Consider the following 144179-nt stretch of genomic DNA (forward strand, 5'->3'; position numbering starts at 1 on the left):
AGGTTCAATTTGATTAGTAAATCCATCATTTTTGATGATGGGAAGAGAGTGTTGGCCAACATCAATGGATAGGTAATCAACGAAGTATTTAACATCCCTCAGTACAAAAGTATGATAGTAGTAATGATGGACTAGGTAGCCAAGTCATCTCAAGATAACTAGGAGGAATATTTCATGCATCTAAAATAGGATTGGCTACACGAATGAAAGAAGAGAGTAACTAGATCATCAAGGCTCACCATGGAAGATTTCAAATTAGAATATGGGGACCTCATTGTGCTACTCAACTGAGTCATGGGCATCTCACAAGGTATGCAATTTGAGATTTGAATGTATTACTTTATTGATGAAATTATAAATGGAAGGGGAAAATTTGGTTGGACTAGAATAATAAGTGAAAATCTAGAATTCCAACTAAGGACATTGCAAAACTAGGATGCAATTCCACATGGGGTCCTAGCCCTTCTATTTTATTGGAAGCCTACAAAGGTTGAAGTGCAAGCTTCATTGGAAAGTGAAATTGGATGAAGGGTGAATTTGATTCAAGATTGAGATTCAAGAAGCCCCATAATTTCAAGAAAGAGTAGAATAGTAGAAGAGATTTGAAAATATTTTGATGCTAGGCAAGGCTTGGCTATTCATGGAAGTTAGCTTGGTTAGATTCAAATTGCATGGTTGGAAGACCATGAAGGTTAAGGAAGGAAAGGATAATGGGGGAGGCACAGAAGTTCACATCTTGGGAAGCCATCGAGGCCAAGGAAAGATTACCATAAGTACATGAAGACCTCATCCTTTTAGGGTCACGACATCAAGTGCAAGAAAGTTTGAGTGGTGATGAGAATGTTTCTAAGGACAAGCACAAGCATCCAAGACTTCACCTTATCTCAAGGATTGAATAAATTTATAAGATAAGGTTGATGAGGTGGCACTTTTATGTGCATGCAATAAAATCATGCCAAGTGTCCTATGTTCTTAATTGTTGACGAATTATTGTAATTTTCTCATTTTCCTGCAAATTTGGTGTGCTCATGTAATTGGTTGAATAATGGTAACCCTAATTAGGGTTCATAAGATATAATCTTGGCCCTTGATTTTGCCTCTTAATCTTAGCCATTCATTATAATTTGGAGCCTCTATATAAGGCCATTTTGCTCTCATTTTTGTTGGAGTTATGTCAGAGAAAATTGTTGCAAAGATAATGCCAAAAAATCACTTTTCTTTCTCATTATTGTAACTTGCATGGTGATTAAGAGCTTTTGGTTTTGTTGCATGGTTTCTACTTCCACTAGTTAAAATAAGATTTTCATTTAAAAGTTTTTAAAATAGATTTCATTTCAAGTTTCCAAGTAAGAGTAAAGTGGATGGATAGTTGCATGGTAGCATTAGTGGATGTTTGATAATGATTAATAACTAGAATACTAGCATCCTAGCAACTTGTTGGGAAGCCTTGTATGTTAAACTAGTTCATTTTCCTATGAATCATTGTATCTATGGAGGTGGAGCCACTGGTAAAATTTTATTAGATTTGATCCATGTCCATTTGCTAATCTTTCCATCCATAGGAGTAGGAGTAGGATAACAAGTAGTTTAGGAGTTGGAGTTTGAAGAAGAAAGTTAGAAAAGTGTAAGTCATCAAAACATTTACCCTCCATCACCATCAGGTTTTCCATCAACATGATCTAGCATTCACACTAAATCACCATCACCATCATTCCACCAAAGTCCATATCATCCTCAAACAAACAACATAAGGCCACCTATGTGTTTACAAGGAAATGAAATTGATATACTGAGTTAGTATCCACACGTGTAAGGAACATTGGAGTTTTTGATTATATCTTCATAGGTATTAACTTTTCAAGAGAGGAATTGTGTGTTTGATAATTTCTATTAGATATTCAATAGCTAATATGTTATTTAGTTGTACAAAACTAACATCAACATTATTTCGTGCTAGAAGGAGGGTATGGATTACTTTCATTCTTAGATCAACATGGAAATTCAGAGAAGAGATTGATGAGGAATGAGCTTTCAAAGCTAGATTTGAGATGAGAGATCTTTTTTAAAGTGAAAATCCAAAAACAATATAAAAAAAAATCAAAGAATTTGAAAAAGAAAGATTTCTCAATGGACAAGCAGGTGGACATTCTTCCCATTTGGTTTGATTTGAACAAAAGGTTACATCCATTGGATTTGTCTCAACTTGCAACATCAAGGAAGTGTAGGATACATGGTACTATAGATCATTAGGAGATGAATTTTGTGGTGTTTCTCTTTAGCGTGGACTTGGAATTAAGAGGAAGATTTTCTTTTTCACAGGTACATGAGCTTGCAGTGCTTGTCAATTCAGAGGAAGATTGTTTTGTTTTCCTAGAAAATATCAATAGGGAACCAAAAAAACATAAATGAATAATTTCCTAGTGTAGTGTACATAGCCTCTCACATTCATAGTCTACTTGCCCATCTTGTCAAGACACCATTGACTTGGTCAAGTTTCAAATGTGTTGGTATGAGGAAATATCAATGGGGGGTGGAAAAGATTTCTTTCAACTTTTAAGTTGGACACCGAAGAATGAAGAGGGTAAGATTTATCAAGATGATATGGTTGATTCTAATGTTTAAGAAAAGCAAGTCGATGAGCCTTCACACATTATATCATGAGGTGGAGAGGTTGACAAGAAATTCAAGTAAACAATTGAATTTATCCAAGAGAGAGAAAGGATGGTAGGCAAAGGTCAATAGGTGAGGACACATGAAGAACTACAAATGGAACATCAAAAGGTGGACAAAAAGGAAATTTTTAGTGAACCTTCATGCATAATTCAAGTGTCAACTCTTGAGGAAGGGATGCATGAAGTTTCAAATATCCTTAAAGAGAAATATAATCAAGTGGGTGAATTGAACAAGGAATTACAAGATATCACAAGAGAATCAAGATATGTGGAAAAATTTGATAAACCGATACAAGATTCTATCTCCACCACATTCTTTGGGGGGATGCTTGAAGATCCTATAGAAGAAATAAAAAAGGAGTCATTGTGTGAAGCATTTCAAGGTGATCAAGTTTTTGCAAGTGGCATGATTCACCATCTACTTCAAGCTCCAAAAATTTTTCCATTTGAAATGGAAGTTGATGGGCAACTCACAAAGATGTATAATGGTTCTCCTATCAATCTTGAAGGTGCTATGTTTGGTGAGAGTCTATATAAAGAATTACAAGATGTTCCTAAAGAGAATTGAAATTGAAATTACATGCAAGATGATGAAGCTCCTATTGATAAGGATATGCAAGGATTGTTAAGTGGTGATCAAGTTGCTCCCATAGAAAGGGAAATAAAGAACAATTTGGGTTGATGAAATAGTTGGATATTGTGTTCGAGAAATTTATAGAGGTTTTTGATGGGGAGAATATCAAGGAATCCTTTATTTTTGTGGATACACTTGAGGAGATTTAGAAGGATGCATGGTTCATGTTTCACAAGGTCAAGCCACCTAGAAGGATGTTTCAAGGCCTTGACTTCAAGGCTGACCCTACCTTGATCACTCATGGGTTTTATGTTGATGCTATTGGGATGGTTCACCACCAACTTCAACTTCCTGAGGTCGTAGAGAATTTACTAGTTTCATTTGAATTTGAGTCATGCTAGGTTGTATCTTTCCTAGCTCTTAAAGTTCAAAGTTGTAAAAGTTCTTATTTCAATTATGGAAATTTTGGAGAGAAAACTTGTTTGTGGGTCAATCATGGTCCTAATGAATTTCCTCAATTTTTTATCTTGCATGATAACTTTCTTGAGGTTGAGTTTGAGGTGACCAATTTTTTTTTAGAGTATAAGGATGATTTTGTGAGATTGAAAACTATCACCCAAACCTTGTTACTTTTTAACATCTCATGAAACCATTTTAGATCCAATGTATATGTTAAATTGGTTACTATTTTCCCTTTAGGGTCTTGTACATAGATAGGCTAGGTTTTTCTTAGACCATTTGGTTTACGAGAGTAGTTTAGTTTTCTTTTTGTGTGGCTTAGATTAGGTTTCCTTTCAGTTTGGTAGATTAAAGTTTTCCTTTCAGTTGGTTAGAGTAGATTTCTTTTGGTTTTTTAGTTTAGGTGTTGTGAGGGAGCTTGAGCTTGATTTGCTTCAAGTCATTTGACTTGAAATTTGTTTAGCTTCCCTCAGTTGGAAAGAAGTTTTGGTTTTGGGACTTTGCAAGAGGAAAGGGGGTCCATGTTATCACTTGTGGGTGAGGTGTGTAGATTTTACATTTTGGTGACAAAATTGAGTCTATCTTGTTCATTTCTTGAATACATTCAACAAGGTTTAGAGATTTAAGGATGTGCTTAGTCATTGGTTACTTTTGATATGGTTACAACATTCTACTCACACTTAATTGCTCTAAGTTCTTTGAGTTTTCAAGTGAAGTTGGACTTAGAAAAAATCTTACACCTATTTTAGGATCATTGAGGTCTTCCTAACCCTCTGCAAGCTTCATTGCCTGCAAACCAAATAAAAGATTGAAAAAAAGAGAGAGAAAAATATCATGAAAAAAGACAAAAAGTAGTATCAAAGTGAAAATAAAGATGAAATTTGGTTTAAGGGTGTGCAATCATCTCTATCAATGCTATAAAAATAATCACTAAAGGTAGAACCATGATTGTGGTGCCACAACGATAACTTTGTCAAGGCTATAGATGCCTAATTGGTAGTGGGGCTCTATCCATGTTGCTTTTGAAGTAAGGATATTACAATCGCTAAGTTCAATGGATTTGAGAGAGTATCAAATTCTTGTCGAGTAGGGAATAAATCATTTTCACACAAATGAGTAACTTATGATTAAGGTGCTTAGGATCAACTTGAGATTTATTTCCTTGTTAGGTGCTTGTCCTTAAGTAGATTTTCAACCAAGCCATCCTAAGATTTTTGTACTAAGTTACTTATTTCTTGAAATGTTTAGGAACATTTCTTTGGGTTGATGCTACATGTTGTGAGGCTCTCACACCATTGCCCCAAATTTTGGGGACCACCTTTTTTTTTATTGTCTTGGCAATAATTTTTTGAAGTTGTCAACAAATTTCTTATTTTCAAAAATTTTATGCCTTGGACACCTTGGGCTAGGAGGGAGGAGGTTAGATTTGTTTTTCACCCAATTTTAACTTGATCTTCTAGAACTGGCAATTTTATCCTTAGGCCTAACAAATCTCAAAGACAACATTATCTTGATAATTTGGACTATACTTGGTAGGATAAATTACAAAATTTTGGACTTAGACGGTTTTATTTTCAAAACTGGATGTAATTATGTAATCTTTAGCATTCTCAAAGTAATTTTTTAAAGATTTATATGTTTCGGTAAATTTTAATTTTTTGGTGAAAATTTTGATTTTGTAATGGTGAAATTGAATTGGGAAAATTGATTTTTGATTCTAAAGAAATTATTTATTTTATTAAAAAGTTAAAATTGCATTGCAAAATTGATTTTGGATTAAATTGCAAAAAGTAGCATTAAATAGGTTAAATTTTCCTTGAAGATTTTAAAATCCTTAAAGTAATTGGTAAATTAAAATTGAAAAAATAATTTTTGCTTGCCAAATTTGATTTTAAATGATATTTTAATTACTAAAACATCATTAAATTAAAATGTTTAGCATCTCTACGGCTTTATTAATTTTAATTTTACAATTTTGGTTTTAATTGGCAATTAAAAATGCAAAATTCACTATGGCAACATTAATTATGGCATAACATTTAAATCTAGGCTAGAATTGTGCACTAATTAAATTTTCTTGCTCTCCTAGGGCTAGTTGGCCAGCTAGGAGGAGTGTGTCGAGTTGGGTATAAGAAGGCTTCCCCCTTCCTTCATTTCACATTCCACAAGTAGGTCTCTTCCTTACCTTGGTGATTTTGAGGCAGCCTTATTCCATTTTGGCAATTTCTTTTTGCAAAGGAAGAACATTATCAGACTTAGTAATTTTTGAAGGAGCAGATTGGTGTGCTTGGAGTAGATTTCAAGGCCTTAGGGAATTTTTTCTAGGGTAGAAATTTCCATGTTTGGCAATTTTTGAAGGCAGATTTTCATGTTTAAGGTCTAATGTTTTCTTCCATAGAGAGCTTCAATTTTTCCCTAGCTAAACGTTGTGGAGCCAAATTTTTTGGAGCTGAACATTGTTGAGACAAAATTTGTGGAGCCAAACTTTGTGGAGCTGAAATTTGTAGAGGTAGCTGCAATTTTGTATCAGATTTGGATGATATTATTTGGTAAAGGAAACATATGATTCAAGCTCAATTTTAGGCACATGCATGGGCCCTTCGATATAGTTCCACCCTTAGGTTGAAGATTGGAGATTGATAAGTGTAGTGATAGGACATAAAGAGGTAGAAATAAGTTAGAATCCATCAATATAAAAAAGGTTGGAGATTGATAAGGGTAGTTGATATCACTTAGAAAAAAGGGGCAAAAATAAGTGCTTAGGATGGTAGATTTTAGTGCAAGCAAGAACCCTAAGGGAAAGAATACTAAGAAAGAAAAAGAGGATATGATGCCTAAAACCACCTTCTTCTCAAAAATGAGGAAAATTATTGATACCAATATCAATAAAATGAACATAATATATGTGAATGATAGACAAAAGGAATGACAATCTCGCATGGTGAAGAAGATTTACAAGAGTGGAATTGTACATGCAATGGTCTACCCTCCTACCTTGCCTTGTTAATAAATGGTTATGGAATGTACATCTAGGTTTGATTTAGTTAATAAATCCATCATTTTTGATGATGGGAAGATAGTGTTGGCCAACATTGATAGACAGGTGATTAAAGAAACATTTAACATCCCTTAGTACAAAAGTATGGTAGTAGTAATGATGGACCAAGTGGCCAAGTCATTTCCAGATAACAGGGAGGCTTATTTCATGCATCTAAGACATGATTGGCTACATGAATGAAAGAATGGAGTCACCAAATCATTGAGGCTCACCATGATAAACTTAAAATTAGAATATGGAAATGTCATTGTGAGGCTCAACTGAGTCATGGGTGTTTAACAAAATATGCAATTTGAGAGTTGGATGTATTAATTATTGATGAAATTATAAATGGAAAGGGAAAATTTGATTGGGCAAGAATAATAACTGAAAATCTAGAATTATAACTAAGGGTAGTGCAAAACTAGAAGGAATTCCACATGGGGTCCTAGCCCTTCTATTTGATTGCAAGTCAGCAAAGGTTGAAGTGTGAGCTTTGGTGAAGAATGAAATCAGGTGAAGGGAGAATTTGATTAAAGATTGAGATTCAAGAAGCCCCTCAATTTCAAGAAGGAATAGATTAGTAGAAGAGATTCAAAAATATTTTGAGGCTAGGAAAGGCTTGGCTATTCATGCAAGCTAGCTTGGTTGCATGCAAATGAGAAGGTTGGAAGACCAAGAAGGTTAAGGAAGGCAAGGATAATGGGGGAGGTTAAGTTTGATTTAAAGATAGTTTTGAAGAGCAAGGCTATCAAGTTGCAAAGAAGTTCACATCCAGGAAAGCCATCAAGGTCAAGGCAACTTTACACCAAATACATCAAGACCTCATCCTTTCATGATCAAGACAACAAGTACAAGAAAGTTTGAGTGGTAATGAGAAAGTTTCTAAGGACAAGCTCAAGCATTCAAGGCTTCGCCTTATCTCAAGGATTTAATAAATTTATAAGATAAGGTTGATGAGGTGACACTTTCATGTCCATGCAATCAAATCATGCCGAGTATCCTATGTTATCATTGGATTTAGTACCCTAAAGTAATTGGTTGAATAATGATAACCCTAATTAGCATTTGTAAGATATAATCTTGGCCTTTGATTTTGCCTCTTAATCTCAGCCATTCATTATAATTTGGAGCCTCTATATAAGGCCATTTTTCTCTCATTTGTGAGGGAGTTATGTTAGAGAAAATTGTTGCAAAGATAATGCCAAAAAATTAATTTTCTTTGGGTAAAAGCATAGACCTGTGTCACCTTTCATAAATAAATGGGATATCAGAATGTGACAGTTCAACATTAATGACAAAAAAAATGGTATTTGTGTTTAAAATATGAAGATGATGTAAATTGATGAAATGTGTAGAAATGGATGAATTTTATGCCTATAATTTTTATAATTTTTTTGAGTAAGAATTTATTCATTTTATTTTATTTTAAAGTCCCTTTTTTAACTCTAAAATGTATAGGGTGTAGTTCCTGTCAATCAATTATATGCAAATCATCTTTTTTTGTTCTGATTTGAAAATATCTTATAGATGACACGTATAGCTAATGAACAAAAAAAGAAATAAATATTTTTGATTTATATTTTCTTTGTTATAAGTACTCAAGTTCGACATTATAAGAATCCAACAATTTTTTCCTCCTGTCAAAACTTCCCTATCAAATCTATACCTTCTTTAAAAAAATTAAATATTCGTGAAGAAGATTCTCTTCTCTAGAGATAAATACAATTTTTAAATTTTTTTGATATGATTTACTATTGTTTTCCTTTTTTGAGGGAGCATCTTCTCAAATGTTTAAATATCAACTTATAATATTTTTAGATTCTAACATATTATAACTAATCAAAACACTAAAAAGTTTATATAATGATGGCATTGAATCTGAGATCTATAAAAGGGTATTTTTAGTTTTTGAAAAAAATTGAGGTTTGATAGAGAAATGAGATTTGAACAAAATAGGTTTTGATATCATAAATGGTGACACAGATATGTGCTTTTACCCCTTTCTCATTGTTGTGACTTGCATGGTGATTAAGATCTTTTGGTGTTTGGATTACCAACATGGTATGTAGTGGGTGCAAATCCCACATGATAAATGGTTTTATCCAACTCCATCATGTGGGGGTTATTGGAATAGCACATCTCATTGGGGATATAGTCATTATGCTAACACCCCCCACACGATGGAGCCAGATATAGCCATTTATCATGTGGGATTTGCACCCACTACATAGCATGTTGATAATCCAAGCCTATGAAAATGAAGGGTCAAAGGGTTTGAGGGACTTGAACTGGTGACTTGTGCTTTGATACCATATAGATTTTACCATCACACCAAAAGCATGTACTAATAGTGGAGAGGGATTTCATTAGGGATATAGTCACTATGTCAATAATTTCTACTTCCACTAGTTAAAATAAGATTTTCATTTTAAATTTTGTTAAAATAGATTTCATTTCAAGTTAGAGTAAAGTAGATGGATAGTTGCATGGTACCATTAGTGGATGTTTGATAGGGATTAATAACTAAACCACTAGTATCCTCATAGCTTGTTGGGAAGCCTTGTGTGGTAAACTATTTCATTTTCCTATGAATCATTGCATCTATGGAGGTGGAGCTTCCCGTAAACTTTCATTAGATTCAATCCCCATCCATTTGCTGATCTTTCCATCCATAGGAGTAGGAGTAGAATAGAAAGTAGTTTAGGAGTTGGAGTTCAAAGAGGAAAGTTAGGAAAGCATAAATCATAAGAAAATTTACCCTCCATCACGATCACCTTCCCCATCAACATCATCTAGCATTCACACCAAATTGCCATCACCATCATTCCACCAAAGTCCAAATTGTCCTCCAACAAATAGCCTAAAACCACCTATGTGATTACTAGAAAATCACATTGATATACTAAGTTAGTATCCATAGGTGTAAGGAAAATTGGATTTCTTTCTTATTTGTTCATAAGTATTAACTTTTCAAGAGAGGAATTCTATGTTTGATACTCCATCTCAGATTATCAATTGCTAATATGTTGTGAAATGGTACAAAACTAACATCAATAGTTTGGAGCTAGATCTTTTGAGGGTCATAACTTGGAGCTCCTAAGATATATCTATTAAATATGAAATTATACAAGACCACCATATTGAGGTCTACAATAACCTATCTCATTTTGGAGAGATCATATTCTATTTGGATTTGACACAACAATCTCACTCAATGCCAAAACTTGCAATGTGCCTTGGTTCATAGGTGCATCACAACGTAACTTTGAAACCACTGAACTTGGCATAGAATCCGTAGTTCCATAAGCTCTAGATAGGTGGATTAACCCTAGTGAAACTATTTTTCTAGCCATGAAGAGCCTTCAACATTCAGGGAATCCCATACTGAAGAGTCTCCAAGGTGCTCTAGGTGCATTACGGGGTTGTTCTTTTGAATATCGTAACTCAGAGGTTATGGGTGATGTATATGAAATGGAAAATTCTATAGGTTGGTCCCATTGAGGTTTACAATAACCTATCTCATTTTAGAGAGATCAATTTTCATTTTGATTCAACATAGCAATCTCACTCAGTGCCAAAACTTGCAATGTGCAACTGTTCATAGGTGCATCACTACATAACTTTGAAACTGTTGATCTTGGCATCAAATTGTCAGATCCATTCACTCTACATGGGCATTTGAATCCTATTTACATCCTTGTTCTAGCTGCAAAGATCCTCCAACATTCCTGACCACCCCATACAAAAGAGTTTGCAAGGAGCTCTAACTGTGTTTTGAGATCTATCTTTTGAGTGGCATAACTCTGAGCTTGTTGGGGCTATCAGTGAAATGAAAAATGCTACAAGAAAGTCATGTTAGGTTCTACAATAACTTATCTCATTTCAAAGAGATCACATTCTATTTTGATTTGGCATAGAAGATGTAAGCAATAGTTGGCAGATGGCACAACAAAGAAGTGTTGAAGTAAATTTGGGTTTTATTTAGGCAAGGCTGAGATGAATACAAGGTGATGTAAAAGATATTGATTTAAAAAGTGGGGGGTTGTATCAACCTTCATCTCACACAAAATAAACCTATTCACCAATTATAACTTGGTCCTCTTAAGGTTATTGATCATAAGTATGCTTCTATGTAGCGTAGTCCACCAGAAGAAGTTCACTTTTGGAATAATCCACAAATTCCAAACATATTTCTAATCAATGAACACCTCATGAATGCTAATTATATTTTAGGCCAATTCCACACTAGATTTCTATAAGGCATTAGATTCAACCACCACCACATCCTTAGATGGGAATGCTGGCATTGAAATATTTTCTATCCACCTCTTAAAATTTTTGGTTAGAGGCTAGAGTAGAAGGATTTGTTCTAGATTTATTCATTTCCCATTATTTTTCACCATAGTACTAAGTCTGTCTATACAATCCTATTTAATTTGATAGAAATATGACTAGTCCAGGGTGACCCCCATCCAATTGTACTCCCAAAATCTTAGCTTTCTCTAATTCCCATTTTCTTGTCTAGTACCTTTCATCAAAAGTTTCCAACTAAACACAATAATCCTCCATATTCTAGAGCCCATTGGTAGACTATTATTACCAAGGTTATATTGAAGAAAATTACTCCCCAAATACTTCGTGTTCATAATTTCTCACCACCCAGCCTCTTCCCAAATTAATCTTGTTCCAAATTTTGACATTAATAACCTATTGAGGTCAAAAAAAAAATCTAATTTAACCTCCTTAAGACTTTGGTTCATAAACCATTTCCCAAGAAACTAAACTCATCCTCAATTTCTCTTCCATTTGAAACCATAGAATACTACATTGGATCTTCTCATTAATTTATCTAACTTTCCCATACATTTCAAAAAAGGATAAGAAGTAGATAGGGATGCCTTGAAAAGAGGCCATGAGGACTTATAATTTTCCTGCACTATTGAGGACTTTTCCCTTCTACCTTGCAATTTTCTTTTGTATATGTTTCACAATTGAGTTCTAGAACTAGAGATAAACCTGCTTAACTATGAGGGGTAATCCTAGGTAAGTGTTATTGAGGTTAGCCTACTCACGTTGAAGTTATTTAGTGATTCTTTCTGGTAGACTCCTCTCAGTATTAAAAAAATAGATTTTACTTTTATGGTAATTTATATATTGGCCTAAAACTATAACATAATCCTCAAGCAACTTCTTCTAGTATCTAGCTTCATAGATAAACACTATCCCATAAAGAAAGGTGTCATCCAAAAACTATTGGATCACCTCTTGTTGGAGACTTGTAGTTGGCTTAATACCCTTTATCTGACCTTGGTGCACTAAAGACAAAAAACTTCTTCCAAGAACTTCTACCACAATGATGAATAAATATGGGGAGAGGAGATCCCCTTGTTTTAGCTCCCTTATAGTCTTAAAGATTTTCCCTAGGGTTCCATTCAAAAGAACTACAAATTGGATAGATTTCATAGCCTCCTTAATCAAGAAGATAAATCTCTCCTCAATGTCCAATGTACAAAGGATTTAAAAGAGAAAATTAAGTATCACCTTCTCATAGGCTTTGCAAATATAAGTTGCATGGCCCTACTTGGGTTCTTTCTCTTCTCCATAGAATGCAAAACTTAATGAGAGGTAATAACTACATCCAATATATACCATCCCAAAAAAAAACCATTTTGGGAAGGAAAAACAAATTTATAAAGAAGACATTTCACTCTATTCACTGAGATCTTAGATAGAATTTTATACACCATATTGTTGAGGCTGATGTGCCTAACATCCCCAATCTTAGTGGGCTCACCAACTCTTAAGACAAGGAAAATGTAAGTTTGGTTGAGTTCCATGAGGAATCTACCTTTATTTATGTAATCATAGACAACATGGGTGAGGTCATGTTTGATAATTTCCTGTAACCCCTAGAAAAAGCTAGGTAGGTAGCAATTAGAGCCCATGGTCTTATAGGCACCCATAGAGAAGATGACCACTTTCACCTCCTCAGTCTCAACCCTTTTCACCAAGTCCTCATTCATCCCTTTCACCACTACTAATGTGATAACTCTCAAAAGATCTTCACTTTTCTCATGATCCTTAGAAGGAAAAATTTGGTTTTAGATATAATGGAAATACTCGAAAGCCAAGTTGTCCATATATGTCTCCTTCACTAGTCCTTGATCTTGACTTCCAAACATTTGGTAATTGTGTTTATTTTTGTATGTTTAGATGTAGACCTTTGGCATAAGGTCATATTCCTAACCCCCTCATTTAGTTATTAAATACACGATCTTTGGTTCCAGAATATCTCATCCTTCATAATAATGTCCTTCTACTTATTCCTCAATTCCCTCTCCTCATGGGTGACCTCCTATGACGCCTCCACATTGGCAAGAAACCCCTAAAAATCCTCAAGTTTTTTCTCAATGTCCTTCTTTTTCTTAAAAATATCCCAAAAATTTGACTTCTTCCATTTATACATATATGTTGTAATAATTTATAGTTTTTTAACAATCCTAAACATAGTCATTCCCTGCACATGAGTATTCCAACACTACTTAATGAACCCCCTCAAATTATGGGTGGATATGCCACATAATCTCATATCTAAATTCTTTGAAGCCTTGAATTTTATGTTTAGCCTAGCTGAAAAAGATCTTGGAGTGATCATAAATAAATCTAGGAAAAATAGGAATGGAGAAGAGAGGCAGAATATCCCTGCAATAGAATTTAGAACTCTATCTAATCTCACCTAGATGAGGTTACTACTAGACCTATTTTTAGACCAAGTAAAGGTAGATCCTTGGAGGTCAATGTCCAAGAGGTTATTGAACTTGTGGAAGTCATTTAAATAGTACATTCTGTCAGAGTAATGTTAAGTTTTTGTAGCATCGAGGAAGACCAAAATTAAAAGAACTTTTTACTATTACTATTGATGATCATGAAGCCCTATTGGAAACCATAAAATAGAGAGAGGATATTACAAGAACACGGTGAGGCTCACCCAAGCCATCATAGTACCAATGAGATAATTGTATTGCGGTGATTTTCAATCCTATGTATTGATACACTTCTAAGACTGTAGGGTTATGTTATCTACATTTTGATGATTTGCAATTACTTCTACACATTATGACCTAATTGATGCATTTAATGATTCTATTCATGTTTTAAGCTATTGACATTTCTTTAATAGAAATCGAATGGTAGAAATGCTTTTAATATAAGAATGTAATGTTTAAGTGGAAATTAGAGTTAATAAATAAATAAATTTTGTTATGCATTGAGACCTAACCTGCATACCTAGGAATTCAATAGTTGTGGATTCAACATCTTGTCACAATGATAAAAATAGACTATAAAGCTATTCATAATATTAAATTGACCATGTTATATGATAAGTAAAGTTTTATGTTATAGTATTTTGAGCATTTTACATGGAAATTATTAGAAAAAGTAATTTAATTAAAAAGAATGAAGTATGGAACTCAAATGTCGAATGTGATATGTAAGTTTGATATTTTAATATTTTGAAGGTTATATTTGAAATGATTAAGAAAGGGAAAGTTAATTTGAGATGATGAAATATATGCAAGTCTAATGTTGAATGAGATAAAGATTATTTCACTTATGTACTTATTGTTTACATGATTTTCTTGGACTACTGATGCTTGAATTTAGTGTGCAGGAATTTGACCATGGGTTTAAAGGGGAATTAAGGCTCAAACTACTACAAACAGGACATAGCCAAGGTTGAATCAGTGGAAAAGATTCAAACCTCATTGTAATGTGTTTTATTTCATATATGTGAATTGTATGTGTGCATAGTAGCCTAGTTCATGTATTATTGTAAAATAAGTCATTTTTAATGTAATGTGATGTTTTGTGTGTATCACTTGACACTTGTGTTGTCCTTGTGAAGATGCCATGTCATTCAAGGTTTATCAAGAAGTAACCTAACCTAAACCTAACCTCGATGAAGAACCCAAGTTAACCTCACATAGAAAAAATGCCATGAGGAGTCTCAATCAAAGGAAATTCGAATTTGGACTTGGCTAGGGTTTTTAGGGGTCATTAGGTGGTCCCAGAGTGTCTTTTATAAGAGAATAAGCTACCCATATGATAGTATAGCAAGTTAGGGGCCTAATTTTGATCATGTGAGTACCTAGATAGCCTAGAGGGCCCTTTTACCCATGCATCCTTCCATCAATTCGAATTTGGAGTTGTCATATCTATCTCCTCTCATGTTTTCCACTAAGTCAAAAATAGAAAAAAATAGGGGAGACAAGTTTGTAAGAAGTAGTGGCTTAGTGTTTTTTCTATTATAAGTTAGTGGGAAGGCTTTATTAGAGGGTCTTGGCCAAACCAGTGGGGTGTCTACCCACTCTCTAATTTTAGAGACTGATAGGTTTTGGAGGGAGATTAAGGGAGCTCTACTAAAACTATCCTTACCCTAGCTTGGACCAAGGTTGGTATCTCAAACTTGCTTACTTTCCACTTCTTTCTTTTGGCATGGTTAAGAAAATCTACAAGTGTGGAGTTAATCAATGGAGTATGCTTTGCATTGTCAATCTTGTGTTATGAGTTTGTCATTGTGTTGGGAAGAAGTGAATGTATTTTGTGCTTTTGGAGATCCTTTCTTGGTTTTGTTTTCTTGTTCTTCATTTTTTTGGTTGTTGTTTCTTGTTGAATGTGAGTGTTGATTGTGATTATGGGTGTGAAGGCTTCACTCACCCTTGGGAGGGCAGAGAAGCCTTGGGTGAAGGGCACAAGTTGGGCTTGACATTGCAGGTGAGAAAGAAAATTTTGTCTTTACCTCATGATGAGGTTGTTATTATCATGGAGCATGGGCTCCATCATGGCCATGAATCTTGTTGTTTGAGAGGTACAAGGAGGTTTGGTGGATGGGGAGAAGATGGTTGTTTTGAAGGCCTTGAGAGGCAATGCAGTGGCAATATATTTTGGTGGCCTTGAGAGGCAAAATGCATTGGCAATATGATACTTATGATGTTAGAATTTCTCCTCCTTGAAGAGCCCACCTTCACCCAATGTTTTATGATTCCAATGGTGAATCATTGTGCAAGCCATGGAAGGGTGTTGATTGTGTTTTGTGTTGTGTCTTCATGCAAAACTTTGTGATGTATGTGTGATACCCATTTTGACCCTTGTTCCCCTAGCGCAAGGGTGGCCTCTTTGAGGCCTATGGTTGGGTGGAAAGCACCCATGGTCCTTGTTGTTTGTTGCGATGCATTTGCAGGTTCTTAGAGAAAGATCTTGGAAACTTGGAGTCCTTGTTATCTTCAATGTGCATAGGAAGAGAAGGCAATAGTGCATTGAGATGAGATAGAGAGAAAACTCCATCTTGTTATGTGAGCCTAAATGTATTGTAAAAGAAAGCTACTATCTTAGTTTGATTGTCAATGGAAAAGTTGTGAGCATTCATGGGTAGTAGAAATATTTTCCTTGTGTATATTTTAATCTGTTGATATACCACCTTTGTGTTTCAAGAGAGTATCATGGGAGAGAAATCCATTATTATAATGTTGCATTTGTATAGTTCCTGCTCTTTTTGTTTTGTGTATTGAGCTATAAAAGCAAATATCCATTTGTATATACCACTGTGATGTATGGGTTTAGGGGCAGAGAAAATAATTTGGAAGTTCTCTTAACTAAATGCATTGTAAGACTATCTTTATGTTTTTTATTGGAATAGAAGGAGTTGAATATCTTCTTTGTCATATATGAGATAGTTTCATGTTAAGAAATAGTCATAATTATATTTAGAAGAGATAGTTTCATGATAAGAAATAGTCATAATTATATCTTAGAATAACAAATTTAAGATGCATTTGATTGTGATTGTAAGAAGCTGGAATTCTCATTAAGGTTTCATTATAATGAATAATTCAGTAAAATTTTGCAATGGAACATGATCAAATGTAAGCTATAAATTTGATGCAATATATCAAACCAATAGTATGGAAAGTTATTTAGATTCTATTTTTATTTACTACTATTTAAAGTAGCATCAATAGAACCGATAATCTTATAAAATAGGATAGCCTGGTTAAGCCAAATTTAAACCCACACTCATATCCTATCAAATGGAGAATAGGAGGAAATGCAGTAAAACTCTTAGTGAAACTTGTTGTAGATGCATATTACCTCTCTGGAAATTGTATTGAGATGAGAAATATAATGGATGCCTATTACAGTCTAATATTTTATTCAACAAGAATATACTTAGAATCTTACAAAAACCAATACACATGCTATAAGAGATAAGACCCAAACAAAATAATAAAATAAAAATAAACCCCTAACCCATAAGAATTAGCAAGTAAAGCCTCATGCAAATCCCATGACCATTGTGTCACTATTCCATAAAGAAACAAAAATATATATATATATAAATATACATATATTTAATAAGATTATGTCAAGTCAATATGATGGAAGGTCTAGGTAACTTTTCATAGACCTAATAATAAACCCAAGAACATTCATTCTATCAAAGCAATAAGGAAGGTAAGGAAATGAAAATAAAACATAATAAAAATAAAATAATAAGAAGGACTACCTAGGCGATATAAATTAATGAAGTAAAAGTACTTAGTGTGATAGGGACAGGGGTTCACACACACATTCAACCTAGGCGATGACACCATGAAGAAAAGAGTTTGATGTAGGATTAAATGTCACCCTGACACAGTCAAAATGCCCTTGATCCCTAGGCACCTTGGATAAAGGCAACCTAGGAATAAAAGCATAAGGCCAGCGCAAGATTAGAGGACACGGGTTCCACGTTTGTCGAAGTTCCCAAGCATGTGTAGTACTAACATGGTCAGGCAATTGAATTCGCCACCTTCACCCATCACCATCACTTGGAAGGCCAAGTTGATGCCTACCCTTGAAAGCTAAATTAAGTCAGGTTTCAAAAAAAAACATTTGCTAAGAACCAAGGCCCCCACCTTTTCTACGCATACTATCCCTTGTTTGGCACATGGTTATGTTGCCTGAAAATGCAATGCTCTCCCTTAGGCGCCATCTTTTTGGGGAAAGGTAAAACCAATATTGTGTGTTTAAATGTATATGTAAATGCTCTCCCCCATCAAAAAATCACCATCATGCCTTGGGAGGACCTCATGTCATATCCACTTGTATTAACGCCTCCCTAGAAACAAGGGTACCTCCTGATTTTCTTGTCTTATTTCAACTTTTCAATTTGATGCTTTGAAAGAAGTTATACAATCTTGACCACATTTAGAGATAAGAGGTAAAAGTAATTTCAAAATCTCTGTTCCAAATGGGATAGCCAAATGGGAGATGTTCTAGGCATTGAATTGGCCAAATATTTTGACCCACGTGAGACCTTGTGGGACCACGTGTAGGAAGGAAATGTGGTGTTGGTAAGAGTAAGAGAAGAGTTGGGATTTAGGGTAGATAGTCATCCACTTTTCAAAATTCTTATTATTAGATATTTAATTGGTATTCATTACAAGTCTTAAGGATAGGGAGATGTCACTTAGTGTGTGGGAATTGTCAATAAAATTTGGTAGTGGTAAAGGTTAATATGCAAGGCATGTGGAGGTTAATGTTATTAGAATGTAATAAAATAATAATATAAAACTAGTTTATAATAACATAGCTATTATTGAACAAGTCCATATACATATTATGACATGTAGTCATATGTTCTGTTTTCTAGATGCAATTCTATAAGTGTATAAAATGTGATTAGGTAACATAAATTTTAAAAGGGTAATCTTAATTATTATAAGGTAATGATGTTATTAATGTCTAGAAGATTAAATATTGAAGTTAGAATTTGAGAGAGGTGTGTTGATAAATAATCATGATATAATAACCATTGTAATGCTTTGATAAAACAAGTAACATTAATCAAAATTTAAAAATAATAATAATAATAATAATAAAATTATTATGTCATAATGTCATATATTCAAGTTTTAACTTAAAGGTTATGTGAGATAATATTAAGATTTGTTCCTTTTAAAGAGGATTTTAATATTATTTAAAATCCTAACTAGATTGTGATTTTCATATATTTTTAGAATTATGAATGATGACTTAAGTTTTGTTTTTTTTTGAAAATTTATATCAAGGAAGTGTCGAAGTCATATATGTGGATACATGTTAGTTTTAAATGATAGATCTAAGGTTAAGAAAAAATTCTTTAATATAGGTTAAAATGATTTTCTCACCATTCATTAGAACGTTCATATCATGTACAGATTTATATTTTACCTATAAGTTCACCTTTAAAAAAAAAAATTATAAAAAAAATATAAAAAAATTGGTTGTGTTTTATCTCAGTAAATTTTGGGCATGACAAACACTCAACTAAGTAAATTTACTTCTTTTGTTATTTTTTTCATAATGATTAAGTGAGCTGATGATTATCTTGTTTAATATGATCATTTACTGATAATTTTCTTATGATATTGGAATGTAGGTACATCATGAAGAGTAGTTGTGCATGAAGATTAAAATCAAAAAAATGGAGTAGAATGAACAAAAATATATTCTATTTTTGATACTACAATTTTTGACACTATAATTTTTTGTAGTTGTGTATTGTTGTAATAATGTTGAAACACTTTAGCTATTGTAAATAGAAACTTGTTGATTTAATGTAAGAAACATGGATTTTTTTCCTTAATGTAATTAATGTTGAGGGATCTTAATTTAATTAATACTAATACCAAACTTGTGCTGTGGCCAATGCCAAAACCTTAATGAACCTAAAAAATAATGTATTTACTTAATACTAATCATAATGGCACCCTTTTTTTGGCCACAATGATCCTTCGACAGTCACGACCACCTAGTATCGAAGAGTTTCTACGATGCTCTATGTTTATTTCAAGGTTGATCTTTGAAGGTCGTACTTCAAAGCTTGTAAGGGATATTGGAAAAATGTCAAATTCTACAGTGTTGGAAATGAGAATAGAGTAACTAAGAGGGAGAGGGGGTGAACCAATTACTACAAAAACTTTCATAGTCCCTAAGATGTCTGAATATCCCCTTGATCTGATTAATATAAAATGCACAAACTTGATAATGCAGCAAATGACAAATATTAAGAATTGATATGTTATCATGCACAAATAAAATTAGCAATTAAGAACACAAGAGACACCATATTTAATGTGGAAACCCAATATGAGAAAAACCACCAATGTAACTAGATATTGCTTTTCACTCTTCTGAAGTGAGCCCTGTTAGGAGCCAACCCTGTTAAAGGTTACAAAAACACATTGTTAGGTGTGACCCTATTAAAGGATTTAATCACCCTATTAGAAGTGGCCTTGCTAGAGGTCTTTAGAACAATTCAATCTAATCTGTCACCTTGTTAGAGGATTTATTGAATGGCTGTTAAACCAACTCTGTTAAGAGATTTTGAATTCACTGTTACAATGGTTAGAAAGCAATAATGAAGTGACCTGATATAATGTACAACATATCTTTGCTGATTAAAGATCTCTTTTATGCTTGATTGGATCCTTATTGATCAAATACAACTTTACAACTCCTTCAACACATCTGATCCTTCATCAGACTTTACTCAACATTCACCTTTTCATTTCATACTATAATTTGCATTCATAACTTCTTTTTCACAATCTCACACACTTTAATTCATAACTGGAATAACCATATATACCTTTTAGATTATCTTAGTCATCTCGAGTCACTAACTAAACAAGCAATTACAACAGTCGGCTAAAAGTAATTAATTTGCAAATCCCTATACTGGCCGACCTTGCATGGTAAACTTTGTTCAGAAAATAATTTTTGTGTTAACCGACTGAGCTCGGTGAATACAGCGAACTTCGTGACAATCCTTCAATTGCCAGGAGAACTCGATAAGTACTGAGTTTCCTGAGATAACCGAGTGAGCTCAGTGGAAACTATCCTTTGGAGACCGAGTGAAGCTTAGTTAATACTGACTTCTTCATGATTTCTTTGATGACCAAGTGAGCTCGGTGGAAACTATGATTTGGAGACCGAGTGAAGCTCGGTTAACACTGACTTCCACATTTCCTTCGTTGACTGAGTGAGCTTGGTGATCACTATCTTTCACCTTTTTGTTGACCGAGTTAGCTCAGTTAACACTATCTTCCACATTTCCTTCGATGATCGAGTGAGCTCGGTTGACACTATAGATTGCATTGCAGACTGTCTGAGCTCGGTAAACTTGAGACTAATGACTGATATGACATTTGTGTGACATCAAGGACAACATTATCCAACAATATCCCTCTTTGGAATTGATGGCAACACAACATGTCATAACAGAATGAAATTTTGAAAACAAGTCCAACAAGATAACAGACTTCTCCCTCCTTCAATAATCTCCCTCTATTAAGGGACTTCATGGAAAACTTTTCAAATCTCACAAATTTTAGAAGGATATGACAGTAAATCTCTCCCTCTTTGACAACACATGCCAAAGACAATAGAAGTTAGGTGAATTGTAATTTAGCTTTAGTACTGATTCATATGCAATGATTTCTGATTGAACTGCATCAATAGATAGATCTTCAATCTTGTATGCATTGATGCATCACTAGAACTCATTTTTAGTGGACTTCAGATAGGGGAATGACCCCTAACTTACCTTTGAGATACAAAAATGCATCCTTAGGTAAAGGCTTTGTGAATATGTCAGCAATTTGTTCCTTTGTATGGACATATTCCAATCTAATCTCCTTGTCTTGCACCAATTCTCTGACAAAATGATATTTTATTGCAATATGCTTGGTCTTGGAATGCATCACTGGATTCTTAGATATGTTGATTCCACTAGTATTGTCACAAAATATGACAACTAGTTCTTTGATCTCCATCTTCATTCCTTGCAATAACTACTTAAACCAAACAATATTTGAACAGTTTACTGCTGTAGCAACATACTCTGCCTCTGCTGTAGATTGGGATGTACAATTCTGCTTTTTGCTTGTCCAAGAAACCAATCTTTTTCCAAGAAAGAATGCTCCTCCACTTGTGCTTTTTCTGTCATCAAGGTTTCCTGCCCAATCAGCATCAGTAAACACTTTCAAATCAAAATTACCTCCAAATTTGTATCATAAGCCATAATATTCAGTTCTTTTCAAATATCTCATTATTCTTTTGATTGCCATTAGGTGAGTTTCTCTTGGCTTTGCTGAAAATCTTGCAACAATACCAACTGCAAGGGCAATATCTGGCCTGGTATGAACTACGCATTGCGATTTTCCAATTATAGATCTATACAATGTTTGATCTACCTATTTGGATTCATCATCTTTGGTAAGTTTCAATCCAGTAGACATAGGAGTTCCAACAGGTTTACAGTCCTCCATACCAAACTTTTTCAATATCTCCTTGATGTATTTTGATTGAGTGATGTAGATGCCATTCTTATTTTGTTGAATTTGAAGACCAACAAAGAATTTTATTTCACCAAACATAGACATTTCAAATTCCTTGTTCATTTGTTCTAAAAATTCTTTGCAAAGATCATCATGCCCTATGAAAACAGTATCATCTACAAATATTTCTGCCAAGACAATCTTATTATCTGGTCCTTCCTTTATATACAAGCTACTATTATCATTAGTTATTTGAAAACCAATCTGAATAAGATAGTTATGCAATCTTTCATACCATGCTCTAGGGGCTTGTTTCAAACCATACAATGCCTTGTGTAATTTGCAAACCATGTCCTTTTTATCTGGATCAACAAAACCTTTAGGCTTGTCTCCAATGATCTGATCTAGTGCATGATGTCTTCTGACATATTTAGCTAATACAGGTTCTTTGCCTCTTGAATGAGTTTAATTGCTATCTCCTTGTGCTTCAATTTCATGTTCAAGTTGTTCTAGCTTGGTAAAAAGTGGCTCAGGCATTTCAGATTCGATAGACACTTGCTTGATAATGTGTGAATGTTGCTATGGCTCAGTTTGAACTATTTTCAACTCGATTACTGATGACTCAAGAGTTGAGGATTCTTGAGTGAACAGTGTGCTTGGTATAGTATCTGGTTCAATGTAAATAAATCTTTTGTAATCTTTAGGTACCTTTTTGCTTTCTTTTTCATATTTTTCTGCAAACTCATCAACTTTCACATGTGCACTTTCTATGACTTTGTGAGTGGATAGATTTAAACATCTATATGCTATGCTTTTGCAAGAATATCCTAAAAATATTTCTTCATCACCTTTTACATCAAATTTTCCTTTTCTAGATTCTTTCAAAATATAACATTTTCTTTCAAATACTTTCAGATAACTTACATTGGGTTTGTAGCCATACCATAATTCATAACAAGTTTTGAATCAGTCCTTCAACTGTACTCAGTTTAAGGTATGAACTGCAGTGCTAATGGCTTCCTTCCAGTATTTGATAGCAACCTTCTTTTCTATCATCAGGGTTCTTGCACAATCCATAATGGATCTGTTTCTTCTTTCAGCTATTCCATTTTGTTCAGGAGTTCCTGGTGCTGAGACCTATCTTTTAATACCTTTTTCAATGCAGAAGTTATTGAATTCATGTGAGATGAATTCACCACCTCTATCTAACCTTAAAATTTTTAGTCTTTTTCTTGTTTCTTTTTCTACTCTTGCCAAATACCATTTGAATTTCTCAAATGCTTCTGATTTATTCCTTAAATACATGACAATCATCATTCTTGAGTAGTCATCAACAAAAAGAATGAAAAACTTTTCTCCAGTATAGCTTTCTATTCCAATGGGTCCACATAAATCAGTATGCACAATTTCTAATATATCTTCAAATTGATAGTTCTTACTTTTAAAACTAGTCTTTCCCATTTTACCAATCTGACAATTCTTGCATAGACCAACCTTAGGTTTCTTAATGTTAGGAATGCCTCTCACTTTCTTGAATTTTCTTATTTTTACTAGATTATCAAAATTGACATGACACAACCTTTTATGGCATAACCAACTTTCTTCAATTTGAGCAATAAAACACGAGCATTCACCAAGTTCTAGATAAAACAAGTTACCTTTAGTTTGGGTGCTAGATCCTATCAGCCTTCCTTGCTCATTCAACAATCTTGCCTTTCCATGCATGAATTCCACCTTGAATCTAGTATTGAGTAACTATGCCACACTTAGAAAATTATGTTTAAGACCTTCAACCCAATAGGCATTATTACATACAAGTTCTTTGGTTAGACAGATTCTTCCTCTTTCTTTTATGAAACAAGGTTCATTATTACCAAACCTTACACTGCCACCATCATAGTCTTCAAACTGATCAAACTTAGTTTTATCACCAGTCATATGATGTGAGCAACCACTGTCTATAATCCATGTATCATTCTTACTTATATGAGAAACAAGTGCCATTTTATCTTCCTCATCACTATTAGAATCATCTTTAATGGCAATATAAACAATTTCATCCTCACTATTATCAGAATCTTTAGAATTTTCAGCCATGAAGCATGATTTCTTACCTTTGTTTTTGGATGATTTGAAGTCTTTCTTGCCATTCCATTTGTAATCTTTCTTTTCATCATTGTTTTGCTTGTTTGGATACCTTGCTGCAATATGACCAATTTCTTCACAAGAAAAACAGATTAGAGGAACTTTACCTTTGTATTTTCCTCTGCCTCTAGAATATTTCTTTGCTAGTAGAGCTTCAATTACTTCGAGGTCACTGTCTGAACTTTGGCTTGATTCATTTTCACTTTCAGACTGAGATTCCTTCTCCTTTTTTTTTTTTCTCCTTGAGTGAGAGCTTGGCTTGAAATGCTGATTCAATGTTCTTGGAGGCTAGAACATAGTTGTCAAAGTTATCCAGTTCAAATGTAGTTAGTCTTCCAACTATGGCCTCAAGATTTATTTGATGATTTGCTTCACACCTTCTTTCCTGAATTGCAGAAACTCTAATTGCATAAACGGGAAGCAAGGTTCTGAGAACTTTTCTTATAACTGTTTCTCCTTTGATATCACCTCTTGATGCTCTGATTGCACTCACACATGCTTTAACTCTTTCAACATACTTTGCAATTTTTTCATCCTCTCTCATCCTCATTTGATCAAATTGTCATCTTAGACTTTTTTCTTTTTCTCTTCTCACATTATCATCTCCTCCATAGATTTCTTTTAGCTTGTTCCACATCTCAAAGGCAGTTTTGCAGTCCTTAATGTCATCAAATTCTTCATAACTAAGAGCGGATGCTATGTCTATCATCATATTGTTGTGAGTCTTCTTTTCAGCAATGTCATTGAAAGACAATGTGCCAGGAGGTTCTTCATATTTTTCTTCAAGGTATTTTAGTCCAGTATCACCAGCAGTAGCCAGATGAAGTCTCATGAACCCTTGCCATGTAGAGAAGTTATCTATGTTGAGTTTTAGAATTTCTCTTTTGTAAGACATCTTGATCTTTGGCTTAGATCCTTGAAATCTCTTCTTGCAAGCACCAAATGCTCTAATACCAATTGTTGGAAATAAGAATAGAGTAACTGAGAGGGGGAGGGGGTGAATCAATTACTACAAAAACTTTCATAGTCCCTAAGATGTCTGAATATCCCCTTGATCTGATTAATATAAAATGCTAAAACTTGATAATGCAGAAAATGACAAATATTAAGAACTGATATGTTATCATGCACAAAGCAATTTAGCAATTAAGAACACAAGAGACACCAGATTTAACATGGAAACCCAATCTAGGAAAAACCACCAATGTAACTAGATACTATTTTTCACTCTTCTGAAGTGAGCCCTGTTAGTAGCCAACCCTGTTAAAGGTTACAAAAACACACTGTTAGGTGTGACCCTGTTAAAGGATTTAATCACCCTGTTAGAAGTGGCCTTGCTAGAGGTCTTTAGAACAATTCAATCTAAACTGTCACCTTGTTAAAGGATTTATTGAATGGTTGTTAAACCAACTCTGTTAAGAGATTTTGAATTCACTGTTACAATGGTTAGAAAGCAACAATGAAGTGACCTGATATAATGTACAACTTATCTTTACTGATTATAGATCTTTGTTATGCTTGACTGGATCCTTATTGATCAAATACAACTGTACAACTCCTTCAACACATATGATCCTTCATCAGACTTTGCTCAACATTCACCTTTTCATTTCATACTATAATTCACATTCATAACTTCTTTTTCACAATCTCACACACTTTAATTCATAACTAGAATGACCATATATACCTTTCAGATTATCTTAGTCAGCTCGAGTCACTGACTAAACAAGCAATTACAACAGTCAGCTAGAAGTAATTAATTTGAAAATCCCTATACTGGCTGACCTTGCACGGTAAACTTTGTTCAGAAAATAATTCTTGTGTTAACCAACTGAGCTCAATGAATACAAAAAACTTTGTGAAAATCCTTTAATCACCGAGAGAACTTGGTAAGTAATGAGTTTCCTTAGATAATCGAGTGAGCTCAGTGGAAACTATCCTTTGGAGACTGAGTGAAGCTCAGTTAATACTAACTTCCTCATGATTTCTTTAGTGACCGAGTGAGCTTGGTGGAAACTACGCTTTGGAGACTGAGTCAAGCTTGATTAACATTGACTTCCACATTTCCTTTGTTTACCGAGTGAGCTCGGTGATCATTGTCTTTCAAATTTTTGTTGACCGAGTTAGCTCGGTTAACACTGTCTTCCACATTTCCTTCGATGACTGAGTGAGCTCAGTTGACACTGTAGATTGTATTGCAGACTATTTGAGCTCAGTAAAATTGAGACGAATGACTAATATGAAATTTGTGTGACATCAAGGACAAAATTTTCCAACATACAGGACAGTCATGTTGAGCTCTAAAATAACCTATCTCCTTTCAGAGAGATCACATTCCATTTGGATTTGACACAATGATCTTACTCGATGCCAAAACTTGTAGTATGCCTTGGTTCATAGGTGCATGACTATGTAACCTTGTAACCACTAATTTTCACATCAAATAATCAATACCATTAGGTAGATGGGTTAGCAAACCAATGTGACATTCTTTTTCTAATTGCTAAGAGCCTCCAACATTCTTGGCTACCCCATACTGAAGAGACTACAAGGTGGTCTAAGTACATTTTGAGGTCATTCTTCTGAGGGTTGTCACTCAAAGCTTATGGGGGATATCATTAGAATCTCAAATGATATAGGATGGCCATGTCAAGATCTATAATAACCTATATCATTTTGGAGAGATCACATTCGATTTGTATTCAACATAATAATGTCACTCGATGCCAAAATTTGCAGTGTGCCTTAATTCATAGGTACAACACTTTGTAACCTTAAAACTATTAATCCTAGAATTGAATCATTAGTTTCATAAGTTCTAGATAGGTAGTTGAACCCTAGTGACACTACCTTTTGGCTATAGATAGTCTCCAAAGTTCATGGCCACCCTATATCGTAGAGTCTCCAAAGTTTTCTATGTATGTTTGGAGCTAGATCTTTAAAGGGTTATAACTTGGAGCTCCTAAGGTATATCTACTAAATGTCAAATGAGACAGGACCACTATATTGAGGTCTAAAATAACCTATCTCTTTTTGGAGAGATAATGTTCTATTTGGATTCGACACAATGATCTCGCTGAATGCCAAAACTTGCAATGTGCCTTAGTTCATAGGTGCATCAATGTGTAACTTTGAAACTACTAATCTTGGCATCAAATCCTTAGCACCATCAGCTCCATATATGTGTGTTAAACCTACTAAAACCCTTGGTTTAGCCATAGAGAGCCTACAACATTTTCAACAATCCCATTCCAAAGAGTCTCCATGGTGCTCCATGTGCATTACAGGGTTGATCTTTTGAATGTCGTAACTCAAAGTGTATGGGGGATATTGTTGAAATGTCAAATTCTATAGGTTGGTCACATTGAGGTTTAAAATAGCATATCTCACTTCAAAGAGACCACTTTTCATTTACATTTAGCATAACAATCTCGCTTGATGCCAAAACTTGCAATGTGCCTCAGTTCATAAGTGCATTACTATGTAACTTTGAAACTACTAATCTTGGCATCAAATCATTAGCTCCATTAGCTTTGCATGGGTGTTTTAACCTAGTGATATCCTTGTTCTAGCCATAGAGAGCATCTAACATTCCTAACCACCCCATACAAAAGAATTTTCAAGGAGCTCTAAGTGTGTTTCAAGGTCGATCTTCTAAGTGTCATAACTCTAAGCTCATGAGGGCTATTAGTGAAATAAAAAATTCTACAAGATGGTCATGTCAAAGTCTACAATAACTTATCTCATTTTGAAGAGACAACATTCTATTTGGATTTGGCAGAATGATCTTGCTCGATGCCAAAACTTGTAGTGTGCTTGAGTTCATAGGTGTATCGCTTCGTAAATTTGAAACCTCTTATCTTTGCATTGAATCATTAGGGTCATTGGCCTTGAATTTGTGAGTTAAACCTATTGACACCCTTTTTCTTTCTAGAGATATCCCCTAATATTCATGGCCACCCTAGATTGAAGAGTCTCCAAGTTGCTCTAAATGTGTTTCAAAGTCGATCTTCTTAGGGTCATAACTCAGAGGTCATGGGGGCTATTAGTTAAACATCAAATGACACAAGATAGTAATAGCAAGGTCTATAATAACCTATCTTATATAAAAGAGATCACATTCCATTTTGATTCACCACAATGATCTCACTCGATTTCAAAACTTGTAGTGTGCCTTAGTTCAAAACTTTGAAACTGCCAATCTCAACATCAAATCGTCAGTGCCTTTAGCTTTGGATGGGTGGTTAAGCCCTAGTGATACCCTTTTTCTAGCTGAAAAAAACCCCCAATGATCGCAATGACCCTATACCAAGAGTCTCCAAGCTTCTCTAAGTGCATTTCAAGATCAATCTTATGAGGGCTGTAACTGAAAGCTCATGGGGGCTATTGGTGAAACATTGAATGATATACATTGAGGTATAAACTAACCTATCTCTTTTCAGAGAGATCACATTATCTTTGGATTTGGCATAATGGTCTCGCTTGATGCCAAAACTTGCAATGTGCCTTAGTTCATAGGTGCATCACTTTGTAAATTTGAACCCATTGATCTTGGCATCAAATCATCAGTTTCATTAGCTTTGTATGGGATGGTGAACTATAGTATTTTTTGCATGAAGAGATTTTAAAGTTCATGGCAGCCCTGTACCAAATAACCTCCAAGGTGGTCTAAGTGTATTTCAAGGTTGATCTTCTGAGGGTCTTAACTTGAACCTCATGGGAGATATAGGTAAAATGTCAAATGCTACAAGGTTTTCATGTCAAGGTTGACAATAACCTATCTCATTCCAGAGAGGTCACATTCCAATTGAATTCGACATGATCTTGTTTGATGCCAAAATTTGCAAGGTTCCTTAGCTCAAAGGTGCATCACTACGTAACTCTAAAATTGTAGATCTTGGCATCAAATAATGAGTGTCATTAACTCCAAAGGGGTATGAAAACCATAGTGATACCCTTGGTTCTCCCAAGTAGAGTCTCCAACATTTGCAACCAACCTATACTAAAGAGTCTCCAAGGTGCTATGAGTACATTTGGAGGTCAATTCTCTGAGAGTCATAATTTGGAGCTCGTGGGGGCTATCAATGAAATTTAAAATTCTAAAGGAAGATCATATTGAGGTTTATAACAACCTATCTCTTTTCAAAGAGATCACATTTATTTGGATTTAGCATAGTGATCTCACTCGATGGCAAAACTTGCAATGTGCCTTAGTTCTTAGGCGCATCACCATGTAACTTGGAAACCATTGATCTTGGCAATGAATTGTTAGCTCCATTATCTTTGAATGGGTGGATGAACTATAGTGACACCATTTTTTCAGCTTCCTAGAGCCTCCAATGTTCATGGCCACCAGAGTATCCAAGGTCCTCTAAGTGTGTTTTGAGGTCGATCTTCCAAGGTTCATAACTTAGAGCTTGTGGGGGCTATCAATGAAATGTCAAATGCTATAGGATGGTCATGTTGAGGATAACGATAACCTAGTGACACCCCTATTTTAATGATAGAGCCCCAATAACATTTGTGATAAATGCATATTGAAATGTCTCATAAGACAAAAGATGGGCTCCTAAGACAAATTGGCCATATATTTGCCTAGTTGTAGACATCTTAAGGGATTGCAAAGATAATTTCAATTAAACATATATTATATATTTTTATATTAAATATTGCTTCAAATTTTGATAATATAAGTTGTTAAAATGTTCTTCACAAATTATTGCATTTTAATTGAATATAATAAAAAAATCAAAATGAATGATATTCCATAAACATGAACAATACACACGATCCACAATAAATTGAACAATACTATACTAAATTAATATTTATATCTTTGTGCACATAAATGAAAAAAATATATATCAAAATACATGTATCCATAGACAAATTATACAAATATATTTCAAAGTTCATGTATCCATAGAAAATTTACATAAATAAATATAAAAATACATAAATCCATATACAAATTGTGGTTCATCATGTCATCAAAGTATGTATAATATCAATGTTTCTATATACAATGTAGAAAATGCCATCATAAAATGTCTCATGACACATCATAAGACAACTATATTATGTTATGCTTCTAATGGATGATCAAAATGCAACCTCTTTGTTGAACTAGGTGTATAGGATGCCTCCTACATAAACAAAAAAGGAAAACCCAACCTTAGACTACCAAACTTATATGATTCTATGTATCTAACATTTTATTTCTCAAATGCATAATGATGATTTTTTTAATGAATATTTATAGTGTTAAACTTTGATCATAAATACATCTTTCGTGAACGTCCTATGTTAGTTGAGAGTCCTCTCATATGTCAAGATTTCTAGAACCTAGTTGGTTGTGGCCTGTATATGTTCAAGTATGTTTGTCAGATGGATCTAGAACTTAAACTATAACATTATAATCCATACAATACTTAATTTATAACATATAATCAAGAATTCAAACTACAACTTACCTCTATCAACTCCTCATCTAGATATAACACTTGTGTGAGTAAAGATACAAAACTCTGACATCCAGCCTTCTATGCTCTAGGTGTTCCTATGAGATACAAAAGACTAGTTGTTACTATCATTGAAATAAATTTTGAATCTTTTCACAAAAATAAGGAAAAAAACTAATAAATTATACTTATAAATATGATGTAGCTCTCACTACTAATGGAAATGCAAGATGGTTTATGATGCCAAATTTTCCTAGACTCATCACAAATATCCACACCATACACTATAAAGAATATAGTTAAATTTCATTAGCAAAAACATTTTACAAGAAGCATAAATATTTAATCACTTTAAAAGCATTGTTGAGATGTGGTTTACATCATGCTAAATGACAAGGATTCTTGCAAACTCCTCTCTTGAAAAGTTGATTTTATAAATCAACTCCAAAGTTTTGGATGATCTTATGACCTACTAGAATTTTTTTAGTTGAACATATCTACCTTGATATGCTCTAGGTTGGTGAGCACAGTTTTGCATCCCATATTAGTACAATCAATAGAATTAATCATAGCTCTAGTACAACATTTTGATTCTAAGAAGAGAGTGGTTAAGAATATCATTGGAGAAGTTGTGTTGGACCTACAACCCGAAAAAATTGAGACAGTATTCTATCTCCCAAGGGTAGATCAATTAATTAGACTCTCCTATGAAACATCAAAGAGACGGTATAGGGAGTTCACTAGAAAGAGGTGATGGAAATCATTCAATCCTCCTACCTCATTGAGATGCCTCCTTGAGATAGGATCTTAGGAATGGTGGACATGACTTGGGGATACATGAAAGATAACATTGGATACTCCATTATCCTTTTGAGTAGAGTCATAGGCTTACTATTAGCTTGCCACCTTAGTGCCTTCATGGTCAATTTCATTGAGACAATCAAGATGGCAAGGATGCCTCTAGACTGGGCCACTACACTAAGTGAGAACTTGTGTAAGTAGTTGGGTGTATTTAAGGAGAAGTTTGATATTACTTCTTACATGATGTATATACTTGCAGAAAGGGCAAAAAACTACCCTGGTTTATATAGGAGAGGTAGTATGTAGGATCCTAATGCCTGACCCTATATTGTTTACCCTCAGCTAGTAAGGAAGAAGCTCTCGGTGCAAAGCAAGGAGTACAAAATTGTAAATGACGCTTTCATCTTCACAGTCATCTAATTCATTGAAGGAGATTACACAAAGAGGCTATTTGATGAAGAAAAAGCATAGATAATAGTTCTCAAGGCCTACTCCATGCAATTCAAGACATTCAAATATTTGTGGGTAGCTAGTACCATTGTCAACCCCAAGAAGCTCGCCAAATATCCTAGTGACAAACTGGTGCTATTGGAGATTTCTCAACAGATTGAATCTACATAGGAGAGGGTGAAGAGACAAACAAGACCCTATTGGACATGGCCCCTAGTCATTAGACCATATTAGGTCAAAAAAAAGAAAGATATTCCATCTTTCGAATGGGAATGGGAGAATTATCCCCTCAAAGAGTACAACTCTCCTAGGATCTATTTTGATAATATTGGAAGAGTGCAGAGTTTGGTCTATAAGGAGTTCCATCATGAAGATGTCATAGAAGATCATTGGATGAACATGACAAATAACTATGATGTCTACATAACAAACTATTATAGGATGACTTTGTATCTAGTAGAGAAGGCTCTAAAAATGGACATTTTGGAGGTAATAAGGCAACATGATTCATGAGATTTTTTCCACCCCCTATTCAACTTGGACAAGATAGGAGAGAGGCCCATTATGAATGTCAAGGTTGATATGGAAGAGGGCGATGATATTAATCATTGGGCAAGGCATGTAGTCAAAATGACCAAGGATTAGATCAAGAAGCCTTTTTAGCTTGATCCAATACCTGACATGGTTATCTTCCACACTCAAGCCCACCCTTAGAAAGGTAGAGGTAGGAGAGTCATAATTCCTACCTTTGTGGCTCACTCTCCCATCAGGCCAAAGATAGTATACCAACTTGACCACCTGGTTGGATACTATCACCGTCTAGAAAGGAAGGGATTGAACAAAAGAAAGGTGCTTTGATTATCATAGGAAATTTAAAGTTATTGCATGCTACACAAGAGAACATGAATAAAATCATAGCAATTTTGAAGTAGGACTTCAGTATTATGGATGAAGTATGGGCGTAGTGTAAGAATTTTCAAACTCTGCAAGACATAAACGGGCAAAGGTACTGGGTTTTGATTGATGTATATATGGGAGAAGAGTTAGATATGATTGATGAATAGATAGAGAAGATAGTGGATAGCAATAAAGTAATCGAAACATTACATGAAGAGATTCATCGACTCAAGGATAAAGCTCAAGAGAAAATTTTGGAAGTAGAGAAACATTACAACAATGCATGCTTGGATGTTTTTGAAGATGATGAATGAGAGAAGTTATTTTCTATTGAGGTAGTAGTATAAAATTTTAAGAATACTTTTGAGGAAGCAACCAAAAATAAAGATATCCAATAAGCCTTTAGGACAAAAATAGCCTTGTTAGAATTGGATACCAAACTCGAGGATTTTGCTGATACCTGAATTGAGGTAGACAATTATAGATAGAAGTTCAAAGATAAAAAGGAGGCTCTAGATTTACCATATGTGGAAAATATTACTAATATTATGGAGAAATTCAAGGGAAAACATACAAACATAGCTTTGGGATGAAGAAAAACAAAACCTAGATGCTAGAATTTCAATTTTGACACTCAATAAAATTTTGAGATTTTGGACCATTTTGAGGTGCACAACTTTGTAGGTCCACAGGTCCATAGGTGTACAATTTTGCAGGTGCCCATTTTCAAGAAAGTTTTGCTGATAGATAACTGTCAGTTCCAAAAATAGAGCTTTCCATGCATTGAAAATGCATTCTCATGGTAGTTTAACTCCTATAAACACCCTACGAAAGATCGACTTCTAGTTTTAGCATCTCCAAACACTTCCACTTTGACTTAGAGTTTCTCATTATTTCTCTCATAATTTCTTTTTTTTAAACATGTAAAAGGCTCATACATCCAATTAATGAATATAAAATCGATGGATTCCTACTAGGCACAAGTTAGATTGTAGTTTGTGTATAATTAGTTTATTTTGGTAATCAAAAAGCATTTTATTGCATGAAAAATATCTCTCACTCTCAACACAAACTGAGGAGATGATTTCTTATAAATACCCCATTGTAATATGTAATCAAGGCTACCATTATTGTGTAATGAAATTATGCTTTTGGTGCTTGCATTTGGACTGTAGTGATTCTTGCCTAAATGTGTCATTATTTTGTGAATTTTGTTCATGAGATTGTGATTTAGGCGATGGTTTATTGTGTTATTTCTAGTTGTGTGAGCTTTTAGTTCTGGTGTTTGCTACAATTTTACAAATTCTTCTAATTATCTAGCTTAAGAAGAAATCATCAAATTGGGCCTACATAATTCTTTGTCTCACATGAGCACACTTTCTATGGCCTTTCAATTTGATGAAGAGTGAAACATCATTTAGTTATTGAAATTTCCTATCAATAATTGCATTAGTGGAATCTAGGAAGCGTTGCTCCTGTTTTCATTGGTTACCCACCGATTTCTTTGCAAGCTTAACTTGTAGTGTGTTGTTTTCTATATCTTATGTCTGTTAGAATTTTCATTTTATGTTGTTTTCTTTCAAGTTTTTTTATTTTCTTTGCTAACCCCTTGTTAGAATAGGAACTCATATTAGTTGCATTGTTAGATTGCATTCATTGAAAACAAAAAAAATATTAAAATATAGCTCTTTTGTGTGTTATTTTGAAATAGTGAATAGATTTTCATTATTTTTTGAGATCAAAGATGAACCAACAAAGGCCTCCTCACGAATAATCACATTTATCTTCAACTAAGTAGATTCTAGTAGGTCACAAGATCACCTAGAACTTTGGATTTGATTTACAAAATCAACTATTCAAGAGAAGAGTTCACAAGAATTCCTATCATTTAGCATCATGTAAAATGATAGCTCAACAAAAGTGTTACTAGAAGGAGGTGTTGATCCTTTTGATTCCCAGAAAAGAAGAAAAATTTGTCAAAATTTTGAAACTCCACACTTTTGCAATAATCTATGGTTCTCACAAGTTCAAAAATATTTCTATTTTTTTGAGAAATTCATGTCTATAGCTCCACAACTTCATAGGTTCATAGGTTCATAGTTATGTAGGTCTATAGATCTACAACTTTGCAGGTGCAAAAGAGAACAAAACTCTGTGGTGTGCAAAATTTAGTGACGTGAGAAAGTGTACTTCTATAGAGGTGCACCTTTTCCCAAAATTGATGCAAAATAGAGGATATTGATCCAAAATCCCCATTTCAACAAGCATTAAGGTACACACCAAGTGCACATGAGTTTCCTAAGCTTACTCACTTCTACAAACCATGTAGTGATAAGGGAATACCTGAAATTCAACCACTTCCATTTGAATTTTCATCTTCTTCTTCAACTCCACCTCCACTCCAACCCCCTGGTGGGCCACCATATATTCCAATAGCTACACCTCAACAACCACCCTTAGGTATGTCAAACCCTCCAATGTCTTTTTTTTGAAAATGTCATAGACTCACCAATAAACTTGAGAAGTGTAATCCATGACCTCCCTAAGAATCCCGAGAAGATTTGCCCCAGATTTATCTATGATGAGACACAAACTGCCAAAGATCATGTCAAGGTATTCAAATAAATTTGCAACTGAAAATGGGTCGCTAATGAGGATGTGGTTCTTTGTTTATTCCCCTACTCTTTGGGAGAAATTTCCTTCAATTGGTATGTTAATTTGCCACCTGGATGCATTGGAGATTGGGACACATTCCAAAAATTGTTCTAGGAACAATTTAAAACATTCATCAACCTAGCTATGATACATCAACAATTCAAATCAATCAAAAGGGACCCAACTAAGACAATTTCTCACTTTAACCATCACTTTCATATGGCATATTTTAAGATAGAGATGCCATACACTATACCATTTGAAGTCACTATTCAGATTTATCTGAATGCTATGGACCATCTTATTGCAATTTTTTTGAGAAGACTTCCTACAAAAAATATCGACACATTGGAAAAAGTCTTCGTAGAAACAATTACCTTCAACAAGTAAGCTAATCCCAATAGATGAGGATTAATGCTTCCAACTCCACCTATCACAACAATGCCAACATACCTATTAGAGTACCAATGATGCCTAGTTAGTTCATACATATGAATCCAATTCCATTACAATAGGCACTTGCTCCACAAAGTCCCACTCTAACATATCTAGGGTTTGAACCTTTGAAAGCTAACTTCTTTGAGCAAAAGGTAACAAAGCCCACTAAAGCAAAAAATGGTTTTTCTTCTAAATTTGGTCAAATGAAAAAGGCTATGTCCTAAATGAATAACAAACTGACTCATCTTAGGTTGTCTCAAGGATAGAACCAACTTCCAAAGAAACAATGCTAGTCCTTAAAACAATAATTATGGCCAGAATTATAATAGGAAATTTAGTGGAAACAACAACAATAATGTAGGAAACAACAATGGAGGCAACAACATCAAGCCTCCAAATTGTAATAATGACTTGCAAAGATAGAACCAATAGTGGAACACTCAGCTAAATAATGGAAGTATTCCTGCCAATAATAACAATAACAATGTTCAGTATGTAGATATTAATCAGTATGAAGATGGTTAGAATGCACCCAACAATAATGGTTCATAATACAGTGGGAACCAAGAGATGACTCAAAGTTCACAAGTCAATGGTAATTCTCCTCCTATGCAATTTAACACTATGTTACTAGAATCCTATGATTTTGCATAGAATGTGTAGGTAGAACAACTAGCTAGCAAAGAGTTCTATTTTCCATTCAGTTAGGAACTTGATCTTCAACATGATGAGATGTTTTCTTTTCATAATGACAATTGAAATACATATAATCTGAGAAATAGAAAGGAACCTTTGACAGATGGAATTCCTCTAGCTTTACAACCAACTCCTCTCTATCTGAGAGTAAGTAACAACTTGACACCAGTTAGGCCACTATATGGGGGAAAACATAATCAAAACCCAGTGAATGTACCAATGATATTGAAGAATCCTACTTGGTATACTAAAAAGTATAACTCTATTGAAGACTTGAAATGGACCAAAGCAAATATGTCCATGTTTGATATGTTGAAAAATTGTCCACAACAGTGAGAAGCACTCATGAAGACTTTAGATCATACAAAGGTACCCCATAAAACAAATATGGTCCCTCAAAATATAGTATCTCAACAAGTCAATGCTGTGGATGCAATGCCTACTATGTTTAAAAAAAAGGTTGAAGTACCTTGTTTTTGCTTAGCATCAAGATATATGGAAAGAATCTCCACAATTGTTTGATTGATTTAGGAGCCTCATGTAATGTCATGACACTATCGATAGCACAAAGGTTAGGGGTAAGTCCTCAACCTTCCAATCATATAGTGATATAGTTGGACAAAATGAAGGTGAAAGTCATAGGCATGTTGAAAGATGTTTGAATACAGTTGATAGTTGATCCCCATATTCAAGATGTCATTGATACACAAGTGGTGGAAATTATTGAGACATATGGGTAACTCTTGAGTAGAGAATGAATGAAATGTCTAAGAGGATGGTTTTCTATAGATTTCACTCAGTTATGGTTACAATGGAAAGGATTGAACAATCAAATCAAGATAGATGCAGAACCCAAATTGAAAATCATGGTCATAGAATACAATGCTCTGAATGAGCTAGCATTCCTCTAATCAGATTTGGGCTCATACAAAGTGATGGAATTTGATATGATCCCTACCAAAACATCAAGCAATCAGGATAAAGAACTCAAGATATCAATCCCAAAGGATGAGATCGTGACACAATTCATAGACAACATGGTGACTAATTTACAATGCTTGGGAGAAGAAATCGATCCTAGTAGCTTACTCCTCCTAGGATTTTTTTGATTACACAAAGTCATCCATTTTGAATTTGAATTCTCATCATGCCAAGAAGTAGTTGCAAAGGTGTTAACACATATGATGCAAGATAGGGATAACCAAATTCTAGAAGAGAGACTCGTGAGAAATCAAAGTGCTATAAACTCAATTGAATCCACAAAGAAGATTGAAGAGGAAATTGAATATCTACATTTATCATATAGTGATACTACTTCAAATGGTGGAGGTTTTTCTTCTCCTCCCTCAGGAATGATCAAGATTAAAATAAGAATATGGTACATTGAAGGCCAGGGGTGGACTTCGGTTGTAGTTCATTCGAAACCCAAAAAAAATCAAATTAAGGAATTGATAGAGGAAATTCAAGACAAACAAGAAAAACATACATTTCCTCTTTCAACATCTTACACTATGGAATTAGTAAGTCCACACTGCAAGAAGTTGCAATGAGTTCCCAAGAAACAATCTTTCAGCTCTCAGATTAAAGAAAAGTTAAGAACGAACAAATACAAGGTTAAAAATTCCAAGGAAGGTCCAATATGGAAACTTCACTTCGATGGTTCCAAATGCAAATTAGGGTTTGGAGTACATATATAATTGGTTAGTCTAAAAGGTAAGTCCTTTTACGTAGCATATTAATTACAATTTAGATGTACTAACAATGTTGTAGAATATGAAGCACTGATCTGAGGACTTTTTTTTGCACTCAAGAAAGGAGTCACGACTCTAATTATCAAAGGAGAATCTGAGTTGGTTATTCGGTAAGTAAAATTATTATCTTGTTGCAACAATAAAAGGTTACTTTCTTGCTAGAAAAGAGTATGGTATCTACTAGATGATTTTAAAACTCTAAACATAGAGTTCATTCCAAGGAGGAAGAACATGGTGGCATATGCTCTCACTATTTCAGCAAGCGCATTACAACCAGTCAAAAGAAAAAAGTTGAAAATATTTTTGGTAGAGTTGCTCGCTGCCCCATCTATTCTCAAAAACATTAAAAACTTTCAAGTCTTTCAAGATGATCAACACATACTTGAATTTATCATGTGTAGTGGTCACTTTAAAGGACAAGAAATTGATGACAATCCAGATGACAAGCCTAAGGATGATGAACTTGAAGATGAAAATGGGATCCTAAATTTAAAGATTGGCACTATCCCCAAGGGGATGGTTGAGTTAGAATGCATTTTTGACCATGATGAATTAGCACTTAAAAAAAGAACTATCAAAGAAAAGGGGATTGAGGAGTGTGATGAATACAACCTAGGAATTGAAGAAGATTTGAGGATGGTTCGAATAGGGAAAGCATGCAATGCACAAGAAAGGGAAGAAATGCTCAAGTTGCTTACTGAGTATAAAGATGTCATCACTTGGAGCTATGAAGAATTAAAGAAATATGACCCCAAGATAATAACTCATGACATTATATTGAAACCAGATGCCAAACCTTTTCGACAAAGGCAAAGACTTGTCAATCCTATCATCGAGCCCCTAATAATGAAGGAAGTCAAGAAATTGTTGGATGCAAAGATCATATTTTCCCATTTTCCATTCTACATGGGTGGCTAACTTGGTTCCCATGCAAAAGAAGACTAGAGAGATTTGCCTTTGTGTTGATTTTTGTAACTTGAATGTAGCATCCCAAAAGGACAAGTACCCTCTACCCTCACTTGATGAAGTTCTACAAATTGTTAGTGGGTCAAAAATGATGTCTTTCTTAGATATATATTTAGGATATAATCAAGTGATGGTTGATGAAGAAGATCGACTAAAAACAACTTTCACAACTAAATGGGGAACTTTTGCCTACAGGAGAATTTCTTTCGGACTAATTAACATAGGAGCTACATTTCAATGGGTGATAGATGAACCTTTTAAGGGATTGGTAAATAAATCTATAGTCATCTACATTGATGATTTAACCATCTTTTCAAAAGATCAAAGAACTCACATTGTTGATTTAAGAAAAGTATTTAATAGATGTTGTAGGTATGACATATCCCTCAATCCCAAGAAATGTTTGTTTGAGGTTACAAAAGAAAGCTCCTAGGTCATATCATTTCTAAAGCTAGGATCTCCATTGATCCTGATAGAATCGAAGCTATTCTAATGTTGTCACCTCCCCATAGTTGAAAAGAACTCAAGTCTTTCTTTGGGTAGATAAATTTTGTGCGAAAATTCATAAGTAGATTTGTAGAGATAGTTTTTCCCCTTAATGATTTAGAAATCATTTGAAGATATTAAAGTGGCTATTTATATGGTTCTAGTCTTAGTGATTCTTGATTATGAGTTACCTTCTAAGATATATTCCTTTGCTTTAGAATATTCCTATGCTAGGATCTTGATGTAGAAGAAAGAATAAGAAGATGAAAGACCAATCACTTTTATGAGTTTCCCTCTGAAGAATGCCAAGTTGAATTATTCAAACCCATATAAACAATCCTTTGCATTAATCAAGGCAGTGAAGAAGTTTTGTCATTACATATTAAGAAGTAAGGTGTATGCAATTGTTCTTGATCTAGTAGTAAAGACACTTTTGATGTAGAATGAACTTGGTGAAAGAAGAGGTAAATGGATGGCCATACTTCAATAATTCAATATGGAAATTCAACCTATGAGATTAGTTCAAGTTCAAGGGTTGTCAAGAATGATAGTTGATAACTAGGATGGAGATGAAAAGGAGTTCAAGTTCAATAGTGAAACAAATGAGGATGATCAGAATAAAAAGATTGTATCTCAAGTTGATATTGGTCAAGGTGTGGTGAGAAACATTTGGTATCAAGACATTTTTAATTATCTTCTATAGGACCAATGTCCTAGTTGGATGAATAGTTCACAACATAGGGGACTCAAAATGAAGTGTGAATCCTACATTCTATGAGATGAAAACAAGTTGTACAAAAGAAAGTATGAAGGGATTATTTTGAAATGCGTATGCTGTGAGGAAGCAAAGGAAGTCTTTGAACATTTTCATGGCAAGTATGGTATAGGACATTGTTCAACAGAAGAAATGGCTCACATGATTCTAAGATTAGGTTATTTTTGGCCCTCGATATTCAAAGACACTTTCGAGCATATACACTCTTGTCATATCTGTCAAACCAATGCCCATAGAGAAAGGAATCCAACAATGCCCTTACAGCCTGTGTACAAGATATGCCCCTTCACAAAGTGGGGATTGGATTTCATTGGTCTAGTCAATCCACCATTATCAACTGGACATGCATTTATTCTCATAGTTATGGATTATTGAGCATGATGGACAGAAGTAGAAACATTCAAAAATTGCACTACTAAGGTGCTAATAGACTTCATGGAAGAACACATTGTTACTAGGTTTAGAATGCCATTCACCCTTGTGTGTGGTAACAGGTCTACTTTCACATCTACATTCTTGACCCAATGGGCATTTGAAAATAAAGTTATTATCAAGTTCTCTTCGAATTATTACTTGTAAGAAAATGGGGTAGTAGAATCTACAAACAAGAATTTGATCACAGTAAAAAAATGATTGTTGAAGGAGAACCCTAGGGATTGGCATTCACAACTCAAATATACCCTAGGGATAGATCAAGTGAGAGTTAAAAATACTTTGGGGACTTCTCCATATTTTCTTATCTATGGACAAGAACTAGTGTTCCCACTTAACCTCAATATTCCTATTTTGAAATTCATGAGTGGATATGTTGAAGATGTTGACAAAGTACACAAACAAACTAGGGTTGGTGACTTCAAAAATCTTCAACAAAGTAGCACCAGGAAGGCTCTGATACCATGTTGGAGTTGATGAAAGCCAACTTTGAAAATGCCCAAGATCACCTGCATGCGAGAACCTGTCAAAGAGAAGCCAAAAAGAGGAAGAGCATGAAGCAAAGGAAAAACCCTAAACAGACATGAGAGACAATATGTACAAACACAATGAAAATGTATTTACAATATCCAAAATGCCTTATGTGATGAAAATACAAAGAGGGAGCCCGCTTATAAAGAGCTCATGGAAGCTTGTAGAACAAGCTAGAAGGTGGTAGAAGATAAGGTTGACAACTCAGCACACATCCACAAAAGGTGGAACATGCTAGAGGGGAAAAAACTCTCGTGTTGTCAACAACTAACCACTACATGCATTAAATACAAAATAAATGCATTAACCTAAGTAAGCTTAAGTAAATAGAATAAATAATTAATAATTAATTATTTAGTTGTTGTCAACAACTAACCACTACATGCATTAAATAAAAAATAAATGCATTAACCTAAGTAAGCTTAAGTAAATAGAATAAATAATTAATAATTAATTATTTAGTCTAACACCCCCCCTTAAGTGCAACTTAGGGAAATGCCTTAAGCTCACAAAACTAAGATGAATGCAGAATGGGTCTCGGCAACAAGGCCATGTTAGGTACCCATGTACAATGTAAGAAGATGCAACCTCTATAAATTGGGAAAGAGAGAAAACCATATGGGAAAAACCCTCCCCCAAAAAGAGGTAAGAACCTAGTGAAGAACAGAAGAAGTCTCCAACTAGGGAAATGTCCCCTAAAATAGGAACAAGGAGTGATCATGAAGAAGCATCACTGAAGCATGAAGAAGCTGCATATCTACCAAATTGCTGATCTGAAGAACCTCCATGGAAAAAGAAGGCACAAACCAATCATGTCTAGATGGTAGATGATCCATCTCATCGAAATGCATAGGTAGCCAGCCACTGCAATTGCCTTTTATATAGGATCAACAACTAAATACATAGTTCACACTATCAAACCATTGAACCATAGATGCATTAGAACAATAGCATAACCCCCCCTTAATGTAGACATGGTGTGATGATAGACAACTGAGAAGGTGGGCCAAAGTCTCCTGCAAACGAACCAAGAACGACAAGAGAGGGAAAGAGGTACAAACACCTATAAAGACATGGTCAAACTGACTCTGCATGGGGCTAATGTCATGGAAGGGACACTCACTTGACAAAGGGAGAATAACTAAAATAGCAAACAACTATCCCCCCCATGGTGCTTTATGAAAATAATGCATGTACAACTTGTTGAGATAATGGGTGTTGCACACATTGCATAATATTGTTATTTTATTATTTTATTTTTATTATGTAATGTGGTGCCTAGATGGATGTGCAACAGGTAAAGATTCCCATGGAATATTCTTGATGAGTTGTATTGTAACATTGTGAAAATATTTCATGTAAATATTTAATATTGGAGGAAAAGAATTAAATGCCCAATATTAAATGTGGGGTCAGTGGGTTAGGTAGCACATGGTTTTAGCACATGGTTTATGTAATACCACTTAGTGGTTTTGTGGGACTTGCTACTATATAAGCAGCCACAAGGGTAGTTGTTGTAGAGAGAAAAAAGAGAGAGAGAGTGACAAAGAGAAGAGAAAGGCAAGAGTCGAGCGGGACAAGGCTTGACAGGTTAGCCAAGGGAGCATTTGTGAAGGTTGAAAGCATGGCATGGGATGTGTGGATTCATGCTTGTTCACATAGTTTGCTCGGTTGTGGCTATGGCCATGAAGGTTTCCATGGTTGTATGGCAATGATATTTTTTGCTAAATAATACATGATGATGGATGCTTTTGGAGGCTGGGTTTTTTCCCTCAATGAGGGTTTCCCAGGGTATATCTTGTGTCACAATTTTGTGGGTATGTTGTCTATTCTCTTGCATGTGGATTTTAATTTCGTGTTTATTTTAGATCTATTATGGGTTATGTGGAAACGGTTATATTCTTTGTTGCCAAGTTTCCTTACAAGTGGTATCAGAGCTATGGTTATATTGTAACCCTAGATTGAATCCATGGGAATGCATGAGAGGATAAAAGAAAGGGCAAGATATATGACTGATTTATTGCAGGTCTGAGGATTTTGGATTTGTTGTTATGATGAGATGTTAAAAGATTTGGGCATGTGAAATTGTTGGAGAAAAAGATTTTTTCGGATGTTTCATTTAAAATGAGGGTTTTGTGGGGTAGCTTGCAAAAATGACCTCTTGAGTAAAAATAGACCTCACCATTGGATCTGGGTTGCCATTTCCATAAATTCTGATATATAATATGCCCTAATTTGGCCATGTTTAGAGGAAATGAAAGAGTTTTTTGGTTTCAGCCCATGATGGCCGTCAAATTTAATCCCGTCGGAATTTTTGTCACTGAAAAAATAAAAAATGAAAAATCGTACTGAAAATGGTAAAAAGAATGTCTTAGTAAAATGGCCATAACTTTCTCTCAGAATATCAAATTTTAGAGTTCTTATAGGCGTTGGAAAGCTAATTCAGAGCACTACAACATGGTTTAAGTTTGGTTCTGTGATTTTAAAATTTTGTTAGGTTTTCAGAGCCCTAAAGTCAGATGTTGTTTATTTTGAGCACAAATTGGGGCATAACTTGGGCATACGGAGTCGGATTTTGGACTTCGAGTAGTCAACAGAAAGCTCTTGGAGAGCTCTACACATTGGTTCAGATTTGGTGCAGGTTTGGCATGATTTATTTGTTGATATATTTATCTGAACAGTTTATGGTATATATTTTGACTATGGTAACTTGTGAGTTTATGGCATTGGAGATTTAAGTTTTGATGTCATTGTATACTCAGTTCATATTTCATATTGGTCTCATGATGATATGGTTATCAGTGTTTGGTTTGGATATGCATGATGACTTGTTGGGTCTACAAGTTGTGCAGTGTTGTAAGTGGTCTATACTTACAGGTTGCATTTATAGCTTGGTTATGGGTTGTCTTTGCCCATTGATCTTTCATTATTGATGCATATTCAGATTGGTGGCTTGGATTTGGGTTGTCTATGCCCTAAGTCACATGATTTTATCTTCATGTAGAAGGGGTGAGATGTTGTTACCAGGGACAATCATGGCAGAGGATTATGGTTGACTATGCTGACAGGTTGGACATATTGAGAGCCAGATGCTCGATTCATGGATGTGATCATGGTGCCATGGATTTTGGCATGACATGATTGGTTATACAGGTACATCCTTGATGTTCATTAGCTTTGATTTCTAATTTGGTTATGGTGGTATATCTTCATGGTTGAGGATCATAGTTATTTGGTTTCTTTTGAGGAGCTCATGATGTGCACTTTAAGTTCTTTGATGGTTTAATGCCTTGGTTGATTCTCATGGTTAGAGGATGGATTTTTTCATCATTATGTCATGGATAGCTTGGATACATAGTTTAGTGGGAGCTTGTGACAGTGATGAGGTGACAGTGCAGGATTAGTTCCTGGTTTATTTTGGATCTTCATATAGGAGATGGATTTTATGATGCCATAGGTGACTTGGTACCATAGTTGAGTGGGAATTGTTGGCATTGATATATTTATTGAGTGTTTGCAGATGTTGGAGGTTTGTCTTAGATCCTGTTGCTACAGAAGCGTCTTTGACATTTGCATGGTGCACTTGTTATCTTCATGGTGTTTGAAGATGGTTAGATCTTGAGGACTTATGGAGTTCTTGGTTATCTTCATGGTGTGTGGAGATGGTTCTTCCTGGTATGTGGAGATGGTTTTCTTCATGGTGTGTGGAGCTGGTTGCATTTTGAGGACTCACAGGGTTCTTGGCAAAGGTGTGGTTTATGCTTTTATTTGGCATGTTATCCTTGGTGTGAGGATGGTTTCATTATTATGTCATGGTATACTCTTGATACACGTTTAGAGTTGTGACATGTTATGGTGTGTTCATATGGAGCATGTTATCTCTTTAGTTGAGATGGTAAGATCATGTTGTCATGTTTATGTTCTTGAGGCCATGGTTGGAACTTTGACATTGATCTTGGTTTAGTTTCTTGGTATTGAGTACACTGATCATAAGCTGGATACTTCATGATATTTCTATGTTGCATTTGGAGTTGGCATGGATTGATTGGTTACAGGTGCTCATGGATACTTAGAGACGGTGCTGACGCTGATTTCTCTTGGATTAGAGAAGTTATTGTTGGGATGGTTGATGGTTTCAACAGGAAGTCCGAGGGGCAGTCACCTGATATGAACTTGAGAGGAGATTGTTCTTAGATGAGTCTTGGTTGGAGACTTGGGTATCTTGATGAGCATTCTCATTCCCCACTCTTGGTCTACTCAGCGGTTTGCTACTTGAGAGGTATAGCCCATTGTTTCTCTCAATTGCATTATATTTATGCTTGTCTTTCATGGATATGGATCTTGAGCTATGGTACATGAGTTAGTTCTAGAAGGTTCATTTGAGAGATGGTTTAGCATTGGTTATCTCCATGTGCATATGTTGTTATGCTGGTTGAGTTTAGGAGATGGTTTTAAATTGGGCATTTTTCTTGGATTAGGAATGGTTATTCCTTGGTTTAGGAATGGTTTATGAGTTTGATCTTCTTGTGAGAGGCTTACATCCATGATTAGTTATATGGTATGGCTTGGGTGTTGTTGAGGCTTCTTGTTGGGGTTTTATGGAGGAGATCATACTTGCACAGTTTACATCTAGAGGTGTGTGTAGAAGGACATGATACAGGTTATGATTTGCATGGTTTCTCTTGGTCTTGGTTATCTTCTTGGATGTTCAATTTTTCTTACATTGGATTTGAGATTGGTTGGAGATTGTGATCACTAGTTTGTGCTCATTTATGTCACGTGAGAGATGACATGGTTATTCCTTTATCTCTTTCCTCTGTTGGTTGTGATGAACTTGGGAGAGCATTGGAGACTTGTTATGAGAGTTGTTCTTACAGGATATTGGATTATGTATTGTGGATGTCCTTGATACTACATGGATTCACTTCTTTGAGATGTTGTGAGTGGATTGGTTATAGATTTGACATTATCTTTTGCAGTGGGAGCTTCTTGATATACATGTGGCAGGTATTGCTCTTGAGGCTTGTGATTGCAGGTTCTAGATTGGATATGTCAGTGATATACGATTCACTTGTTATACCTTTGAGGCATGGATAGTTGGATGGGTTTGGCACTTGCTGTGGGTGCTATTTCAGCTATGGATATTTTGACAACTACGGATACATGTGATTACCTTTGGATTAAGTTATTTGTGCTTAGAATTTTAGTTGGTACAAGATTTTATAATCTTCTAATGCGACAAGTTGGGTTGCTTTCTCTTTGGATGGCTTCTATGTATGTCTAGTGGGAGTGGCATAATAGGAGGTGAGATCATTCATGTTCGAGATGCTGGATACTTTGATTTTGTTGTGGGTACTAGGATGGAGCACTTGGTGTATTTTGATCCATGATGGTGGATGTGCTAGGAGGGATTGTTCCCTTGTTTATTTATGTGGCTACGGATTGACCCTATGCAATGTATACAACAAGTGAGAGATTGTTGAGATAATGGGTGTTGCACACATTGCATAATATTGTTATTTTATTATTTTATTTTTATTATGTAATGTGGTGCCTAGATGGATGTGCAATAGGTAAAGATTCCCATGGAATATTCTTGATGAGTTGTATTGTAACATTGTGAAAATATTTCATGTAAATATTTAATATTGGGGGAAAAGAATTAAATGCCCAATATTAAATGTGGGGTCAATGGGTTAGGTAGCACATGGTTTTAGCACATGGTTTATGTAATACCACTTAGTGGTTTTGTGGGACTTGCTACTATATAAGCAGCCACAAGGGTAGTTGTTGTAGAGAGAAAAAAGAGAGAGAGAGTGACAAGGAGAAGAGAAAGGCAAGAGTCAAGCGGGACAAGGCTTGACAGGTTAGCCAAGGGAGCATTTGTGAAAGTTGAAAGCATGGCATGGGATGTGTGGATTCATGCTTGTTCACATAGTTTGCTTGGTTGTGGCTATGGCCATGAAGGCTTCCATGGTTGTATGGCAATGATATTTTTTGCTGAATAATACATGATGATGGATGCTTTTGGAGGCTGAGTTTTTTCCCTCAATGAGGGTTCCCCAGGGTATATCTTGTGTCACAATTTTGTGGGTATGTTGTCTATTCTCTTGCATGTGGATTTTAATTTTGTGTTTATTTTAGATCTATTATGGGTTATGTGGAAACGGTTATATTCTTTGTTGCCAAGTTTCCTTACACAACTAACTCAAAACAATGTTCATGACCCTCGGAATGCAAAAGTGGCACTTTTTCTCAGTGCGATAAATAAAAGTACTTCAAAATGATAGCTACAATGATCATAACTAAAAATAAGCTGATGCAAAAGAAAATACATCCTAAAACAAGTGAAACCATACCAGGAAAATGATCCTCAGGCCTAAAACACTCAAGATATCTACCATATAGCAAAAATGCTAAAACTATGATAGAAAGAGCATGGGCCAAAAACTAAGAAAAATGACCACATTTCTGAAAAGGTGAGAAAACTAGCTTTCCAAAAATATAAAGATTTTTAAAAATGGGATGAGACGCAAAAGATATGCTTGTCGGAGTCAAAAATACAACTTCAGAATTTGATTGCAAAAATGGGCTATAAAAAGGCATGAAAACCTAAAATACCTACACCAATGTCTCCATCTCGGAACCAACTTTTTAGCACTTCTTTTAGATCATAAAAATACCTCCGTATGCAAAAGTTATGGCCAAAAAACCACAAGTAGGTTCAATATGACCCAGAAGGAGAGTGCAAGCAAGAATGATGATGTAGCACTAACATCATGCTGATGTCAGCAAATCAAGTGATTAAATTTGATGGTTTGGTGGTGGTTGCCACAAAAAAGAGCCACGTGGCTACCATGTGGCAGTGCCACGTGGATGCCATGTGGCAAAGGAGATGACATGGTAGTGGCCATGTGGAAATGTGCCACTTGGTAGACCTGCCACGTCTCAGCTTCAGGTTCACTATGACTACCAGAAGACACACCAAACCACTGACTATGAAAAAATGCCAACTGTCACTGATGCAAGCTGCAGACTGTAGCTGCTGGGCTGGTGCTAACATCAGACTAGGTGGAGGGTGGTGGACTAGAGGCCAAGACATCGGGTGAGTAGCAAACTTGGGAGCTGCTACCAGCAGAGTTTTGTGGGAGGGCGATGCCGAGGTGGCTAGCAGGCGGCAACCTAGCTACAACGACTTAGCAACTGCACTGCCAGTGGCAGCGGTCGATGAGCAATGTGGTGGTGGTTGCTAGGTGGCATGGCGATGGCCGCTTGGTGGCCCTGTATTTTTTTTAAAAAATTGCAATAAATGCGCTGCAAATTGTCTGTATGGCCTCCTTAGGTAAAAATTTTTGCCTCTAGGAGCTCTGTCTCCAAAATTGAAAATTTTTATATGAACCTTGACTAAAAATGGCCTTTCCAATCCAATGGTGATGTCCATTTGGCCCCAATGTGCTCCGAAAAATAGCTAATCCCTTGATTTGAAGAAAAAATGCACAAATAAACTAGGGTTTGTGACTCCAAAAATCTTCAACAAAGCAGCAGCAGGAAGGCTCTGATACCATGTTGGAGTTGATGAAAACCAACTTTGAAGATGCCCAAGATCACCTGCATGTGAGAACCTGTCAAAGAGAAGCCAAAAAGAGGAAGAGCATGGAGCAAGGGAAAAACCCTAAACATACATGAGAGACAATATGTGCAAACACAATGAAAATGTATTTAAAATATGCACAATGCCTTATGTGATGAAAATATAAAGAGGGAGCCAACTTATAAAGAGCTTATGGAAGCTTGTAGAACAAGCTGGAAGGTGGTAGAAGATAAGGTTGACAACTCAGCACACATCCACAAAGGTGGAACATGCTAGAATGGAACAAACTCCCGTGTTGTCAACAACTAACCACTACATGCATTAAATACAAAATAAATGCATTAACCTAAGTAAGCTTAAGTAAATAGAATAAATAATAATTAATTAATTATTTACTCTAACACCTAGTAAATAATTAATTATTTACTCTAATAATTAATAGTTAATTATTTAGTTGTTGTCAACAACTAACATCTACATGCATTAAATACAAAATAAATGCATTAACCTAAGTAAGCTTAAGTAAATAGAATAAATAATTAATAATAAATTATTTACTCTAACACCCTCCCTTAAGTGCAACTTAGGAAAATGCCTTAAGCTCACAAAACTAAGATGAATGCAGAATGGGTCTCGAGAACAAGGCCATGTTAGGTACCCATGTACAATGTAAGAAGATGCAACCTCTATAAATGGGGAAACAGAGAAAACCACGTGGGAAAAACCCTCCCCCAAAAAGAGGTAATAACCTAGTGAAGAACAGAAGAAGTCTCCAACTAGGGAAATGTCCCCTAAAATAGGAACAAGGAGTGATCATGAAGAAGCATCACTGAAGCATGAAGAAGCTGCATATCTACCAAATTTTTGATCTGAAGAACCTCCATGGAAAAAGAAGGCACGAACCAATCATGTCTATATGGTAGATGATCCATCTCATCGAAATGCATAGGTAGCCAGCCACTGCAATTGCCTTGTATATAGGATCAACAACTAAATACATAGTTCACACTATCAAACCATCGAACCACAGATGCATTAGAACAATAGCATAACCCCCCCTTAATGTAGACATGGTGTGATGAAAGGCAACTGAGAAGGCAGGCCAAAGTCTCCTGCAAACGAACCAAGAACGACGAGAGAGGGAAAGAGGTACAGACACCTATAAAGACACGATCAAACTGACTCTGCATGGGGCTAATGTCATGGAAGGGACACTCACTTGACAAATGGAGAATGCCTAAAATAGCAAACAACTATCCCCCCCATGGTGCTTTATGAAAATAGTGCATGTACAACTGACTCAAAACAACGTTCATGTCCCCTGGAATGAAAAAGTGGCACTTTTTCTCTGTGCGATACATAAAAGTACTTCAAAATGACAGCTATAATGACCATAACTAAAAACAAGCTGATACAAAAGAAAGTACAGCCTAAAACAAGTGAAACCATGCCAGGAAAATGATCCTCAGGCCTAAAACACTCAAGATATCCACCATATAGCAAAAATGCTAAAACTATGATAGAAAGAGCATGGGCCAAAAACTAAGAAAAATGACTACATTTTTGAAAAGGTGAGAAAAATAGCTTTCCAAAAATATAAAGTTTTTAAAAAATGGGATGAGACACAAAAGATATGCTTGTCGGAGTCAAAAATACAACTTTAGAATTTGATTGCAAAAATGGGCAATAAAAAAGAATCAAAACCTAAAAATACCTATGCCAATATCTCTGTCTTGGAACCAGCTTTTTAGTACTTCTTTTAGATCATAAAAATATTTCCGTATGCAAAAGTTATCGCCAAAAGACCACAAGTAGGTCCAATATGACCCAGAAGGAGAGTGCAAGCAAGAATGATGATGCAACACTGACATCATGCTGATGTCAGCAAATCAAGCGATTAAATTTGATGTTTTGGTTGTGGTCACCACAAAAAAGAGCCACGTGGCTGCCACATGGATGCCACATGGCAAAGGAGATGACATGGCAGGGTCCATGTAGCAATGTGCCACGTGGTAGACCTGCCACGTCTCAGCTTCAGGTTCACCGTGACTAGCAGAAGACACACCCAAGCACTGAATATGTAAAAATGCCAACTGTCACTGATGTAAGCTACAGATTATGGTTGCTGAGGTGGTGGACTGGAGGCCAAGACACCGGTTGAGTGACAAACTTGGGAGGCACTATCGGCAGAGTTCTACGAGAGGGCGGTGCCGAGGTGGCCAGCGGGTGGCAGCCTGGCCGCAACGGCTTAGCAGCGGTGCTACTAGTAGCAGCAGTCGATGAGCAACGCGGTGGTGGTCGCTGGGTGGCGTGATGGTGGCTGCCTGGCGGCCCTGTATTTTTTTAACAAAATCGCAATAAATGCATTGCAAATTGTTTGTATGGCCTCCTTAGGTAAAAAATTTTGCCTCTCGGAGCTTTGTCTCCAAAATTGAAAAGTTTTATATGAATCCTAACTGCAAATGGCCTTCTCAATCCAATTGTGATGTCCGTTTGGCCCCAATGTGCTTCAAAAAATTGCTAATCCCTTGATTTGAAGAAAAAATGCACAAACAAACTAGGGTTTGTGACTTCAAAAATCTTCAACGAAGCAGTAGCAGGAAGGCTCTGATACCATGTTGGAGTTGATGAAAGCCAACTTTGAAGATGCCCAAGATCACCTGCATGCGAGAACCTGTCAAAGAGAAGCCAAAAAGAGGAAGAGCATGGAGCAAGGGAAAAACCCTAAATAGACATGAGAGACAATATGTGCAAACACAATGAAAATGTATTTACAATATGCACAATGCCTTATGTGATGAAAATACAAAGAGGGAGCCTTCTTATAAAGAGCTCATGGAAGCTTGTAGAACAAGCTAGAAGGTGGTAGAAGATAAGGTTGACAACTCAGCACACATCCACAAAAGGTGGAACATGCTAGAAGGGAACCAAATCTCGTGTTGTCAACAACTAACCACTACATGCATTAAATACAAAATAAATGCATTAACCTAAGTAAGCTTAAGTAAATAGAATAAATAATTAATAATTAATTATTTACTCTAATATGATTCTCTCATCCAGTCAAGCAAGTGATCAATGAATAGCCTTCGAAGAAATTTTGAATGAATGAGCGAGGAGGAGTGGAAGATTATTTATGAGTTTCTAGAAAACTTTAATAAACTGAAACTTGAGACATCAAAGGGAATGAACACATGAATCATACATTAGGCTTGAAGGTTTTGAATTCTTGAATCTTGATCATAAAGTCCTCTAAAATAATCTTGAAGTGTTCAAAATTTGATTGGTGCTTGACACACCTCGAAGGGATGTTTGTTGATGAAGAAATGCTTTTATAATTTCTTCCTTTTTTTAGGGCTATTTGTTGTGGTCCCACAATGCACACTCCATTCCTCACTAGGAATGGGGATCCCCTACTTTTTTTGAATTCTCGAATTAACCATTTGAGAATCAAAAAAATTTCAAAGAATGAAAAAATTAAAAAAACCCCAAAAATTTTATAAAATAAAAAATTCAATTTTTTTAGAAACTCGAGGTTTGTGCCATGCACCTATGCACCCATGTAGGGGCACAATGTGCACTCCACACATCCATAGGGCTTATAAAACCCACTTCTGTCAGCACTAGCACAACATCACAGCCCACATGCTATGCATGGTGCCCACATGGGCCCTTGAATCATAAAAAATAAAATCGCACCATGGCTTGCTCGTACCTTTGAATGTGAAAATCTCATCACATCTTGTGGCACCTGTGCATGCCTCTAAAACTCATGCATCACACCATAGCCCATTATGTCACTACACATAGTGCATGCACCCACCTTTTCCCCCTTGCATTGTGCAAACCCTAGCCATGGTTACGCACTGCGTGCCACTCGCACTCTTTTGTCACACACCCATGCATTTCTTCAACCCCCCCAAAAAACCTAAAAGATAGAATTTTTTTTAAATAATAATAATAAATAAATTAATAGAAAAATAATAATAAAATAATAAAATAAAATATAAAAAATTGATTTTAAAATAATAGCATGCAAATTGGGCATTTCATTTTGTTTTTTATATTTATTTTTAATGAAATTCAAGGCATTTATGTTTTTATTTCCAAGTTTTTTTGTCTTTTGAGCTGATAAATGTTCCTTTACTTGTGACATGTAGAGATTAAATGGAATCTACATCTAGAATGGCACCCAAGTCCGTTGTATTCAAGTTTCAAGGCATACCATCAAAATCAACATTCCATGATGGTCATGCAGAAATCAGAGATACCAACCTAAAACATATGGACCTAGGTGATTTCCTCAGAATATGCAATAAACCCACTGAGAGATTTGAACTGATATCTACCTTGATATGTTATAGGTTGGTGAGTGCAGCTTCACATCCTATATTAGTATAATCAGCAAAATTAATCATGGCTCTGGCAAAACATTTTGTTTCTGTGGAGAGTGTGGTTAAGAGTGTCACTGGAGAAGTTATATTGGACCTATGACCTGACAACATTGAGAGGGTCTTCCATCTCCCAAGGGTGGATAAATTCATTAGACTCTCCTATGAAGAAATAGAGAGATGGTACAGGGAACACTAGAAAGAGGCGATGGAAATCATTCAATCCTCCTACCTCATTGAGATGTCTCCACAAGGCAGGATCTCAGGAAAGGTGGACACAACTAGGGGACACATGAAGGAAATTATTGGATGTTCAATTATCCTTTTGAGAAGAGTCATGGGCTTACCAGTAGTTGGCCAGCTCAGTGCATTCATTGTCAATTTCATTGAGACAATCAAGATGACAAGGATGTCCCTAGACTGGGCTACTACATTAAGTGAGAACTTGTGTGAGCAGTTTAGCATAGTTAAGGAGAAGAAGAAGTTCTATATGACTCCTTACATGATATATAAACTTTCAGCAAGGGTGACAAACTACCCTAGTTTGTACCTAGTCCTATATTGTTTACTCTCAGTTAGTAAGGAAGAAGCTCTCAGCATAGATCAAGGAGTATAGAATCATGAATGATGCTTTCATCTTTGTAGTCATCCAATTCATTGAAGGAGATTACACAAAGAGGCTATCCAATGAAGTAAAAGTATAGATAATAGTTCTCAAGGCCTACTTCATCCAATTCAAGACATTCACATATTTGCAGGTAGTTGGCACCACTATCAACCCCAAGAAGCCCCCTAGATATCCTAGCGACAAACTCGTGCTATTAGAGATTTCTTGGCAAGTTGAATCTGCATGTGAGAAGGTGAAGATATAAAGAAGACCCTATTGGACATGGCCCCTAATCATTAGACATATCAAGTCAAACAAAAGCAAGATATTCCATATTTTGAGAGGGAATTGGAGAATTATCCCCTCGAAGAGTAAAAACTCCCCTAGGCTCTATTTTGAGAATAATGGGAGAGAGGAGAGTTTAGCCACTAAGTAGTTCCATCATGAAGATTCCATAGAAGATCATTGGATGAATGGCACAAATGACTATGATGTCTGCATAAGGGACTACTGTAGGATGACTTTGTATCTAGTAGAGAAGGTTCTAAAACTAGACATTCTAGAGGCAATAAGGAAACATGACTCATGGGAGCTACTATAGCCCCTATTAAACTCGGAAAAGATAGGAGAGAGGCCCATTATGAATGCTGAGGTTGACAAGGAAGAGGGAAATGATATTAATCATTGGGCAAGGCATGTAGTTAGAATGACCAAGGATTGGATCAAGAAGCAATTTCAACTTGATCCAATACCTGACACAATTATCTTCCATGCTCAAGCCCACCCTGAGAAAGGTAGAGGGAGGAAAGTTACAATTCCTACCTTTGTGGCTTAGTCTCCCATCAGGCCAGAGATAGTATACCAACTTGACCACCCAATTGGATACTATCACCCTCTAGAAAGGAAGGGAAATAAAAAAAGAAAGGTGTTTTGATTATCACAATAAATTTGAAGTTACTACATGGTATGCAGGAGAATGTGAATAAAATATTAACAATTTTGAAGCATGACTTCAATATTATGGATGAAGTATGGGCCTAGAGTAAGGATTTACAAAATCTACAAGCCATGAAGAGGCAAAGGTACCAGGTTTTGATTAATGTATTTACGAAGTAAAAGTTAGATATGATTGATGATTAGATAGAGAAGATAGAAGATAGCAATAAGGTAATGGAAACATTACATGAGGAGATTCATCAGCTCAAGAATCAAGCCCAAGAGCAAATTTTGGAAGTAGAGAAATATTACAACAATGCATGCTTGGATATTTTTGAAGATTATGAATAAGAGAAGTTATTTCCTATTGAGGTAGTAGTAGAAAATTTTAAGAAGACTTTTGAGGAAGCATCCAGTGATGAAGATATCTGGCAAGCCTTTAGGATAGAAGAAGTCTTGTTAAATTTAGATACCAAACTCGGGGGTTTTGTTGATACCTAAATTGAGGTAGAAAATTATAGATAGAAGGTCAAAGATAAATATGAGGCTCTATATTTAGTAGATGTGGCCAAGATTATAGAGATTATAGATAAATCAAGGGAAAACATCCAAACATAGCCTTGGGATGAAGAACAAAACCAAGATGCTAGAATTTCAATTTTAACACTTAGTAAAATTTTGAGATTTTGGACCATCTTGAGGTACATAATTCCATAGGTCTATAGGGGCATAGGTGCATAGGTCCATAGCTCTGTAGCTCTGTGACTCTAGATTTTCAAAAAATCAAATGTGGCAGTTAACTACTAGTTCCAAAAATAAAGGTTTCCATGAATCGAAAACACATTCTGACGGCAGTTTAACTCCTACAAACACCCTGTGAAGGATCGACTTCTATTTTTAGCACATCTAGACACTTCCATTTTGACTTGGAGCTTTCTCATTCTATCTCTCTCATAATTTCTTTGTTTTAAACATGTAAAAGGCTCATGCATCCATTTAATGAATACAAAATGGATGGAGGCCTACTAAGCACCAATTAGATTGTAGTTTGTGTATAATTAGTTTATTTTGTTAATTAAAAAAAATTTTATTGCATGAAGAATATCTCTCACTCTCAACACAAATTGAGGAGACAATTTCTTATAAATACCCCATAGTAATATGTAATCAAGGCTGCCATTATTATGCAATAAAATTATGCTTCTAGTGCTTGCATTTGGAGTGCAATGATTCTTGGCTAAATGTGTCATTGTTTTGTGAATTTTTTTCATGAGATTGTGATTGAGCCAAAATTTTATTGTGTTATTTCTAGTTGTGTGATGTTTTGGATCTAGTGTTTGATATAGTTTTATGAATTCGGTTGATGTATCTAGCTCAAGAAGAAATCATCATATTGTGCCTACATAATTCTTTGTCTCACATGAGTGCACTTTTCATCACCTTGCAATTTGATGAAGAGTGAAACAGCATTCAATTATTGAAATTTGCCATCAATGATTATATCAGTGGAATCTAGAAAGCGCTGCTCCTATTTTTATTGGTTTCCCACCAATTTCTTTGAAAGTTTAACTTGTAGTGTGTTGTTTTATGTAGCTTATGTCCATTAGGATTTCCTTTTTATGTTATTTTTTTTCAAGTTTTTTTATTTTCTTTGCTAATTTCTTGTTAGAATAGGAACTCATATTAGTTGCATTGTTAGATTGCATTCATTGAAAATAGAAAATATAAAAACATATTTCTTTTGTGTGTTATTTTGAAACAACAAATAGATTCTACTTATTTTCTAAGATCAAAGACGAACCAAAAAAGGCCTCCTCATGGACAATCGCATTTATCTTCAACTAAGTGGATTCTAGTAGGTCACAAGATCACCTGGAACCTTGAATTTGATTTCCAAAATCAACTTTTCAAGAGAATGAGTTCACAAGAATTCCTTCCATTTAGCATCATGTAAAATTTTAGCTCAATAAAAGTGGTGCACAGGGGCACGAAGCACACCTTGCAAGTCATGCGTGCACGAATACGCTGCACTTTTTTTTTTACTTTTCAATTTTCTGAATTTTTTTTTTTAATTTTTTTTTTTTGGTTTTTAAAAAAAAAATTCTGACTCTTTGAATTTTTTTTATTCCTGACTAGTTAATTTGGAAATTCAAAAAAATTAAGGGGTCCCCATTCCTAGTGTGGAATGGGGCATGCATTGTGGAACCACAACAAGTATCTAATTATCCTTCCCTTGTCAATGGGTTGTGCCTCACCCACCGCACTCTACTTCCCACTAATAGGTGATAGTTCTTCAAAAGAAAAGAAAGATTAAAAACCATATATGTTCCAATATCAAATAGAAAAATAGTGAGAACATAACATAATGTACCATAGACATCTCAAGGCCAAATGAAATAATAGAGAGTGTGACATCATCAACCTATCTGAGCTCCTCCTCAATAATCAACTAAACATGAATGAAGATCATATATATGTATAAGTTAGTATGGGTTAAAATTACTCTATTATAAAGGTTAACTTTAAATCACATATGTTGTAATAAAAATGTTTATACATGTTTGACACCGAACGATCCCATGACTCTGCATACCCCTTCTCTCTCACATTAGGGTGTCTAACATATGTATGGGCATCTAGTGTATCATCCTAATCAAATTAAAACAAATACTCAAAAAGATCACCTATGGGATCTAGACAAATATTCTTGCACTTTATGCAAGTACGGGTCACAAAAACATGTTATGAGCTCACCTATAATAAACTTACTCCACCATCATGAACATGGGGAGGCAATACATACCTAGAATGGGATATCAACGGGATATTCAATCTATGGCTGACTTTAATAGTCAAAGAGCTAGCCCTTGCAACGGTATTAGTGTGTTGCACTAGAGGAGGGGGTGAGATTGGTAAGGGGACAAAAATTACATCTTTCTTTGAATGAGAAAAGGGTCTATCCTGAGGAGCTCCTCCTCCTACACCCATGTTGGGCCTCATGCTCTAGTAGTTCACCTTAAGGCCCAACACAAACTTGGCATATAGTTTTCTAATGAAATAGAATGGTACATCTAAATTTTTGTGCAAAATTTTTTCAAAAACCATCCACCAACAAGCCCAAAAGTTCAGATGCATAGCCTCATTTGTGAACCATTTAATTGATAATTTGGGCTTGTTTGAGGTCTACTATTTTACTAGTTTTTGGGTCTGCAAAAGGGTTAACCATATCATCTTTACTTATGTTTAGGGTTGTAACCTCATCATAGTCCAACCTATCATCAAGCATGGCATACATTTCCTCATGCCAGTGAAGAGCAACATTTTGTTGATCAGTAAGTTTTTGAATATTATCCACTATGTTGTTTAACATGGATAATATGAGAGCTAATATAGGTATAGTGTTATATGTGGTTTTAAAACCCGTTAATTTGGTGAGATTTTCTTGTGTAAAATCTTCAATTTGAGGAGGGTTTTCAAGGGGTAGGGGATCATTTGGTAGATAGTTTTTAGGGGGTATTGGAACATTGTTTTGCAACTCAATGTCATAATTTGGGTCAGCCATACCTATCAAATCGCAAAACAAAATTTCTATTAATAAACCTAATTTTCAAAAATTTCTATTTAAAAGTAGCTAATTTATTTTAAAAACATAAAAAATTGAAAAAAATTGATACCTATATCATGCACCCATTCTTATATCTGATACCCAAAATAGAGGAAATATAAACAAGATGCGGCCACAAATACCTTATTTTCTCTTGACTTTTTTTTAATTCCTAGTCTTAGGTTTGAAGTATTTGATCTCATATTGGATATGTAATCTCATATCAAGTACAGAATATGATATCAAGTACCCAATATAGTATCAGGTACTCGATAATGGATCCAATACCCAATAAGGGTTGGCCCAAACTTTCTACCTTGGTATTATAATGGGTGAAAAAAGTTAGAGTAGATTGTGAAAGGCTTTTAGACATTTTCAAACTCCACTCTTTTCACATCACCGCTTTTTGGAAAACAATGATCTTGCACATACCATATTTGGAAATATTGAATCAATATTCATTTCTTACCTTCAAAATTTCTGAGTAGCTCAAAAATATTTCTCACAAGGTTGTGTTCTTTTCTTTTGATAAAACATGGAATGGGTGGTGGCTTTTAGGTGGTTTGGGTCATAGTTGTCATATGTACTGAGGGTACTCTATGGGGGTCTCTGTGTTATTTTCATATTTTATGATTCAACCAATATTTAGATTTCCTAATAATTTGATAAAAATCCTTTTCTTGTACACTTAAATGCACATATTTCTAAGTGGGATTATTTTTTCCTCTTTGCACTTTCTTGTCAAACACTCCTCTTTTCTCATTGGTGGCATTTTTTCTCACATGGATCAAACCTTATTATCCTATATTGGTTGTGAGAAGCCTCCCACTCCACACTTTACCATATAAGGAGTCCTCTCCTTCTCATTTAAAAAGAAGAGTAATAGTGTTCATGGATATTGTATTGTTATGCTACAAGTTTGGAAAGCAATTTTGGAGGAGTGCATTAGGGTTTGGACATTGCAGTTTTATTACAACTTCTCTCTATAGACACCTAAATCTAATTACACCACTAGGTAATATAATTTAGTCATCTTCTAGGATATTACTAATTAAATATTTTATATTTAATTAATTAATTGTCATCCCCTAGTTAATTAGTTCATTTAATTAACTATAGTCAAATTGATAAAATTAGTGACAACCCAAAATAAATTTAGCAATTAAATCCTCATTCCTTTATTAAATTAAATAAATGCAACAATATATTTAATTTAATCCCACATCCCCATTAATTAAATAAAACATTTAATAAATATATCCCAAAAACCTAAACCAACCCATTCACCCATACTAAATTGACTTAGCCAGCTAATTAATCTACCTCATTAAGCCCCAACCCACTTACCTATAATCTCATCCTAAGCTAGACCTAATCCCACTCCTAAAAATGTGCACAACTTTAAGAAAGGGTTAATAATTTCTAACCTAAGACAAAGTCAAAATTCTTCCCCATCTTCCTACATTCCTATCCAAAGACGTTAAGGCCCTTACATGCCTTCATGACCCTTAAATTCCTCTAACCACACTATTCCTCCCTCAACCTCCCTCATACCTCCTTTTTACCCCCCACTTTGACCACCCAATCCCCTTGTGACAAGGGTGAAACTTTTGGAGAAGAGCAATATATGTTCTCTCCTCTCCTTTCATCCTAGCCTTCCTTAACCAATTTTCCTTCCTTGCATCCTAACCGTCCATCTCACTACCCCTTGGCCTATAAATAAAACCCTTTCCCTACACAATTTAGAATGTACTTCCATACAAACTAATAATGCCCCCATCAGACACCACATCATAGCCATTTAGATCCTCACCATGTTAAAATGCATATAGAACTCCATTGTTGAATCCTTTATCCACCTCCACATGTGATCACTTACCACTTGCAGCTTGAGCATACATCCCTCAATCACTGGAAACATTGATACCATAAAGATGACACTTTAGGAGGCTATTGTTCTTGGTTTTCTTGCCTCAAACATGTTTCCTTCAACTTATCATGAAGTAATGTTTAATTTTATTTAATCTATAAATGTTTAGTTAAAATTATTAATGAGTCAATGGGCCTTGGTCTACTGGTGAAGTTGAATCGATCACAAAGAGCCCACAAGGGATCAAGTCTTGCTGAGTGCAAGGCCCGAAGACATCATAAGGGATGATTGTTAGGATCATGCCCTAGTGAAATTTGGTAGTGTGCATGCTCCTTAATCCTTGGCTCTTAGTTAAAAAAGTTTTAGGCATGCATGGGCCCATATCGGGTACCTAAAACTTGTTTGTGGATGACCTCCATCAAAAAATTATTATTAATGTTTCTTTGCATACTAGTTTAAATAAGCACTGCACTCTCTTCTTGTCATCTTCTCTCATGCATCCATGGCTTTCGTCACCATGTTTCATCCTTGCATTTTCATATTAGCTTAGAGTCATATTTGTTTTCATGATTAATCTTGAATTTTAATTTCCTTTGATAGATTATATTTCCTTTCTTGCATTATTATCATTTAGATTAGCTTGCATTGATACTAAAAAAAAATGTTATATTGTCAAAAATTCTAAAAATCAAAAAATATCCTTAAAAAATGATTATCTTAATGAAAGCTCAAAATAGGAGTTTTGATGTGTCTCCAAATAAAATTATATATTCTAATTTTATTTTTATTTTTTAAGAAAAAATTTGCAATAAAATCCAAGTGGTGAAAACCTAGAAACTGGCACTACTTTAGGCCTTTGGATCCCTATTTCTTACTGTGTGTTCATGACACTTAGCTTTTCTCCATCATGCCTTGTCCTTGTTTCCTTGCTTTGTAACTGGTCTTTCTCTTTCTCAAGGGGGATAACTATGTTAGCTTTGGTCTCTAGGATGTGTTAGTCTTTAGGACACATTATGAACAAAATAATAATAATTCAACACCACCCCAACTATATTTTTCAATACCACCCCTTACATTGAGTATTTTTTAACACTTATTGGTTTGGCCTTACCCGATCTTACTAACTTGCAAGCATTCAATCCTTATTCTCAAAACTTAGTGTCGGTTAACACACTTAAAGTTTTAAACATAACACTCAATGCTTGAGGTATGTCATGATATTTTCTTTGTATGTTGGTTGCTATTAATTTTTGTTGAGTGTCCTTGTCTAACAAGTCTCTCTAGTATGCATAGCTAGAGGACTTAGGACATGGGGCATGTTTTTATTGGTTTTTATCTTATGGGTGTGGTCTTCAAACTCTACATTATCTCCTCTTGTCCCCTTGAAACACTTAGGGGATTTGAGGGATCATCCTTGACTATTTTTGCATAGTCAATCTGATGGTCATCATGACATCTACTAGCTTGATGTGAGCATGGTTTTTCTACATTAAATGGTGTAAGATAACATCAAATTTATCTTGACCTTTATGTCTTTGATACTTATGTTAGAATCTCTCCACAATCCAATCCGATATAAATCACATTCATATCTTCATAGTTACACCTGTGACTAGTGATTATTGTGTAATTTCTTGATTTCATTCAATAATTACCCAATAATAAAATAATTTCCTTAATATTCTCTTATGTATGATGAACACAAAATCCTACATTAGAGTAGCTCTATTGAAAGTACACCTTTTCATTTTCATGTAGCTTGCATTGTTAGACTTTATGTTAATTTGCATTTTTATGTTGCATTATGAGTTTGAGAGGATTTTCCTTCATATTTCTTGTGGAATTTCAAAATCAACTATGGTCATGTTTGATCTTCACTTCCTTATCCTCTTTCATAATCCTAATAAAAAAAATCTATCTTACACAGTTGATTAATTTTGAGGCATTCTATTTCTTAAGGAAAATTCTCTTTCTTCTTGTTGTTTATTTCCACCTCTTCCAAAATTCTATCTTCCATTCACTTTCACCCCCAATTTACCTTTGGGGCATTATATTTCATGTTTGATGATCTAACTTGGTCCTGTGATCCTTGTATCTTTCATCTTACATCAAGAACCTTATATTTATTTTGATTTGATCAAATGTATCAATTTGTTGTTTCTTCTCTATTTTATTTCAATTTCAATCATGAGGGGGTAGTACCTATCAAACTTCAATCCTTGATTTAGATTTATAAACATTTTCTTCTCTTGGGACAACCTCACTTGAGATTCTTATCTTAGACATTTCAATTACTTATTTACAAGGGTGTTGACCTTGCCTTTTTCAAATCAAAATTGTATTCTTTGTCCTAATGTGTTCCCAAATCAACCACACATCAGGTTTTTTTGTGATCCCAAGTCAACCTCACACTTCAACTACATTCTTTGTCTACATGTATTTCCAAATTGACAAAACATTAGTCAAAGTGGGGCAACCATATGCACCTTAAAATGGCTGCCTAGACTATGGGCCCTAATTTATCAATTTAATAATCAATAAATTGGGGTCCATAGTCTACACATCCATTTTAGGGTGTATACACACTGATTAGAAATATGTTTGGAACCTAGTGATTATCCCAAAATTAAACTTCTTCTAGTGGACTGTGATGCATGGTACCATACATACAATCAATAACCTTTTGAGGAGGAGTTCCAATTGGTGAATAGGTATGTGTTGTGTGAAATGGTGGAGGATACTACCCCTCATTTGTTGATCCATTTTCCTTATGCCAAGGAATTTTGGTTGAGTATATTTCTAAAATTTGAGGTCCAGTGGGTCTTTAATGATAATCTACAACAATTTGTTTTTGGCTAGAGTATCCTACTCATCACCTTATCATTACAAAGTTATGGAAAGTGATCCCCACTTATGTCTATTGGAAGCTATATAAGGAAATCAATAATCATATTTTTTATGGAGCAACATTTCCCCACCCCCTCTATTAGTTTGCAGTTAATCACCAACATATTACATGATATAGCAGAATCTTTCCCATCCCACAAAAACACCTAGAGTGTGTTATTGTTGATATTGGTGAGCTAACGAGCTAGTTTTGAAAGTTGATAACTCTAAATTGTTAGCTAGATAGCATGTAAAATGCAAATCTCTCCCCCTAGTTCAAGCTTAACTTTGATGGTTCTACAAAGGGGGGACATGTGGTTGTGGGGGGCACCATTAGAGATGACCTTAGAAATTTTGTGATCGCCTATTGCTACAATTGTGGTGTAAATACCAATAATTTTAGTCAAGCGATGTGTCTATTTTGGGGGATCAAGCATGCCAACTTACATGAATTTCAATATTTGGTTGTGTAGGGAGATTTGTAACTTATTATTGAGTCCCTTAAAAAAGAGGAAAAGTTAGCTGTAATATATCTCAAATAATTAAATATGCTAGAATTTTTGTCTCAAGACCTTGAGCAGTGTCCATATATCAAATATAATACGATGATCGCTTCTAGCTCATATTGATGTGCTAAACATTAAGGACTCTAACTATTGATGGGATTGTATATTATTAAATTTTATCTTTAGGGGGTGATCATTACTTGGAGTGGTTCACTAAAAGGTGCATATAAAAATCTTTAATTATGAGGGGATTATGATTGGTCCAAAAAGTGGTGATAAAATTGAAGAGTTTTATGCCTAAATTGACACAATAACTTTTACAAGATTTGGTGGGATTATGTCAGAGATGAAAGGAAAAGGGATTTTAAAAATAATAGTAAAAGCATCAATAAGGAAAGCACTGGTGTTATGAATGGAGCAAAAGTACCAATCAAAATTATGATTCATTGTGGAAGGTGCCAGTTATGTGGCATTATTTCCCAAAGCTTTTTCTATTTGCATTTTTGTTATTCTATTTCCATAGCTAAAAAATTTCTAGGTTGTCTCTCTAATGTTGGTAGGCTTTAATGGATCCTAGTTGGGGGTATGTTAGATATCTATAACGATTTTATTGATATCCTAGGTGAGATTAGTGAAATGGGTGATAACCCTTTTAATATCAAATTGAGTTCCATTGAAAACTACAAAAGACTTCCTAGACTAATCTCAAAGAGGGTACTTGGTGTCATTTATGCAATATATTAAGGGTTGCAACAAAGCAGTCTCCATGTATTTTATTAACTCTTGGAATAACATAAGAGTGATTCTGAATGGGATCTTTTTTGAGATCAACAAAGAGGTCATGGCCAGGGTTGGTGGTTTTTCCTTGGAGAGTTGTAAATGGCAGAAAAACACTCATGTTGTAGATGAAGCTATCCTTAACCTTTTTTTTCAGCTTGATGAAAGCTCGGTGTATGATTGTGGTAGATTTTTCTAAATGAAGTAACTGAGTCCAAGGAAACAACTATGCAATGCTCTGATGAGATATCTCACCTTAGAGGGTAGATTTTGGATTTTCTACTATATATTAAATTTTAAACCTTTTTCATAATCGTGACTTCATCTCCTTTCCATTTATCTACTATATTCCATGGATGAAAACATTCATAAGGTTAGGGAGAAGATTAAAAAATGAAGACCCTATAATATCCTACATCAAGCCTTTATGTTTAAGCTTTATAATTTCCATAAGAACCTCTTTCCTATCCAACCTATCAATGTGCAAGTGGCCCTTCCTAACCCAACCTTTTCAATCTACACCCATCAAATCTCTATGGAGATGATGTCCACTATCCAAACCCAAACTCTAAAACCCACCTCACACCATATTATGAAGAAAATTAAAATGAAAAAAAATCCAAATTATGGGCCTAGATGTTAAAGTGTGATACTGAAGGGTGGGGGTGAGGGGCGGTACAACAATCTATTAAAAATTCTTTCACTTGAAAAAGGAAACATATTTATTATCACCATATAAACTCTCAATTAAACATGTATCTCATATAATTACTATTTGATATTGCTGGAGTCTAACTTGATGGATTATTTCTAGACATAATTTAATTTAAATACCCTAAGAGTGTCAATCCAATATTCATAAACTACAAGAGAGATATAACAACTATTTTCTCAAGGGATGAAGATAATAAATCAAGTAGTTATGAATGCAATTTATTATATGCTAAGAAATGAAATTAAAATGCTTTAATTTAATCACATTAGCATTTGTGCTTTAATAAATGAAACTAAAGAAGAATGCATATATAATAAAACAATTTCTAATCAAACATTTACTAAAATACATCCTTACACTAATTTATTACTAATAATAACAATCACTATATATGAAAGCCATACTATTCAATTACATATTAAACATTATCATTCATGAATATGTTTAATTAAAGACTAAAAGTCAATCTTTAAATATTCTAAGAAAATGAAGTTTAAGTTGAACTTTTTTTGCTACAGGAAGTTCAATTGCAACAATAGATTTTTGATAACAATAAAAAAAATTTGGTAATAATGTGGGATAAGAAGTTTAATAATAATGAAGTGTAGCACTAGGAAGATTTTCTATGCATCTGGTTTGATGATGATGTGCTCAGTCTACTTTTTCTTTTCATTTCTTGTTGGGGCTACTAGCTAGGAATTCAACTTCTATGTTTGTAGCAGCTTGAGTGACACTTGCTAAATTATTTAAACAACTTCAAGTCTATCGAGGCTTTTGGCAGACTAAAGATGAATTGGGCATTTGTGTACAAGAAGATGCAACTAAAAATTTTCTAGTGTTTGAAGGGATTTATCAATAGGGCTTTTCTTCAACTTTTTGTTTCTAGAGGACTTCTTGTTGCCTTGAGTTTCTATCTTTTCTTACTGGAGTTCTATAGCATCTAGGTCTAGGTTTTCAAATGCATCCCATGTAACGGAGGGTTCATCTAGTTGACAACCATGCATAACTAATATTTTTATTAAACCATGATGTGCGAGATAGTTCATAAGGCCTTCCTTAAATTTATTGCATGCTCTCTATGAATGATACAGGTAGTATGGAAGATTAATGAGTTGCCCTAACTATAGATGAAGCATGAAATGCAAATGGTATGCATGAATGAAATTAAAATGGTCATCACATGTAATGCACTGATCTATAAGTTTAACAATTTCCATTGAGTGGAGGAAGACACTTTCACTAAGTGCCATGTCCTTTGACAATTTCCATAAACTCATTGTGTTGTAGGAATTTTGTCCAGTCATATTTTGACTCTATAACCCTGGTGTTGGTGATAGGAAAATAAAGCTATCTAATTTAAGGTAAATTGGTGCATACATAAACTATGTGTACTACTATTAGAAATGTTATACCCCTAATTTTCATATTAACCTTGAGGAACCCTTGAGAAAATTCTACAGTGATGACATGGTCATAACCCTATAATCCTCAAAACTATTGATGTCATCCCATGTGACAAAAAATCTTGTAGGCCTCATTTCTTGCTAGTAACTTCTCCATAGCATTAGGCTCAAAGTTCTTATGTTTAGCACCCATTACAACCAGAGGCAAGGAATTTACATGAGATAGTAGGAACTAGGAAAAATGGCTATGAAAATTGATTAAGAGTGGAGTGTTTGTGTGAAAAGACTTAGGAAATTATTAATATAGATCAAATGACACACCCCCACCCAACTTTATCATGAAAAAATCTTGATTTCACTACAATTAGAGATAGAATAAAATAGAAATAGAAAGTACTACTAAAAAAGAAGGTAAGAATACTCCATGGAAAGCATGACAACAAGAAAGAGTACATGATAATGATGTGGAAAGGTGATTTCATGAGATGCAAAAAGATCAACCAATTGAGATGCCAAATGATGATGTAGTGAGCTAGAGGGCAAGAGGGCCATGTGAATGAAGTATGGAGAGGATCCATACATGGAGGAAAAGAGAAGATGCTAGCAAAAATAAATGCAGTAGGAAGTACCACCCACAAAGGACAAGGGGGAGCAGTGAAAGGAAAACCAACCCAATGTGGAGAAGAAGCTGAGTAAGTCCAGGTGTTAGGAGCTTGAAGAAGTGAAAGACATAGCAAAGAGAGGCAACAAGAAGAGAAGGAAGGTCTTGTTCTAAGAACAAGAACTATTTTTTAAGAATTATTGATAATGATACGAGGCTGCCAAGGAGTCAATTTTCAACCACATACCTTTCTATTTTGTAGGAACACTAAATTTATCATAATTAGGACTTATTGCAACTAGGAGCCTCTGGAAATCCAATTTTCAACTCATAGTTGGAAAACAATGCCAAGAGTGCAATTTTCCTTGTTGGATCTTTTATCACACACACACACACACACACACACACACACACACACACACACACACACACACACACACACACACACACACACACACACACACACACACACACACACACACACACACACACACACACACATTACTATGTTTGGAAAAGTTAGGTTTAAAGGAGGCCAAAAGGAACCATAGTTAGTTCTTTGGTGATAGAAAGAAAGAAATCTTCTTTCAAAAGAGCCCTCCAGTATAATTTGAGAGAATCACCACTAACAAAGAGCTTATGGAATTTGGAGTCCATAGAGTAGATTTGGGCAACACCATTATAATATACATGTGCAATTTCATAGGGACCCAACGATCGAGTATATAATTTACCTTTGAAACCCTAAAATTTAGAATCATACAAAAGTGCCCAATCCCCTAGCTACAAGGAATGTTGGAAAATGTATTTGTCATGCCATAGTGCTCATTGATTTTGAATAAATTTTCTATGGAGGAGTACATCCTATAGAGTTCATCCAAAGAAGGGAGTTGTGTCATGCATTCTTGTTTAGTATGAGAGAGACTCAAGTCGATTTGAAGTGTGGTTCAAAGACTCCTAATCTTGAGCTTAATAGAAGGAATGACCTTGGTACCATAAATCATTTCATAAGGGGTTAGACCAATGGTGGCCTTCCACTCGTTGTAGTAGGCCCATATAGATTTAGGAAGTAATGTATCCCAATCTCTCTTATGAAGTGCAACATTATTTGTAAGAGTATTCTTCGGTTCCCTATTAGTGACCTCTACTTGTCCACTTTCTTAAGGGTGATACGGTGATGATTTATAGTGGTAGATCTCATACTCTTTAACTAATGCAGCAATGAGATTAGAAGTGAACTTGGGTCCTTGATCTATAATTATCTCCTGAGGAACACCAAAGTGAGTGAATATCTTAGAGTACAATAATTAATCAACCTTGGTATCATGGGCATGTTTAAGTGCAACCACTTCAACCCATTTGATCATATAATTTGAACAACCAAGAATGTATTCCTTGTTACAAGGTGGGTTGTTAGGTCCTAGAAAATTGAGACCCCACTTTTCAAAAGGTTCAATAGAGAGATGAGGATGGAGTGGCTTTTCATCAAATCCTATGGATGACCCCTTCGTTGGAACTAATCACAATAATGAAAATAATACTTGCAATCCTTATGAAGTGTAGGCTAGTAATATCCTATAGGAAGAATCTTTTCGAAACTTCTTTGAGAAAAAAAAAATCCTCCACAAGGTTTAGTATGACAGGCACATAGAATATCAAAAACATCCTCCTTAGGAATACATTGATGCATTATGTTGTCAATGTTGGTTTGGAAGAGTAGACTATTGATATAGGTGTACTATCCACTAAGACTAATCAGCTTCAAATATTCTCTAGGAGAAAAATGTGGTGGGAAATTGTATGTTAGCAAATAGTTGGCAATGTCAGCATACCACAAACTCTTTATCGAAATGGAAAAGACTTGTTCAGTGGGGAAAGTGTTGTCAATAGGAACAAGTTCACTTTCTAGCTGCTACAACCTGGACAAGAAATATGCAACCACATTTTCTTAGCCAGGCTTTTCAAGTATTATGACATCAAATTCTTATAATAAATGAAATCATCTAATAACCCTACCAATTACTACTCAATTATTCATTAAAAAATGAATTATTGAGTGATCAATATGAATAAACAATTTATAACCAATAATGTAATGCCAAAATTTATTAATAACATAGTCAACAACTAAAAATTACTTTTCAATTACCATGTAGTTGATCTGCATGTTCGTAAAGTTATTGTCAATGTAATTGATAGAGTAAAAGAGGTTATCATCCTATTTTCCTAGTACTACTCCTACAAAAAAAATCAAAAGCGTCAATGTGAAAATGAAAATGCAGTTATGAGTCAGGACCTCTAAGAATAGGAGTAGTCACAAGCTTATTCTTCATAGTATCAAAGGCATCCTAACACTCAAGGGTTCAACTAAAGAAAACATCATTGATTGTTAAGGAAAATGAAGGGGGGGGGGGGGGGGAATATTCTTAAAGTTTTGAATAAATCTCCTATAATATCTAGCATGAGCAAGGAAACTCCTAACATCTTTTTGGGTTGAAGGTGTAGGGAGGTCTTGGATTATTTGATACTTTTTGGGGATAAAATTTGATACTTTTTGAGGATATTAAGTGGCCTAATACAATTCCCTCAGTCATTAGCATATGACACTTCTCATGGCTTAGAGATAAGTTAGTCTCTATATGTCTCTTAATTACTTTCTCCATGTTATCTTTGGCTTCTTCAAATGTATTCCCATGGATAGTGAAATCATACATATAAACTTCTACATAATCATTGACCAAAATAGCCAAGATAGTTAATTTTTCTATTTGGAATGTGGTAGGAGCATTACATAACCCAAAAGGAAGAACATTATATGAAAAGGCTCCCCAGGGACAGGTGAGGTTATCTTGTCCTAATCTTCTGGGACATTGTAGATTTGATTGTACCCATTGAATCCATCCAAAAAAGAGAATAATCATTTACTTGCAAGAGTATCCAATACTTTTTAGTAAAAGGTAATTGAAAATGATCCTTCTTAGTAGCCTTATGTAAAGCCCTATAATCTACACAGATACACCACTTAACATTTTTCTTTGGTATAAAAACTAAAGGAGTATCCCACCTACTATCTAAGATAGGATATCTTAAACTAACATTCGAGATTTTTTATAATTCTTTAACTATATTACATAAGGCATTATTGAGTCTACATTGTGGTTGTCGAATTGTGTGACTTCCTTCTTTGATGTAAATGTGGTGGGTACAAGTGTTTGGGTGAATACCTCTCACATCCTAATATTCCCATGAAAACACATCTTAATGTTCTTTGAGAATACTTATGAGATCTTTGGCTTGAGTTGGTGTTAACTATGGATTAATATTAAGAGTACACCCCTGTAAGATCTCCATAGGTTTTGATGGTGTATGAGCATTAAAAATAAGGGTTGGTGATGGATTTGGTTTATCTAAATATAATAATGGACTATACAAACACTTATGTGGCAAAAGATGCTGTAATATGAGAAAGCATTGGATATACCAAGGATTTCCTAGTAGCGCTATATTTCTAGAAGGACAATCAATAGTCACATGAGAAGAAAAAACCGTAGTTTCTATGATATCATTAGAGTCATATCTATTTATAAGAAAATTCATCAAAACATTGTCATCAGTAGGCTCTTCAAGGTGTTGCACTTGTTCGATGATAAGATTGGTACAAATCTTCTAGATTATTGTCAACCTATGCATGATCTTCTTTATCTAATAGGGGTTGACTTGGGGGACATAGGGTTAATTGTTTTCCTTTTTTCTCCATTAAAAATAACTATGCTACCTGATTGACAATTGATGTGGGCATTAACAGATGCTAACTAGGGTCTCCTAAGAATCAAATGATATCCCCCCAACTTAATTTTTGGTTGCAAAATCATAAAATTGGTTGAATAATCCCAATTGTCAATGGAAAGAACAATGTCTTCTATAACCCACTCTAGTTTGACTAAGGACCAATCAACAATTTGAAGTATTGTAGGAGTAGGTCTAAGTCCATCTAATGATCATTTAATTTTTGTTTCATTGGTCATCATATTTATAGCAACATAAATCCACAAATGTATTAATAATAAAATTTTAACCTATTCTTACCTATCTAACTAGACTCCCAGGATCTCTATATTTTGGAATATTTATATTCCCCAACATTAATTCTACCAATTTTCCAATAACTTGAACAGTCTTTGGATCCTCCTTCTTTTTCTATTGTTGAGTGTGTAACTTGCATACAATTTTTTTTTATACCGCAATATCCTTAAGAGACTTCAAAAGAGGAATTTTAATATTAACATTGCATAATTCATTTAAAATATTGAACTCTAAATGTGTTAGTTTTTGAGGCTCTTTCTTAGGGATGAATCAATTAGGAAAATGTTGTTCCTTTTCTAGTTCTTCTTCAGGTTCGTTATGGACCTCTATCATAGTGTCAAAGTCTTGCTAACTTCCTCAAGGGATGATACATGAGTTTTATTATAGGGGCATTCTTCAAGTCCATGTTTCTTACAACATGTTGGGAAATATACCACCAAGGCTATTTTAGCTTCTACTTGTTTCCTGTGAGCATAGTGGTAAACTATAGTAAGAGAAAATTGTTGGAAATAAAATATGAGATTTTGAAACTTCAAGAATAAGACAATATATGGCACATTTTTCTAAGAATCTCTTTCTTAATATTATATTAAGTAGTACTCAAATAGTTGACATGCATAGTTAAAAAAAACCTAGTTGTTCATGTAGTATTTGGCTACAATATTTAACAAGGGGTAGATAGATTTGAGACTAAAATATTTGTAATACAAGCACAATTACAACACACCTATCACATGCCATCTATATTAACCAAGGAAATAAGAAAAGACACTAAGTTAGAGAACAAAAGGAATCCTCAACTTTCATTATATAGTCATCATTTGTAAATCCTCAGATCAATTGAGATCTCTTTAAGCATGTCTTCAAACTTCAATGTAAAGCTAGTCAAATATGTACAGTAACTATTTATACAATACTTTTATTAGCAGTTATATTTATAATTGTATATATATCTATCACTATAACTATTTGAACTTTAGCCCTTTTCCTAAGTAGCTACATCAACAAATACTTGTGCCAATGATATGTCAATTAATGATAAGATTCAAATGATGACTTAAATATCCTAAATGAGACTCAAGAATGAAGGTATTCTATTTTCTAAATATTTGACTAATAAATTTTCTCCATTTTCAACAATAATAATAAACTTCAGTTCTCTAGGCCATATAAAGTTGAACATCTTATCTTATTGGAGGGTGTAAGGTGACCTAATAACAAATTCAACAATAGAGGATTACACAAAGAAAATTATGCCCAAAACTCATAATATTTAACAAAAATGAATTACAAAAAATAATATGAGGAATCTATAATATTGAGGCAAGAGCATCCAACACAATGGTAAATTGTGAGCCTCTTATCGAAGAGGTCTTGGCTTCAAATCTACCCACGTTTAAAATAATAATGATAATAATAATACATAATAAATTATTATTTGTCAGCAATCTTTGATTCATTTCTATAAGTTTTAAACTATCTCTTTTTAATATAGTTTTTATATAAAAAATAATAAACACCATTTCTCATTTTGACTGATTTGTTATACTATTTCAAGATGAAAGCCTTTATCCTGAAGTCTAGGATGCAACTCTTCCTAATAATGAAGAAATATCTAATATCCAATTTGACTATGATACTACTATTCTTTTCTAAGTAAATCAATATAATATTTAGAATGCCATAAAAAAATCAATATTTTTTCCAAATGTTGATGAAGCAAAATCTACCTTTCCAAATCAATTATGTTAGGATGAAATAACTCTCATCCTAGTTGGTTCACTAAATTTTTTATTCCTTGGGATGGCCCTAATCTAGAGATGTTACTTGTTCTATTCTCTAACTTATAAGATATGTGAGAATGGGAGAGAGATAAGATTGAGAAGAAGTTAAACAATTGGAATCACATAAAAGTACAAGTTTGTCAAAATATTCTTGCTTCATACTCATATAATATTCATATCAGAGACTTTCTATGGTCTTATGGTAGTTGAAACAAAAATACTCATGTTTTTCATTAGTAATGGTGTACAAGGGGCAAAGAAATAAGATGTCTATGTCTAAAGGATTTGAGATTGCAAGGCATTGCACTTGCTACTAAATGGGTGACTAGACCTATTCAAGGTAATTAACCATTTGAGATATTAATCATAAACAACATAGTGAGAGTTGTACCATCTAAAGAAAGGGATTGGAAGGGAATTTAATTTAATAACTTGTTAGCCATTTCAAATGGTGTTAGTGCTGAACAATCAACAATTCTCAAAACCATTTTAAAGGGGTTGAAGTCAAACAATCATTTTTTGATTGGAAATGGTATTGTTGAATAGAATAATAACATATGTACTGCTAGTTTTATTTGGTGTAACCTATCCTATCCTCGAAATTATTGGCCCTCCTCTAAGAATACTATTCTAAGAGATAGGATTAGAAAAGTATATTCTCCTTTAGTGACATCATCAATAATAGGTCTCTTATCCATTGGAAAAAATTCTCTACCAAATTTTATATCCCATGCACTTACTAGAGAACATATCCAATGTTTTCTTTCAGAACTCCAATTGCATAAACTTTATTTTAAGAAACCTAATGGTGATCCTAACTTATGGTGAACTTGTAAATGTTGTGAATCAGTCCAACATGTAATATTTGACTATGTTTTTGCTAAAGAGGTTTGATAAACATTGGCCTTATTCTTGGTGATAATTTCCAAGTTATAAAATGGTGGATGTATAGACATTAAAAATAATGCTTATAATATCTTTTAGTGCATTCCTCCTCCTTTATTGATACAAATTATCTCAAAATATATGAATGATGATATCATGAATAGAATAACTAGAAATCTTACTTAGTCATATTTTTTAACATTGCCTTACATTTTGTTGTGATATTGAAGCTGAAGGAAGACAAATTTATCAAGTTTCTATAAGAATGAAAAGAATAAGTAAATATGATGAGGATTACATGTGCCAATAAATTTATGTAACTAGAATTTCCAAAGAAAACATTGGAATGATATTCTATGCTTGAATAACATATGTGGTGCTAGATTCATTTGGTGGAACCTCTCCTATTCCTCCAAATCATTAGCCCTACTCCAAGGATGCTCTCCTAAGAGATGGGATGGAAAGAGTATATTCTTATTTAGTGAGATCATAAATAATATGTCTCTTATCAATTGGGAAGACCTCTCTACCAAATTTAATATCTCATCCAATTAATGGAGAACATATCCAATATTTTCCTTGGAAACTCCAATTGCATAAAATTCCTTTTAAGAAACCTAATGGTGATCCTAATTTATGTTCAATTTGTAGACATTGTAAATCAATCATACATGTGATATTTTATATATTTTATTAATTTTTTGCCAAATAATTTTTTGAAATATTTGGCGTTATTCTTGACAATAATTTCCAAGTTAAAAATGTGAAAGGTGGATGTATTGACATTAATAATAATGTTGGTAATATATTTTAGTGCATTAGTTTTTATTTATTGCTACAGATTATCTAAAAATATATGAATGATGATATCATCAATGGGAAGACTTGAAATCAATCTTAGTTATATTTTTTAACATTACCTAACATGTTGGTGCAATTTTGAAGCTAATAGAAGACAAATTTATCAAGATGCTATAAGAAGGAAAAGCATATGTGAATAGAATGGAGATTGCATGTGACTACACTAGACTTAAATACAAGGTTGAATTAGAAATTACCCTTTATAAATTTGTTAACCAAGTTAAGAAGGATGGTAAGTTGAACACTTCTCTAGATTGAAATAAATCATAGAGTACCCAATACAAGTAATCAAAAGAGAGCTCAACGATCAATTGGGGAATCACAAAAAAAGACTACACATCCTTTTTCTATTATTCATTGAGTGAACATTGATGTTGGTCCTAGAAGACCATGGATTGTACCAAATACCATATGCAAATAAGAACCAAAAGGTGGTGCTACCACTAGTAGGGGATATTACTTGAAATTTCAAATATGGTGATAATATAATTCATTTTTGTAACTCAAATAATGTGTAAAACTACTATAAACTCTTTGGATAGGTAATTGCATTGATATTTAGTTTTTTTACTAGACCTAGTTTCTTGAATGTGTGATACAATTTTTATACTGCTTTATACTCAATAGAAAAAACTTAGCTATACTTAAAAACTAATTTGATAATGTAAAAATTCAACCATGGATACTTATGAAAAATAAATTAAAAGCTTCCTACTCTTCTAAAAATATTTATTTAGCTAGAATTCTTTGAGGGCCTAAGAGAAGTGTTTTCTAGAGGGAAGAAAAAAAAAAACCCTGACAACAGTATTGAGGTTCAACACATGAAAGAATTATCTTGATAATAGAAGAATCCCCAATATAGAATAAAATACAATATTTTATTTTTAGGATTTCTAGGTCTAAAGGATTTGATATTCCAAGGCATTGCACTTACTCCAAAATGAGTGGTCGGACCTACTCAATGTAATGAACCCTCGAAGATATTAATGATAAAGAACATACTAGGAGTTGTACCATATAGAGGGAAGGACTAGAAAGGGATTTCATTTAATGACTTGTTAGTCATTCAAAAATGAGTTAGTGTTGAAGGATCAACAATTTTGAAAACCATTTGGAAGGGAGTAAGTCAATAATTCATTTAGTGATTGGCAATGGTCTTATTGAAGATAATAATAATGTATGTACTACTAGATTAATTTGATCTAACCTCTCCTATTCTTCCAAACCATTGGCCATCCTTCAAGAATATGCTCTACTAAGAGATATGATGCAAAGAGTATATTCTCCTTTAGTGATATCATCAACAATAGGTCTCTTATCCATTGGCAAAACCTCTCTACCAAATTTTATATCCCATACACTTAGTGGAGAACATATCCAATATTTTGTTTGGCAAATCCAATTGTATAAAATTTTGTTTAACAAACCTAATGGTGATGGTTTTAATTTATTCTCAACTTGTAGATATTTTGAATCAATCCAACATGTATTATTTGACTATATTTTTGCTATAGAGATGTGGACAATATTTACCTTATTCTTGACTATAATTTCCAAGTTCAAAATGTGAAAGGTGGATGTATTGACTATTTGTATAGACTATCTAAAAATATATGTATGATGATATCATCAATGGGAAGACTAGAAATCTTTCTTAGTCATATTTTTTAACATTGCCTTACATGTTGGTACAATTTTGAAGCCTAAAGAAGAAAAAATTATCAAGCTACTATAAGAAGGAAAAGAATAAGTGAAGACGATGGAGATTGCTTGTGTATGAACTATTCTTAAATAGAAGGATGAATTAGAAATTACCCTTTGTGAGTTCATTCAACAACTTAAGAAAGACAGTAAGTGGAAGAACTCTCTAGATTGAAATAAACAATAGAGTACCCAATGTAAGAAATCAAAAAAGAGCTCAACCATCCATAAGATAATAATAAAAAAAGGACTACGCACTCCCTTCTATCATTCATTCAATGCATATTAAAGTTGATCCTAGTAGACCAAGGATTGTATCAAATGTCATATGCTAAGAAGAACCGGAAGCTACCATTTTCAATGCACCTATGGTGCTACCACTAGTAGGGGATGTTACTTGAAATTTCAAAGATAGTGATAATATAATTCTTTTTTTAACTCTAATAATGTGTAAAACTAATATAAACTCTTCAGATAGATACTTGCATTGATATTTAGTTTGTTTACCAGATCCAGTGACTTGAAACTTTGATACAATTTTTTTATTGCTTTATACTCAATAGAAGGGGGGGGGGAACATTTTTCAAAAGTAATGTGATAATATTCAACGTCTATCATGGATACCTATGAAAAAATAAATTAAAAGGCTCCCACTCTTCTAAAAATGTCAAAAACTAGAAGTCTTTGAAACCCTAGAAGAAATGTTTCCTCAATTAAAAAACATGAAACCATGACGATAGTACTTAGGTTCAACACATTAGAGAAATGTAATGATAATAGAGAAAACTTATGGTGGGCAATTTGGTCCCATTATGGGATAAAAGTCATCAACCCAAAGGTATGCATCATAAGTTTGACTCCCTTAAGAAAGGCCCTTTCAAAATTATCCAAGTAAACCAAAATAGTTCTTTCATTCTGGTGTATCCCTACAAAGAGACGCTTCCATTTTCCTATTATGGCAAGCATCTAAAGGTGTATCAAGTTCATAATTGAGAGAAGGCAACACCTATAGTTAATGTTAGTTTGGGTAGGTTTTCTTTGCATCTTTCCTTTCTTTATTTTCCTACTTTCCTAGGTTAGTTTCTTGTTTTGTTTTGTGCATATTTTAGTTTTCCTATCAAAGTTTTCTATTCTTGTGTATGAAACCATAGATTTTGGGCCTATTCTTAGACATTTGCAATGTGCAAGTCTCCAGTCAAAGCAAGTTGTTGCCAAATTTCAGTTGTTCCCCTATAAAATTCAAAGTGATTGATATTTAAATGAGTTTGTGTCCAAATGTGAAGTCTATGCATCCTTTAAGTTTATTATTTCGCATCTTTATTGAGCATCTCACTTTCTATACTTATCTAGGTCTTCTTGCAATTTTTTTACCTATCCTTTGATGTAGGATTTCTAATTTGCTAGTGCATTCAGAGTTTAGGTGATCTAGTTATGCTTGGGATGTGTTTGGGCATTTTCCTGATGAGAAGTAAGTTCTCGGTGTTGCAATGTCTGCTATCTTTCCCATGCATCCTATTTCTAATGGATTTTGAGAAATCAAGTCAATTTTCCTCTTTACCAAACTTCATCAAGTGTGTAGCCAAAGGGCATGGCATGGAAAGGATTAATAAGCCGTGCACCTAATTATGTCATGAAAGAGAGACCCACGAAGTAGAAAATGGAAGCCAGGAAGAATTCCTTTCAAATTAAAGAGGTATAGGTCTACTCTCATGAAAAAGAGTGGGTCTATTAGTTTTTTGTTGTCCACTAATGGAAGCAAAGGCATTCTATAATGCTTTCGAAGCTATAATGACTTGTGTCAAATCCAAGCCTTTATGTATAAAAAATGTGATCATGATATTGAATGAACTATTTCGGGCTCATAATCAATAAGCCATGCTCACGGTCTAACCTAGTAGCCATCAGCTTGAGGTTAAAGGGTAAAGAATTGTTGGTTTTACTTCATTCAAGAAAATATTGCTCATAGAGGGGTTTTTTGTCCCCAGGGAATGAAAACGTCATTTCTTTGAAGGTTTTCAAAATAGAAAGTCAAGTTACTATAAAAAGAGAATATTACTCAAAAATGTTTAAAAGATACTTTTGGAAAAATCAGTGGTAGAGATGTGACCCCGATAAAAAGAAAGCAAGGGTAGAATACTTAGGGTGAAAAGTTAAATAAGGAATTGCACAATCTATTGAAGGATTAGCCCCCATCTTGTGATTATGAATCAAGGGAAAGTGGACTTACAAAAAAGTTGATTTTCTCTCTCTCCCCTACATATGTTAAGTTATCGAATATATCTACATTCTGGATTCTAAATGGAAACAAGGCACTTCTTGCGAAATTGAAGCACTTGGTTTGGTAAGTGATTTTTAGTAATATGAATTTACTTTAAGTAGAGTACCAAGGCTTTTGGGCTTGTCAGTTTCTATACACAATAAAATATAAAGTTTAAATAACCATTGATTATGGAATTAAATGCAAATTCTACCATTGTAATCTTTGGCCAAACTTAATTTCATTTGTGTGGTGCCAAAAATTTGGATTCCTATACCTATTTCATCTTAATTGCTTGAAATTACTTTCCCCAATTATTTCAAAACTACTATTTATTGAGAAATGCATCTTGCACAATCATAGAAAATGACAATTAGAGATGCGGGTTATCATAAGTTTATCAGGCCTGCAAAGTTAATTGAAATAGTTAATAGATATGTCATTCAAATTTTACAATTTAGGTGTTCTCCATAGGAGACTAAGTTCTCAACCTATTGAATCGATCACTCAAAAGCTAAAAGAGAGCGAGTTGGTACAAGATTTTGGTTTTCCAAATGAAGTACATGTAGTAGATCTTGTGAGAGAATGTATTGACAGATACAACCTTGAAACAAAGTAGATTTTGTTTCTTGACCAATCCATCCTCATTTCAACCAACAAGCTCATAATGTAGTATGTGTTTGGCATTGACATAGAAGATGAGTATTGTGATATCAACTTTATGTCTTCCATGTCTGTGTTCAATTAAAAGAAGACCCTTATAAGGGAAGACATGTAGAGGACATGGTTTTATACACCTCTCTCTTGAAGGGGAAAATACCCAAGACCTTGTTTGGCACTAATTTGAAGAGGGAGATCATAGATATCCTTTCTTTTCTTCTCATAAACAATTAATATCATGCATATTTGAAAATCTAGTTGTTCATATAGTATTTGGCTATGATATTTAACCAGGGCTAGATAGATTTGTGACTTAAGTATTTTTATTACAAGCACAATTATAGCACAAGTATGACAAGTGTACCTTTATTAATCAAGGAAATAGAAAAATACACTAGGTTACTAAACAAAAGGAAAGCTCAACTCTTATTATATAGTCATCTTTCATAAATGCTCAGAGATGAAATCTCTTTGAGTGTGTCATCTAACTTTAATGTAATGTTATTCCAATATGTACAATAATTGTTCATACAATAGTCTATTGATACCACTATTTGAATTATATCCCTTGTCCTAAGTAGCTACATCACCAAATACTTGTGCCAACGATATGTCAATTTCCTAAGGAGCTACGTCAACAAATACTTGTGCCAATGACATCTCAATTAATGATAAGTTTCAATTTGGCCATATAAAGCCAAACATCTTATCTTCTTGGAGAGTGAAACTTGACATAATAAGAAATTCAATGATAGAGGATAGTAAAAAGAAAATTATACCCAAAATCCCCAAATCCAAATTTTATAGCATTATATTTAACAAAAAATGAATTACAAAAAATAAATGAGGAAGCTATAGTTTTAATAATATAAATAAAAGAAAAAAAAATCATATGTGAGGAATGAAATGACTCTTGTAAACCTTATTTCAAAAAAAACTTTGAACTTTTCAAATGCTCTGTCACTTGATTTGATGTTTTCAAATGCAAATTACTGATTCATTTCTATAAGTTTTAAACAATCATTTTTTCAATATAGTTGTTGTTTTGTTTAGGAATATAGTATATATGTGCAACAATGCTATTTTAATTTTTTAAATATACACCTTGAATATACTACAGACCAATTCTTTTGAGCAGAATGCCATCTTGGTTAAACAAAATTTCTCATTCTGGCTAACTCATTATATTACATGCTTAGAGATGAAACCCTTTCTCCTCAAGTCTAGGGTTCATCTCTCCCTAATAATGAAGAAATACCTAATATCCAATTTAACTATGATACTACCATTTTTTTCTAGTTAAATCAATACATTATTGAGAACCACACTCAAAAAATCAATATTTTTTCCAAATCTTGAAGAAGCAAAATCTTGCTTTCCAAATAAATTATGTTAGGATGGACTAACTCTCATTCTAGTTGGTGCACTAAACTTTTTATTTCTTGGCATGACCCTAATCTAGGGATATCATCTATTATGTTCTCTTACCTATAAGATATGTGAGAATGGAGGAGAAATAAGATGGACAAGAATTTAAATAAATGGAATCACATGTATCTATCCCTCAGAGAAAAAGTACAAGTTTGACAAAATGTTCTTCCTTCATAATCAATCTACTATTCATTAGCTTGGGTAATCTACTAGATTCAAAAATAAATTAGACCTTTTCTATGGTTTGATGTTAGAGGAAACAAAAAAACTCATGTTGTTCATTAGTAATGGTGCACAAGGGGAAAACAACAAGGATTTCTAGGTCTGGAGGATTTGAGATAGCAAGACATTGCAATTGCTACTAAATGGGTGGCTAGACCTACTCAAGGTAATGAACCCTTGAAGATATTAATCATAAATAACATATTGAGAGTTCTACAACTAAAGAAAGGGAAAGGAAGAGAATTTCATTTAATGACTTGTTAACCATTTCAAATGGAGTCAGTGTTGAAGGATCAACAATTTTCAAAACCATTTTAAAGGGGTGGAAGTCAATCAATCATCTAGTGATTGCTAGTGGCCTAATTGAATAGAATAATAACATGTGTTTTTAGATTGCTTTGGTGAAAGCTCTCCTATTCCTCCAAATCATTGACCCTCCTCCAAGCATGTTGTGCTAAGAGATAGGATGGAAAGAGTATATTCTCCTTTAGTGATATCATTAATAATTGGTCTCTTGTCCATTCAAGGCCTCTCTTCCAAATTTTATATCTCTTGCACTCAATGGAGAACATATCCAATGTTTTCTTTGACAACTTCAATTGCATAAAATTCCCTTTAAGAAATCTTATGGTCAACTTGTAGACATTTTGAATCAGTCCAACATGTAATATAATTTAACTATATTTTTGCTAAAGAGGTCTTAGGAACATTTACCTTATACTTGGCAATAATTTCAAAGTTAAAAATGTGAAAGGTGGATGTACTGATATTAGCAATAATTCTTGTAATATCTTTTTGTGCATTCCTCCTTTATTGCTAGAGATTATCTAAAAATATATGAATGATGAAATGATCAATGGAATGACTAAAAATCTTACTTAGACATATTTTTTTATCATTGCCTTACATGTTGGTGTGATTTTGAAGTTGAAAGAAGAAAAAGTTATGAAGCTTCTATAAGAAGAAAAATCATAAGTGAATAGGATGATGATTTCATGTGCTAATAAGTTTTTGCAATCGAAGCTTCAAAGGAAAACACTAGAATTAAATGGTATCCTCATATATTAGATTTGGTGCTAGATTCATTTGGTGGAACCTCTATAGATTCATTTGGATGTTCATCAATACCACACCTCTAGGAGGTAGAGATAGTGATGGAAACAAGCATTCCAAACTAACACAATTTCCTAGAGAAGCCACCAATGCTATCCAAACTAGACTTCCCATCAGGATACCAAGGTGGAAGAGAATGCATGAACCATAAAATCCTCTCATCCATGAAAGAAATATGGGCCATCACACAAAGCCACCCACAACTCAGAATTAGATGCAACACACCCAAGGGGAGTAGGCCCTATGAAACCCCTTCCCCCATCTAGGTCATCCTCCTTCAATTACCCATCTCCATCTCCATTGAATCCTTAACTCCATAAACCCTAAGCAACCATTTATAACCACACTCCATTATTCCATACTCTTTAAATATTTATGTTTAAGATTATTTGGCTAAGAGGTTTCCCTTGAAAAATTGCTATAAATAAGTTGAAGTTATTTTCTTCATGACAACTTTATAACACAAAATTGTTGGGACCATACTATAAGTAAGTTGCTGTTATTTTCTTCATGAAAAGATTGTAACACTAAATTGTTGGAAGCATAGTGTTAAACTACATTAAGAGAAAATTGTTGCAAATAAAATGTGAATTTTTAAAAACATCAGGACTAAGATGATATATGGCACATTTTTCTAATAATTCCTTTCTTAATATTATATTAAGTAGTATTGAAATAGTTAATATCATGCATATTTAAAAAACTAGTTGTTTGTGTAGTATTTGGCTACAATATTTAACAAGGGCTAGATAGATTTGAGGCTCAAATATTTTTAATACAAGCACAATTACAGCACAAGTATCATAGTGTGACATTTACTAACCAAGAAAATAAAAAAGACAATAAGTTAGGGAACAAAAGGAAAGTTCACCTCTCATTATATAGTAATCTATCATAAATAATTAGAGCATAAATCTCTTTGACCATATTTAAACTTTAGTGTAATGTCATTGAAATATGTACAGTAACTATTTATACAATATTCTCATTAGTAGTTATATTTATAATTATAGATATCCCTATGAGTAATACTATTTGAACTTTATCCTTTTTCCTAAGCAGCTATGCCAATAAATACTTGTGCCAATGATATGTCAATTAATGATAAGATTCAGATGATGACTTAAAGATCCTAAATGAGATTCAAGAATGAAGGTATTTTATTTTCTAGATATAAATTTTTTCATTTGCAATGATAATAGTAAACTTTAGTTCTTTGGGCCATATAAGGCCAAATATCTTATCTTTTTGGAGGGTGCATGGTGACATAATAAGAACTTCAACAATAGAGAATTATACAAAGAAAATTGTGCCCAAAACTCCTAAATTTTAAAGCTTAATATTTAGCCAAAATGAATTACAAAAAACAAAATGTGGAAGCTATAATTTTAATAATATAAATAAAAGAAAAAAGAATCAGTATGTGGCAGAAAAAAAATGACACTTGCGAACCTTATTCCCAAAAACACTACTTTAGCTTTTCAAATGCTTTGTTAGCATTCACTGATTCATTTCTATAAGTTTATCCATTTTTTAATATAGTTTTTTTTCTTGTTTAAATATAGTCTATATATACAAAAACCCTATTTTTCTTATTTAAATCTTCACCTTGAATATACTACAAAATAGATATTTGGAGAAGAATTCCACCATGCTCAAATACCATTTTCCATTTTGACTAATTCATTATAATACCTGCTTAGAGACGAAACCATTTTTCTTGAAGTCTAGGATGCATCTCTTCCTAATCATGGAACCCTATTCTATGCCCTGCCCTATTCTAAAGGGGGCAAGGCAAGAGAAGGAGATTGGCTCCATGAACTGCATGGCAAGGCACTCCTACTAGATCAATGACTCATTTAGTTTCCTATGTATACCTAAATAATCTCTCTCTCTCTCCTATTGGATCCGAGCCAGACCAATCTCTCCCAATTCAATGTATGGCTCTTGACTAAATGAAATGAACCATGGGCCTATCTCGGCTAAAAATGTCATGATTTTGAGTAGAAATTTTTTTGTAGAGATATGGAAGGGGAAATCAAGATGGAATAGTTTTATGACATAATTCATGTGGGTAACAAGAAGATCAAGTTAGAACCTAAAGGAAAGATTAAATTCATTATCTTAAAGTGTGATGATCCTAAGGCACAAATCCTATACCAAGAGATGGAATTTGGAAACTACACGATGTTCTCTAACTTCAATCATTTAGAAGAACAATCAGATGCTCCTAGTGATCAGAGAATTTATACTCTAAAATTTGATGGTGGTTGTGCTACTACTAGATCTAGAGCAGGCATGGTGCTTGTTTCCCTTAATGGAGATGTAACACAGCTTACATACAAGCTACAATTAAAGAACACTGACAATACAATAGAATATGAAGCATTGATGTTGGGTACCGTTATTTCCTTGTAGAAAGGGATAAAAATCCTTAGAGCTCAAGGAGATGTAGAGCTTATAGTAAAGTAAGGCCAAGCTCAATACACTGTGAAGAATGCAAGGCTAAGGAATTATAGAAACAAACTCTAGGATGAAATTGAGGACCTAGATGCCTTCTTAATACAACTTGTTCCAAGGGAGTAGAACACAAGGGTAGAGTTGATAACTGCCTCATCCTCATTTCTACTTCTGCATATAGATTTCATTGATAGTTGATACAAAGTTGAAGTCTTATCTTGGTCCAATGTTCTTAACAATCTAGAGACATGGTGAGTCTTCAATGATGATAACAAGATCCTAGAAGGTTCTGAACCTTTCAGTGACCAACACTTTGGAGAAAGAAAAAATGCATACAGAGATTTCTTCCCTGACAGTAAGACAAAATTTTGGAGATAAAAAACTTAAAGGTAATGAGATTCCTAGACATCTCATTTCCCTTCAAAATGGTTTGATAGGCACAATGTATTTATCAGAAGGGAAAGGGTTAGGAAAGGTGGAACTTCTAGAGAATTTGAATGAATGAACATTGGCACTGAGTGTAAACCCAAGATGGTTAATATTGGTAGCACCTACTCAAATGAAGAAAGGACTAAAGAAAAGGGACTGCTTTCTAAACACCAATATGTATTTACTTGGGGGTAGAAGGACCTAAACACCTTTAGAAATGGTGAATTCAAGCACAAAATCTCCCTCAAGCTTAAATCCACACCCTTTAGACAAAAGAAATGTAATTACAACCATGTGGTCTTAGAATCCATCTTTAAAGAAGTTCACAAGATTCTAGAAGTAAGAATCGTCTAACCCATACACCATTCGACATGGATAGCTAATATTGTCCCTATCTAGAAAAAGAATGGGGAGATTAGAATTTTTGTGTATTTTAGAAATTTGAATCAAGCATCCCTAAAGGACAACTATGCCTTTCCCAACATGGATCATCTCCTACAAATAGTGACTAGCTCCAAAATGATGTCCATATTAGATGGCTTTTTGGGTTTCAACCAGATTGAGGTAGACCTGGAAGATCAATTTGAGACAACGTTCACCACCCCTTGGGGAACATTTGCATATAATAGGATTCCCTTTGGGCTCATTACTAGTAGAGCCACCTTTTAAAGGGCCATGAACTCCTCCTTTTCTAACCTCAAGGATAAGATCATTGTCACATACTTGGACACTCTAATAGTCTTCTTCAAGAAATGATAAACTCACATAAGGGACTTGGAGAAATTGTTGAGAAGATTTAGGGAGCATGGGATCTCACACAATCCAAAGAAGTTAGTCTTCTATCTTATCAAAGGAAAATTGATGGGTCATGTAGTCTACTAAGAAGGCACTAGGTTTGACCAGAACATGTTAGAGTCATCCAACAATTGAATTTGTTAGGAAGAAGATTTGAGATCAAGTCATTCTTTAGATAGGTGAAATTTCTTATATGCTTCATCCCTGATTTTTCAGAAATCACCAAATAAATTATTGATATGATGAAGGGAAGCCAAAGCTTCAAAAGAAATGATTCTAGAAACAAGGATTTTGATCAAATTAAGGATGCAATAGTAAAAGCATCTGATCTAGTCAACCTAGATTACACTAAGGAGTTCATATTATATTGCTATGCCTAAGCCCACACACTATCTACAATACTCATGCAAGAAAAAAAGGAAGGCATCCAAGCGCCAATTTCTTTTATGAGTACTCTCAAATAGCATGAGTTTATATACTGTTATATGGAAAAGAACACTTATTTAGTGATAAGAACTCTCAAGAATTTTAGATTCTTTTTCCTACACTCTCATTTTGTGGTATGCATACCTAATTTGGATGTCAGGAGCATATTGACCCAAGGAGAGATAGGATGTAACACTGGAAGTTCATGGATAGTGATAGTTCAAGAGTATAATATCAAGCTAAAGCCAACAAAATTGGTACAAGGAAATGTCCTATGTAAAATGATTGCGGAGAATTGGGATTCGAGGCAATAAGAGGAATCCTCAAGAGCACTAATTGTTAGTCTCCAAGACCCTTGGTTTTCAGGCATTACTTATTTTCTCACCTATGCAGATTGCCCTAATGGGCTGACATACAAGAAGAAAAGTCACCTCAAAACTAAATCAACTAAGTATGTCATATATGATGACCAATTATAGAAGAGGGAAATTGATGGAACTTTGTTAAGATGTGTGGAAAAGCCCCAACATGAAACATTGCTTCATACTGTCCACAATGAGACCTATGGTGGGAATTTCTCATCAACAATCATAACATACAAGATTTTGAGGCAATTCTACTATTATCCTAGCATGTTCAAGGACACTTATAAGTTGGTGGCCAAAGGCAATAAATGTAGAATTTTTTCTAGAAAGCATTAATTAGCTTCTCTTTCTTTAAAACCAGTTATAATAGAAGGCCCCTTTTAGCAATGGGGAATTCACTTTAATGGACCAATCAGTCTTCCTTCTTCTACTAGTGACTTATACATTATTACTACCACAAACAACTTAACTAAATGGGTAGAAGCCAAGCTCATCAAGAGAACTACTTCTGGAGTGGTTTGTGAGTTCATCAAAGAAAATATCTTGGTAAGATTGAGGTGCCACTAAATCTTGTAATAGGTAATGCTACTTACTTCTCTTCTATGGAGATTATAGAGTTCTCCTACAAAAATAACATACACCTCAGTCATTCATCATATTACTTCCTTGAATGGATTGGTCATGTAGAACCAAGTGATAAAAACTTGATTAATATAATTAAGAAATTGGTTTTTAAGAATAAGAAGGATTAGCACAAAAGACTACATGGAGCTCTCTAGGAAGATAGGGTGACATCCAAGAAGCACATCAAAATATCTCCATTTGAGCTGGTATATGGAGTTGAAGCTAGCTTTCGACTCCCATTAGAGCTATCCATCTATAAACTATAGCAAGTGATCAAGGATCTAGTATTCCAAAATGATTTAAAGAAGTGCATCATGTACCAAACCAAGCTAGAAGAAGAATGTGAAAGGCTAGTTGATCATATTACAGAGCATTAGAAGTGTGTGAAGACAGTCTTCGACAAGAAGGCCAAACTAAGGAAATTTATGGAGGGAAATTTGGTCCTATTGTGCAATAAAAGGCATGAACCCAAAGGTATGCATCATAAGTTTGACTCCCTTGGGAAGGAGCCTTTCAAAATTGTCCAAGTAAACCAAAGAAATTATTTCATTCTAGTGTATCCCTCCAGAGAGATTGTTCCATTTTCTTATAATGTCCAACATCTAAAGGTGCATCAAGTTCATAATTGAGAGAGAGGGTAGCACTTGCAGTTAATGTTAGTTTGGGTAGGTTTTATTTGCATCTTTCCTTTCTTTCTTTTCCCACTTTCCTAGGTTAGTTTCCTATTTTTTTTTGTGAATATTTTAGTTTTCCTATCAAAGTGTTTTATTCTGATGTACGAAACTAGAGATTCTAGGCCTCTTCTCAGACATTTCAATTGGCTAAGTCTCTAGTTAGAGCTAATTGTTGCAAAAATTTTGTTTTTCCCCTATAAAATTCAAAGTGATTGATATTTAAATGAGTTCGTGTTCAAATGTGAAGTCTATGCATCCTTTAAGTAACTTACTTCTCATCTTTCCTGAGTATCTCACTTTCTATACTTATCCGGGTCTCCTTGCTTTTCCTTTACCTATCCTTCCTTGTAGGTTTTCTAATTTTCTATTGCATTCAGAGTTTAGGTGATCTAGTTATGGTTGGAATGTGTTTGGGCATTTTCTCGATGGGAGGTAAGTTCTCAATGTTGTAATGTCTGGTATCTTTCCCGTGCATCCTCTTTATAATGGATTTTGAGAAATTGAGCTAGGTTTCCTCTTTGCCAAACTTCATCAAGTGAATAGCCAAAGAGCATGGCCACTGAAAGGATGAATAAGTTTTTCACCTAATTATGTCATGAAGGAGAGACCCACAATGTAGAAAATGGAAGCTAGGAAGAATTCATTTCAAATTATAGAGGTAGACATCTACTTTCAACAAAAAGAGTGGATCCATGGGTTTTCTATTGCCCATTAATGGAAGTGAAGGTGTTCTATTATGCTTTCAAAGCTATAATGACTTGTGTCAAATCCAAGGTTTTATGTACAAATAGTGTGATCAGAATGTTGAATGAACTATTTTGGGATCATAATCAATAAGCCATAATTACGATATGACCTAGTAGCCATCAGATTGATGTTAAAGGGTAAAGTGTTGTTGGTTTTACCTCATTCAAGAAAATATTGCTCATAGATGGGTTTTTCGTCCCTAAGTAATGAAAAATGCAACTTCTTTGAAGGCTTTCAAAATAGAAAGTCAAGTTACATTAAAAAGAGAATATTCTTTAGTGATATTCAAAAGATACTTTTGGAAAAAGAGGAAAAAGGAAGCCTTCAGATCAAATAACAACTTACTCAATGAAGGGGGAAACCACACCTGAATATGTGGCTTAAGGACACAAAAACACTAGTTAAATAAGTTAATATCATATCTCATCAAAATTTTGGGCTTCTTCTCACCACTTGACCACTCATCCAAACCAAAATAACCATCCATTAGCAACTAAATCCCTTGGACATGGGCAACCACTCCATATCATTTCTAAAATTTAACATGACGCCATCAACTTTAGAAAAAAACTTGACTCTCGAAGAAAAAATTAAGGAGGAAGAGCCCAAACATCCTTAATATCTCCCTTCCACCTCTATAGAAAGGGATCCCACTTCAATAGGGTGAGTATGGAGGCCAATTTTTTTTAGAGAAGACCACCACCAAAACCACCCCACCTTCCATGTATTACCATCAGTAGAGGTCATGTGTAGTCTACCAGCAACTTCATTGACATAGTATATCATACTCTCAATAGATGAAATATCTACCTCCATAGGATTAGAGTGTCCAAGTAGCAAAAGAGAACCCTTATACCAAAAAAAAATTAGAAGATGCCACAAGGGCCAAAAGTGAAACTTAACCTATATAAAAGCCTTGAGGGGAAAACTTAGAAGAGACTTCAAAGTCCACTGAATAATAAAAACTAAGAATCCCTAACTCTAAAATGGGGAAGAACCTCTAAGAACAAACATTTACTTAACCAAACATAGCTAAGAGCCAAAGAGGGCCCTTTCAAACCACCAACATTCACCTATAAACAAAGGGGAAAACCAAGGAACAACTAATCCCACAAGAAGACATGGGCATAAAACTTAAAAATCCTTAAAGAAGTGAGATCACTATGGGTCTTCAAAGCCACTAAATCAACAACAAAGGGGATATAATCCCCCCAAAACTCTCCCACCTAGAAGCACACAAAAATATAACTAGAGGGAAGCCCAACCAAGAAGGAGCTGAGACCTCAGATATGTTGGACGCATAAATGATCCAAAGTCCAAAGAGAGGGCCAACCAAGTGCTGAGTCCAAAAGAACCAAGAAAAATAGAACCACATTGCTTCCAAAAAAAGGATGCCCATCATACCACACCCCTAGGAAGTAGACATGGTGATGCAAACTAGGATTTTGAACCTAAGGAGCATAGTCTATAACAAAGAACATAGTTTCCTAGTGAAGCCACCAAAGCTACCCAAGCTAGACCTCCCATTAGGATACCAAGGGGGAAGAGAATGCATGAACCACAAAATTCTACCATCTATGAAAGCAAAATGAACCAAAGTTTCCACATAAAACAAAGCCACCCACAACTCAAAACTAGATGCAACACACCCAAGGGGAGTAGGCCCTAAGAAACCCCTTCCCCCATCTAGGTCATCCATTTTTGATTCCCCATCTCCATCTCCATTACTTGAATCCACAACACTAGAAACCCTAATCACTCAACTTCCGCATGCTCCATTACTCCTTACTCTTTAAAAATTTACACTTAAGCTTATTTGACTAAGAGGTTTCCATTGAAAATTTGTTATAAATAAGTTGCCATTATTTTCTTCATGATAACTTTTTAACACAAAATTGTTGAAAGTATAATATAAGTATGTTGCAGTTACTTTCTTTATGACAACTTTGTAACACTAAATTGTTGGAAGCATAGTGTTGAACTACAGTAAGAGAAAATTGTGGCAAATAAAATTTGAGTTTTTAAAACATTAGGACTAAGATGATATATGACACATTTTTCTAAGAATCTATTTCTTAATATTATATTAAGTAGTAATCAAATAGTTAATATCATGCATATTTAAAAAACCTAGTTGTTCATGTAGTATTTGGCTACAATATTTAAAAAGGGGTAGATAGATTTGAGACTCAACCATTTTTAATACAAGCACAATTACATTAGACATATCTCATGTGACCTGTATTAACCAAGGAAATAAAAAGAATACACTAAGTTATAGAACAAAATTAAACCTCAACTCTGATTACATAGTCATCATTCATAAATGCTTAGTAGTTATATTTATTATTAGAGATATGTTTGTCACTACAACTATTTGAACTTTATCCCTTTTCCTAAGTAGTTATGTCAACAAATACTTGTGTCAATGATATGTCAATTAAAGATAAGATTCAAATGATGACTTAAATATCCTAAATGAGATTTAAAAATGAAGGTATTCTATTTTCTAAATATTTGGCTTATAAATTTTCTCCATTTGCAACAATAACAATAAACTTTAGTTATCATGGCCATATAAAGCCAAACATCTTATCTTGTTGGAGGGTGTATGATGACATAATAATAAAATCAACAATAGAGGATTATACAAAGAAAATTATGCCCAAAACTCATAATATTTAACAAAAAAGAATTACAATAAATAAAATGATGAAGCTATAATATTAATAATATAGATAAAGGAAAAAAAAAAAAGTATGTGGGGAAAGAAATGACCCTTGCCAACCTTAAATATTATTAAAGGAAAAGAAAATAGTATGTGGGGAAAGAAATGACTCTTGCCAACCTTATTCCCCAAAACACTACTTTCAACTTTTCAAATGCTTTGTTAGCAATCACTAATTCATTTTTATAAGTTTTAAACTATCACCTTTTTAATATAGTTGTTATTTTTTTTTAAAAATATAGCCTCTATATACAATAACCTTATTTTTTAAAATTTGAATCCTCACCTTGAATATACTACAAATCAATTTTATCCTGAGAAGAATGCCACCTTGCTTAAACACCATTTTTCATTTAGACTGATGTGTTATACTACTTAGCGATGTAAACCTTTCTCCTAAAGTCTAGGGTGCAACTCTTCCTAATAATGTAGAAATATCTAATATCTAGTTTGACTATGATACTACCATTCTTTTCTAGTTAAATCAATATAATATTGAGAACCCTCTAAAAAAATCAATATTTTTTCCAAATCTTGAAGAAGCAAAATCTCCCTTTCAAAATCAATTTTGTTAGGATGAAATAACTCTCATCCTAGTTGGTGCACTGAATTTTTTATTCTTTGGGATGGCCCTAATCTAGGGATATTACTTGTTCTATTCTCTAACCTATAAGATAGGTGAGAATGGGGGAGAGATAAGATTGAGAAGAAGTTAAACAACTATGGTTTGTTTTTTGAAGGAATTGAGATTGCAAGGCATTGCACTTGCTACTAAATGGGTGACCAGATCTATTCAAGGTAATGAACCCTTAGAAGATAATAATCATAAATAACATAGTGAGAGTTGTACCATCTAAAAAAAGGGATTGGAAGGGACTTTCATTTAATGACTTGTTAGCCATTTCAAATGGAGTTAGTGTTGAAGGATCAATAAATTTCAAAACCATTCGAAAGGGCTGGAAGTCAATCAATCATTTATTGATTGGAAATGATATTGTTGAATAGAAAAATAACATATGTACTGCTAGATTTATTTGGTGGAACCTCTCCTATTCCTTCAAATCATTGGCCCTCCTCCAAGCATACTATGTTGAGAGATATGATTGAAAGATTATATTCTCCTTTAGTAATATCATCAATAATAGGTCTCTTATCCATTGGAAAAACCTCTTTACCAAATTTTATATCACATACACTTAGTGGAGAATATATCCAATGTTTTCTTTGGGAACTCCAGTTGCATAAACTTCATTTTAAGAAACCTGATGGTGATCCTAATTTATGTTGAACCTGTAGACATTGTGAGTCAGTCCAACATGTAATATTTGACTACATTTTTGCTAAAGAGGTTTGGGAAACATTGGACTTATTTTTGGCAATAATCTCCAAGATAAAAATGTGAAAGGTGGATGTATAGACATTAAAAGAATGCTTGCAATATCTTTTAGTGCATTCCTACTTCTTTATTGCTACAGATTACCCCAAAATATATGATGATGATATCATCAACACAATTACTAGAAATCTTACTTAGTAATATTTTTTAACATTGCCTTACATATTGGTGTGATTTTGAAGCTGAAAGAAGATCCATTTATCAAGTTTCTATAAGAATGAAAAGCATAAGTGAATAGGATGAGGATTGCATGTGCTAATAATTTTATGCAACTAGAGTTACCAAAGAAAACATTAGAATGGGATGCTATCCTCATATAACATATGTAGTGCTAGATTCATTTGGTGGAACCTCTTTAATTCCCTCAAATCACTAGCCCTACTCCAAGGATGCTTTGTTAAGAGATAGGATGAAAAGAGTATATTCTTCTTTAGTGATATCATCAATAATATGTCTCTTACCCATTGGTAAGACCTCTATGCCAAATTTGATATCTCATACACTTAGTGGAGAACATATCCAATGTTTTCTTTCGAAACTCCAACTTCATAAAATTCCTTTTAGGAAAGCTAATGGTGATCCTTGTTTATGCTCAATTTGTAGACATTGTGAATCAATCCAACATGTGATATTTGATTAATTTTTTCCCAAAGAATTCTGGGAAATATTTGGCCTTATTCTTGACAATAATTTCCAAGTTAAAAATGTGAAAGGTGGTGTATTGACATTAACAATAACATTGGTAATATGTTTTAGTGCATTCTTTTTTATTTATTGTTATAGATTATCTAAAAATATATGAATGATGATATCATCAATGGGAAGACTAGAAATCTTACTTAGTTATATTTTTTAGCATTGCCTATCATGTTGGTGCAATTTTGAAGCTAACAAAAGAAAAATTTATCAAGATGCCATAAGAAAGAAAAGTATAAGAAAATAGAATGGAGATTGCATGTGGCAGTACTACTCTTAAATAGAAGGATGAATTAGACATTACCCTTTCTAAATTCATTGAACAAGTTAAGAAGGATGGTAAGATGAAGACTTCTCTAGATTGAAATAAATCATAGAGTTCCCAATTCAAGTAATCAAAAGAGAGCTCAACCATCAACTAGAGAATCACAAAAAGAGACTACACACCCCCTTCTATCAATCATTGAGTGAACATTGAAGTTAGTCCTAGAAGACCATGGATTGTACCAAATACCATATGCAAATAAGAACTAGAAGGTGGTGCTACCACTAGTGGGGGATGTTACTTGAAATTTCAGCTGCAATGATAATATAATTCACTTTTGTAACTCAAATAATGTGTAAAACTACTATAAACTCTTTAGATAGGTAACTGCATTAATATTTAGTTTTGTTGCTAGACCTAGTTTCTTGAAAGTGTGGTACAATTTTGTTATTGCTTTATACTTAATAGAAAAAAATTCAACTATATTTAAAAAATAATGTTATAATGTATGAAGTCAATCATGGATACTTATGAAAAATAAATTAAAGGGTTCTTATTCTTCTAAAAACATTAATTTAGCTAGAATTCTTTGAAGGCCTAAGAGAAGTGTTTCTAAGAGAAAAAGACAAAAAACAAAACCCATGACAATAGTATTGAGGTTCAACACATCAAATAATTGTCATGATAATAGAAACAACCTTAGTACCATTTTATTTTTCACATGAAAATATCTTAATACAAATAAAAGGAGGTTGAACAAAGCTCACTAGATTTTAATGTGCCCTAAGAGGATTCCACAATGTAGAAAAAAATACAATATTTTATTTTTAGGATGTCTAGGTCTAAAGAATTTGACATTCCAAGGCATTGCAGTTGCTCCAAAATGAGTGGCCAGACCTACTCAATGTAATGAACCCCTAGAGATATTAATCATAAAGAACATATTGGGAGGTGTGCCATCTAAAGCAAGGGATTGGATAGGGCTTTCATTTAATTATTTTTTAGCCATTCCAAAAGCAGTTAGTGTAGAGACATTAACAATTTTCAAAGCCATTTGGAAGGGGGGTAAGTCAATAAATCATTTAGTGATTGGAAATGGTCTTATTGAAGATAATAATAATGTATGTGCTACTAAATTAATTTGATGGAACCTCTCTTATTCCTCCAAACCATTGGCCCTCCTCCAAGAATATGCTCTACTAAGGGATAGCCTAGAAAGAGTGTATTCTCCTTTAGTGATATCATCAATAATAGGTCTCTTATCCATTGGCAAGACTTCTCTGCCAAATTTGATATACCATGCACTTAGTGAACATACCCAATGTTTTGTTTGGATAATCCAGATGTATAAAATTTTGTTTAAGAGACCTAATGATGATGGTTCTAATTTATGCTCAACTTGTAGACATTGTGATTTAGTCCAACATGTAATATTTGACTATATTTTTGCTAAAGAGATCTGACAACAGTTATATTATTCTTGGCTATAATTTCCAAGTTAGAAAAATGAAGGGTGGATGTATTGACTATTTGTATAGACTATCTCAAAATATATGTATGATGATATCATCAATGGGAAGACTAGAAATCTTACGTAGTCATATTTTTAACATTGCCTTACATGTTGGTGCAATTTTGAAGCCTATAGAAGACAAATTTATCAAGCTGCTATAAGAAAGAAAAGCATAAGTGAAGAGGATGGAGATTTCCTATGGATGAACTACTCTTAAATAGAAGGATGAATTATAAATCATCCTTTGTGATTTCATTCAACAACTTAAGAAGAATGGTAAGTGGAAGAATTCTCTAGATTGAAATAAACTATAGAGTACCCAATGTAAGGAATCAAAAAAGAGCTCAACCATCCATAAGATAATAATAAAAAAAGGACTACATACCCCCTTTTGTCATTCATTCAGTGCATGTTAAAGTGGATCCTAGTAGACCAAAGATTGTATCAAATTTATATGCTAAGAAGAACCAAAAGATGACATTTTGAATGCACCTGTGGTGCTACCACCAGTAGGGGATGTTACTTGACATTTCAAAGATAGTGATAATATAATTCTTTTTTTGTAACTCTAACAATGTGTAAAACTAATATAAACTCTTCAGATAGATAGTTGCATTGAAATTTAGTTTCTTTGCCAGACCTAGTTACTTGAAACTTCGATGCAATATTGTTATTGCTTTATACTCAATATAAGGAGGAAAAAAAAAAAAAAACTATTTTTCAAAAGTAATGTGATAATGTACAAAGTCTATCATGCATACCTATGAAAAAATAAATTAAAACTCTTACTCTTCTAAAAATGTCAAAAGCTAGAAGTCTTTGAAGCCCTAAAACAAGTGCTTCTTGAAAAAAATGAAACCATGATGATAGTACTTTGGTGCAACACATCAAAGAATTGTAATGATAATAGGAACGACCTTAACACCATTTTTCCATGTCACATGAAAATGTCTTAATACAAATAAAGGGAGGTTGAACAAGGCCTACTAACTTTTAATGTGCCTTGAGAAGATTCTCCATGGTAAAACAATTTAAAGCATCTGAAAAAATTGATAGAACATTTTAATTCAATCTATGAATTCACATTTTCAAGAAATAAAAAAATTGACATAAAATAAAATCATAAGTCTCTTGTGTATAAGGTAGCAAGTAATAGGCATATGTAAATTCTTAAAATTTTGAATTCTTTGTTTGGATGCACCGAATCAGAATTGGAATATGAAGTAAAATTTCTATTTTGACCCAAGAATGGGGTTTTGCAATTCCACCCAAATAGGTGTTATTGGAATACGTATTCCTATTCCACTTTTATTTATTTAAAAAAAATAAATTTGGGTGTCCGTAAATTCTCCATCAAATATTGGCTGAACCAAATAGAGAACAGGGATAAGTAGCCCCATTTTCTATTCTAGAATAGCTATTCCTATTCCTCTATTCCTATTCCTGCAGCCAAACAGGCCCTTAGTTATAATTCAAACTTATCCATTATTTCCTTTTCTTATTCATGCAATGATGAATTCACAATCTCTATTTTGAAACGACTTATTCGATCTAAGAATGAGCTTTAAAAACCTGTTTCTCTTCCTTTTATATAATATATGAAATAGGCATCGTCATCGGCATCACCGTCCGCATCCATCACTATGTGTTACTATATTATAAACGATGAGTCGTGAATGTTCTTTTCGCAGGGCCACCATATGTACGTGCACTCAAAAGGCAACACCGATAGTGAATCACAAACTTCAAACGGTGAAACTTTGTTTTCAATTATTGCATTTGCAAGTTCTGAATCGATTGCATCAATTCCGAATCTTGTCAAAGTCTCCGGTTTGCATCATATACATTTATTCCATCTGGACCAGCCACCATAATCGATCCGCTGTTGTTAACAGAAACTAGCCGAATTTCTCTGGGCAAGCAGATATCTACTCGCTACCACCTGTTGGAGTTCAAGCTTTCTTCTTCATTCCGTAATTTCCACACAATTTCCGGCTAAATCCCAATAAAAACTAGCAATGCTGGTGAAGTGATCCACATGTCTATAACGAAAATTTCCATATGTATTGTTTGAATGCCTATAAATTGAATCTGGTGGCGGTGGAATCTTTGTCCAGCGGTTATCAGAAAGGTCCAATTTTACAATTCCTCCATTGCAGGAGACATGATCCAACCAGTAAAAACTTCCTCGGTGGTAAACTCCCCTCCCTGAGACCCAAAATGGATCTGTGTTGTCCCAAATCAAATCTCTACAACTTGAGAAATCAGAGGATGAATCATAGATTTCAGTCCACTCTGGGATTCTGCCCATGGTGAAAATAAATTGGTCAGTGGAATAATCTAATTTAAAACCATAATATCTGTCTAACTTGTCAAAGTTAGGGATGCGTTTAAGGGTTTCCCTGTTCTTTACGTGGAAAATCAAAAGATTGAAATCGCTAAACAAACAGAGCATCGTATTGCTGGCTATTTCTATTCGATAGAAGTTGTCACTACGTAAAAATCTCCACTTCCTTCCATCATCCATGTCTTGATGCCTTGTTTCGATGTAGACATTTCAGGGCACAATTGAAATAAAAAAGCGCAAGTGTGAGAATGATGTATGTCTGGATGAATTCTCTGCATCGCAGCATATGAGAATTGATGAACTACTTAATAGAAACAGAGTAAATGTAACAACAGACAAAAAAAACAGGGCATAACAAAGTAACAGCAGAAGAGAAGAACAGCTGAACAGAGAGACAAAGTATAATAGTAAAACAGCAGTATTATTCAATAATCACTACTAAGTAAGACGAGGCTGGATATCAATAGCCATACTGCAGACCTCTAGAAAGTTCTTGTAAGTTACGGTGGAGATATGGAGAAATCTGGATGGTTCAGGATTTTTCTGGACCGTATATTAAATACTCACCTACCACATTCTGAATATTCAACTACAAATTAAAAAATGAACATTATTTATTCTAACACCGCCCCATCTTGTTTAGTTTGAGGGGATAGAAACATCCTTAAGTGGTAATAGATTTTTAAATTTAGTAAATTTTACAATAGACAATGCTTTTCAAAATATATCAGCAACTTGATCTTCTGGTCCACAAAAATGAAGCTCCACCTCTTGACTTCCAATTAGATCTCAAACAAAATGATGATTCACTTCTATATGTTTGGATTTTGCATGATATACCGGATTTTTTGCTAGCTTGATAATACTTTGGTTGTCACAAAATACTGTAGTTGGAGGGTTTTGTGGATGGTGTACTTCTTTAAGTAATCACCCAAGCTACAATGCTTCTTGAGATGCCTTTGATGAGCCAACACATTCAGCTTTTGTTGATGAAAGTGACACCGTTGATTGCTTCTTGCTGCTCCATGAAATTGGTCTTGATCCAAGATGGAATATATATCTTGAAGTTGATTTTCTATCATCAATGTCACCTGCATAATCATAATCTATATATCCAACTAAAGTAGGCTATCCTCCATATCTATATTCAATGCCAAGCTAGTAAGTATCCTTAATGTATCTTAATATTCTTTTAGCTACTTTCCAATATTCAATGTGTGGATTTGCCATGTACCTTGATACAATACCAACCATGTATGCAATATCTGGTCTAGTTATGGTAAGATACAAAAGATTTCCAACAAGTTGTCTATACAATTTTCCATCCACCTTCCTTTGAGTAGAGTTAGCACTCAACTTTAATCTTACTACTTCACATGGTGTTTTAGATGGTTTACAATCACTCATATTAAAATTTTTAAGTACATCAAGAGCATACTTAGTTTGAGAAAGCATGATCATTCCTTCTTTTTGCCATACTTGCATACCTAAAAAGTCATGCATTAGTCCTAAATCGGGTATCTCAAAAACTTTTTTGAGTTGATCTTTTGTTATCTCAATATCATGTGTGTGATCTCCTATAATAATCAAGTCATCCACATACAATATAATGATAACAACTTTATCATCCTATATTTTATATACACATCTAGATTAGCCTTACTTCTTTTAAATTCAACATATAGAAAGTACTTATTTATTTTTGAGTACCATGCCCTTGGTGCTTGCTTAAGACCACAGAGTGATTTTCTTAATCTACACACCAAATTTTTTTCACCATATTTAATAAATCCTGGTAGTAGTTGCATATAAATTTCTTCTTTTAGGTTACCATGTAAAAATGCACTTTTTACATCCATTTGAAAATTTTTCCAACCAAACTTTGCAGCTAGAGCAACTATTGTATGAATGGAAGTCATCATACCTACTAGAGCAAAGGTTTCAATATAGTCTATACCTTTTTTTTGTGAGAAACATTTAGCCACCAACCTTGCTTTATATTTTTCAATAGCTCCATCTTATGTGAACTTGGTTCTATAAGTCCACTTGTAACCAACCACATTTTTGCCTTCTAGAAGTGTTGTTAGTTCCAACGTTCCATTATTTATCAAAGAGTTGTATTCTTCTTGCATAATCACTTCCCACTCATCTTTTCCATTTGCTTTTTCATACGTGCTTGGAGTGTCAACCTACATCACCTTAGTCATAAGAGCATAGTTAGCAAATATATTTCTAGGACCTTATTGATAAATTTCTTGGATACTTCTAAATTTTCTTAGATTTTCATTATCACTTTCACTTGACTCTTCAAATTGAGTATCTTCCCATGTAGTAGTTTGCACACCTTGACTTTGACCATTGGTAGAAGTAGAATTTTCTTCATCAATCAAAATTGGAAAGAAATATAATATTGGAGAGTTATCATTCTTAACATTTTCATCAAACCATACGTTTCTTTTAATATAGATTTCATTTGTTTTGGGATTGTATAACCTATATTCTTTTGATTCCTCACTATATCCAACCATTATGCACTTCTCACTCTTCTTCTAAAGTTTTCTCCTTCTTTCATTAGGAATGTGAGCATATGTATTGCAACCAAAAATTCTAAAATGAGATAATATAGGCTTTCTTCCACTCCATGTGTCTTCTAGTGTTATGTTCAAAACTACCTTAGTAGGTGTTCTATTCATGATATATATGGTAGTATGAATTGCTTCAGCCCAAAATTTAGCTTCTAGATTTTTAGAATGAAGCATACACCTAGCCATTTCTATTATAATTCTATTTTTCCTTTCAACAATTCTATTTTTTTGAGGTGAATAAGAGACAGTTGATTCCTTCTTTATGCCATGTTCTTTACAGAAATATAAAAAAGTCTTATTCATGTATTCAATTTCTCTATCAGTTCTTAGTGTCTTTAAATACTTTCCATTTTATTTTTCAGTCAAAGCTTTAAACTCCTTAAACTTTTGAAACACTTCATCTTTCTTTTGTAGAAAATACACTCAAATTCATCTACTATAATCATCTATAAAGGTGAGAGTACACTTTGATCCTCCAATTGAAGGTAGTTTACAAGGACCCTTTACATCACTATGAACTAGATGTAGAGGAGTTTTTGCTCTCCATGATTTACCTTGAGGGAAACTTTCCACATGTTGTTTTCCCATTGCACACCCTTCACATACCTTGGGACTCAACGATATCTTTGGAAGCCCATGCACCATTTGTAATCTCTCCATAAGCTTGAGACTTTGAAAATTAACATGCCCCAAATGTTCGTGCCATTGGGCAATAGCACACATATGTTTATCTCCACACTTAGAAGTAAATTATTGAAACTTATATAATCCATTCTTCATTTTACTAATTGCTATAACTCTATAATTATCATTGACATCCTTGATTAAGCACTTATCATTGTAGAATTCTATTTTATGTCCTTGACTTGCAATTTGAGATATTGAAAGTAGATTTGTTTTTAATTCAGGGACTAACTTCACATTTTTCAACAAAGCATTATCAACTTTGATATTACAAAACTTTGACAATACCAGTCCTTTTAACTTCTAAAGCACTATTATCCCCCAAATATATTTTCTCTATATTATTTTCACTTATTGATTCAAATTGATTCTCATTATGAGACATGTTGTGTAGCACATAATCAATAACCCAATCATTTTTCAAAGTATTATTTTCTTTAAGTGCAACACAAAATGCATTTCTTTTAGAATCACCAAATTTGGAGAATTACTCATTTTTTGTATCTCTTTTCTTCTTGAAACATTATTTTGCTTTATGACCCATTTTGCTACAATAATTACATTTCCATCTACTTCTATTATGATCTATAAATGAAGCACCTTTATTTTCATACTTCAAATTTCTTCCTTTAAATTGATTATCTTGTGACTTCTTATAATATTGCTTTCATTTCATTACAAATGCTTGAGATTCACCATCAAATGATTCATTTTCTTTAACTTGTCTTTCCTCTTCTTGAACTAACTTAGCACACAATTCTTCAAATTTAATAATTTTTAATTTATCTCTAGTATTTAAACCCCTTATAAATGATTGATAAGATCCCGAAAGAATTTGTAATATAATTTGCACAAAATCTCTATCATCTATATCTTTTCGAAGAGAAGTAAGCTCATTTTTCTTTTCTTTTAATTTATTAGAACTATGTCTTCTAAGCTTGATAATTTCATATTATACAACTCAATAGTGAGAGATAAAATCCATACATCGCCTAAATTTTGATATAGATTCTTCAAAATCTCCAATGCTTTGACTCCACTTCTCTCATTACAAACTTTGCAGAAACCTCTTCTAAAAGTGTAAGCTTGATTAGTGCTGTTGCCTTCTTGTTCCTTTTATCTCAATTATATTAATCCTTTCCTAGATTTGTACACCTCTGATCACTACTAGTTAGAATATTATAAACATGAGATACTCAATCATAATAATTTTTCTCATTTAATTTAACTATGGGCAGAGTAATACCAGGTGATTCCATTGTTAAATTCTCTCCTTTTTGGATGAGAATGAAAGATATTTAAAAAATTGAAAAAAATCTCACTAATTTGTTGAAGAAAAACTCTTTTCTCTTGCTGCAATATTCTTCCTTTGTCACAAGAAATGTTGATGCTACTAACTCCCAAATTTTACACCTATAATTATAAACTTTCATACCAAAAGCACCATATATACACCGCCCAAAGAACTAAAACAACTTTGGTACCATGATGAACTACTTAATAGAAACAGAGTAAAGATAACAACATAAAAAAACAAGGCATAACAAAGTAACAACAAAATAGAGGAATAACTAAACAAAAAGACAAAGTATAATAGTAAAACAACAGTATTATTCAATTATCACTACTAAGTTTGTTGCATACATAAGACAAGAGGCTGGATATTTATAAGCATACTGCAGACCTTTAGAAAGCTCTTGTAAGCTACGGTGGAAATATGGAGAAATCTAAATAGTTCAAGATTTTTTTTAATTGTATATTATATACTCAACTACCACATTCTGAATACTCATCTACAAAGAAATAAATAAACATTATTTATTCTAACAAGAATAGCATCTCATTCCATTCTTTCCATACACTCAATCTATAAAGGCTTCTTATTGGGAGCAACCTGGCTACGATGTACAATGCAATCTCATTAGGGAGGTTTTTCCAAACTCCTTTCTCCATCTCCATCTTTACAAATGAGATGTTTACCTATTCTGTCGAAGATGAATAAATAGGTCACTCTTAAAGGAAAAATGAGGTATTCTATTTGCGTGAATTGAGACAACCTAATTGTAAAACTCTGTAAGGAAGCCCTAAAGTTTAGGGTTAATCTAAGAAAATGATTACACATAAATAAAATGAAAGTGTTGGTTAATTTTTGTTTAGGATCTAAATAATTTTTGTGTATTCAAATTTGGTCAAAACTAGATTTTATAAAAATTATGTTGTTTTTATTTATTTATTCAAATAATGTTAAATATTATATACATTAATTTTTGAATATTTTATATAATTTAGATGAAGATATCAAAATATAAAATTTTACTTTTATGATATTAGAGTCACAAAACTTGATTCTTAGGAAACTCTTTGAGAACCATTTAATTATGCCAATACACCAAGAGTCTATTGATTTTCTTTTAATTTTATTGTACTCATTTCTTATCATTCTTTTTAGATTTTTAATACTATAATTTAAAAATGTTCTAAAATATTTTCAATATTTTGTGCAACTTTTGTAACTTATTTTTATGAGTTGAATATAGTAAAAAGCATTTAAATCTAGTTGCTTCCATATGTAAATTTTTATTAATTTGAGATGTACTAAGAAAAAAGAAAATAGTATCAAAAGATTTGATGAGTTGAAAAATTTGCAAATATATATTATTTTCCTTCTTTCAATATATTATCAAATATTTTCTTTGTGAAACTTACTATAAGAACCCTAATAAATCTTAGATATATTCTTGGCAAAGTTAAAAATAAGAATAGTTATATAAGTTACCTTTCAAATTAATAGACTTCTTACTTTTATTTAAAAATAATTCATTCAAGATTGATGCAATTTCATAATTTCTAATTTTAATATATTGAGGATAGATAATATAATTCGGTTAGGCTTCAATGTTATAGCATGAGTTTAATGTTGGCAAGAGATGTCTAATAATGCATGATATATTAATGTTATAGGATGAGTTTAATGTTGGAAATTGATATGTTTGATAATGTATACTATATTTCCATTGATCTTTCAAGAAAGTAACCCACACCATCCTTGAGTAATCATCAATAAATAACATAAGGTATTTATCACCATGGTAATTCTTGTCCTAATGGGATGATAAAGTAATGCAAGAGCATCTTGGGTCTTTGAGCAAGCTTACATCAACCAAATATATTGCTTATTTTATGTATTAGTCTTCTCTTTACGAAGTACCCATTTCTACTTTTGGTTTTATAACATGCATGATTGATATCATGTTGATGATCTATTATTGATCCTTTTCCTTAGGTATATGCATTATGACCTTTCATTTGCTTCATGTTTTGTGTCATTCTTTATGGTTTATATTTTTTAGATTTTTCATCTAGCAAGGCATGTTGTTGTTGATGGCATAGTTTCTTATCTTGAAGTGGTATCTTACATAGTTGGAAGCCAAATCCTAACCTACATGTATACCTATTCTTAAGAGAACATGATCTTATGTTGTCCTTTGCTTTGCTTTTGGTTTATTTTTTCAAAAATGGACATATATTATAATTAAATACTTGACTAACTAAGTGGTGGCTTAGGTGGCTATATACAAAGCTTTGTTAGATGTAGGACAAGGGGTAAGGTGATCTTAGAGAAGAATATAGAGGATGGAAAATATTGGAAATGGAAAAGAATAACTAAGAGGGGAGGGATGAAATAGTTAGTACAAAAAAATCCTAGTCCCTTAAGATGTCAACACAACTTTAAACCAAATTCTTGGTAAAACTTGGTTAACAGTGAACATTTTGTTGTTACTCGCTTAACACAAAGATAATTAGATATTAAGATATTCAATGTGATTAGCTTTTACTAAATTACTTATAGAAGCATAAAGAAAATAACATGAACACAAGAGACACCAAGATTTAATGTGGAAACCCAATTTGCAAAAATCACCAATTGCAACGAGTTACAATTTTTCACTTTTCTTAGATGAGCCTTCTGAGTATCCAAACCTTGTTAAAGGTTACAAAAAACATTGTTATGCGTGACCCTATTAGAGGATTTAATTAACCTTGATTGGAGTGGCCTTTTTAGAGGTCTTCTAACACTTCAATTTAAAAATATCACCTTTGTAGAGGATTTTCTAAATAGTTGTTAGACTAACTCTATTAGAAGATTTGATTCACTACTATAATAATTAGAGAGTAACAATGACTTAACTTGATTGCTGATGTAGTTGACTTTGCTGATTCAAATTTAGTTTTTCTAGATTGATTAGTTAATTTTCCTTGGTCATAATGTTCTTTGTATCTCATTCAACTCAGATGCTTTACCCTCTTATTGATATCCTTTCAAATTCACTTCCTTAATTCATCTTCTTCAATTCCACATTTCAATCATCAAATTGAAATTTCATTTATATGATTCACCTTGTCAAGTTGGCTTGAATATTCTTTTAATCAAATAATTATCTTCCCTTAAGTTAGCTTTTATCAACCAATAAATTTATAAGACTTAATTTGTTGACATTATGCTAATACATAATTGTCTACTCTATTAACATAGAGGATCTCTTTGTTTTCTGACCAACTCGGTTAGGACATGAATTCGGATAATAACAACTCAATTAGAATAGACTTCATGTTGACTTTCCTTTGATAGCTAACTAAACTTGGTCTATATAGACTTAGCTTCATTAAACCTTGACTAAGTTTTGTCAATACTATCTTTGAACTTGGTTATAATTAAATGCTCAACACATACAGGAAACTTTCGTCGATGCCTGAGTGAACTTGGCTACCACTAAGTAGTTGGTAAAGGCTTGACATTTTGTGTAACATCAAAGACAACATACAATTGAATGATTATTTTCAAAAATTTCACTCTTTAGCATTGATGAAAACACAACATGTCATACTACAAGGAAATTTTAGAGAAAAATAGAAGTAAGAATAATATCCTTAGCTTCATTCTAATGCTCATCCATGAGAACTCCCTCTAACATCAATCTCCTCTTTGGAATGATTTTCTCTGACTTCTTTGATATCTTTGACCACAATCTCTCCCTCGTACTTTCTGATACACAATTTCTCTAATATGATAGAAAACTCTCCCTCTTTAGCATCTCATGCCAAAGACAACATTCAATGGATTTTCCATATACTTGATGTACTAATTCATAAGCAATTTGTTATGACAATATTGCATCAACTTGATTGATCTTCAAATTCTTGGTTGAAGCATCACTAATCTTTATTTAGTGAATTTCACATCGGGGAATGACCCCTAGCTTACCTCTTATATACAAATATGCATCTTTAGGTAATGGCTTGGTGAATATGTCAATAATTTTTTCTTTTGTATTCACATATTCCAATCTCACCTCTTTTTCTTACACTAATTCTTGTAGAAAATAGTATTTTATTGTGATGTTCTTTGTATTGGTATGCATCATTAGATTATTGGATATGTTAGTTGCACTAGTGTTATCATGGTAGATAACTACTAGATCCTTGATTTCTTCCTTCATCCCTTAGAAAAATTATTTGAATCAAATGATGTTGGAACAAGTGACTACTGCTACAACATATTTTGCTTCTATTGTAGACTGATTAATGTAATTATATTTTTTTCTTGTCCAAGATAATAGCCTCTTTCTAAGAAAGAATGCTCCACCACTAGGTCTTTCCTTTCATCAATACTTCTTTCCCAATTAGCATTAGTAAAAACTTTTAATTCAAAGTTGCCTCCCTTCTTATAACACAAACCATAATCTTTAGTACCTTTCAAATACCTCATAATTCTTTTTATTTCCATCATATGATTTTCCTTTGGATTAGCATAAAATATTACCACCATACCAACTGCTAATGCAATATCAGGTCTTGTGTGTACTGCATACTAAAGTTTTCTGATCATTGATCTATATGTAGTCTCATTTACCTCTTTGGAATCATCATTTTTGGAAAGCATATGTCTAGTAGACATAGGTGTTCCAATTGGTCTAGAATCCTCCATTCCAAATTTCTTCAATATCTCTTTGATGTACTTTGATTGCGTAACATGTAGATGTCATCCTTCTTCTATTGAATTTGCAAGCCAAAAAAGATTTTAATCTCTCCAAACATTAACATTTCAAATTCTTTTCTCATTTCCTCATAAAAGGATTTTTAGAAGTCATCATATCAAGTGAATAATAAAGCGTCTACAAAATTTATGCCAACAATATCTTCTTTTTTGGTCCTTCCTTGATTTATAGATTGTTATTGTCATTTGTCCTTTGAAATCCAATTCTTACTAAATAATTATGTAATCTTTCATACTAGGATTTGGGGGGTTGTTCGAGGCCATATAAAGCTTTGTGTACTCTATAAACTATATCCCTTTTGTTAGGATCTATGAAACCTTCAAGTTTCTCAATGTAGACTTCTTTTTCTAGGATTCCATTCAAGAAAGTTGATTTTACATCCATCTAATATGCTATGAATATTTTATGTGCAACATAAGAACGTAGTGTTCTAACACCTTCTAGTATTGCAATAGGAGAATTTTTTTTTCCATAATCAATACCATATTCTTGAGCATTACCTTTGCATACTATGTTGGAAATAATTTTTTAATTGTTTATTGTCTTTGATGTTACACAAAATGTCATATCATTTCTAGTTAGTGTATGCCGAGCTCACTCGGATGATGAAGACAGTTTCCTGTGTCTATTGAGCATTCCAGAGTTTGCCATGTTTAGAAGGCAGTGTCTACCAAGTTCAGTTGGGCAACAAAATGAAGATCACAAAACTTGAGTGTTAACTAAGCCTACTCAGTTAATGGAGGAAATATTGGATGGAACTAGTGTTCATTGAGCTCACTTTATTACGAAAGAAACTTTGTAAATATGTTGTGTTAACCTAGCTCACTTAGTTAACATAGAAAATCATTTCTAAGTTAGTATCTACCGAGTAGGGTCAGCTAATGGAGGATTTTCTTATTTTTTAATATTGAGTTCAATTGATTTGTTTGTTAGTTCTAGCCGAATGAGGAGATGAATATTAAGTATTTTAAGTTATATTCAAGCTGACTTGACAATGTGTAACATATAAATATATAAGGTCAATTTGAGGATTGAATGGATGGAAGAAACAAAAGATTTGAAGATTCTTAGAGGAAGTAAATTAGAAGGATACGAAAAATATTCTTTTTGTGCTACAAAGATACATTTGATTAGAAAGGATCAAGTATATAAGCTATAATTATAATCTATAATCAACAATTTAGTCACATCAGAAATTAGGTCATCTCATTGTTACTCTTTGATCATTGTAGCAGTGATCTAAATCTCTTAATAGAGTTAGCATAATGACTATTTGTAAAACCTCTAACAAGGTGGAATTTCTAGATTCAAGCGTCTAAAGACCTCTAATAAGGCCACTCCTAGAAGGGTGATTAAATCCTCTAATAGGGTCACACCTAATAGTGTGTTGTATAACCTTTAACAATTTTGGCTCCTAATAGAGCTCACTTCAGAAGAGAAAAATTAGTAACTAGTTGCAATTGGTAGTTTTGTCTAAATTGGGTTTCCACATTAAATCTCGTAGTCACCTGTATTTATGCTATTTCTTTCATGTTTATGCAACTAAGTTAATTAAGGATAATCACAGATAATATCTTGAGATTTGAATTTGTTAAGTTATTGTTACTATTTTAGTTTTTATTGAGATGCATCATCTACTGGTGTAAACTGAGTGCTTATGTATTAATCAAGCATCAATATTTTTAGAAAAGTTTATGTTATGTATTGAAATCTAAGAGATCTGGGATTTATTTTAGTGGTAATTGATTCACTCCTCCCCTCTTAGTTACTCTTCTTATATTTCCAACAATTGGTATCGGAGCTTCTTGGTGCTTGCAAAGAAAGTTTTCAAGGCCCTAAGCTAAAGATCAATTTGTCTTGTAGAAAGGAAATTCTCAAGTTGAATAAAGATAACTTTCAAGCATGGTAGGAACTTATGAAGTTGCACTTGACAACCATTAGCGATTCAGGTTTGAAATACTTGGAAAATTCTTACAAGGCTCCTATAGGAATATTGACTATGAGAGAGATTGTTGGAAAAAAATCATAACATCATGATGATTGACATTACATCAGCTCTTAACTATGTTGAGTTTGATGAGGTCAAAGGATGTCCTATTGCTCATGAAATCTAGATGAAACTGAAGGATTTCTATGGAGCTAATGATAATGCAAAAAATAACCAAGGAAAAATCTTGAGAGCCTAGTTTGATCAGATGAAAATGAGAGAGGATGAAAGAATTGCAAAATATGTTGAAAGAATCAAAGCCAATATCAATGCTATCAAAGCCTTTGGAGAAAAACTTGAAGATTTAATAGTAGTAAGAGGGCTACTTAGAACCTTTTTTCATATCTATGCAATTAGAGTGTCGAATATTCAAGAGATGAGATGTGATCCAAATAACAAGATAACTATGGGTGCTCTATTTGGAAGACTGGCTACATTTGAACTAGAAAATTATGATAATTATACTCCTAGTTCTATAAATATTGAGTTTGCATCCAAAGCCAAGGTATCACTCAATAAGAAAGCTAAATGATCTAAAAGAAAATAATATGAAAGTGAAGAGGAAGATAAAGCTAATAATGATCTTGAAGCCATTGAAGCATTGTTTGCAAGAAGGTGTCTCAAAGGAAAAGGAAAGTACAAAGGTAAAATTCCTTTAATTTGTTGCTCTTGTGAAGAGGTTGGACACATTGTTGCAAGGTACTCAAATAGAGAAGATGAATATGAAAAGAAGCACAACAAGTACAAAGGCAAGAAGGATTCCAAGAACTTCAAGGACTATAAGGATAAAGTTAAGAAATCTTATTTTATGACTAAGGATTTAGATAGTAGCGAAGATGACGAAATGTTATATATTGTTGTAAAGGATGAATCTGATGATGCAAGAGATAAAATGAAACTTATCTCTCATGTTAGAAAAAAATATTAGATTTGGATTATTGATAGTGGTTTATAACATCATAAAATTGGTAACAAATCAAAGTTTGAATATATGAAGCATCATGATGGTGGAAGTGTGAGATTTGGAAATAATGAACCATGTTACATAAAGGGAAAAGGTTGTATCTTGCTAACTAATGAACCAAGATGTGATAATACTTATTGGGTTGAAGGACTAAAGCATAATCTATTGAGTGTAGCATAGTTGAATAACATTGGATTCAAGGTAGAATTCATGAATAGGAAGTCCAAGTTGTTGGAAAGAAAATGAAATCTAGTTGGGTCTGTCAAATAAATAAAAGGTAATTTATTCTACCTAGATTTCAGTGAAAGTTCACATTTTGTTTCTCAAGTAGAAGAAATTCAGTTGTGGCATAAACGGTTATGTCATGTGAACTTTGATAATCTAATCAAGATAAGCAAGAAAAATAGAGTAAGAGGTATACCTAGTCTTGGAAAACCTTAAATGGGTCTATTCAGAAATTGTAAAATGTGTAAGATGGAAAAGACATATTTCAAAAGAAAGGACTATCATTCTAAAGAATTCTTGGAGCTAGTTCATATAGAGTTATGTGGACCTATTGGAATAGAAAGTTACAATGGACATAATTATTTTATTCTCTTTGTTGATGATTATTCTAGAATGATGATTGTAATGTATCTGAAAGAAAATTCTAGTAGAGAGAGAAACTAGAAAGAAAATGAAGTGTTTGAGATCAAACAAAGGTAGTGAATTTATTTCCAATGAGTTCAATGAATTCTACATTGAAAGAGGAATTCAGAGACAAGTATCAGCCCCTAGTACACCACAACATAATGGTATAGCTAAAAGATGGAATAGATCCATCATGGATTGTGCAAGAACTTTAATGATAGAAAAGAGTGTTGCAATCAAATACTACAAGGAAGAAATCAGTACTACAATACATACCTTGAACAAATTACATCTAAAGAAAGACTCTAATGAAACTCCTTATGAACTATGGTATGGCTACAAACTTAATGTATGTTACTTGAAATTATTTGTTAGAAAATGCTATATATTGAAGGAATATAGGAAAGCTAAATTTGATATCAAAGGTGATGAAGGCATATTCCTAGGATACTCTTGCAGAAGCAAAGCATATAAATGTTTAAATTTTTTAGCTCATAAGATCATAGAAAATGTACATGTTAGAATTGATGAGTTTGTAGAAAAGAGTCAAGAGGAAAGTAGTAAAGAACTTGGGGATTACACAAAATATGTCTACTATGAACCTAATACTTTTCTAAATCAAAATGAAATTCAATAGACTTCACCTCCTGAGTCTCCAAAATCTCCAAATCTACTGAGTTGTAACTAGTGCAACCCAATTTATAGTGTGAAGCACCCGAGTCACAATTAGTAGCAACTGAGCTATTACTAGAGAAAATTGAGTCTAATGGACCCAAGTAATAGATAATGGGACCCAAGCTTAATATAGAAGATCATGGTGAGGTTAGTGGAACAAATTCTAAATCTAAAGTACCTATGTTAACAAGATATGATAGAAGGCACCATGCACCTAGTCAGATCATTGGAGATAAGTTAGCTGAAACAATGATAAGAAACAAATTGAAAGGTACATGTTTGCTTGCTGAAGTTGAACCTAGATTAGTAAAAGATGCTTTGGAGAATGAAAGTTGGATTGAAGTTATGAATGAAGAAATAGAACATATAGAGAATAATAAGACTTGGACTCTTGTTCCTAGACCCAAGGATACAAATGTAATTGGTACAAAGTGGGTTTTAAAAATAAATTGAATGTAGATGGTGAAGTTTCTAGAAACAAAGCAAGGTTAGTATGCAAAGGTTATTCTCAAGAAGAAGGTATTGATTATGGTGAAATTTTTCCTCCTATTGCTAAATTAGAAGGTGTTATAACATTACTTGCTTATGCTAGACATAAAAGATTTAAAGTTTATCAGATGGATGTAAAATTTATATTCTTGAATAGAACTCTTGAAGAGGAAGTTTACATAGAACAACATGAAGATTTTATGCATCCTAGAAAATGGGACATGGTCTATAAATTACACAAAGCATTGTATGGTCTCACAAAAGTTCCCAAAGATTGGTATGAAAGACTTCATAATTACATGATAAAGATTGGTTTTCAAAGAAGAAATGATAATAGTAGCATGTATATCAAAGAAGGATTAGACAAGAAAATTGTGTTGGCTAAAATCATTGTGGATGACAATTTATTTATAAGAAATGATGATTTATGCAAGGTATTTTCAGAAGAGATGAGTAAAGAATTTGAGATGACTATGTTTGGAGAGATAAAATTCCTTGTTGGATTGTAGATCTAGCAGAAGGAAGATGGTATCTATATTACTGAATCCATTTATATCAAGGAGATACTAAAGAATTTTGGAATCAAAGATTCAAGTCTACTTGGAACACCTATTTCTATTGGATAGAATATTTCCAAAAATGATGATTCAAAAGAGGTAGATTAATGATTAGAAAATTGCAATATGTAGTGCACACAAGGCCTAATATTGCATTAGTAGTTGGTATGGTGGCAACATTCTCAGAAAATCCCAAAGAAAATCAAGAGAATCATGAGGTATCTAAATGGTACTAAAGACTATGGATTATGGTTTAAGAAAAGAGGCAATCTAGACTTGAAATACTTCACACATGTTGATTCAACAAGAAGTGTTGATGACAGAAAGAGCATTAGTGGAAGAGTGTACTTTCTTAGTAAAAGACTAGTATCTTAGACAAGTAAAAAGCATAATTGTGTTTCTCGGTCTATAGTAGAGGCAGAATATGTGGCAGCAATAGTTAATTGTTCCAATATCATTTGGTTCAAGCAAATATTTCTAGGTATGAAGATAGAAATCAAGAATCTAGTAGTTATATTTTGTGATAACACCATTGTGATTCATATATCAAATAATCATGTGATGTATACAAAAACCAAGCACATTTCTATAAAATATCACTTTTTGAGAGAACTAGTATAAGATAAAGAGGTAAGATTAAAATATGCGAATACTAAAGAAGAAATTGCAAAAATGTTCACTAAGCCATTACCCAAGGAGGAATTTTTGTATCTAAGAGGTAAGTTAGGGGTCATTCTCATATCTAGAGCTCACTAAATGAAGTTTAGCGGTGCATCAACTAGAGCATATTGAAAAGGAAACATTGCATATGAATTAGTACACAAGGTACACTGATATTCTCTGAATATTGTCTTTGGTATGAGATGTCAAAGACAGAGAGAGATTTTTCAATCATATAACATAAAATTTTATAAAGAGGGAGAGTACAAATTTCATAAGTTTTGTTTAAAGATGTCTAGGAAAGAAGATGAACTTGGTCTGATATCAAAAAGGAAGAGTTTCCTATTAGAAGAAGATGTTGAAGACAAAGTTTTTTTGATAGAGGGAGAAAATAAAAGTCGAGGGAGTTTAAACTAATAGAGGGAGTTCTCATGGATGAGAATCACAATAAAACTAAGGATATGTTCTTTACTTTATTCTTGCTCTAAAAATTTCATTGTATAATGACATGTTGTGTTGCCATCAATGCCAAAGAGGAAGATTGTTGAAAATAATTGGTTAATTGTATATTGTATTTGATGTTAGAAAAAATGTCATATCATTTCCACTTAGTGTATGTCAATCTCATTCAAGTGATGAAGAAATTTTCATGTATTTGGCAAGCATTCCAAAGTTTTCCAAGTTCAAAAGACAATGTCTACCAAGTTCACTAATGCGACAAAAGCAAGATTACATAAGTTGAGTGTTAATTGAGATCACTTAGTTAATGAAGGAAATTTTGGATAGAACAAGTGTTAACTATGATAACTCAGTTACCAATGGAACTTTGTGAATATGTAGTGTTAATAAAGTTCACTTGGTTAAGATAGAAAATTATTTCTGAATTAGTATCTACCAAGTAGGGTCAGCTAATGAAGGATTTTCTTGTTTTGGAATATTGAGTTCAAACAATCTTTTTGTTGGTTCTATCTAACCGATGAGATGAATATTAAATATTTTATGTTGTATTTAAGATAACTTGAAAATGTGTAAGATATAAATATAAGGTCAAGTTAAGGATTAAATGTGTGGAAGAAATAGAAGATTTGAAGATGCTTAGAGGAAGAAAATCAGAAGGATAAGAAGAATATCCTTATTGAGTTGCAAAGATACATTTGATGAGAAAGGATCAATTATACAAGCCATAATTGAGATCTGTAATAAAAAATTCAGTTGCATCATAAATTAGGTCATCTCATTGTAGCAGTGGTCTCAATCTCTTAATAGAGTCATCTTAACAACTATTTGAAAACCTTCTAACAAGGTGGAATTTCTATATTGAAGTGTCTCAAGAACTTTAGCAAGGACACTCCTAATAAGGTGATTAAATCATCTAATAGGGTTACACCTAAAAATGTGTTTTGTAACCTTTAATAGGGTTGGCTCCTAACAGGTCTAACTTTAGAAGAGTGAAAATCAATAACTAGTTGCAATTGGCAGTTTTCTCCAAATTGGCTTTTCATATTAAATCTTAGTGTCACTTGCATTGATGTTATTTATTTCATGTGTATGCAACCAACTAAAGTAAGGCTAATCATAGATAGTATCTTAATATTTTCATTTTTCAAACAACTATTCTTATTTCAGTGTTTGCTAAGTTACAACATTTACTAGTGTAAACTAAATGCCTATGTATTAACTGAGCATCAATATTTTTAATGAAATTTATATCATGTATTGACATCTAAGGGATATGGGATTTATTTTAGAGGTAACTAATTCACCCCTCCCCTCTTAGTTACTCCTCTTATATTTCCAACATACTAACATTTCCTTGTTCCTTGATAATTCTGCATTTTTATTCAACTTATTTCTAAATACCCATTTTGTGCCAACTATACCTTTATTTTCTTGGTTCTGGGGAGAAGTGTCTAGGTTTTATTTCTTTCAATTTTTTGAGTCTCTTCATTCATTGCCTCAATCCAACCTTTATTGTGTAATTCATCTTTAACAATACTAGGTTCAAACTTAGTAAGAAAACATGCACCTTTTAGTTTGTTCCTTGTAATTGTGCCTTTTGACTGATCTCCAATAATTTTTTTAGGCGCATGATGCCTTCTAACATATCTAACAAGTATAGGTTCCTTCTTTTTGAATTTTGGAAATTGATTCACTTGGTTCACCATGCTCAAAATGATCTTCTTAATCATGCCTAGATCCCATTGTCTATAACTCGAATCCTTTAGACTATGACTTAGGTTCCACTATCTAAAACTTGGCTCCTTTTGACTAAGACTCAAGTCCCTCAAACTATGACTTGGGTTTTACTAGCTACAACTTGGGTTGAACTAGAGATTTAGGGGACTTGGGTGGTGAAGACTGGAAATTTTCAATTACATTTTCTAGAATTTTAGCTAAAGTGTCAGGTTCAAAGTAGACAAAGTTAGTATATTTTTCAAGTTCTTTGCTACTTTTTTCTTCACTCTGTTATGGAAACTCATCAATTTTTACATATGTACCTTCTATAACCTTGTGATTAGTTAGATTCATACATTTATATGCTTTCCTTTTATTGGAGTGTCCTAGGAATATGCTTTCATCACTTTTCACATCAAATTTTCATTTCCTTGTTTCTCTTAAGATATAACATTTTAGTCAAAATACTTTCAAATAATAGACATTATGTTTATAGGAATACCACAATTCTTAGGGTGTTTGATATGTATCCTTCTTTAGTTGAACTCGGTTTAAGGTATGAGCTGTTGTACTGATTGCTTCCTTCTAGTATTTGATTGCAATATTTTTCTCTATAATCAGTGTTCTTGCAAAATCCATAATGGATCTATTTATTCTTTCTTCTGTGTCGTTCTAATAACATGTACTAGGTGCAAATACCTATCTTTTGATTCCTCTTTCATTGTAGAATTTATTGAATTCATTTGAGATGAGTTCTCATCCTCCATCTTACCTTAGATATTTTAGTTTCTATACTATTTCTTTCTCCACTCTAGCTAGATACCACATGAATTTTTGAAAGGTTTTAAATTTATCTTTCAAGTACATCACTGTTAGATCATCTCAAAATAATCATCAATAAATAAAATGAAATACTTATCTCCACAATAGTTTTCTATGCCAATAGGTCCACAAAGATCTGTATGAACCAATTCCAGAACTTCTTTAGAATGATAATTCTTTATTTTGAAGTTTATCTTTTCCATCTTCTAAATTTGACAATTTTTGCACATTCCCATATTGGGTTTCCTTAGACTTGAAATGCCTCTCACTCTTTCATTCTTTCTTATGTTGGCCAAGTTATCGAAATTCACACATGACACAATCTTTTATGTCATAACCAACTTTCCTCTACTTGTTCTAGGAAATATGAACTTTCACTCAGATCTAGATAGCATAGATTACCTTTTGTTTGATTGCTAATCCAAACTAGATTTCCTTTCCCATCCAACAACTTGGCCTTTTCATTCATGATTTATATCTTGAATCTAATGTTGTTTAATTGTACCACACTAAGTAGATTATGTTTCATTCCTTCAACCTAGTATGCATTGTAACATCTAACTTCATTAGTTAATGCGATGAAAGCTTTTCCCTTTACATAACAAAGTTCATCATTTCCAAATCTGACACACCCACCATCATAGTGTTCCAAGAGCTAAAATTCTGTTTTATCTCTAGTGATGTGGTGAAAGCAACCACTATCTATGATCCATGTATCATTCTTTCTAATATGAGAAATGAGGTCCATCTTATCATTTTCATCATCTTATTCATCTTTAATAGCCATGTAACAAGATTTCTTACCTTTATCCTTGTAATCTTTGTATCTTTTGAAATATTTCACCTATATACTTCCTTTTTTTTTTTGCCTTCTTTGTTTGGACACCTTGCAAAAATGTGACCAACCTCTTCACATGAAAAATATATTAAGGTTATTTTATCTTTTTACTTTCCTTTTCCTTTAAGGAATCTTCTTACAAGTAGGGCTTCAATGGTTTCAAGTTCATCATTAGAATCATCTTCATCATTATTGTCATATTGTTTCCCTTTATATTTTCCATTTTTATTTTTCAGTGATAGTTTAGCTTGAAATTCATACTCAATGCTACCAAAGTTAGGAACATAGTTATCAAAGTTGTCTAACTCAAAGGCTTTCAACCTTCCCATTAGTGCATCCAATGTTATATCATTTTTGGGATCACATCTCATTTCTTGAATAGTTGAAAAATTAAATGCATAAATAGGAAGAACAATTCTAAGTACCTTGTTAACCACTATCATATCATATATTTTCCATCCTAAGACTCTATTTGCACTCACAGTTGCTTTGATTCTTTTAATGTATTGTGCAATTTTTTCATCTTCTCTCATCTTCAATTGATCAAACTGACCTCTTAGACTTTATGCCTTAGCTCTCCTCACATTTTTATCACTTCATAGATATTCTTCATCTTGATCCACATTTCATGAGAAGTAGGATAATCTTTGACTTCATTAAATGTAACATAATTGAGAGTAGAAGCAATGTCAATCATCATTACATTGTGATTCTTCTTTCTCATAATTTGGTCCACAGAAAAAGGTCTATTAGGTGCCACATACTTTTTCTCTAGGCATTTTAGGCATGTGTCTCCAATGGTTTCAGAGTATAGCTTCATGAGTTCCTACCATGCTTGGAAGTTATCTTGGTTTAACTTAGGAATTTCCCTCTTCTAAGATATCTTGATCTTTAGCTTAGGTCATTGAAACCTTATCTGCAAGCACCAATAGCTATGATACCAATTGTTGGAAATAGAAAGGATTAACTAAGAGGGGAGGGGTGAATCAGTTACTATAAAAAAAAATTCTAGTCCCTTAAGATGTAAACACAACTTTAAACCAAATCCTTGCTGAAACTCAGTTAACACTTGATGTTCTCTTTTTACTCAAGTAATAAAAAGATAATTATATTTTAAGATATTTAATGTGATTATCCTTTATTAAATTAGTTGTAGAAGCATAAAGGAAATAACATGAACATAAGAGACACCAAGATTTAACATGGAAACCCAATTTGGAAAAACCACCAATTGCAACTAGTTACAATTTTTTAGTCTTCTGAAGTAAGCCCCATTAAGAGCCAACCATGCTAAAGGTTAAAAACATACTATTATGTATGACCATATTAGAGGATTGGATTCACCCTATTATGAGTGGCCTTGTTAGAGGTCTTTAGACAATTCAATCTAGAAATGCCACCTTATTAGAGGATTTTCTAAATACTTGTTAGGCTAACTCTATTGGGAGATTTGATTCACTACTAAAATTATTAGAGATTAACAATGTGTTAACTTGATTTCTAATGAAACTGAATTTACTAATTCAGATCACCATTCTGGTTGGATTACTTGATCCTCCTTGACCATAATATTCTTTATACCTTGATCAACTTGGATACTCTAGCCTCTTATATATATCCTTCCAAATTCTCTTCCTTAATTCATCTTCTTCAATTCTACATTTCTATCCTCAACTTGACCTTTCATTTATATGATTCACCTTGTCAATTCAACTTGAATACTCTTTTAACAAAAAAATTACCATCCTTTAAGTCATCTTTTATTAAACAATAAATTTATTAAACTTAATATGCTAATAGTCATCTAATACATAATTAAATGATCTATTAACATAGAGGATTCTTTCATTCATTGAACAACTCAATTACAATAGGAGTTATAATGTTAACCACCCCAACTTGGTTAGAACAAACTCTATGCTGATATTCCTTTGAAAACTAACTAAACTTGGTCAATACAAACTTAGCTTCATTAACTAACCATGCTTTATCAATATTGTCTCTAAACTTTGTTATAACTAAACACTTGACACATACAAGAAACTACCTTTGATGCCCAAGTTAGCTCGGCTATCACTGATTGCTTGGTAAAGGCTTGACATTTTGTGTAACATAAAAGACAACATACAATTGTGTTAAGACAAAACTATAGAAAAAAATAAAAATAATATATAAATATAAACAATATCAAAAAATAATAGATCACATAGAAAGGAACACAAGAAACCAAGATTTAATGTGGTTCACCCAATCCCTAGACTATGCCCACCAAACAACAAGTCCAATATTATTATGATCCAATGATTACAATCTAATTACAATATGTAATTCCTTACAACTCAATACTACTAAAAGAATCAATTTTCACATCACACTTTATGAAAAAACCCTAATCTGAAGATGTTTTATACAAGTATTTTCTACTATAGGGTCAAAATTAGTTACAACGTGTTAGCCATAAATTGGTCAATAAATAATAGCCAATTGGTAAATAATGAAGTATGTACAATACTTCCTTAATCAGTCACCATAAACTAACAATCTCCCACTTGGGTACTGATCAGACTTCACCCTAGACAACAATCTCCCACTTGTAGACTGCTCTTGTAGCAATACTACAACCACATTGAGCTCTCACTAGATCAAACCACCCTATACTCTGCTATTCTTTTATTAATGTTTAGTTTGGAAGACCAATCAAAGCTAAAGAGGAATTCAATTTCTCCCTTGTCACTACCTTTGTAAACATATACAGTGGATTATCATTTGTATGTCTCTTATCCAGCTCTAAGTTTTCATCATCTAAAACTGACCAAATAAAATGGTCATGCAATTGAATGTGTTTTATCTTAGAATGTAGAGATAAATTATTTTCAAGATAAATGATACTCTAACTATTTGTAAACAAATAATTATCCTTCTGAGGCTATCCCAATTTCTCCAAGAAGAACTAAAGTCATATAATCTCCTTGGCTACCTCTATAGCAGCAACATTCTCTTCCTGTATAGTGGATAAAGCATTAACTTTCTATAACCTAGAAACCTAGCTCACATCTACCCCACTAATAGTAAATACATATCCTATAGTACTCTACCTAGTATCAATATCCCTTGTCAAATTTGAGTCAACATATCCCCATAAATTAGTAGTAGAGCCCCCAAACTATAAAAACTTACTGGATGTTCCTCTCAGATATCTGAGAATCCATTTCACTACATTCTAATGCTCAATTCCTGGATGACTCATATATCTACTAACAACTCACACTGCATGTGCAATAGATGGCCTAGTACATACCATAACATGCATCAAGCTTTCTACAATTTAAGCATAAGGTATCTTGGACATCTTATCCTCCTCTTCTTGCATCTTGGGACATATCTCCTTAGTCAACTTCAAATGTCTAGGTAAAGGTGTCCTGATAGCTTTAACATTCTCCATAGAGAAACATTGCAACACCTTCACAATATAATAAGCCTAAGATAATGTCAATTTTCTATTCTTTCTATCTCTACAAATCTTCATACCAAGGATTTGTTTTGTGACCCCCAAATCCTTCATAGCAAATGCATGTGCTAATTGGCATTTCAACCCCTTAATGTGATCCATCTTAGACCCAACTACAAGCATATCATCAACATATAAATATAAAATAATGTAGGAATCACCATCCAACCTCTTAAAGTAAACACAATGATCTTAATGACACCAATTATATCCATGCTCATGCATAAAACTATCAAATTTCAGATACCATTGTCAAGGTTCTTTCTTCAAGCCATATAAAATCTTCTTCAATCTACACCCTAAGTTCTCATTACCTTTGACCTCAAAACACTATGGTTGTTCCATATATATCTCTTCATCCAAATCACCATGAAAGAATATTTTAATAACATCAAGTTGCTCCAAATGTAAATCTTTAGTAGCCATATTACATAAAATAATACAAATAGAAGTCATTTTAACAACAAGAGAGAATATCTCATCAAATACAATGCAAATCCTTTCACCACTAACCTAGCTTTAAATCTTTTCTTACCTTCATCCTCTTCTTTCAATGTGTAAACTCATTTATTATGTAAGGCCCTTGTACCTGTAGGAAACTTGCATAAATCTTAAGTGTTATTTGTTAGCAAAGGATCCATTTCATGTTTTATTGTAGACTCCCACTGAATCTTAGTATCCACTTGCACAACTTCATCATAATATTTGAGTTTACTAGCATCTATTAGTAAAATAGAGTACCAAGAAGGAAAAAATCTTTCTAGAGCTCTACTTAGCCTTGTTGACTATCTAACATTTACTGTTGTGTGGTATTTATTGTTATGGTTGGTGTACATCATAAGGAATTGCTAGAACATCATCTTTTGGAGTATCATCCAACACTACATAATCATCTTCTTTCTTCTCATGTTGTTGCAATAGAATTTTATATAACACTTTCTCATTGAATATGACATCACTACTTCTTACAATTTTATAATTTTCAAAATTCCAAAGCCTATAACAAAATTTATTAATGGCATATCCAAAAAATGCACATTACTTTGACTTATCTTCTAGCTTTGTTCTATTTTCATAATCTATGTGAGCAAATACTTCACAACCAAAGGTTTTGAGTAAAGAATACCTCAAAAGAGTAGAGGGACCTCTATTAATCATATATATAGTAGTATTGACAACCTCCCTCTACATGTGTAAGGGAAAACCTACATGAAACCTCATGCTACTTGCACGCTCCATTATAGTCCATGTTCATGCAATCAATCACTCCATTTTTTTGTGGAGTCCTTGCAATAGTTTTTGATCTACCAATACTATCAGTGGAGCAATAATCTTCAAAATCATGGCTACACTACTCACCACCATTGTCATAGCTGACACATTTTAATTTCCTACTAGTCTCATTTTCAACCAAGCATTTCCATTTCTTAAGAGTTTGAAACACATTAGATTTATGTCTAAGGAAATAAACTCATACTTTCTAGTTGTATCATCAATAAATGTGACATAATAATGAGAGCCACTAAGGGAAGATACCTAAGCTAGTCCCCATACATTTGTATGCACAAGCTCTAATTTATCACTTTTATTTTCCTTTCGAGTCTTCACAAAATTCACTCTCTTTTATTATCTATACACACAACTTTCACAAAAATCCATATCAATAGATTTCAAACTTGTTAAAAATTTCTTTTGATAAAGTACTTTCATACCTTTTCCACTCATGTGCCCAATTTTGTTGTGCCGCAATGTTGTATTAGAATCTATAGTAGCTACTTGTTCTCCTTGCTTAACTATGGCAACCATTCCTGAACATTCATTTTTCTATGAAATAATCAAAGTAGAAGAAGCAATATAACCTATACAAACATATAAAGTTCCTTCTTTCACAACTTTTTCTACTACAAGGGAACCTTTTGATTCTTTTCAATTTTTATCATTAAAAGTAACTACACAACCCTCATCACCGAGTTGTCCTACTGGAATTAAATTTCTACTTAGCCTTGGAACATGTCTTACCTCATGTAGTAGCAAATGATTCCCATTTTACAACTTAATCTTAACTGTTCCTTTTCCAACAAACTGACAGGGTTCATTATCCTCCAAATAAAAAAGCCCAAAATATCCTTGGACATAATCAATGAAATAACCTCTATGAGGCGTAGCATGAAATGAAGCACCAAAATCTAAAACCTATGAATCATCAACACTTTCTAAAGATAGAACCAAAGCATCCTCTTCAAATTTGGTCCTTACCATATTTGCCTCCTTCTTTCCTTCTAGTTTATCACCTTAATTTTTTTTTTGAGTCCAAAAATCTTGGTTCATATGCCCTAGTTTTTTATAGTACTGCTAGTCATTTGGTCCTCTCAATTGAGATATTTTCCCCTTTGACTTTCCCTTGATTTCTCATGATTTTTAGAATTATTTAATCTTTCAGTCATTCTACCTCTGCTTTGTACATTCAAAGAACTTCCCGATGTAGACCCCCTGAGCTTTTCCTACAAGTTTCCTTACTAAAAATAAAACTAATCACAACATCATATTTTAGGGTATTAGTTCCAAAAATAGAATTACTCACAACCATTACCAAGACATTCCAACTTTCATGCAAAGAACAAAAATCAAGAGAGCCCTAATTTCTTCATCAAAATTAATACCCACATAAAATTAATGACTAGTAATAGTATTAAACTCATTAAAATGATCTAAAATATATCCACCTTCTACCATTTTCATATTAAATAAACAATTCATGAGAAATACCTTATTTTAAGCAGAGGGATTTTCAAATAATTTCATTAGGGTTTCCATCAACTCTTTCATCATCTTTGCATTTGCAATGTTAAATGTTACTGAAGGTGCCAAGCATAATAGAATGATTCCAAGTTCCTTTCTATCTAAAATCTCCCAGTCCTCACTTGTCATAGTTACCTGGTTCTTAGTTTTTTCTTCCAATAGCTTCGACAAATATTTTTGATAGATATAGTCTTCCATTTGTGTTTTCTATAATTGAAAGTTCTACCCATTAAAATTTTCAATCCTTAGCTTACCCTCATCTTCCATCACTCCCATTCAACCATGCAACTCCCACTCAACCATGAGACTTTCCTATAGATGATAAATGAAAAAAAACCTTGCTTTGATACCACTTGTTAGCATAAAACCATAGACATAAATAAAAATTACATGCAAATATAAACAATATCAAAAAATAATAGATCACATAGAAAAGAACATAGATAAAAAGATTTAACATGGTTCACCCAATCCATGGGCTACATCCAATAAACAACAAGTCCAATATTATTATGATCCAATGATTACAATCTGATTATAATATGTAATCCCTTATAGCTCAATACCATTGTAACAAGCAATTTTTGCAACACACCTTATGAAAAATCCCTAACCCTAAGCCCTTTTATATAAGTATGTTTTCTACTTTAGGTTTAAAATTAGTTACAACATGTTGGCCATCACTGCCCTAATCAATCACCATAAACTAACAAATTGAATAATTATTTCCAATAGGAAACTCAAACTCTAATTTCATAATTTCCTCTATACATACCTACAACCCAGAGGTCCTTAGAGTCATGCATATTATTTCTTTAAATGTGAATTGAAATAGTTACACCTATGTGTATGTTTAATATGGCTTCATGCTCCTTGTTACTCATTTTAGTAAGGTTTATGTTAGTAACTCTTAGAAAGGTGTTTTAGTAGGTTTAAGTTGGGTTTATTCTATATTATTCCCTTGCTGTCATCCTTCTTTGTGTTAAGTTGTATGAGAGAAAGTTTATCTTTCCTTGTGAGTTTGGGATTATGAATAAACTTATTGGATTACTAGTAGAGTAGAAAATATGGAGTCAGACCTATAACTTGCCAAAGGTCAATATTTTTCATGCTAAAAGAATTGAAGAAAAATCTATAATGGACATATTGAGGAAGATTTCAACAAGACTTTACGCTATTGAGAGAACATAGAGAAGAGGTGTGCATCCTAAAGAAATTAGTGATGATGAAGAAGAAACACCTAATCCTAATTTTGAACCTGAATCTAGACAAGTTGAAGAAAGGCTTTTGAAGTTTTTGTCTTGGGCTAATGCTAGACCTTCTTTTGAAGTTGTCTCCTATTATCAAAGAATTGAGATCAATATAGTATTGGATTAGATATTTGAGATGGATAAATACCTTGAATATAAAATTACTCTTGATAATAAGAAGGTCAAGATAGCAATCACAAAGTTGAAGGGTCATGCTTAACTTTGGTGGGATCATTTGTAAACTAAGAGACAAAAAAGAAGAAAAGAGAAGATCAAGACATGAGAAAAAATAATTGAAAATATGAAGAAGAAGATTCTTCCTAGATATTACCAAGTAAATTTATTGAAGAAAATATAAAATAAAGAAAAATTACACATGGGTGTGGAAGAATATTATGAGGAATTCTGCAAGTTAGTTATTAGATCTAGAAATGTGTATAATGAATTTGAAAAGGTGGCTAGATACTGTTTGAAGACTTAATTCAAGATGAGATCAACTATGTTGAGATGAATAGTGTGAAAGAAGCATATTAGAATACTCTAAATGATTAAAACATGTGGCCAAGCTCTGATACCACTCGTTAGAGCAGGGTTACGATTCCACCAAAACAATGATTAATCAATTTTGAATATAACTACTCAACTTATTATACATAGGAGGTAGTTAAGCTCTTTTCAAAAATACTAAGGGTAGTGCTAACCATTTTTCCAAAAAGATTGGTGAAGAAACATGATGAAAGACAAAGAGGAAGAGGTGCCGGATTTCAAATAAGTAGAGGTAGAACATATGGAGAATGCAAAATATATGACAATGCAATGCAAGATAAAGGGAAATTAGAATGAAAAAAAGAACGTGAAGTTAAAAGAGGCAATTACACTAGACCAATAGCTATAATTACTACTCTAGGAATAATAATGGTACAAAGAGAGAGGAAAGAATATGGTTTTAAGGGTACTTGTTTCAAGTTTAGCGAAGAACATAGAGCTTTTGAATGTACTAACTCTAGAAAGAAGATTAGAGGTAGTAGCAAAAACACTTTGTCTTGTGAATAAGTTTCTAAAACAGCTAACAAACCTAAAAAATAGTGAGAACTTGGTTTTGAGAAGAATCTTCTGAAATGAAGAAGTTTATGGGGAACCTATTCTGAGAATGAGTTTATTTAAAAAGTTTCAAGGTAATCATTGATAGTGGAAGTTTTGATAATTTGGAATCTAAGAAGTTGTTTAACAAATTATAGATGCAATTTAGACACCATGTTTCTTGGGTCCAAAAAGAGAATAAATTAATTTTAATTGTGAAATGCCTTGTTAAATTTAAAATAGGAAGTTATCATGATGATGTCCTATGTGATATTATTCCTATGGATTCTTTTTGGATTCTTTTAAATAGATCTTGGCAATATTATAGAAAAGCTTTGCATGATAGTAGATTGAATCAATATACTTTTTGTGTTGATGGAAAGAAACGAGCATTGTTTCCTTTAGTAGACAAACTTGATGAGAACCATTATACTAAAATTAGAGTATGTTTGATTAAAGGTAATAAAATTGCTAAATATGCAAAGGAACAAAATATTTATTTTCCTTTGATTCCTAGAAAGATTGAGGAACAAGATGAATTAGAACATGCGCCTGAGGTTGAATCTTTATTAGAAAATTTTCAAGACTTTATTTCTAATAATGTACCTCATTGTTTACCTTGTGTAAGAAGCATAATTCATAGTATGGATTTGAAACCTAGAGCTAGTTTGACTAATAAAGTGCCACATATATTAACACCTAATGAAAATGTTGAATTGAGTAGGCAAGTACAAGAATTACTCAAGAAAGTCATCATTAGAGAAAGTTTGATTCCTTGTCTAGTATCTTTTGTATTAGCACCTAAAAAGAAATGGGAATGGATAATGTGCATTGATTCAAGAGATATAAAATTTATAAAAATGAAGTATAGATTTCCTTTAATACAATGAATGACATAATAGATATTTTGAGTGGAGTAAAGTATTTTATAAAGATTTATTTGAAAAGTGGCTATCATCAAATTAGAGTTAGAGAAGTAGTTGAATGAAAAACTACTTTTCAAACTAGTGAAGGTCTGCATGAGTGGTTGGTTATTCCTTTTGGTCTAGAACTAATGCACCTAGTACTTTTATGATGTTGATGAATGAAGTTCTAAATAAATTCTTGGGTAAGTTTGTAACTATATATCTTGATGATATTTTGGCATTTAGTCAGACTAAAGAAGACAAATTTAATCATATCAGAGAAATATTATAGAAATTGAAGGAGGAGAAATGATTGATTAACCAAAATAAATGTTCATTCATGAAGGAAGGGATTGTGTAAGCTACCTTTGTAATTCTAGCTGATGGTTTGAAGATAGATTCTAAAAAGTTAAGAGTTATTCTTGAGTAGCCTACACCTAAGAATGTTAAAAAGTAAGACTATTTCATGGATTGATAGGTTTTTATAGGAAGTTTGTTAGAAATTTGTTATAAAGTAAATTCTACCAAGATAATTGGGGAGGTGGGTGAATCAATTATCCAATAATTAAAACAATTATCAACTTACTATTCCTTAATCATATGAATAATATAATAAAAAACCATAAAAAGATGCTCATTCATAATTTCACTAGATATATTATCTAGGAAAACCATTGATCAAAGGGAAAATCCTGATGGGGATGGTACCGAAAAAATTATGTACTAATATAAAAGTTGTTTGTTAGAGGATGAACTTTATTATGAGCCAATGAGATTAACTAGTACATATCAATCCTTGATTGGAGACTTGGAATCCCTTCTAGGCAATTCCAACCCTATTAGGACTTATGCCAACCCTATTAGAAGTTGTAGAAGGTAGAAGAACCCATCGTCTAAATAGCTTCAAGGGAAAAACCACAAAATTCATTGCCCAACTAATCTCCATATTATTTCTTGTAGAATAATGGAAATTTATAGCTCTTTCTCTATCTTTCAACCAAACCAAACCTCTTTTGATCTTGATACTAGATCATCAACTTTGCATCCACTAATTCCTTAGATCTCTTCCTCACATTTAGAAAAGATTTTGCATATCACACACTTGAATCATTCAATCACATATTTCATGACAAGGAATATAACCTTATTTTATACCATATCCTCAAAATAATTCCTTTAGTTAGCTTTGAGGATTTTCTAATTAATTATAATAGTACCTCACTAAGATATTGCAAAACTTTATGTCCTTTGACAATTACAAATTAATGTCAACTCATATTCTTAAAAAATTTCCACATGTGTGAGCTTTGTCCTTACACACTCATTGATATCATCATTAGGTTGTCTACTATCACTGTCTAACTACACTTATTATGATTCTATCTTAGTAAAGAGATACAAATCAATCATCACAAACAACTTATCAAGTACCTTGTCTATATACTATCTTCTATAAGTCAAGCATATATTCTGCATGTCTTCAACTTTCTTCATTCACATTAAGCACTTCATCAAGAAACAATGTAGAACACATAGTTAACTACACTTGACTTGAGCATCAATATTGAGTTCATATTACCTCTTTCTTTATCTTCTACTTTACCAATGATCACAAAAATAATGCTATATTTACATTAATGATAAACACTATCATGAATGCAATATGTCAATCATGCTAACAATCTCCACAAGTTTTCTAAAAATTCTTAGGATACTCCCCCAAAGGAATACCATCAAAAATCATGCTAACAATCTCCCCCTTTGGCATTCATGGAAACATAGATGAAAAAAATCTAAGTTCCAAGAATACCAAATCAAGCTTTGTTGTTCTCTTCTTTTCAAATCCCCTTCATCAATAAAATCTGAAATTCATATCTTGTGTGTTTCCTCATGCTTACATTCAATATTTAACTCCCCCATTATTATATTCTTTATTCCTCATTATAATAATTCTCCCCCATGCATACATCAAAGTTTTTCATGCATTCTTTCCCCCATATATAGTAGACACTTCTTCCTCATTCATAGGATATTTTTTCATGCATACTTCTTGCCCATTGACATTAATTGAAAAGGCTTCATTATGTCAGTCATCTACTCCAAGTCTTCAATCAGCTCAAGTGTCCAAAGACATCATTATATATAAACTACCAAGAGTTCTTGATGACTCTTCTCATCACAAATGCTCCCCCATATAGGAAGCACCATCATTAAGTCTAGATAAACAATTGTGCTCTATACCATTGGACTGATGCATTCTTTGCATAATCTAGACTCATAAGTAGACATGGACATAACCCCAAGCATACCTCACAAGTAATCAAATGTATCTTTAAGAAAATGCTTTGTAAAGATATTTGCAATATGCTTTTTTGTATTTGCATACTCCAATATGATCTCTTTCTCTACAATATTTTCTCTCAAAACATGACTTGCTTTACACCATTCCCCAACAGAGTCACCATTTTGTTGACTTCTAATTTGATATAATTTCAACAACCTTTTACAATGTTAGAAGACCATAGGGATAGCTAAAATCCATTGTGACTATTCTGAAAAGAAAAATAAAAGGACTAGCCAGCAAAACCTTAAGGTCTTCTCCACTATTAATTCTACAAGATTCAGGTGGGTTTAGCTAGGAATTCATTCTTATTCACTTAAAATTCAAATTCTCAACATGAACTCCATAAATAACAGATAATTGGCTATTTTATCAAACCCTAAACACTATGAATCAAGTACAAGATGACATTTTAAGCTTCAACAATAGAATATTGAAATATTGATTTATATAATTACATTGTGTAAGGCATCTCAACTAGAAAGCTTATATAGATGGTCAGTGCATTATCTATTGGGCTATAACTCACATGGATTACTAACCTATTTTTGGATCTTATCTGGATACTTTGTGAAAAGATCATTTGTATTCATTTTTAGATCTCATACTTAGCATATGTTCAAATGAAAAAAAGTTCTCAGGTGAAAGTACAAAGTTGTGTCACCTTTAAGGCCGACTAATCAAAATGACTAAATTTGAGTATTTCTCTCTAAAATTATTATTTTCAAGCATATGATCTTGTTAAATTTATTCTAGTTAAGTTATATATTGTCTCACACTTTTCCAATTGGAAATGTCTATTAAATGTATATTTTATAGTAGTTAGTATCAAATTACCAAAGAAATTAAATTATTTTTAGAAAATTGAAGTTTCAATAAGTTTTACTACTTTTTATGAATTTTTTGTAATAGCATATAAACACCGTTTTATTTTGCTCAAAGTCAAGAATATTTTCATATAGAGTTCTTAGTGTTTTAATTAGATATAATATATTTTAATAAAAAAATTCTACAAGTACGCATTTTAACACTCGAGAAGATGTCAATTTTGAGAAAGCAAAAAATAGTAAATCATATCAAATGTTTTTTAAAGTTATATGAAATTCTAGAGGAGAGAGTCATCTTCAAGAATCTATAATTTTTCTTTTGGTTGCAATAGATTTATTTTCAAAAATGTGTGGGAAATGAAAACTATTGATTTGAATAAGTTGAAATTTTAATCATTATAAAAGAGAAAATATAGTTTTAAAGTCAATTTTTATTTTTGATTGTTCTAGATACATATATTATCTATAACATAATCTAAGATTAAAAGGAAATAAGTTTATTTCCTTGTAGTTTTGTGGTGGCAGCTAGATCCCTATTTTCCAACATTTTTCAACCACTAAAAATTTATCTTTCAAAAATAGGAAAATCTATCATTTCTTTTTGCATATAATTATTAAAAATTATAATCCTAAACTTCATCCATTTCTACACATTTCATTCGTTTACTTCATTTCAAAATTCTAAATAATAATACAAGATTTATGTTGTTGAAGTTGAACACTTATACTTTTGTTAGCCTTTTCCTTTGTAAAAGGGTGACACAAGTTTGTACTTTTACCCTTAGATACCAATTTTCATTAATAATTTACATAACCCATTTGATTATCAGCAAAAGCCAAACTGAAATATAATTCAAAGAGAATTACAACTGAAACTTAAAGAATTTTTCTGTTAAATTTTAGAGAACATAATGGAAATAAATGAAGAGCCAAGATTTTGGATGAACAATTAACTCTTTGTGTTTTTATTAACTTCCTTGAAATTGTATACAATTTAGTGATTATCCCTATTACAAAATAACACAAGTAGATCAACAATTGTTAACTTTCATATTCGATTCTAGAACAAATTTACAATATGCATGGACTAACTTAGAACTCACAAAACTAGTGTAGCCAAAGAAATTTATATTGTCCTCTAGCCTTGGAAACCCACTTATATAGTGTGATTTGGAAGAAGCTTTGGGTCTAGAGGGAAAATGATAGTTATCCTTACAACAAAAAGATTGTAGATAAGACAAAAATGTCACTTTCAAATCATACATGAGAAGAACCAAAAAACTTGTGTTGTTTTTCTTGACAATAAAATGATCCCTTCATTGGTTTCTTTGTGGTGGGGCATTTTCTTCTTCCACCAGTGTACCTGATGATTGATCTTCTTTCTTTTGTTGCTCATCATGATGTTAGACCGCTTTCTCCTCCTCTGTTGTGCATGGCACTAACACATTGATGTCTTTTGTATTTTGTTGATCCTCTTCTCTATAATTTGTTTGGATAGATTTTCAACTAACTATAGTTTCCTTGTGGTTGTCACCTTATCTATGACATTTTCCCTAGTTGCCACCTATAGTAATTGTGAGGCTAAAGAGTAATTTGGTATCCACTATGTCATCTAGCTAGTTAATGTTCAGGCTCTCCTTTTCTCTCCTTAGGACATCTTTTCCCAACTTATTTATTTCATCAAAATATTTTTGTAAAGATTCAATGAATAATTGGACATTAACTATTTTTTCAACCATCATAGCAAACCATATGTAGTTTTCCTTGTTTACTATTGTTGGAAGATTGGTTTGATGATATATTACATTCATGATTGATTTTTCATTGATTTCAACATAGCATGTTTGATGTCTTCTATGGTATCTGACAAAAAAATAACAGAAAGATCAAGTTAGTACAGATGGCTAGTTGACCATGATAACTACCTGGGGTTATGGGAGATACTTTGGAGTATCTGGTATATGCAGTTAATGTCAAAAGTAGAAAGAATAAGTGTAGAAGAAGCTTTGTATGTTTTGGTGATGCCTATTTTGAGATAGAATTTATAGAGGCATGTTCTAGTAAACTTGTTATATCTCATAGAAAATTTGATATCTTGAAGATCGAGTTTGAGGACATGAAGAAGAAATATTAAGGATAACATGGCCAAGCTCACTCATCATAATATTGCATGTATAGAAAGTTATTCAAGTTGCAAAGTAGAAGATTAAGGTTATTGTTAAGTGTAACGTGTTCTTAATGTGGTCCTATAATAATTAATTGAGAAGGGCTAACAACTAACTTAGGGAATTTTTTTATGGACTTGGTATAAGGGAAGGACATTTTCCTTTATCATGAGGTGTGTTGTGATGATTGAATGATTGATGATAAGAAGCATAGAGTGCGGAATGCAAAGTTGAGCAAAGTAGTAAAAATGTGAAGGAAACTTCATTGTTGAGGTTTTGATAAGTGATCCAAGGTTTAGTATTTGGATCCATAGTTTATAACCTAGTCTACAAGCTCTAATTGTGATTGGTCTAGTTGACCAGATAAAGGAAAGAAGAAGATACCAATAAATTATTTGTTTGAGTAGTGAGCTCTTCTTGTGGTTGAAATTGCATGTTTGGGCAGTCGGCTCTTCTTGCCTACATTATACCACAACTCCTAACAGGGTTGGGACAACTCCTAATAGGGATTCAAAGTCTCTTAACAAGAACTGATTGTACTAAATGTTGTAATAGATTCCTAAAAAGGTCCATCTTATAACAAGGAATATTTATATCAATACATCATCTTGTGGGCATCATTCCCAGCAGGGTTTTGCTTTTGATCAAGTGTTTCCATAGCCGACACATTTAGTGTAATTATCTATGTGAATCTTATTATAGTTGTTTTTTATTCTGGTTTAATAGTTAAGTTTGTTTAAAGAAGATAAATGTTTTAATTTTTGGATAACTAATTCACCTCCTCCTACTCAATTATCTTGGTGGACTATTATTTCTAACAATTCGTATCAGAGAAACCAGTCCTTGAAGAAAGAGTTTAACCGCTTTGGGAGATCCATGAAAAACATGTTTAAGAAATATAGTCTAAAGTTTGATGGAACAAATTATTACAATTGGAAGGAAAAGATGAAGACACATTTGTTGTGTATAGTTTAGCAATGTTGGATCTTGACCAAATTAGTGAAGACAATTATTGAAGAAAAAGAGTTGGAAAGTTGCTCTAAAGCAGAAAGAGATCTTTTCATGTGTGACATGAGAGATAGAGAAGCACTATTGACTACACTTCCTAAAATTGAGTACAATTAGGTAAAATTACTTGCTACTTCACATTTGATTTGGAAAGCTTTGGAAAATAATTTTGAAGCTAATGCAAATTCTAAGAAGTTGAGCCTACAAAGTTGGATTTGTGTGTTTCAAGATGTTGAGATGATGGAAATGAATCTGTAAGAACACATATAGGTAGGATATCAAAAATTATTGAAGGGATTAAAGCTCAAGGAGGAACCAAAGAAGATGATGAGGTTATATGGAAGATATTAAAGACTCTAACACCACCATTCAAGTTAGCAATATAGATGATACAATTAATGATATCATGTACCAAAGATTTTACAAAGGAGAAATTGCTTGGAAGAGTTGAAGCAGTTGAGAATGAACTTAGATAGTATGCAGAATTGACTAGAACAAAGATAGCTTTCACTACCTTAAATATTTGACCTAACTTGTCAAGAAGCACAAGTGCTAGAGGCAATAGATCCAAAGAATATAGAAAGATTGATGAAGTAGTAACCCTTCTAGTAAGAAGAGAAAAAGGAGGTTAGAAAATCTTTGATTATTGGACTTGTGATGAACATGGTCATTATACATCTAAGTGTCCTAAAAGGGTGAAATATTATAAGGAAAATCATAAGCCTAGAAAAGATAGAGATTGTATGAAAATGAAGATAATGATTCTTATGATCAAGCATTAAGTGCTTGTGATGATGAAATCTTATTTGTGGCAATTAAGGAAGACATTATAGAGAAGGTAGATTTGGTATCATAAGTTGAGAAGAAATCTAATTAGATAATTGATAGTGGTTGTTCACATCATATGACTGGTGATATGAGCAAGTTTTTTTACTTCAAAAGTCAAGATGGAGGAATTGTCAGAGTTGGAAACAATGCAACATGCCAAGTAAAAGGTATTGGATCTATAACTCTTGATCGTAAAACTAATACCCAGTATGTATACTTTGTTGATGGTTTAAATAAAAATCTTTTGAGTATTGGAAAACTAGTAGAAAAATCTTATCATTTTCCATTCATAGAAAAGACATGCATGATCAGAGATAAAGATGGAAAGATAATTGGAATAGGAACTAGATCTATAGGTAATGTATTTTGGTTAAATCCCACTAAAATGACATGTTTGGTTGGATTGATAGATGACAGTTGGTTATGGCATAAGAGATTTGTCATATAAACTTCAAAAATATTGTGAGGACTAGTAAAAATTTTTCTATTAGAGATTTACCAAAGATTGTAAAGCCAACAAACACAATTTGGAAGGAGTGTGTTTTGGAAAAGCATAACAAAACTTCATTTTCTAGCAAGAATTTTACCACTACAAAAAAGTTGGAGATTGGACACATAGATCTATGTGGTCCTACAAAGACTAGAGGATTCTATTGTGAAAGGTATTTTATGATTCTAGTTGATGATTTTTCTAGAATGATGTGGGTTGCATTTCTTAAAGAAAAATCAGAGACATTTGACAAGTTTAAGATCTTCAAGAATAGAGTTGAAAATAAATTTGTTGTAAAGATTAAATTTTTGAGATTAGATAGAGGAGAGAATTTACTTCAAATGAGTTTAACATTTTTTGTGAGAAAAATGGAATCAAAAGACATGTATCAACTCCAAGAATCCTTGAACAAAATGGCATTACAGAGAGAAGGAACAAATTTGTTGCAAAAGCTAGAAGAGCTATGTTAGTAGAGAATGATGTATCCAAGACATTTTGGAGAGAAGTAATGAACACAACATTCTAAACTATGAATAGAATACAAATCAATAAGGACACAAACAAGACACCCTATGAATTGTGGTTTGGTCACTCACCTATAGTTCAATATTTCAAAATGTTTGGAATTAAGTGTTGCATAAAGAGAGATGATGACATTGGTAAGTTTGATTCTAGAAGTGATGAAGGTATGTTTCTTGGTTATTCATTGAAAAGCAAGGTTTATCGATGTTATAATTAGAGAACTAAAACTATTATGGAAAGTGTAAATGTGAGAATTGATGAGAAATTTAGAATACAAGAGAGAATAGTCTATTAAAATTTAGATGATGATGATGTTGTTACTAAGCCAAGGAATGATAAGATATTTCTTAAGACTAACAATGATTTATAGAATGAAGGAAATCTAAGATTAGAATTAAGCTCAAAACTTTTAGTAGAGCCAGGAGTTGGGATAACAACTCCTACTTTAGGAAACAACATGATAAAGAATCACCCGTTTGAATAGATCATTAGTAGCAAAGACAAAGGTTTGATAAAAAGGAGTGAATGAAGAACTATTCTTGATATTTTGAGTTGTACCTAAGAGTGTAAATGAAGCATGCAAAGATGATTATTGGAAACAAACTATGAAAGAAGAATTGGATCAGATAGAAAATAATGGAGCATGGGAATTGTTTCCTAGACTAGTAGACAAGACTGTGATAGGAACCAATTGGGTATTCAAAAACAAGATGAATAAGAAAAGAGAAGTTGTAAGGAACAAAGCAAGATTTCTATGTAAATGTTACTCACAATAAGGAGGAATAGATTATGAGGAGACTTATTCTCCAGTGGCTAGAATAGAAGCTATAAGATTATTCTTACCCTATGTAGCATAGAAGAAATTCAAAGTATATTAGATGGATGTCAAGTCAACATTTCTGAATGGAGAACTTGACGAAGAGGTATACATTGAGCAGCTTGAAGGATGTCCTTTGATAGATGACAACAACATAGTATACAGACTAAGGAAAGAATTGTATGGATTGAAGCAAGAACTTAGAACCTTTTATGTGAGGTTAGACAAGCAGTTGAGAAATCTCAAATATAGAAAAGTTATGGCAGATAACTTAATCTATATTGGAAAGAAAATGATGATGGATTGATGATTTTGGTAATATTTGTTGATGACATTATATTTGGAGGAAATAATGAAGACATAAGAAGTTTGTAGAAGAAATGAAGAAAGAATTTGAAATGAGTATGATAGGAGAGATGAAATATTTTCTAAGACTATAGATTATTGGCATTAAGTTATTATTCCCATTAGTGACAACACTTATCTATATCAATATAGCTATCGAGCTCATCACTCAATCTACAATGTATACCAAGCATTCAATGGTTACCTTGTACATTCATCACTTAAGTAGTTTACACCGAGCTTCACAGTTCACATTGAACATTCTAAGTGTTAACCGAGCTTCGCAGTTCACACCGAGCATTCTAAGTGTTAACCAAGCTTCACAGTTCACACCGAGCATTCAAGTGTTAATTGAGTTGAGCATAGCTACTGAGTGAATGTGTGATCCAATAGTATCTACCAAGTTTACAATGTTCACCAAGCTTCATAGTGTTTACCGTGTTGGGCCCATTTGCCATTGCACCAAAAGCCATGACTGTTAGTGAACATGGAACACCACATAATTAACCACCTGTGGGCAGGGGAGCGCATCGTATCACCCAACAATCTCCCCCTCGACGTGCATACCAGGCACTTACGCGGGTCGGGTGGGCACCGGGGAGATTTGAACCCATGACCAAGCCAAAACCAGGCTCTGATACCAATTGTGGGTCCATTTTCCGTTGCACCAAAAGCCATGACTGTTAGTGAACATGGAACACCACAATTGGTATCAAAGCTTGGTTTTGGCTTGGTCATGGGTTCAAATCTAGGGTTACAATAATAAAACCATATCTCTGATACCACTTGTAAGGAAACTTGGCAATAAAGAATATAACTGTTTCCACATAACCCATAATAAATCTAAAATAAACATGGAATTAAAATCCACATGCAAGAGAATAGACAACATACCCAAAAAATTGTGACACAAGATATACCCTGGGAAACCCTCATTGAGGGAAAAAACCCAGCCTCCAAAAGCATCCATCATCATGTATTATTCAGCAAAAATACCATTGCCATACAACCATGGAAGCCTTCATGGCCATAGCCACAACCGAGCAAACTATGTGAACAAGCATGAATCCACACATCCCATGCCATGCTTTCAACCTTCACAAATGCTCCCTTGGCTAACTTGTCAAGCCTTGTCCCGCTCGATTCTTGCCTTTTGTCTTCTCCTTGTCACTCTTCTTCTCTCTACAACAACTACCCTTGTGGCTGCTTATATAGTAGCAAGTCCCACAAAACCACCAAGTGGTATTACATAAACCATGTGCTAAAACCATGTGCTACCTAACCCACTGACCCCACATTTAATATTGGGCATTTAATTTTTTTCCCCAATATTAAATAATTACATGAAATATTATCACAATGTTACAATACAACTCATCAAGAATATTCCATGGGAATCTTTACATGTTGCACGTCCATCTAGGTACAACATTACATAATAAAAAATAAAATAATAAAATAACAATATTATGCAATGTGTGCAACACCCATTATCTCAACATACCGAGTGATGAAAGCATAGTATCTACCGAGTGATGAAAGCACAGTGCCTATCGAGTGATGCAAGTGCAGTGTTTACTAAGTGAAAGCAAGGTAAATGAAGGATTCAATTTTTACCGAGTGACACTACATCTACCGAGTCTCCAATGGTTACCGAGTTCAAAATTACATCAGGTGATTAGTATGAACCGAGCCTTCACTTCTACTGAGTGCATGACGATGCCGAGTAATGTAGTGGACGTTGAGTATCAGAAGGTCACCAAGTCAGTTCAATGAACTTGAGTTATTTACTAAATGGTTGACTCAATAATATTTTGTTCACTTTTTTTGTAGCCAACCTTGCAATTGTAATGATTAGAATGGTATATATGTAATGTATTATATCATTTGCAAGATGTGTGTAATGTGAAGAGTATCAAGAGACACATGTAATGTTTTGAAAAGTGTAAATCTGAACTAGCAAAAGAGAAGAGTATTCAGCAAGGTCTACAAGGAGTAGGAATGATTCATTAGTCACAAAAGGTGATATATACTTCAAGGATCTAATCAGAAAATCAAGTTTGTAAGTAGATCCACTATTTCATCCTAACAGGTGAATCAGTTTTGTAAATCTTTTAACAAGGTAGACTTAACAATCTTTGTATAAATATCCTAACAGAGTGAATACTTTACTGTATGTTTGTAAATCCTCTATCAAGGTGGACCTAGTAGTCCTTTTTGCTCCTAACAGGGTAGATCACCAGAAGTGGTTAATGTAAGCCTTAACAGGCCAAATTCATACTATAGTAACAAAGTTTTATGGGTATCATCCCCACCCTAGTTTTACTTTCTATTTGGAAGGTTTTTGGGTTACCAAATCACTGTGTACATGTGTTATAGATGTTTTATTTCTCATATATGTAGTAGATTAGATGAACAAATGATGAATGGTTAAAGTGTTGAGTTTTTTAAAGTTTTGGAGTTACTGATTCACCCCTCCCCACTTAGTAACCTATCATATCTTGAATATTTCCAACAATTGGTATCAGAGCTTTGTGGTTCTCAGGATAAAGTTTGATAGCTTGAGCAAAGATCAAGGACAATAGAGATATTCAGACTTGACAAAGCTATTGAAAATGAAAAGCTAGATCTACAATTGGCCATGGCTCAACTCAAAGAAGCTAAGGAGCATCTTTCTCAATCCTTGAAGAGAAGGAAGGAACTTGCAAAAAAAATGAATGATCATCAGTATGTTGAAGAAAAGATTGAAGACCTTTTATCATCAAGTAGTTCAAATGAAGCTAATGAGACAATTAAGGAACTCCTAGCAAAGAATGGTTCTCTATTGGAAGAAGTAAGAAAGCTTAAAAGAGAACAAGAAATTCAATCAATCAGGCTATGTGGAGTTTTGGAATAGAAAGAAAAGGCAAATGAAGACTTAGAGGTAAGAAATAGTCAATCCCTTCAGCATGAAGATCTTGTAAGTCAACTATCTAATGCAAATGAAGAAATCATAAATCTAAGATCTAAAAATAAAAATTTGAGGAATGATTTGATCACTGAAAGACAAAGCAATGAAAGCTTAAAAAGTGACTTGAGATCTCAAATACAAATCAATGGAAGTTTGGAAAATGACTTGATCACTAAAAAGAAAGTCAATGAGAGAATGATAAAATCTCAAGCAGACATGACACAATTAGATCAGCAAAGTGAGCAAACTCTTCATAGACAAAAAGGCAAAGCTAGACTTGGTTAAAAGGAAGAAGGTGAAACCTCCAAACAAGGTGCTGAAAGGAATCAAAGACATACTTGCAATCACCGTGGTAAGCTAGGTCACACATCAAATAAATGTTGGAGCAATGGAAAAGGTAAATTCAATGGTAAATGCTACAATTGCAGTCAGCATGGTCATAAAGCTAATGAATGCAAGGAGAAACCAAAATTTGAAGGTAATTATCACAAGTGCAAGAAGCATGGTCACAAGGCATTCCAATGTAGATCCAAATAATTCAATTCAGCTAAACAACTTGTTAAAGAAATCTTTGGATGGGATTACAATACCTAGTGCAGATGTCATTATTGTGGAGAATATGGAAACATTGGAAAAGATTGCTCAAGGCATCACTTGAGGAAAAGAGACACAATAGTAAGATGTTATACATGCACTGAACTCAGTCATATAGCTAAAAATTGTGTGAATATAGGAAGAGTTGAAGATGAAAAGAAGGCTAAAGCTAAAAACATTGAAAGAAAATGAGACAACAGTGGATTCCAAAATCTACTAAGCAAGATAGTTCAAGTGATGGCAATGCCACTCAAGAAGTGGGTGACTCCATCATTTCTAATTAGATTCATAAAGGATTTGGAACTGCATCATCAAGCTATATCCAGAGCAGTTCCAAATACAAGAAAGTGGAATGATCAAATTAGTATTCCAGATACACGAAGATCAAAGAAAACATATCTTATGCTGAGTTGTATCTACCGAGGGAAGTCAATTGAAGACCTTACTGAGCTAGGTCGGTATCAATTAAAAGTTTTGTTCGATCACTGAGTTCCAAGCTTCTATTGAGAAAATGAATGGCAAACTGTCAAACACTATGTCATCTCAGCTACCTTTGTACCAAGCATTTATGGCAAATATTTGATCAAAAGGGAAAATTTTGATTTCATTCTTCATCGTGATTTTAGAGTTAAGAAATTTCGAATGATTTCCAAGAAAACTCCAAGCAACTCCAAGAAATTTCAAGTGATTTTAAAGTGGAAAAATTGTTTAGAATTTTCTTACACTTACCGAGCAGCAATGACATCCGAGAGTAGCAGCAGCACCAAGGTAAAAAGATGTTTAGAAATTTTGGTAAAGGGTACATAATGGAAACCGCCCAACTTAAAGATTATTTTGGTGGTTGTAGAATCACTCAACCCGAATGGAGCTCAATCGCAAATTCCACCTAAGGTACTTCTTATCAATGATATTCACACTCATTTCAAATGTTCTATTCAAGAAATTGGAAACCTAGAGATGGACAATGCCCTAGGAGAAATGTGTGTAGATAGCAAAATTAAAAATAGCTACTAGTCCTCTTATGCTTACCAAGGGAAAAAGTTGAGGATGAAGAAGATGATGAAGAAGAAGGAGAAGAAGAAAATGAAGAGCATGAATCTAAAGAGGAATAGCCAAAGAAGAAAGGTAAGGTAACTATTACCAAACCTAAGAAAAAGCCCACTGCAGTATTCACTAGAAGAATCAGAAAAGGCAAGTGGGAACCTATACTAGTCAGGCCTCCACCCACATTCGAGGAAAGGGTTAAAAAATTGGAAGAAGGAGCTGGCATCACAAATTTCAAGGCATTGAAATTTGAAACAAGAATTGATGCTAAGAAAATGCAATTGAGGAACTGGTACTCAATAAGATGGGTAAATGGAAATACTTCCCAAACTAGCTTTCCTCTCAAATCTCCAAAGAACTGTTGGAGAGATTGCAACTGAGATGGGAGTTAGCCACCCAAATGATTAAAGACATATATGAGCAATCTCTGAAGAATCTTCTACCGAGTCTCACTAGAGAAAAAATAAAGACAACAATGAAAAACCATAAAGGTAAAATGATGATTAGATTTCACACATGTTTGATCTTAATTAAAGACATTGAGCATGTTGTAAATGATGCAACAAACATGTGGAAGAACATTTGTCATCTACAAAAGCCCAATGAAGATCCAATGGAGATCAAGGATGACGATAGTAGTGATGTTGATGATTTTGATAGAACTTTATCCATCATAGTTACTCTAGGAGAGTGCATGCACTTGTGGAAGAAAAAGGGGAAGAAGACAAGGAGGAAGAAGCAAATGAGGAAGAAGAAGATCTAGTTAAAATTGTAGCAAAATTGATTGCATCCCTTCCTCACTCTCCACCAAATATCGTTGCATCCACTATGGAGACAACTTTTGCAAGTGAGATTGTGAGCACAACAGTCACATCAATTGCTCAATCTTCATCAGCCACCTCCCAGCTCTAGGTATCTAAAATAGAGGTGCCAAGCACTTCATCTACTGAGCTGACTGTCACTTCTTCAGCTATCGAGCTAGCCTCCTCAACTCCTTCATCAACAAAAAGTGTACCAGTAAGTTCCAAATTTTTGTTTTCATCAATTCCAGCTAGTTCTACAATTTTTTCAGCATTATCTACATCTACTTTAAATCCAATCTATTTAGATACTGCTATACCGAGTGTATCATCATTTTGGGGAAGTATTCTAGTTTTTGATCCGGTTAATACTTCTATTGGCATTCAATCCTCAAGTCCTAGCCTAATTTTTACTACTAGCCCTTCCATCTCCACTTTTGTGTCTATTCCTAAGGTAAAACTAGTCATCACAGAAGTCAAACAAAGCATCCATTAAGACTTCTGATCACTAGAAAGGAAATTCCAGAAGATATTTACTTAGACATAGAGATAGTAATTCCAAAGATTGACTACAAAAATGCTACCATTGAAGAAATGAGATTAGCTAGTCAACTAATAGAGATGAAAGCTACGCAGAAGTAGTTAAGGTTTGAAAGGGATAAGAAATATAGAATAATTGAGAATGCCAAGAATATTATTACAGATGCTATGGGTGTTGAAGTAGATTCTACTCGACACATTTTGATTCAGTTAGAAGAGGCTGTACAAAAATTCAATGAGGATTCTTTTGGACAAGAAAAACTTATTGAAAAAGTAGAAAAGAAATTTGATAATAAGGTGCAAGAGCACATTGCTCAAAAGATAGTAATAAAGCAAGTTGAATTGTAAACATTTTTCTAAAATTTTGAAAATTCTTTTAATAATGCAACATCACTTTTTGCTAAACTTTGTGATGTTTCTAGCTTCACCAAAGAAATTAAAGATAAGTTAAATAAGATTGACATTGATATGCAATCAAGTGCCTCCAAGATAAAGGTGGACTCCTCCTCCACAACCTCCCATCACTCCAAAATCAAATATTTGGTAGATATGCAGGCATAACTATTAAGAGAGGAAGCAAGGATCCGGTCTACACTTATAGACATCCAGAGCATGATCCTTCCTATCATGGACACAATGAAAAAACATCTTGTACATTCCAAAATAATGGTCCAAGATCAGAACTTCTCAGTGGCTGGTCACTTGATCCAATTATCAGTAGAATTTCAAACTGCCCTCTCCACCTGTTAGATTTTACAACAGACATGGGATAGTAATTTTTCAACTATTCTTAAGGTACATCAAGAATTTCTATCTCAATTTGGTGTAGCCATATAAATTGTATATATGCAGTCCTTTGGCATTATTGTCCTTTGGCATTATTGTCACTAATGGCAAAGGGGGAGATTGTTGGCATTAAGTTACTATTGCCATTAGTGACAATACTTATCTGTATCAATATAGCTACTGAGCTCATCACTCAATCTACAATGTATACCAAGCATTCAGTGGTTACCTTGTACATTCATCACTTAAGTAGTTTACACTGAGCTTCACAGTTCACATCGAACATTCTAATTGTTAACCAAGCTTTGCAGTTCACACCAAGCATTCTAAGTGTTAACTAAGCTTTACAGTTCACACTAAGCATTCAAGTGTTAACTGAGTTGAGCATAGCTACCAAGTGAATGTGCGATCCAGTAGTGTCTACCAAGTTTATAGTGTTCACTGAGCTTCACAGTATTTACCGAGTGATGGAAGCATAATATCTACTGAGTGATGAAAGCATAGTGCCTACTGAGTGATGCAAGCACAATGTTTACTGAGTGAAAGCAAGGTAAATGAAGGATTCAGTTTTTACCAAGTGATACTACATCTATTGAGTCTCCAATGGTTACCAAGAACTACATCAAGTGATTAGTATGAATTGAGCCTTCACTTCTATCAAGTGCATGACAATGTCGAGTAATGCAGTAGATGCTGAGTATCAGAAGGTCACCAAGTCAATTTAGTGAACCTGGGTTATTTACTGTTTGGCCGACTTAGTAATATTTTGTTCACTTGTGTTTTAGCCGACCTTGCAATTGTAATGATTGGAATGGTATATATGTAATGTATTATATCATTTGCAAGATGTGTGTAATGTGAAGAGTATCAAGAGAGACATGTAATGTTTTGAAAAGTGTAAATGTGAATCAATAGAAGAGAAAAGTATTCAGAAAAGTCTACAAGGAGTAGGACTGATTCATCAGTCACAAAAGGTGATATATACTTCAAGGATCTAATCAAAAAATTAAGTTTGTAAGTAGATCCACTATTTCATCCTAATAGGTGAATTAGTTTTGTAAATCCTTTAATAGGGTAGACTTAAAAGTCTTTGTATAAATCTCCTAATAGAGTGCATACTTCAGTGTATGTTTGTAAATCCTCTAACAAGGTGGAACTAGCAGTCCTTTTTGCTCCTAATAGGACAGATCACTAGAAGTGGTCAATGCAATCCTTAATAGGCCAACTTCATACTGTAGCAATGAATTTTTGTGGATATCATGCCCACCCCAATTTTACTTTCTATTTGGAAGGTTTTTGAGTCACCAAATCACTGTGTACATGTGTTATGGATGTTTAATTTCTCATATATGTAGTAGATTAGATGAATAAATGATGAATGGTTAAAGTGCTAAATTGTTTAAAGTTTTGAAGTTACTGATTCACCCCTCCCCTCTCAGTAACCTATCATATCTTGAATATTTCCAACATAAATTATATTGAAAAAGAAGGAATTTTTATTTTTCTGACTAAGTA

This window comes from Cupressus sempervirens, chromosome 7 (genome assembly GCF_028749045.1).
Source record: "Cupressus sempervirens isolate cs-2001-9-10 chromosome 7, ASM2874904v1, whole genome shotgun sequence".
NCBI classification, from domain to species: domain Eukaryota; kingdom Viridiplantae; phylum Streptophyta; class Pinopsida; order Cupressales; family Cupressaceae; genus Cupressus; species Cupressus sempervirens.